General features: G+C 35.8%; 3 protein-coding genes across 6 annotated transcripts; 2 read left to right on the forward strand and 1 right to left on the reverse strand.

Annotated features, from left to right (window-relative positions):
- Window positions 1-559: 559 nt before the first annotated feature.
- Window positions 560-42,103, reverse strand: LOC113052936 (cordon-bleu protein-like 1). Of its 4 annotated transcripts, none has more exons than XM_026217431.1 (14): window positions 41,832-42,103; window positions 39,945-40,015; window positions 17,328-17,519; window positions 14,425-14,632; window positions 12,528-12,753; window positions 12,334-12,393; window positions 11,841-11,935; window positions 11,366-11,599; window positions 8,606-8,741; window positions 6,326-6,566; window positions 5,679-5,764; window positions 4,007-5,331; window positions 3,187-3,298; window positions 560-1,476 (listed from the first exon to the last, which is right to left on the reverse strand). In XM_026217431.1, exons 2-14 carry the CDS (start codon window positions 39,980-39,982, stop codon window positions 1,469-1,471), a joined length of 2,961 nt encoding a protein of 986 aa, XP_026073216.1. In that variant the 5' UTR covers window positions 39,983-40,015; window positions 41,832-42,103; the 3' UTR covers window positions 560-1,468. The 4 variants fall into 4 exon arrangements, with proteins under 4 accessions (XP_026073216.1, XP_026073214.1, XP_026073215.1 ...); XM_026217429.1 differs by having other exon boundaries at window positions 3,158-3,298; window positions 41,832-42,101; XM_026217430.1 differs by having other exon boundaries at window positions 3,158-3,298; window positions 5,679-5,755; window positions 41,832-42,100.
- A 2,217-nt stretch (window positions 42,104-44,320) lies between these two features.
- On the forward strand, window positions 44,321-89,660 carry LOC113052937 (sodium channel protein type 1 subunit alpha-like). The gene is made up of 27 exons (XM_026217433.1): window positions 44,321-44,643; window positions 53,626-53,945; window positions 56,128-56,246; window positions 57,239-57,328; window positions 57,408-57,536; window positions 58,915-59,006; window positions 60,252-60,488; window positions 63,745-63,808; window positions 63,951-64,092; window positions 64,410-64,616; window positions 64,832-65,077; window positions 66,257-66,622; window positions 68,326-68,449; window positions 69,043-69,281; window positions 70,175-70,351; window positions 70,885-71,241; window positions 71,332-71,760; window positions 77,810-77,942; window positions 78,887-79,041; window positions 79,316-79,489; window positions 80,615-80,737; window positions 83,484-83,756; window positions 84,161-84,214; window positions 84,327-84,464; window positions 84,888-84,992; window positions 85,337-85,598; window positions 87,017-89,660. The coding sequence occupies exons 2-27, from the start codon at window positions 53,679-53,681 to the stop codon at window positions 88,174-88,176; spliced, it is 5,862 nt and encodes a 1,953-aa protein (XP_026073218.1). The 5' UTR covers window positions 44,321-44,643; window positions 53,626-53,678; the 3' UTR covers window positions 88,177-89,660.
- Window positions 89,661-97,616: 7,956 nt separating this feature from the next.
- ttc21b (tetratricopeptide repeat domain 21B) lies at window positions 97,617-115,144 on the forward strand. Its single transcript, XM_026217434.1, has 29 exons — window positions 97,617-97,769; window positions 98,222-98,351; window positions 98,440-98,550; window positions 99,857-100,023; window positions 100,555-100,677; window positions 100,974-101,131; window positions 101,803-101,887; window positions 102,137-102,235; window positions 102,428-102,620; window positions 103,540-103,637; window positions 104,090-104,290; window positions 104,427-104,556; window positions 105,486-105,643; window positions 105,743-105,967; window positions 106,208-106,446; window positions 107,024-107,096; window positions 107,918-108,028; window positions 108,189-108,327; window positions 108,585-108,691; window positions 109,734-109,922; window positions 110,948-111,058; window positions 111,320-111,401; window positions 111,550-111,700; window positions 112,358-112,519; window positions 112,601-112,796; window positions 113,234-113,458; window positions 114,216-114,336; window positions 114,422-114,489; window positions 114,799-115,144. The coding sequence occupies exons 1-29, from the start codon at window positions 97,737-97,739 to the stop codon at window positions 114,874-114,876; spliced, it is 3,963 nt and encodes a 1,320-aa protein (XP_026073219.1). The 5' UTR covers window positions 97,617-97,736; the 3' UTR covers window positions 114,877-115,144.
- Window positions 115,145-128,669: the final 13,525 nt, after the last annotated feature.

The raw sequence follows: 128,669 nt of genomic DNA on the forward strand, positions 1-128,669 counted from the left end.
TGATTCAAGTAGAGGACAACATGGCTCCATGTAGCATTTATTTATTTGTGTATGTATTTATTTCCTTTGAAATTTAGATTTCACACAGCTACATTATTAATGCAATTGCATTCTTATCACTGTGTGAACAGTGTGTGAACAGTGTGTGTTTTTTTTTCTTTTTTTTTTAAATTGTAAAAACTTTTTCTTTAGTGAGACTTTAGCCAATGAATCTACTGATAGAGAGGACTTGTGTTTCTCCATTCAGCTGAATTAAACCTTTATTCATGAGAAACTGACCAGATCCTCCACAGAACAGAAGAAAAGAGATCAAACAAACATCACTGAAGAACCTCATTCTTCCAGGAACGTCTCTGTGTCCTGTAACAGCTGGATGACGCACACATAAATAAAGGTGACAGAGTCAAGCCAGTGTCAGCTTGCAGTAATTGTTCACTGAAAGTAAATGCAACTCCTGTGTAGTTCACAACACTCTTGAAATGAGCCATATTATACTGACATCATCACAGAAAACTGATTTTGAATCAGACCCACATGACAAAAAAATAACACAATTAGAGCAAGCAAACTTTAAAAGTCTTTAATAGAGAAAAGAGAGGAGTTGAGTTCATACAGAGACAATTCATATAATACAGCAGTATTCTCCTCAGAATGAATGAAAAGCCCAGTGTTTTCTGTCATAACTACAGCTTTGATTAATTATTTGTGTAGGCTCCAGAAACCTGCTCGATGTCATAACGTATTATTTTAACATATTATAGGTGCAGCCCATTATTATCTGTGATAAACTGTGTACTAATATTTGGCAAGAGAATAAAGGATGGATTACCATTACTGAAGATGTTTCAGTACCATTTTTCATTGGCTAATAATTATATAAATTAAATCTACACCTTATAATTTATAGGGGGAAAAATACTTTGGAATAGATCATATTCTTTCACATCTGCATATATACAAATTTCAAAATGTAATTCAAAAGTCACAAAACAACCCGAAAATATTAAAGTATGATAATGTAAATAGGAACTCTGTTACAATTATTAAGAGGGGAAAAAAAGTGTAGCATGAAGGGAAACAACTACCAGGAATTGTCCAAATGAAGAATAAATTAAAAGGAATCCACAGCTGTAGTTAGTCTCTATGTATCTGCTACACATCAGAAAAAGCCAAATCTAATAATAGTCCTCCAAAAAAGTCAATATATATATATATATCTTTTATATTTAAATATGTTGCATGGTCACTATGAACTTGTTGAAAAAATGTTGAAAGTCTTTTGATTTGTGAGAAAACGAAAAATCATGATGTTCTAAATTTGGCAAAAAAATGAAATAAAATAAATAATAATAATAATCTGGAGAATGAGTGAGGCTGGAATTCCTTCAATGAAGGCACATTTCATTCTTCCACTGAATGAAAGACTTCAGATATTCCCTTCAATGTGGCAGATGGCGCTACAGATGCTTCAAACCCCTGTGCAGAAAACAAAAAAGTACACTTTAGGAAATATTCATTGCAGACTGTCAGTTATTAATGCAGTGTTAAAGCACACAAAGGACCTTTAAAATAAAGGTTACTATTTTATCAGGGTTTGTAAGCGCTCCCATCATGTTTTTATGCTCATTTTTAAATATTGCATCAGAAACGAGTGATGGAAACAGCCAATTTAGTTTTTTGTTTGGGGTGGGTGTCCCTTAATTGGCAAAGGAGTTTTTACACTCACTTGAGGTGTTTTTTGACTTGTGCAAACACAAAAACAAAATTACTGCTGGGCAGCGATTATTTAATTATTTATTTTTAATCACAATTGTCTGTGATTAATTGCAATTAATCACATACTTATACACAAAATAATTATGTATTCAAAAATAGTGTATTGTGCACTTTTTCATTTAAAAGCACTGTTTTATGAACAAAAGTGCAAGAACATTTGGTTCGCAAACACTTTAAACAAATATGGTGTTTTTACAGCTGTTCAAATATTTCTTGTAAATCTTAACTTATAACATTAATGCAATTCAATTAAAAACAAGATATTGGTCAGTGCCAGGACATGGCAGTATAAAAATAAATATATTTCATAGATTGTTAAAGTAAAACAAGTTATGCTCATAGTCAGGGTCAAATGAACCGGGCACCTTCCTATTAGAGACCTGCACGATCATGGCACCCATCGCAGCAGAGTGCGACGCAGGACAACACTTGATGTGTGGGTCGAGACTCGTGTGTGCGGGATGCGGGAGGATAATTAGGGTGTGCTCACACTAGGCAATCTTAACCATGCCGGAGCACGTTTGACCCCCAAAGCCCGGTTCATTTGACCCTGTTCAGCAGTCCCTGGTTCGGTTGGAAGAGGTGGGCAAGAGCGTGGTTCAGTTATATATAGATCAGTGAGTGAGAGCACTAACCGCACTGGAACAGATCTTCTGATGCGTGCTGCATGATTGTGTGAATATTTATGAGCAGCAAAAGTGATAGATCTGTAGAGCAATATATTGTGAGAGGGCCGTGTGTTACTGTGTCCCATACAACTCAAAATAATAAACCATAAAGTGAACAAAACAATGCACTCCACTGTGTTGAGCGAGAGAGCTTCTCTGCTGTCTTCATGTGCTATCAGAAACGTCCTATTTCCAACTTAACCTAATAAAGTCATGATTACGAGCTCGTTGCATTCTTTACTGTTAATAATAATAGTGGACAGTGGTTTGTGAATGTTGATGCATAGCCTAAATAATTTGATCGAGAGCATCCCCTCCTGTGACCATGATTTATCTGTATGTGTATTCAGAGCCAGTGAGCAGCGGACTTTCATAATAATAAAAAAAAAAAACTGTGTTAACGTGCAATAAAATTATTATTGGCATTAATCAATTAATGTGTTAACACGATAATAATGCGTTAACTTGCCTAGCTCTAAAAAATATATAATAATGATGCGAATAATAGGAGATGGAAATGTTTTTGCAGAATAAATTGTGATGTGAAGTGACTAATCGGCTATTGCCACTTGCCCTGTTTTATTAACTGTTGGTGGTTACCACCATCATCCACTCAAACAACGTGATGGAAATGCACCTAATTCGCATTTGGTTTAGTTTTTTTTTCCTTATTTCCTTATATGCTGGTTAGATCTAGAGTTAGATTCACTCACTGGTGACGGTTGAGTATTTCCAATCTTACATGTTCCCATGCCTCTGTCTCGGGTGGAGCTCGGCGCTGGGTCGCTGAGGCCTGCTGTTTGTGACAGGGCCTCTCCGGATCTCTCAGAGCATCCCCCTCCATTGTCTGTCACCTGTGGTCCACAGGGGGGAAGAAAACACACAATACACACTCTCTCATTGAGGGCTGAGGATGATGCACACTAGGCAGGGCACAAAGTCCGTGAAAAAAGACACTGCTGCTTCTGCGTCACGCACATAAATCACTTTAAGAAAACACATAGATGTTCCACTGTAGCCCCAGTGACACTGTGACACTCACACAAACATCAGACAAACTAAACTCACTCACACACAGACACATGCATGCGTGTTAAATACTGGATTAGTGTAAATACCAGTGCACATTCCAGTGATATGATTATTGCATCAGCATAGTGAAAAGCATGTGTTCTTGCACAAAAAAAATAAATAAATAAATTTCCAGAAAGGAACAGAATAAAGGTTTGACACATTTGTAAAATTATGTTTACTATTCTACACTCAAAAATGGCATGTTCATGCTGCAAGATGCTGAAAAAAAACAAAGACATATGCAACTGCCTGAGACGTCTATCTGATGCATGTTTAAATAGACCAATAATTTAAGAAATGATTCTGCTGTATTTTCCAGTAAATCAACTGTGAATTATAACCGAAAATAATAAGAATCAGAAAAAGTAAAACATTTAAATGCATTACAGCAAATCTGGGTGGAAAAATGTTTCATTCTCAAAAAAAAAAAAAAATTCACACATACATACACACACACACAAAATATATTTTTAGGAGGTTGTACTCACCGTGCTGGCCGATGGCTCAGGGGAATCTGTAACAGATCTTTGTTTTGTGAGGAGATGAGTGCGTGGTGACTGTCTCAGAGGATGATGGGAAAGAGACTCGGACCGTTTCACGGCAGAAGACACGGCTTGAGCGAAGCGCAAGGACAATGAGGACGAGTGCGGTTTGGGTGCGTTGAAGCTTCTCAACCTCTGTAGACTCAGCGAAGGCGTGGGGTTGATGGGAAGACTCTTCTGACGGGACAGTACAGACGACGGTGGGAATTTGGGAGCTTCGGGTAGAGGTACATCTACCTCTGCATTTTGAGGTGCATCACTCGCTCCTGCGTTCTCCTCATCTTCCCACTGGACCGGTGGCGGTGGAGGAGGGAAGCCGTCCAGTTCTGCAAACACATCTGATTGCGGGCTGCTTGTGGTTTCTTTCGGCCGGGCTGCAGGACTGCTACAGCAACTGCTGCTATTACTGCCGACACTCGCTTGGCGAACAGCCGCGGAGGCGACGAAATCCCCAGGTGTGCGTTTGTGCTTCGGCAGACGGAAAGAAGCTGGTTTGGGTCTTGTTGCAGGTGGAACTTTCTTGTTTTTGATTTTGGATTCAGTTCCTTCTACGTTTGATGAAACGGTAGCTGGAGGTGAAGTACAAGGCCTAGTTTGCTCAAATACGTTCTGATGGCCGTTAACAGAAACTGTACCACTGGAGACAGTCTTTGTTTCAGGTCTGAAGTCTAAATTGGGCTCCAAAGTCAACTCTACTTCAAAGAAGCGCAACTTTTCGAGAGACTTCTGAGGCACGATGGTGTAGGTGGTCATGCCTACTTTGGGAATGTATTCACGGGTGAGCTCATTGGATGGTTTGGGTTTGGTTTCTACAATATACTGTACGTTACTTGCTTTAGAGGTTGGTGTAGATGTCAGATCTGCATGGATCGCAGGCGAATGTGGCTTAGGAACACGCAGCTTTTCTGTGGAAGTGGCCATGTCTCTTTTTAGTCCCGTTGTGGACGCTGATGGAGCTGTGGAGGGTTCAGTGCATGAGCCTGATGTCTCAAAGGGATTCTGGGGTTCTGTCTGCATTTGCGTCTCGGTGTGAGCGAAGCGGACCGAACTTGGGACGATTTTTGGTGTTTGGTGTTCACGGCTGAGCTCCGTGTTGGAATCAAAGCCCTGCGCTTGCAAGTCCGTGTGCAACGTCTGGATGCCACATTCGGAGGATTGAAGCTTGTTGCACACAGATGCAGGCTTCTCTGCGGTGCTCACAGAAACCTCCTCCAGAACACGGCACGTTTCCGAAGACTTAATCACCTCTTCTGTCTTTTCCACCGGGGGCTCTAGAGAAAGAGAGAATAAAGTCATGCATCAAAGCCTTTCATTTTGTCAATAGAGTTTTACTGTAAATATAACTTCACACCACATCAAACAAGGCTTTCTGATGGTGTCATAACTGACTTTTAATGAGGATCATGTCATGAGGAATCAAACTTTCCGGTTTGATCTTATGAGATTTAGGAGCTCAATGAACTACTGTAAGTTTCAGAACTCAAACAAAACATTTATTATAACTGAGCTGCAAAAATGACTCATCCGTATGAATAACAACTGCATAAAGTAGAGTAAAGTGTAACACTGAGTAAAGACCCGAGGTGCTGAAGGATCTCACGCTTGGGTCGAATCTTACCTATGTCTTCTGATGGGATTTGAGAGCTTGTGGCCTGCTCCGACTTGATCTCTCCATTCACTGTGGCTTCTGCTCCACTGTCAAGGCTAAAAACATGCAAAGGTTAAAAACCACATAGAAAAATGCATTTAATAAAATACATACAATAAAAAAAACATTTACATACATTTATAAAAATGAACCGAAATCTCCCCGATCCATCAATGAGAGTATCTCAGGCATTTCTAAGCAGATTTGGCTCTTGCTGTGGTTCACATACTAGTATAATTTTTATTAATATAACTAAGTTTCACCATGTATTTTATTTAATATCGGATTTATTTCAAGCTTTAAAAAATTATATTTAATAATAGTGTTTTTGATTTTGTCTTAACAATAACAGTGTTCCTGTAGCTCAATAGGTTGGGGGTTCGATTCCCCAACACATGATAGATACAAATGGATAGCCTGAATGCATTGTAAGTTGCTTTGGATAAAAGCATCAGCTAAATGCATTAATTTAATTTAATTTAACAATTGCCATATTAAGGTTTCTGACAGGTTTCCAAGCATTGCATGAATGCTCTGAATGAGTTGTTAGGGTAGTTGCAAATATTGTTGCTCTCAGATTTTTTGACCTGTATAAAATTGAACACTACTGTACATACTCAGTATCTGGGGACAGGTCACATGACGGATTGTCTCTGGCCATCTCGCTCTCCTTAACCTCTGAATCCTGAGAGGGAGTTGCTGTCCCAGCTCGGCCGGACTCCAGAGAGATGTCAGCGGACAGGTTGAGGCTGCTGTCTTCATCCTCCTTCTCCTCCACAGCAGACACCTGACCTTCGGCACTCACAGTCATCTCTTCCTGTTCCCTGATCTCCTCCAGAGGAGATGCCAACACTGGTTCTGCAGTGTAAAATCATGAGAAATGCATGAAGTCAAATGCTTAAATACTGCAAAGTGCAGCTCAATCCTTTGAGCTCTTCACTGTATCCCAAAAAACAGTAATGCAGGGGTTTCCACATTGAAATGAACTTATTCCCATTTCAGCTGATAGAGAGAGAGAGAGGTCTGGCATTTGCAGCATTAATATGGATTCTCTGCACCTCAGACTGAGCGAGGGCTGTTAATTAAGACGTCTCGCTTCTCTCGGCTGATTTAGCTCTTCAATCGCCCTCTCTGGAGACCAGCGAGATGAAGAAACATCCAGAGAGGCTTCTCTGGGATCTCTCTCAAACATTTAGATTCAAAGCCCTTCTGTAGCTGCTCTTTTTATCTCTGCTCTACTCTGAGCTCTTACTTGTGTGACTTTTGGCTCTTTATTTATTTACTTTCTCAGTCTCTATCAGTGAAGTTATTAGGCCTTATCAGCCAATCAGTGTTGACTCGATCCTGCTTTGGGAACAGCTTTGTGACTTTCTACTCTTCTTGCTTTTTACTTCACAGAAATCCCACCTCTTAAGAAAACAACGTATGTTTATGAGTGCTTTAGAGAGAGATAAAGCATATATATTTACTCGACAAATGTGGGATGCAGGTGTATAGAGCAAAAATATGCAATGCTTCATTGATTGCAGCAGGACCGGTTTTGTTGCATCGCTCGCTTCAAGCACAGTGAAACTTGATTCAGAGATTTCATTTGTTTTCTACAAAATTGAATGGTTAAGATGAAGAGTGTAGTCATGTCAACAAGACGAAGACAGCAGTGATGAGACGAGAAAAAGATGAAGAACATAATGGCGCAACAGTTCATTGCAATCTTTTAAAAATGCAACAAAAAGAATAGAACTGACCCAAAGAGAGGTGATTTGTATGATAAATGAGAAAAGTTTAAATGCTGTAAAAGCAAACTAAATTAGTTGCATACTGTGCATAAAAATAAAATAAAATAAAAAAACATGTAAAAAGCAGAAATGCTACAAATGGATGGACATTACATAGATACACACTACTGTGAGCGACACAGAAAACAGCAGTTTATTACTAAACAATTAAATGTCTCCTTGCTAATTTAGACACATTCATAATCATTACTTTAACCTTTGTGGCAAGCTTTATGTGTGCGGTCATAACGCTTATTATCCTGTAGGCTATAGTCCATTTAAGTAATTAAATTAATATAAAGAGGCGACGCATTTTCTACTTTTAAAAAATGCGGGCAGGAAGCGGGTCGGGTAAAATATTTTCTTTATCTTTTTTTTTGAGGTCCGAATTACAGGCGGGTTAGTTGAAAACATCGGTCAGGTGCTGGTTGTTTATACACTGACCCGAGCATCACTGGTAGGTATCCATTAAATAAGGTATCTATTAGCATAATCACATCTCTGAGATGGTAAAACAAATAAATTAAATTAGGAGAAGCAGTAATGTGTCTGTTTAACCACTAGGCGGAGTCAAAGCATACAGAAAATCACTGCCAACAAACACTGGCCCCTCTGCACTGTCCCCAAATGCCCACCAACACCTCTCCTGTTCAATGTACAGCCGCTGTGCTCATTCAAGCCCTCTCAATCCTCTAAATAATGAAATAATAACTCTAAATAATTCTCGAAACTCTAAATAATAACTTACTTTCTTCCCTTTTCCACCTACGGCCACCAGATTACTGAACACGAGACATGATGAAATAACCAAAATATGCAATGCTTGTTGATGCAATTTTTTTTCTAAGGAGTAAACATTCTCATTCAATAAATAAACTAATATTATTTTAAGAGGATGAAAAAGTTTATGCTTCATTGTTATTACAACTAGGGCGGTTGTAGTAAAAGTTTCTAAAGGGGTTTTGGCTACCTTTATGTTTTCTAAATAAATGAAACTAAACAAATATAACATAATAAAATCAAATCTAATATTAAAAAAAACATTTTTAATTTCTGCACTATTTTTATAAAGGCCCTGATGGTGAGCACAAGGGTACTCTTTGGAGGTTTCTTCAGACCGACCTGTCATGTCTTTATCTTGTGTGGTTTCTTTAAGAGGGGCTGCGCTGCTGGAGGTGGGGGGCGGAGGGGCCTTTCGCTTGGTGGACTTCTTGAAGGACGACTCTGTCGAGGATCCCCGGCTCAAAGGAGCCATATTCTGTGGGACAGTGATACATATGACATATAATTCCAAATATTTGGCTGTGGGAGACATAACCACATTCTCAGATGACAAGGTGATGAAATGGCTCAACCCAGCGCCGAGTTTACGTAGAAACAAAACAAATACTGTGAAAGCAAGGTTTAACCGCTCATTGTATTCACTGTGTGCCGTTTATACGTAGATTCAGATGTGCTCTTTGAACTCAGCTCATGAAACGACAGGTCACAAAGTCTTGTTTGATTTGCTTTTCTTTAAAAGACTTACATGACAATGAAGGCTCCCTTACAGTGGCTCCAAAGAGTAACCACACATACAAATCTACTGCATGAATGTCACTACATTTATATTTATATACATATACACGTATAATTTGTTTTATAGAATTCTTTTTTTTATTACAAATTTTAAAAAGTGGCAAAAAGTCAGTTTTTCTGTCAAATTACGATAAAGTAGGCTCACTTACATTGGCTTCAAAGAGTGATTGGAAACCTAAACCAAACTGAATGTCACTAAAAACCACCAAAACACCAGATGACCGTCATTAAGGTCATAAAGCAAAAATGTCGATGCTAGTGAGCAGGGTATATTATTATAATTTAAAATCAACCAACAAACTTTTTTTCTGAAATCATTGGTTAGAACAGTGTGATGTGGTCTTTCTTGCATTCACTTGCTTTAATATATTGTTTGTCATGCAATATAATGACATTTTTACATGCAGTTTAAGTGTCCAAATACTATGGGGTCACCATATTTTGCACAAATACATTGTATACATTTTACTGTTTTTATAGCAAACTAGATTTTGTTTTATAGAAGCTATAACATACAGGGCCGTCCATATCTGACGTGGGGCCCGGTGTGAACTAGGGAGTGGGGCTTTTTTATATATATTTTGTTTTGTAAAAATCTAATGGTTGCATTACGTAATCTCTGTTCCCTGGTGGAGGAAATGAAGAAATTATGTCAACACTGATGTTCGGGACCTCACAAGAGAGCCCCAATCACCTCTTAGCATTACTCTTGTGGCCAATGAGTAGCGGGAACATAACCAGGCTCAGGACATGGAGGTGAGGTCACGTCCAACCTGATGCTCTTGGCCGTCAACTGATCTCGGCATGCTTACGGCCCAGACACATGAGAAAGCGATCATGCAGAGTCATCAGAGGTGAGGAAACTATCGTACCCAGAAGCACAGGCTCAGAAGGGCACCTCCAAAGACACTCATGACAATACAAGCTGATCTGTACATCTGCAGGGGCGAACACACCACTGAATGCACCATAGAAAAGACAGCAGAAAAGGTCTGAATGTACGGGGAGGGGCTTTCCATGCAAATTCCACTCAGCATTAATCATTGGCCATTTCTTGTAATGCTCAGAGGTGATTGGGGCTCCCAAGTGAGACCCCTAATGTCAGTGTTGACATAATGTTGAATGTGAGTGAAAGGGAACTATAATATAATGCAATACAACATAATATAAATGTGTAATTGCTCTCATAGCAAAACTTCAGCCATATTCAACAGGTGCTCTGAATAATAGAGGTTTCAACAGATGTTTCAGTAATCAATAATAACTCATATACCCTATGCATGTTTACATATACTTTGTTATACATAAAATGCTGTTGATCAATTCATTCATTTCAATTATATAATAAATGAGCTTCGTGTTTGTGGATGACAATGTACTTATGCCACAATTTTGATCCCAGAAAATACAGAAATTGCTGGAGAACATCAGTGTTTTTGATTAGTGATTAAGGCGAGACACTGCAGGCAAAAACAATGTTTTTTCAAGCACCTGTCAATTTTGAGATTTTGGGCTTTTTGGTTTTTCATAAAGTGCTTTTTCAAACTAGTGGAAGGAAAACATCCAAAAGACACTGTTAAGTGTTTCTTTTATAGCACTTTATCTGTTTGTGTCAATAGATTTCAATTACAATACATATTTTTAAAGGCCGTTTTCTCAAAATGAGTTTTTTCTTCAACACTGAGCCATAAATCTCAACTTCAGTAGCACGTACACACACCAAACTTGACATTTTTATTCCTGTCTGTATTCTGAAGATTTTTACAGAGGGATTTGTTCATATATATTGTCCTTGATTATATACAACATTTTATTCCCCCCAAAATTGTGAAAATATATTGTTTTCTGGCTGTTCAAAGTATTTTCTGAATTATGGAGTGACAAAAAAAGATAACCAGAATTCCCTCTGTAAAAACATTTGACTCTAATATGTCAAAAAAATTAAACAAAAAATTTGAAACTGACTTCATCTAGTGTTCAGATTTTTGTACTAGAAATGTATGCAAATTAGCACATATTTTATTAAAGAATGCCTCATTTGCATATTTAAACATAACATTTTTGAAAACTTGTAATACAAAAAATGTTTGCAATAATCAATGTAATCAATCAACTGGGTAAGTAAGGTGATAACTATTAGATATTTTTTTTTCCCTATTCACCTGCAGTGTCTCGCCTTAAGGAACAGTGCAGAATCCTTATTTCTTTGCTTTGCTTTCTAAAAATCCCAAAACTTTGTTTACATGAAAGAAATCCCAGATTTTCTAGTAAATATTAACTGAATCCCAGAAGAGTGCTACATACCTGGTTGCCATCGTGATGCGTGATGGTTTGACTATTGCAGTGGTGATGACCGAGATCGGTAGGCATGCTCTGTGACATCATGCTCGGTGGCAACGGAGCTCGTCTCTTCTTTGGCATGTTGGAGGGCATGGTATTGCAATCGTATGTAATCGGCGAATGCATGCTGAAGGAACTCATGCTGACCGGCCTCTGCTTCCTTTGCACGGGAGACCCCGGTGCACTCACGGTCATATACTTTAACAACAGACAGCCAATCACAATCCAGCACACTCCCAACAAGTGCCATCAACGAGCCAATCACAAGTCAGTAAAATCTTTAGCAATTTGCATAAAACAAATACGACCAGATAATGTTTACAAAGAAGAGAGAAGAAGAAAAAAACATGTCTTTGACCTTATCCTAACATCACTAGAAAATCTCCAAGCATGTCATCGTTCTCTGTTATAGACAGACAAATAGGATTTCATAACTAACCTTTTCGGATTGCTTCTTACTTCCTTTCCTAAATAAGCTGAATCGTTTCTTTTCTTTCTCCCTCTGGATTTTCTCTTTCCCATGAAGATATATTTCTGAGATTAAATGTAAAGTTTAGTTACTTTAGTTTAGTTAGACATCTGTAACTTCATACTGAAAGTAAGTTCATGCAAAAATTAACAATATTTTAAGGAATAATTTATTTTTTGGCAAAAAAATAAAATAAAATAACAGGAATGACATGAGGGTTAATAAATAATGAAATAACTTTCAAATAAATTGATAAAAGTATTTATATTAATATTTTTGATTCATAGTGATGCTTCATAATAAACAACAATAACATAACATGACAATACAGTCAATCATATGGATAATGGACCTTTGCCCAGTCTAGAACAAAAGCAAATTAAGTTGCGTGTATAAGTTATATCAAATTTTGCAAAAAAAAATTCTTATAAAATGGAAATTTTATATATTTCACATCACTTACCTGAGCCAGATGGAGATGGAGGCAGACTTACTGGACTAAAAGGACTTACAGGGCTTATAACTGCAAGAAAAATCACACAGTGTAATGCAAATGTTTTGCAGAGTATCTCAATGTGACCTTATGAAAACCGGTCCTGCAAGATTTCATAAGAGTCATTTTAATGTACTTAGTATAAACACACACTGTGTTCTGACCTTTGGTGTCTCTTGCATACACTTCCCTCAGGCCAAAATCATTGAGCGAGCCACTCAGGTCCAAAGTGTCTTCTGAGTGGACATTTCTTAATAAAACTGTGGTCTGCAGGTCAAATTCACATTTCTCGCAGATCGCTGGAAGTAGTTCTTGAAGAGGAACCCGAGGACTCACCCTGAGAATGGCTTTCTGGGTCTTCTTGTAGTTGATCACTAATCGTACGGTTGCCTGAAAGAGAGAAGAGAAGGAAAGTAAAGAATACAGCAAGATCGTGTGGGGTTCTGTTTCAAAAACTAGTGAGATGTCATTGTAGGGAAGAAGACAATCCCAGGATTCACTGCAACAAATTATAACCAGAGTTATCACCGTTAACTAACTAACTTTAATAAAATAAAACAAAAATGACAAATTTATGAAAATAGAAAAAAAGCTATACATACATACAAAAATATTAAAAGGAAAAAATGGGGAGGTGTAACAAATATATGCCATGAAAAAACCCCCCAGAGAAAATAAAAAATAGAAATGCTGCATTGGCAACAAAGAGAAGTAAGTTTAAGTTGAAGCACTAAAATTTGTAAACCAAAAAAAAAAAAAAAAAAAAAAAAACTGAAATAAAAATCCAAGAAGCCTAAATGGTACATTTCTAAGCACAACAAAATAAAAAGGCACATATCAAACCTACTAAAACTGAAATGGAAACAGAAAATATATAATTAAAAGCTAATAATTTTATTAAAAACTATAATAACACTATATTTAAACATTTATATATTTTTATATTATAACTACACTCCAAAAAAGTAAAAAGTTAAATTGTATGATCTTATATTAAAACTTTTATTAGTTTTAGTAGTAAAATTTGTGTGATTAGTAGTCTATTAGCAGTAAAAAATTATATATATATTTATAACAAAAAAAAGTTAATTATAAATATTTATACATTAATTTCTTTAACAATAATAATATCAACAATTTTGTATGCTCTGCCTTTTTATTCTTGTTAAAATAATATTATGTTGTTATCTTTGTAACATACTTATGCTAAAGTCTACTACAGGGAACCACTGGTCAAATCTCCAGTTCACTTCACATGAGAAGCACTATGTGTCTAATTCACCTCTGCATAGGTTCTGCGTTACGAATTGGTCTCTTACGAGGTTTTGTTCAGTAGCATGCTGTCATATTTAGGCAGTAGATGGCAGGATGGTTTTAGAACAGAGCTGTTATGTTTTTTATTTTGGTGTAACATGATATTGTTTGTCATTTGTTATGATGTGTATTGTTAGTATGGTGAAAGTACTTCAGGCTCGTCTCACGGGGTGTGGATCAGCTCATGAATAAATGAACAAATACGCTTTAAGATTTACAGAAACTTTTCAGCTTAACATCAGCATCCAAATGGATCAAATTTATTGAATTCAATGTCATGCTTGTATTTCTCTAATCACTATATTTTTACTATTGCTGAAATATATAGTATGTCTACTGTACTCGATTACATTTTATTTCTGTATTTTCTTCATAATAATAATTTTACTAGTGCTGATGTATGTGTGCTATGCAAGATCTTTTTATTTTCGGTAAATATTTTTTTTTCATATTTATGAATTTAGTTTATTATTAGTAATAATGATAATGTTTAATGTTTCTGAAGTATATGGTCTATGCACTGTGTGCTCAATATGCTAATTTATATTTTCTGAAATGTGCAGTATACAAGAATGTGCACTTATGATTTCATATTTGATGAACTTTTTGTACTTGATGAACTAAATTTTGTAGCACTGAGAAGCTGCTTTGACACAACCTGTATTGCATATAGAGCTGCATAGATAAACGTAACTCGATTTGAACCGTGTTGAATTATATATTTAAGTTAGTTGTACATGAGAGTACCTCGGGCATCTGCGGCCCTGTCTTGATGTTTTTGTCCTCCATGCCTTTGGGTTTTAGCAGGATCTTCTCAGCCTCTAGGGCTCCGATGAGGGCGTTGGGTTTGAACTTCACTTGGTTCCTGTTGGTGGTGATGAGCTCTATGGTGTGGCCAGACGGGTTCAGGTGGTACTTTGCACAAAGCATGACCAGCAGGTCCATCATGGGCTTGCTGAAAAACAGCAGAGCAAAAATGATCAATAGATGACAAGGAAACCATTTTTGGTGAACCTTTTTCCTGTAGGACACAAGCATCGGTGTTTCAAAAAGTTGTGAAAGATCTTTTCCATTATATTTAGTTGATCTAAAGCCCCGGGAAACGTGACTTTTTGCAAATATCAGTTAACAACACAAGCTTTGCTATCTGTGAAGCATTTAGGATTTGCATGAACGATATTTTGCTTCAGGGGTTTCCAATGCACGTCAAGGAAATAAACGCTTTTGCACTTGATTGTCTTTCAAGTGTTCATGACAGCAACAATACAGTATGAACACAAAAGTGAAATTCAGAAGAAATTGTGCAAGCCTTTCTTCCCTATGACAAGATTCTTTTGGTTTTCCATGGAAATGCAGACTGTTTGCTGTAAATAATGAGTAAGTACGTTTTATTTTTGCATGAACTATTCCCCTAATATTGCATTAAGTTTTTTCAAAGTATAAAAGAACAATGAGGATCATGTCTAGTGTGGTTTCTTGTCCACTTGACTCCCACTACGTCATACACGCTTGACACATTGCATACTGAAAGTGTGGAAAATCCTTTCAAGACACAAAGCTTTCCAGCTGCTTTTGGAATTTTTGGATCGGAGAAGCTTTTGGAAACACACAGACAAAAATTTCATCACGATTAGTGGGAAGTGTCACAAATGTGGAATAGCAGGTGAAGAATTTGATTATTAATTCTATATTGAATTTGGTTTCAGTTTTAGCATGAAGGGGGCAATAACTCAGGAAAATCAGGTTTCATTTACAGGTGTTCAGGATCAGAGAACCTGAATAAATCGCTGATTAAATAGAGATGACACATTATCTGAAATCTGAGAGCAGGCTTAAACCAAGAAAAAGAAATTGTAGCTACTCTAGCAAAACACCGTCAAAGCAGAATGGTGCAGTCTCATTTTTAAAAGATAAATATGTATATTTTATGATAAGAATAAATGGTTACATGTGGTCTGCGGTTTTGAGGCCGGTTGGAAGTGCTGAATATCGTAGTATCAAAATATCAAAGTAATGCTATTTGGTCAATCTTAAATAAATCCGACTTTAAAAAAATGTCCTTCTGGCGCACCTTAAACATTTGAGGTGAATCATTGGGGACAGAAAACACCACTAAGCACGGCACAGAGAGTACAGGGGGTCATTCGATCAAACTGTTTAATGATAGTCACAAACAGCGTGCAATGATGCTGGATTTATCAACGTCATCTCATGCCTTGTACCCAAACCGAGCCTGATTTGGTGCAGGAGCTCTGAGAAACACCGCCCCACCCCGCTGACTCACCACAGCAATCATCTGATTAGTTTCATAAAAGAAATCATCTGAGAAGCTTCATGCTCTCATATACAGCTCCGCTCAGAGATTAACCCCTTCCATGCACAAGTGTTCAATATTCATTCAAACTAAAGTTCCATAAAATTGAGAGTACTTATATTAAGTTACTATAATAATAAAACTAAAACAGTTCAGGTTCTTAGAGCGACACACAAGGACACAGCTGCGAGTTTTTATGCACTCATGCTCAAACCATGATTTTTGCAATGTTTATCCCGTCCTGCCAAACATGCACCATGTTCAAAATAGTTTTAAGGCAACAGGATTACATCATGATGAACTCTCTGAACAGTGCTATTTGAATAAGTGCTAGATTTATAAGATCAGAAGAGATGATCTGGGAGCAATGGTCATTTGTGAAGGCACATGCTACGTTAATGTTGCCACAACGTTTATGGCATTGTATCCTAATAAAAAGTTTTGCAAAAGCCACAAATGTCCAGGCTTCAGTGTAAAGTTTTGCCAACAAATTCCTCAAGTACATCTGTTTATTCTGATTTCGCTCAGTATTATTTGTATAAAGTATTTGGCAATTATATGAATTCAAGATGGAGGAAAACTCCAATGTCAACCGAAGTCAACAAACGGTTTCTGTTTTTCAGTTTTTCAGTGTTGTCTGCAGAGAACAATGCTGTATTAGCTGTATTAGCTATATTTCTGCTTAAAAAATGATACCTGTACATAAACTAACATTTTAAAAGAACTATGAAACAGTAAATGGGTGCGATTTTTTGAAGTTTTGCTGCTAACGAGTGACAGTGTTGTTGTTGATAACTAAAACAATTCACAATTCAGTAACTGAAATAAAAGCTGAAATAAATCAAATATAAATATTAGATGAAAACATTAAACTTTAAATGTTTCCTTATTAACTAAAAAATAAGCTGAAGTACTAAATCTGAAATAAATATTTAAAATATTTAAAATATTTAAAATATATATATATATATATATATATATATATATATATATATATATATATATATATATATATATATATATATATATATATATATATAAAACAAATGAAACTATTAAAATAAAAACAAATAAAAAAAAACTAAAAAACTTTTTTAACTGATCAGTTAGCAAATGGGTAGAAAGCAGCATGAATCTACTTAAAAGGCAAATAATACTTTTTACACTTTTATACTATTTATAACTTTTTTTATTTATATTTTCAAAGATACAGTTGTTGAAAAACCTTTAGGGACTAATGGGAACCGCAACTGCAGCATCTTTACCATGTGATCTGTTTACTAACCACTCCAGCAGTGTGCAGCTGAACAAAAAACACAACCAACAAACCTCTCACCTGCCATGGACGACCACAGTCTTCTCCAGCCCTTCAGGAAGGACCACAGTGAGGGTCAGGTCCTGCTCCAGCAGGTTCTCCTTCTGCTCCATGGCAGGCTGAGGGTACGCTGGGAGCGTGTGGCTCAGCGGTGGAGCATCCAGACCTTTCAGGACAGGAGGACGAGGAGCTGCTTTGCTTTTCAATGATCTCCTGATAATAACAATAATAAAAAAAGGACAACACAGGTTTAAAATATGAATGAATCATCTCTTATAATAATTGCAATGCTCTGTAGAATTTAAGAGTTAAGAAATAGTTAACACTTTCACTGCCAGGGTTTATTTATTTATTTATTTGTTTATTTATTTAAGTTGTCAGCCACCGCCAGCATTTTTCAGAAATCATTCTGTCAGAATATTTTGTTGTGTGAATATCTGAACATGCAATATGCTGAAAGAAAGAACAAAGCATCTGCTTTTAAACAAGAGAACAGATTTTATTCTACCTTTATGCATTATTTTTTTCATCAACACCTGAATGCGGGCAAGTTTCATTAAAAGAGCAACATTTGAATTAAAAGCCAAAGAATATTGCGTTTTTGTCAAAGACTATGTCTGGAATTCAGAATGATGCTCAGAACACAGATTTTCCTTCGGTATAAGGTTAGACAGTTTAGATTTCTATGATGTTTAATGCTTGATGATCGCGTTACATATGCATCTGCTAACATGCGATTTTTTGTTTCTGCTACTACTGTACCATGTTTTGATCCAGACATTCAGTACTCTTTCAGAACATGCATATAACAGTGAAAACACGAAAAGCCAAGGCAAGGAAGCGTTGTCTCATAAATTACAGGAAATATTTCAATGGTGGGGAAAGAGTAAAAAAAAACAGCATACAAGTTTGGATACAACATGAGAGTGAGCAAATTATTAAAAGATTTTATATTTAGGTGAACTGTCCCTTTAAATAGGTGCCTACTCCACATGTTTTTCTCAAGTATCTCCAAAACATCAATTTAATAGATATTTTCAATGTAAATATTAGAGTCAACCATTCAAAAAAATACAAATGTTTTCATATTCTGCTGTTGTGGATGTCGCTTAAATTAAATCTTGACGAACAGGTCTGCACTATTTCAAGCTCATACTAGCTTTACTTGTATGCCGTAAGCGAATGTAGACAATAGCTGTGATCAGACACAATTCGCCTGCTGTGCTCAAACATCTGCCCTAAACACAAACACTAAATCATCTCTCAGTTTGCAAACATTTTTATTGCTTGGTATGAACCAGAGTTCAGTTGCATCCTCCAGGTCCACAGATCTGTTTTCACACTGTATTATTTGCATCAGAACAGCAGTTTGCTTTAACAATTTAAACTGTAAATGAAAAACGAATAGCTTTAGTTCTCATGGAAAATGCAGTAATTGCCCTGAAAAAAATTGCATGATGATGCTTGAAAGACATTCATTCTTCTCCACTCAAACAAGCAACTATTTAATGAGAGGGCTTGGATGCACTTTACACACAAGTCACAAGACACATTCATTCATTCCAGCACACGAGGATGAAGCTTTGAGGGAGCCGAAGAGGAGGAGCATGGTGTTGATCTCTTTAAATGCAGCAAGTGTTGAGAAACAAAGTCACCGTCTCAGTTTTGAGGCTGACTGCCGTCACAGTTTCTGTCATAGTCTCTCTTTGAAGTCCATTAGTAATGTTTGCATTCAAAATGGTCATAATGTAGTGATCATTTAGTGATCAGTCATCATAATGTCTGATCTTTAAGCCACAAACATATTTTGCACAACTTCACGTATGCAGACACTAATGCTCAGCCAAGATCACAGAAAAACTGTTCTGTTGAATGCACTACTGTATACTAGCATTGCATTAAGATTTACGATCTGACACATTTTGTAACACAATGTAACACCAGTTTCCATGTTTCTGACATGTACCAATCCAGTCTTGACACCTACCACCTGCGGTCTATTTAAATTCCCATTATTCAGTGTCTCTTCCATCGCATTGCTGCTTGCAATTAACTCCCTCCTCCAACCCCAACTCCACCAACTGAACCAGTAATCCGATCTAACTTGTTCTTTCTTTACAGTGTCTTCATTGGAAGTAGTCTCTATCACTTTTTGTTTACAACTTGTGAATTGGCGGTAAGTAACCATACTGCCAACACTAAATGTATGCAATTATAATTGTCATAAATATACTTGACAGAAGTGGTCCTGATTGAAATGACGATTCTAGAGAGTTGAGAAAGAGATGAGAAAACGACTGAACGTGCTGTTCTGCAAAACAACTGTGCATTAAGAGGTGGGCATCAAAAACATAATAAATCCCAAGCAAACATCTGCTGAAGTACTAACAGAGTTCACAAATGTCTCTCAGCAGCACATCGTATTTTATGTCAATTACCTGTTTTTATTTGACATCAGGTTCCCTGAGGAATAAGACTAGGCAGGAATAGCCCAGGCCTGACGAGCAGAGCACAAACATTACACAGGAAGCTGGGAAAACCCCTGAAATGTGTGCATTAGCATAGTATGTTATGCCTGAGTGGGCTACAGCAGGCCAAAGTAAACACAAGGGTTTTTAACATGGTAATCAGACACAATTATGACTTTCAAAACAGACATTTCAAATAGCAAATGTCCCATTAGCGTCAACCAAAGTGCTCATCAACACATAGTACATCTAAAGATTTATTTGTAGAAATGGCGCAAACGTTTCTCTTTAAAGGTGCTGAGACTCATCCAGTCAGAACTGTCAGTTGAGTCATTAAATTTAACTCCAAAATAGCATCACACAGTACTGCATGAATTGCTTATAGAGAATCTGCATGTATCGTACAAGAACAAACATGATTTCAATGGGATCATTTCTAACAGTAAGTAGAGCCAGCGGCCTTGAAGGTTCAGATCAGTCAACAAACTCACAGGCAGACACCTGCGCAAATATCCACCCAGACACAACGCTGATATTTCAAGGATTCATAACTGTCTGCCTTTTTAACCATAACAGCTTTATCAAACCCCCTGTAATTCTTGAATACTGCAATGTATATTCTTTCAAAATACATGGCCAAGCAATACATTTAAAGTTGAATATAAAGTACACCCAACCTTCTGCATGCAATACACTCACTCACGTAAAGCAACACATATTTTATAGCAAATCTTGTCTCCTTGATATCGTTGCAAAATGTTAAGTATATTAAATCGCAAAGCTCTTTATATAAAATTACACGGTACATACAACTTTTAATTTAAAGTATAATATACAGCAAGTTTCAACTGCTTGATTGGTAAGACTTCTTTGCTAACATGTATTATATTAATCACACCAGTCTAATCTGACTAAGATATTAAGATCATTAACAGTATGATTTTCTGTAAAGCTGCTTTGGAATAAAATTAACTTGACGAAAATCACTAAAAAATTTAAATCAAAAAATGTATTTAATAAAACTCAACAGTATTTTAGCACAAATTCAGCAGTCACTTGGTAGAAATTTAGATGTTACAACACTCAATGTTGCATAATGTTGCACCCGTGCAGTTCAATGCATTTAATATTACTACTTTATGCTTCATGTAAAATCCTGAAGAACATCCAATCTTCATTTTATCTTTGCAAATCTGAATATTCCAGATACGTTATGGATTTATTCTAGTCAAGGGAAGTCTAAATGTACATGTTAAGGAGTTAAGGGTCTAGATATGACTAGGAGAGGCTGATTCCAGTGGGACATGTTGATCTTAGAGCAATGAATGACACACCAGGCGTGCCAGAGCTTGCCTCTTCCTCTGACACATCACTCGAGATCTGAACTCATTCATCATCAGCACAGATAGCTATCATTAAAAACAGACGCACATCCTCAATAAACTACAGCTCTCACACAAACACATACAAACATACTGTATGATCTGCTCACACAAGCAGTACAAATCAGATGTTTCGCTGTATCCGACTCTAAAATATACGTTGAACAGCAAAAACATCACATCAAATAGATTGCATATCAACTTGATCCAACTTGTAGGTGGTTTAAATTCCAATTAAAAGCTGGTTTTCAATAGTGAAAATGCATTTCAAGCTGAGTTTTCATCATGTAGTAACATGAACGGTAACATTTCACTGGTACTTGTGACTAGTGACAATAAAGGACTACAACTACTACTAATTACCATTCAAAAGTTTGGAATAATTTTTTTTTAAATAAGTCTCTTCTGCTCACCAAAGCTGCATTTTTTGGACTGAATTTATTGAAAACAATAATGTTATTAAATAAATAATGAAAATTTTATTTTAAATATATTATAAATACAATTTATTCCTGTGATGCAAAGATGAGTTTTCAACATCATTATTCTAATATGCTGATTTCTTATTATCAGTGTTGAAAAAAGCTGTGCTGCTTAATATTTTTGTGGAAGCAGTTAAACATTTTATTTTTAAGCAGGATTCTCTGTTAAATACAAACTTCAAAAGAAAATAGTGTATTTGAATTTGTATTTTTTTTTTTTATATAAGTTATTGATGTCTTTTGTAACATTATTAATGTCTTTAAAGTCACTTTGGAGTCTTTCAATTCATCCTTGCAAAATAAAAGTATGAATTTCTTGCAATCACAAAAAAAAAAAAAAAAAAAAATAATAATAATAATAATAATAATAATAATAATAATAATAATAATATATATATATATATATATATATATATATATATATATATATATATATATATATATATATATTTATACACATCTTATTTGCAGTATATAACAATTACTTACACATACACACAAGTATATATGCACAAACATATTTTATGGTAGTATTGTGCCAATGGCTATGCCATTACTATGACAAATGTTGTGAAGTTACTGGATATTGGATTACACTGTATAGGCCTATAATGTGTGCAATGTGAACAGCCTTAAAAACTGCTGGAGGAAGCAACTGTAGTCAATTAAGTTGGGTTGTGATGTCATTCAAAGAAAATTGAATAGCCAACAGAGTGAATTTACATGACTGATGTCCCAGTGAATGTTTGCAGACATGATTTAATTCATTAATTAGCCAACCCCACAATGTCTAACTCAGTGCATATCTCCGAGTCATTCGGTCACATGAGAAAACTGCAGATCTCACCTCAACTTCAAAACACCTGTTGTGGGAATAAGAAAAAAAGCCTGAACAGCGTGCAGCTATTTTCTGCGTCCTCAAAACAACAGGCAAAACATCAAAGCCATCATCTGTGACTCAACATGCACAACAACATTTAGACCAGATCAAAGACATCAGTAAACTCAGGCCACGAGGCTCATTAGGATCATTTCTGGAATATTTGAAATACCAGCATGGACCATCCATCCCATCATTTCAAGCACAACTGTGCTGACTAATATAATACCAAAAGCATCAATTATATAAAAGGACCCAGTTTTGCCAACACCACTGCACATACTGTGTCTATATGATGCATTATATAATGCTCAGTAGTTTTCTAGTGTTGCTCACATAAAAACTCAGAAGTGGGGTTTCTGTTTGTGTCACAGTAATCACAGAAATTGCATCTACCTTATTTGGGGATGATACTGCTGGTAAAAGTGTGTATATTTAACACTGTATATTATTGGGATTTCAGTGCTCTCTTAAAACATCTCTATCATATGCTCTCATAATCACAAGTTTTGATTGATTGATTGATTGATTGATTGATTGATTGATTGATTGATTTAACTTCACAACAGCTCCACTGGTTTTCAGGAGTAAAATTAATTTCAGAGCATTAACATAAATACCACTAAATCCCATTAAAATTCTGAAAAATATAAACCTAAATAATATAAGGATAACACACTATTAGAAGAAAAATAGATGAACAAATTGCATAAATTGGTGATAATAGCTTTACCACAGCTTTTATTATTATTATTTTCTTTTTTTTACATTTTCTAGATATATTAAATGACAAAACAGTTATTTAAAATTGCAATAATATTCCACAGTATTACAGTTTTACTAGCCGAATAAATAAAAACCCCAACCCTAATTCACTTAAACAGTAACATCATGAACACCCATTTAAACCTGAAATAAGCATTAATTACATCATTTGCAGTAGGCCTTTAATCACTTTGAGTGAGTGAGTGAGTGAGAGAGAGAGAGAGAGAGAGAGAGTGAGTGAGAGAGCACAGAAACAATTGTGCCTTCACAGGTTAATTAACAACTTCCTATCGTTCAGAATTGAAACACAGAGTCAATGAGCCTTTTGTGAATATTATGGGCTAACCAGGCGTAACGTGTCTGCCGCACATTTCCATCAGCTTTATTAAAGGCTGTGTGGTTTGGGAGGGTACAGTAGCCTAATTAATGTTTACATCACTTACTCAGCAAAGACCACTTGTATTTTTAAAGCACTCAGCAAGAGTGTGCAGCAATCTGGGGTCTGCACTTTACATAATACACTGGGAAACAACAAAAATATCTAGAAGTATTTTTTGGGGGGGGACTGACAAATTCCATGCATTCCGGCTTGCATTATTGCAGCTGTCGTGTGAGGAGTGACAGTTGCAGCGCTGAGGGGAATTTCAATATCCGAAGAATCACACTAACTGTTGTTGGAAGAATGTTTTGGGAGAATCTGGGACAATTGAATGGGGATTTTGCAGCGTAGTCCCATCTAATTCAATGCATTGTGTAGTTGACAGGCTCCCTCCAGTACTGGTCCTTCGGGGAAAGGTGGGTTTGAAGGGCTGAACAATATCCAAAAGGCACCTTCCTGCTCCGTAACGGACACCACCCGAGATATTTTAGGAACAATGGTGTTTAGCTTCAGTGCTTCATAAACTTCAAGTTGCACAGATAAATACACCTAACGCCACTCATTGATATACGAGTACAGTTACTTATTTTCCAGGTTAAATCAAACAAATGCAAAACATACAGCTGTTTGACTGGTTTCACAACTTAAACTAAAACATTGTGTGTCAAGTGACATAAACATGCACCAACAAGAGGCTCTGCATTGGAGTTACCTGCCCTATAGGTACAATACAAAGACATAGATTGTTTCTTACCTCCTGTGCTACGGTGCAATATTCCTCTTTTTAGACACCTCACATGTCCCATTGATCCACACAGCCGCTCAAAGAAGGAGTGAGACACAACTAGAGAGAAGTGGCAGGATTACCTTAAGGCCACGCCCATCTGATGACATCACAGACTCTCCATGGGCCTGTCAGAGAAACCCCTGCGATGTAAGCGTGTGTTAATGTGAAACCGAGCAGCTGAGCATGGCCACAGCTTTGTGTGAACTCAAGGGCTGGTGGGTGAAACAGTGTGGCATTGGACATTCAGTGACTGATGAAATTGCACGGATAGTGTTACGCTAATGCAATCAAGTCTTATCGCTTTCAGCTAGGTTTGTTTTGCTGTTATCAAAACATGACGCAAGCATGCAAGCAGCAGATATATAGATATATACACTATTACAGAAGAATATATATGATAAAACAAGACAGAACTACAGACAGACAGACAGACAGAATTTAAATGTATTATTTGTCATTTCAATTGTATTATTTCTTAAATATCGTAGCCCATAGCATGACTTCATATCTTGTTGGCCTTATTCATTTAAGGGTCCAAAGTAATTGCAAGGTCCTAAATCATTTTTCATTTAAAATCCAGTGCAATGCACCTTTCATCTGTTTAAAACAGACTCCGAGATCACTTGTGCAACTACAACAAGAGCTTCAGCATAACACAGAAGTATTGGCTCACATTCTTGCTCAGGCATGTCAGGGCCCAGAGGTGCAATTTAACCTGCTAGAAGAAAAGCAACACTGCTATTTTCCATCGCCTGTGATCTTGTTATTATCTGGGCTTTTCCTTGAAAGATGGACCTAATTCTGTGATCCCTCGAGACACCACATCAGCTTCAACATGCTCGGAGTCAATAACAGCCAATTCAACCGGTGGCTGAATGAAAATGATTGATTGGGTATTGGTTTGTTCATACTGCAGAGAAAACACGTGACCTTTTCCAGGAATTCTGATGCAATAAAGATCTATTTAAAAAAAAAATAATTTCAATTTATGTCATGACATCACATGCATGCTTTTCCAAGATTTTTGCAATGTGTTTGTGAACCATTATTTCTAAAATGTGAGTGAAGCAAGAGTGGGAATTTCGGATGCAAAACTCAAAGGAATCTGCATTTAATCAGGTGCAGGGAGTTCATGAAAGAGAGTCACTCCTGACAGATTCACAAATGGCGTAATAATGAAAAGCAAATTATCTTCTCCCAACACACAGCTGTGATTCATGTGGTATGTCTACCGGAATCATTTCTTTATCATGAGACTTGTTCGCAAACAGAAGCTTGCAGTGACGCCAATCCAGACTGTTGCATCGGAAGAAGCAGATTGTTTCACTAAATCCGCAGATTTTACTTAATGAGATAAACTGCCACCATATTCCAAACAATTCTGTGTTGGCCCAGCTGTCAGTTTTCGGCTCTAAACGACTTTTCACAAGCACAGTTGGGGTTAAGTGATGGAGAAAAGCTGTTGCAACTTGACGAAGGCTACAGGGGAGTCGTAACATCAGGTTTTAAAGGTAAAGTCTGTCATTTCTGCACCACTAGAGTGACTAAACAGAATGATTAACAATAATTAAACGTTCCCTGAACACACTCTGTCTGTCATTATCAAATCTTACACTATTGATTGAGCCACAGTTGACATTTCACGTCCTCTTCAAAATAATGAACTTTGTGCAATGAACAGAAACTACTGTAGGTTGTTATTGATTGAAAATTTCTGCATAAAGTTGTAAAATGTCATATTTTAGGGATATTACTAATAATTAACATTACCATTCCGTTTTTTTTTACTTGATTTTTTTAACTAATTAATTAACTTTATTATTTATAATTACATATATAATATTTTTTTTCTTTCTTTTTTGGCTGAAAACTGATGACTATGTTACTACTTTGCATAAATATAAAAAAAATTAAAACTTAAATTTGAAAGTTTTCAATGCTGAAGGTAAATTTAAGCATCACATCATTCTGAAATAAATGTATGTAATAAATTCTTAATGATTTTAAATAACTGTTTAGATGACATTTATATGATGGCAAGAAGATCTAAATGTAAAAATAGAGGAAATAGGCAATTTAAATTTAAATGTCCATCTATACATTAAAAAAAAAAAAAAAAAAAAGCTCTTAATTGCTACCAGATTTCATTTCTTCTCTTTTTATGTCAGTTCAGCAATGTGTAATGAAGAATGACATGTAAGAGTTCAGTGCAGAGAATGAACAAATAATTACAGAAAGGGACAGCTCACCAAAAAATAAAATAGAAAAATACAATAATAATTAAAAAACTAAAAAGAAAGTCAATAAGAGTAAATGATGACTTTATTTTCATCGACTGCATTTAAATCGAGACAAATTTATTTATATAACACTTATCATTAGTGTTATTTAAAGAACTATAATATATTTATATTTATTTTTATATTTTTTATTTTTAGTTCCTATTTTAGTAATTCTGTTGTGTTTGTAATTTTTATTAAGTTTTTATTTATGTAAATAAAGTTTTATATTTATTTCAGTTTTAGATATAAATTTGAAATAAATAAGCTTTTTGTATTTTATATTATTTCAGGTAAAGTTTATTTTATTTTCTCATTTGTAAGTCTTTTTGGATAAAAGCATCTGCTAAATGAATAAATGTAAATATAATAAATGTAAAAAAAAATGGTTTTAGTTTTAGATTACTAAAATAACCCTGCTTTTTCACAATATACGTTTCCTGCAATGATTTAGGCCACGTCTCATTGTTCAAAGACAAAGAAGAGACTGAAATACTGGTTTGTTCTTCATCAAAGTTTACTTTTCATCAGCAGGAAGGAACTTAATAGCAGAAAGGTTAAAAGTGCCCTACTGCCTGAAATATTCAGTTATGGAAAGTGGACAAAGGGTGAGGCCCCAAAAATTCCAATCATATGCTTTAAGAGTTTACAACCTCAGTCACACAGCATATGCATGCTCAAACCTGATCCATAATCCTGAATCTGCCGAAAACAACTCCATCCCGTCATAGTTTACAGAGCATTCTGAAGTCACAATCATTGTTTGTCCAGTGGAAACTTATTCAGCATGCTCCATTGAAGCGGTGCGTTAGAGGACAGCTTACCATGATTCTGCAGTTTCCTCACACTCACAACAAGGGGGACCAGTGGGCCCAACCACAAGAGAGATTTTCTTTCTTTCTTTTTAATGGCTTTCCAGCACCCACAGACCTTGTCGGAGCAAGATGTTGATCTTGCCAGTTTTTCCTTTGCCCTTATAAAAACATTGAGAATGCTAAAAATGCTCACCGCTGACACCTTCTTCCTGCAGATCTGCTGAAAAGGTGTGATGACCATGAATGAAAGCATTATGTATGTTACACTTGCTAGGCTGCTGGAAAGACAAGCCCCCAGTGAGGTCTCTTTAATATCTCAATGGCTTCTCCTAAAGATTCAATGAGTGCATTAAATAGGCATTTATGCATTTGCTGATTATTTTATTTATTTTCTTCAAAATTACTAGCATTGCACATGGTTTCTGCAGGTTTTGTGAAGGTACATTTTAAGATTAATACCCTTTTAAGGCCAAGCTGAATTAAATTGAATGGATTACAGTTTGCCAATATGGTTTTCATGCAAATGTCTTCTATTAACAATGTCTCAAAGTTTGTAAATACAACTTCCAACAGATCTCCATTGATTTTAAATGCATTTTACAAAAAAGAAAAAAAAGGACTCTGCTCCCAACCACAAAAATATGGGGGGGAAAATCACTACAAAAAAAAGTGATGTAAGTAGCTTCATCATTATTGTTGTCGTGATTTTCGGCGTGATTTCAAGCAACAGGTGTTTTCATACCCCATTTACAATATGTGTTCTTGTTTTAAGCATAAACTCACTTAACAGTCTCATTTTCACAGATAACAAGACTTCATTACTTCGGTTAGCATCTCAGATAATTATATCCTCATTTAAGATAAATATATTTTTTTTTGCAACAAAAGAAAAAAAACTGAAGATGATATTTATTTATTGATGATTTGCATACCTTTGGTTCTGATTTAATAGCTTTTCAAGGCCTTAATTTGTGGAAGACTGAATTAAGACACTATTTTTTGACCTGCAGAAACTATGATTGCATTCAAAGATTTCATTTTATCAATTCATGCATTCCCTGGGACATCCAGTAAAAAAGTGGCTGGATGTGATGCAAAGGAAGTTTGATTGCAGAGGGTTGTTTGACGGGCATATTCCCTGCGGACAGACGAAACACAGATCCAGGGCCACAGCTGGTAATATGGTATAAGAGAGGTCACTCACAGTAAACACAAGCTGCTTAGAGAAGGTCTGGAAAGGCAATTACTCTCAAAGCATTGTGGGATGGGAAGATAGAGGAAGACAGATGAGATTGGGCGAAGGAGAGGGAAGAAAATAACACAGTGACTCTTGTATGTGAATCTTTTCCTCTGGATGCACTATTATTTCAAGCAAAACAGACCGTTTCCCCTTGTATACAGACTGACACCACGTCTACACCCTTTAAACTAAATAGCTCATGTTAGAATTAAGTCATCAACACTGGAAGGGATGGGCGATGAACTGGTTGAACCTGATAGAAATGTCCATTTCAATACAATTTGGTTAGTTTGGAAGAAATGAGTATCGTTTCTATTGCAGTTATGCAAAATAATACCATACTGTTATTTACTCACATTACTTAAGTTTAGTATCATATATACACACATATATACATACGTACATACATACATGCATACATATATTATACATACATACATATATTTACATACATACATATATTTGCATACATATACATATATACACACACACACACACACGCACACAAATACATGTATAAAAAATATAGAAATCTTAAATCTTATTGCAAATAATAATAATGCAACGGTCACGATCACCGTCTGGAGTGCCCACAAGCTCCTCCAGAAGGCACTCCCCTCTTGTCCTCAGCCATCTATTAAGGACTACATTCCCCATGATCCTCGGCCTGGACTCATTAAGGCTTCATTCATCACACATGACCCTGTTTGCTCTGGCTTATATAAGTGATGTCTTCCTATGCATCTGTGTGTAGTCTTCCTGGTGTGTTACTACTGCATGTCTGAGCACTTGTATTCTTGTTTTGGACACTCTTTGGTTCCTCTGTCTGGTTGTTTGAATTTTTCCATGGATTGGATTATTTTGATATCTTCGTGTTTTGGACCTTTGCCTTTGACTAGTTTTTAATAAAGACTGTGATTGGCTCTTTAGCCACGTCTTAGAGCAGTATTCATAACAGCAACTAAGCATATAATCATGCATCATATGCAATGAATAAATACAATATTTTATACTATTTATTTTATATATTACATAGACTTGACAAAAAAAATCATAAATAGAGCTCATCAACGTTAAATGGAAGCTTAATATATTTTACATTATCTTTGGTGGTTGCTATCAAAGTACAGTATTGGGTGCCCACTTGATGTCCAATTCTGACGTGAAACCTAAATGAATTTACAGAACTGCAAACATACAATTTATATAATGTATGTGTGATAAACACCACCTCATACAATCTGCTCAACAGAATCTGAAAAACAAATGGAAACATTAAACACTTCATCTCACCTGGAAGCCAATGAGACTTGAGCAGAAAGGAAATGTAATGGCGTTTAACAGAAGTGTACACACATTGAAGCAGCTCTCCCATGTCGAGCGCAAGGGGGATACATGCTACAATGGAGATATAATGTTCAAGTTGGGATTCAGGAGGCAATGGGTGATCCCCCTGTGACCCACGAATGACCCCATCCTCTACAGGTCACGCAGAGGGTCAATGCACTGCCTGATGAACTCTCACTCTACCATGTCACACATGTCCTGACCTCCACATTCCCACCACAGAACCGAGATACAGAACAGTCAAGGCCAACCAAACCTCTCCGGTCAAAACATCCGCCAAGCTTTTAGATAAGCAATGCAGAGGGGAAATGGTCCCGATCACAGGCTCGCAGGAATATGTTGTGCCATTTATGAGATAAGCAGACTGGAATTAAAGGCCTTGTTTAGATAGAAGACAATGAAATTCAAATCAACTAACCTTGTTGTCTATTGAGATGTGCAAGAATATACTGGGAATAAAAAGGTTGTGAAAGCCCTTATTAGAAAAGAGCCAACATTTACATACAGTAAAAGAGGGAAGTATTCCCCCTGGAGAAATAATTAAAAGCATTACAATGAATCTTTTCTCCTGAGATAAAGGGACACACTTGTCGGAGATACAGCAGCCAGTGTTTTCCCTCTCAGCCAATCACACGCACAGTATCGTCCAAAAGTCAAAAGGTGGCTAAATTCTAGACTACACAACACTGATCATCAGCACTGCTTGGGTTTGCAGGGTTTGTCTGCGTTATCGCATGGTGCCTTATGAATTACACAAATTATGTGACAATATTTGGCATGGGTACATATCAAATATGGTACAAAAAAAATCTAATAAAATGAAATACAAATTTATAACTTTATTTTAATAAATAAATACAATTTTTTTTACTTTCATTTATAGTAATGTAAATAATAATTCAACTAAAACAATTATTAATAGCATGTACATTTGTATTAATATATAGTAGTGAACAAATTATGTAACATAGAAATAAGTACTGTACATATAAAACAGTAGATTAATAAAAAAGATATATATAGAATTAAAATATAGAATTAAAATATTATACAACATTTAAGTAAAAACATTTATTCAAATAATTAATTGTAATGCAAAAAATAAATGCAACTAAGAAAATAATCATGAATAGTATATTAATTTGTATTATTTTAATTTTTATATTAGTATTACACAATATTTGACATCAGTAGATATAAAATACATTCATAAACTAAAATAAAGACAAAAACTTGATCTTAAATTAAGTAAAAAGTTAAATCATTAAAATATTGTAATAAAACAACATTTGTATTATTATGTAGCATTACATAAATTATGGAACAATGTTTGCAATAGGTAAATATAAAATGCAGTACATTAATAGTATGAAATAAAGTATAACAAAAACAATATTAAATACTTAGAATATTAAGTTAATTAATTATTATTATTATTATTCAGCCCCATTCCACCTCAGAATAATTAATAAAATACTAATTAAAATAACTGCTTAATTTATATTGAGTCGGTTCATAAGACTAATGCGTTAATGAATCGAAACTACACCGGCTAAAACAACACAATGATTCAGCTAAAAATGAGCGCAGGAAACACTGTCAGAGAATGCAGGCATTCAAGATACCAAATATCATGGAAATCCCAAGTGTCCAATTTCTACTTAATGCCAATGTCTGTCCTCGAGAGTCCAGAGCTGCCTTTGTACATGCAAGCAAGCACATGTGCATACTAGCAAACTCAATCAGCAAATGTGTCACACTTGAGGAACTCAACGTGCATCTTTTTCTGGAATGCAACGTTCAACAGGACGGAAGTAGTTTAACAAAACACTTCTACCCCTGGGTAACACAGGACACACACCAAACTAATCAATTTGGGGCATGTTCCTTTTTGCTACATTCTCCAAGCAGTTTACGGTCACTGCCTGCAGGCCTGACAGCACAACAAAGAGCCTCCATTCTCCTGTGTTCTCTGGAGTGCTGCCACATGCTCTTTTAGTGCTCTGAGAAACACAACAGAGAAATAAAGCCCTTGTATTCCTAAGACAGGAAAGGCGGTGTGAAATCTGGAGTTCTTATGTTCCGCAGACAGAGAAACAGCCCACTGAGTCATCGTGGAAGTGTTGAGGAGGCCGAAGTGTTAAATACAGCTGTTATAGAGAGAGAGAGAGAGAGAGAGAGAGAGAGAGAGTGTGGAATGTGGAGGAGTCAAGACATATGGTACGTATAGAATAATAATGGCATCTGCAGAGACTGGCTCTGTTCCAAATCATAGTGAGCTGTCTACATAGGCAGCATTTTAAGACAATGCACCCAACATAGGCCTTCCTCATTTTGGCCAAAGTCTAAAGCAGCAATGCACGCATCCTTCTCAGAGAAGATACTGCTAGAATGAAAATATGATTACTTTAACATAATAAAAACCTTAATCAAAAAAAAAAAAAATGCATGTACAAAACGTATTCCCATTCAAAAATTTGGGGCATGTTATTTGAAAGAAGTCTTTCATGCTCACCAAAGCTACATTTATTTGATCAAAAAAGTACAGAAAAAAAAACTGATATTATGAAATATTACAATAAAAAAAAAGTTTTTATTTGAATATATATTAAAATATTATACAAATATTTGAATATATTTTTATTTTTAAATGAATATTATCGAATGTAATTTATTTGCGTGATTTAAAGCTGAATTTTTAGCATTATTATTCACATGATCCTTCAGAAATCAATCTAATATGCTGATTTGCTGCTCAAGAAACATTTCTTATTATTATCAATGTTAAAAACAGTTGCGCTGCATCACACACACACATATACATATATATATATATATATATATATAAACTTTTTTTTTTGTTCATTCAAATTGAAACCATGATTTAAATATGAATAGAAAGTTGAAAAATTTACAAATTTATTCAAAATAGAAAACATTAAATGCTATGCACTTACAGTAACGTTTGATCAATTTAATGCATTTTTGCTGAATAAAAATTATTTTCACTCTCTCGCTCGCTCTCTCTCTCTCTCTCTCTTTCTCTCTCTCTCTCTATATATATATATATATATGTGTGTGTGCGCATGCGTGAGTTATATTTTTTTATACAACACATTTAGGCTGCCTACTGTACGTAGAAGAGTGTTCCAAACCATCAGTCTTGAGGTTGCATTTCAGTTAGGGCACTGTCGAAGTAGACCCGCTAGATTTTAGAACAGAGCCATTGTGTTTATTCTGCAGGGCCTGTCACCACACGAGAGTCTCATTGAAAGGACACCCTATTACTCAAGTGAGCAAAGGAAGCAAGAATTTAATGACTCTATAGTTTGGCCATTATCAAGCATGTTATAGCTACAACTCATGTCCACCGTATTTTAAGGAGACACACAGAAATTAAAATGTCAACATATGATTGTTAACATCAACATCAATAGCATTTACTATTCTCAAATTCATGCTTCCACATATTCAAACAGAATCTATGGTTTTTCATTATCAGGCATCTAAATTGAGAATAAGAACCATACCTGGGCTTGTACGTAGTATTGTTTTCTAGTGTGATTAGAAACATAATGAGCCATTATTAGCTTCAAATTGCCTCAAGCTGTAGCCGTCTGCACTTTCCAGACTAAACATTGTTCTGTAAGCATCTTTTAGTTGGGAGTTGTCTTTCAAAACCACCCTAAACCTTACATGGTAAACTGTACATACTGGGTTATTAACCATTCTGTTAATTCTATTGAGAAAACACCCATCCTGACTCCTTTCATTAGCAGCAAAGCATTCACTAGACAGAAACAACTGCAAGAGTTTCTGCACAATGTCCAGCACTTACTATAGACACAGCCTTAAATGGGATTTGCCAGGTTTTTTCTAGGTGATTTGTAGAATGTTATGAATCATTGCTAAGTAGTTCCTAGGGTGTTCTGAGTAGTTGCCGGTGCTGGGTAGACTTCTTACAAATTGTAATCCTTTACTGATTACAAATTGCATGACAAATATGCAATTGGGAAGTCGTGGCCTAATGGTTAGAGAGTCGGACTCCCAATCGAAGGGTTGTGAGTTCGAGTCTCGGGCCTGCAGGAATTGTGGGTGGGGGGAGTAACACAAACTTAGGTGCCCTTGAGCAAGGCATCGAACCCCCAACTGCTCCCCGGGCGCCGCAGCATAAATGGCTGCCCACTGCTCCTGGTGTGTGTTCACAGTGTGTGTGTGTGTTCACTGCTCTGTGTGTGTGCACTTTGGATGGGTTAAATGCAGAGCGTAAATTCTGAGTATGGGTCACCATACTTGGCTGAATGTCACGTCACTTTCACTTTCAAATATTGTAGTAATGTAATCCATTACATTAATATAATCAGACGACTGTTATGATTACTTTTCTATTACACATTAATTTAAATAGGATTGTACCATATTGACATAAAAATAAAAAGAGAAAGAAAATGTATTCCATTAACTATTAACAACATGAAGTGCATTAAACATTTCAGTACTTCTGCAAGGGGTTCGAGAGTTTAATAAAAAGATAATAATTAAAATCATTAAAATAAATATTTTTTTAAATAACAATCCATCCTAAAACACTTACTAAAAAGATTAAATATTTCAGTAGTTTTTCTGCATGTCATGTGACCATTAACCAGCATCAGAGAACCGTGAACATGCAAATGTGTTACTTATTGACTTACCTTAATGTATTTAATAAATTTAAATAACTAAAAAAAATGTAATTAAAATTAAATGTAAAAAAAAATAATAGTGATAATTAAAAAATATATATATGATCAACAGTCAATGCAGTGTTGAAATGTTGAGAAAACACTTTTTAACGAGTATTTGAAAATGCAATTTAATCTAATTACAACTACTTAGTTTTACATTATCCAGATTACATGTAATTACTACCCATGCAAGTTACTACACAGCACTGGTAGTTGCTAGGGTGTTCTGGCTTGTTAAGATAAGCCAGACCTTGACAAGAAAGCAGAACCTGAGGGATTTTTTTTCTAGTGTTCTGGTGGCATCCAAGGTGTTTCTGGGTGGTTTGTTGAGTGGTTTCCAGAATGCCTTTGTCATGCCAGCATAATAACATCACTGTTCTAGTACTGTAACTTTCATCACCAGATTGGATAGAACAGCTGTGTGAGCAGTGCTAGCATTTAAGTGTATGAATATAAAGAAGGAAAGACAGAGTGTGAGAAAGCATGGGAAACATCTGCAACAACACTTAAGCGGTCCCACACCACGTCCCTGAGGTGACACTTTGTTGTCAAAGCCTGGTCCTTGATGCACTGAGCTAACGACCAAATGACCAAAGATCACACAAGATGACATCATAAGTAAACATTCCGACAGTTCTTCACACCGTCGTAGCCATCCTTCCAACTCGGAATTCTGAGAACAGATGTCGAGAGTGAAAGGTGCCAAACTGCAGCAGCTACAAGAATCCTGCCAACACCTGCGAAGTTCCACATCTTGCTTTCATATTTGCAGAGATCAAGCTTAAATTCCTCTCATTTGTCAGTCTCTTCTATAACCATTCTGAGCTTCCAGTATATGAGCACATCGCTAAATGTGGGCACATCTGTAGTCACTGTACATTATTAGCAGGCTCACAGTTTCTGCACTTTCTTGAGGGGGAAATCTGTAAAACCGATTGTCAAAAGTGTTGTATGGAGGTGAGGTAGAACATTTGTATTGGTACATGGAAGCATCAATAAATTAGCCACAACATTTAAATAAACAAACAAACAAACATGCAAAGGATGTGTATGACTTTGAATGATATCAGGGTTTCTGCAAGACCTTTTTAAGGATTTAAATTAAAGGAACACGATATGTCAAGATGTTCTCTAAATGTAAATGCACAACTTCCAAATGACCTCTATTACTTGCAATTTGATAAAGAATAGAATATGGAAATAGCTTTCATTGTACCTTTTAATCAAATTGAACAAAAGTAATGATCCTTCTAAGTATTTTTGTCAAATTAAAATTCAAAAATGACATCTGAGGAGAAGACTTGGTTTCTGGGAAATTTATCAGAATTAAGGGAATTTAAGATTTGAATAATATCAGATTAATCTGCTAATGAGAGAAATCAACCTAATTCAAAGGGAAAACAAGTTTTCATACCCCTTTGACATATTTGTTCTTGTTTTAAGCATATACTCAAAAAACAACAACACTTCATATCTGTCAAAAGTAAGGATGTTCAGATATTTGTACTTGAAAACAAAACAAAAATACTGACAAAAAATAATAATTAATTTTCTGCAGTGCATGTAACATTAAATGCCATGGCTTTATGTTGGACTGGGTCTCAAAACAGATTTCCAAGTTTGATTTGATCCTGATTCAAGATTATTGATTCATTTTGTTTCAGATTTCATTAAACTCTGATTAAAATTTGAATTTATTCAACTATGATTTACTTACATATGTATATGGTAGCTATAATTTATTTTATATAGAAATGATCTCACTGCTTAGGCAGTGTTTAATTACATCTATCCACTTAGCAGTTTTTATTAAATATTTTTGTTTTTCTGATTTAGTTTTCAGAAAAAAATTATAAAAACAATTCTGAATATGACTCAAAGCTGGAATAATTCAATATTTTAAATAATACACATATCTTTTACATATTTAATGCCTTTTTATTAACTAATTTGCTGCTGACCTTTATTGATCCAATTCAACCATACTAATAAAAAATATATAAACTACTAAGATAAACGTTCTTCTTTTTTTATTGCTAAAGAGTGTTGAACTTTCTTCCTTTGTGTTCAACTGTACAGACGAGAATTTGCATTACTTTCAGTATGAGGCTTTTGGTGTGAAAGGGCTTTTACATTTGCCAAAAGTAGAACTTTTTATATTACAAGCAAACAAACAAGCCCAGCCCAGGTTTAAAAAAGTAACGCTAAAGTAATGTAAAACATTAATTTCAATAAAAACTAAGCAGTTACTTTTAAGCAGTTGTTTTTACAAACAATTAGTTACTTTTTTAATGAAGTAACACAATATTGTAATGCATTACCAATAAGATTCATAGAACACAATGCCCGGTTTAAAATACAAACAAAACTATAGCGGTTTTACACAAAATTAGATAAGTTTCACACTGATTCAAATTGGTAAATCATCTTTTTTGAATTGCTTATTAAAAAAAAAAAATATTGTGTTTGAGAATCGGACAATGTGTTTTATGGTTTCATCTTTCAACGTAAGATTGCTCTTAAGTGCCACTGGTGGGCCTGTTGACACTCCTTTTTTCATTGTCTTTTTTCTCTATCACATATCTCAGTAATACTCATAACTTACATAACACTAGAAAACTTAAAACCTCAAAATTCATCCTGTGAAAACCATTTTGAAATTGGAAATTGCATTACCATGGAAATGGTACTTTAATATCTTATGCCAGTCTCCTTCCCCTTAGTGGGTGGAGTCAGGAATCCAAACTTTTTATAATCTTGTCAAAATACATATTGTCAGAAAGGTCTGAGTCCCAAGATTCCATATTTGGTTGTTATTTTGTAGACGTAATATTCACAGAGATATTTAGTCATTTGTGACAGAAAAATACATTTTAAAAAAATTAAATTGAGTTTTGATGGTACATGTTTGTGGAATATCGCCATAAATCAAATCTCTCAGGAATCTACATTTTTCTCCAACGTTTTTTCCAACCTCCAACAAGTCCAACCTTAGGTCTGTATTCCAAAGCGTCCATGAATTATAACAATTTAAGTTTGAATTGTGCACTTTCACATCTATATTGAAAAATGGGGGGGGGGCATATATTTTTACCCAGATCTTTTGTACACACTCTAAGACACCTTCAAACTTGTGCATGGACCAAATAACCAAACCAAATGTAAAAACAGTAAAATTGAGTTGTGCAACTTGGCGAAAGGCTGACAATTTTGGATTTACAAACAGAGTTGCACCACAGACATACATCAATATATGGCCTGATGCCCCACAGTGCCAGAGAAACCAAAATCCTGCTCCCGAATTACACAACAACATCCGTGTAGTTAAGAGTCATGCTGTTTAACACAACAAAACTTTCTCTTCATAAAGCCCACAGGCAACACTAATCAAATATTTCTGGGTGGGAAATCAGAGCGTTTGTACGAGGCTCAAAAGTCTCTCATAAAGAGCCTTCAAAATATCAGACTCTCCTCTGAGGGATGTGCTCATAGACAACATGGGAGATAAAGTGTGTGTGTGTGTGTGTGTGTGTGTGTGAGAGAGAGTGAGTGAGTGTTATGAGAACATGCTGGAAAAAAAAAAATCTCTCCAGCCAATGGAATGCTGTCAGCTGACATCATCATCCGTTAGCTAAAACTGAACCAATGGAGCAAAAATGTCACGAGTCCAAAGTGTGTTAATAAAGAGCATGTTTGCTGCTAATGCATATGGAGGATTCAACGTCCAGATTTCCTTGCTCATAATAAAGTCAGCTAATCTGCCTCATGTGGTTTTCAAAGAGCGGTTTCTGGGTCTGGATTGTATATTTTACATTTCCTACACTTCTGATTCTGAGTCCTGCCCCACAGTCATGGATTATTACACCAGATAAGAACAACTGCCTCTAAGGTCAATTTTTACAAGCTTCACAAAGTCATTTTTCTGTAATATCCAGTCATAGCTAAGACCCTGTGCATCGCTATATGACTCTTGTCCAGTAAAGTTACAAATGCAATTCAATTTCATCGTCATTTCCCCAGCAAAGAATTGTGCAAGAGTCTCCCCTCCCTAAAGTTCATTTCCCATGACCTCCACATGTGTCCAAGAGCGTTTCTCAGCTCTGCTCTGCAGGCAGGAAATGCACCGATGTCAAAGGTCGAGGCAATGCCTATGACAACAGAGACTTTAATTACAGTCAGATCGTCTTGTAAACAAACATACAACTTGAGACACATTCAGACACACAACCTCCAAATCTTCACTCATAAACAGCCCAGTCTGCAGCGACAGATCACACAAACACTGTTCCTGCCCAATGCATCAGTCATTCATTTATTTTCAGTAAGATTGTTTATTCCAGATCTCATATAATTTTTCTTCACATAGAGCTGGAATGTGCAATCAACCCCTTTGCAGGTTAAAAGAAAACTGGAAAAACTTGCAGAAAAAAAAAAAGACAAACATTAGCTAACTTTTCTCGTCATTCCACATAATCTTTAAATATGAAAGAACAAAACACACATATCGTATCTTTCAATTAAATTTTCCTATCAGACTCAAATATCTACACCTGTTGTATAACTGGGAAAGTTCTTCTCATGTCCTTACTTTCTATCGGTCAGCTTTCTGCAAAATCCCTTTACTAACAAAAGCCAGTTCCTTAATGACATCAACCTCCAGGAAGTGACATCATTCATTTTGATGGTTAAACAACAGCAGAAATGTCAGTACATTTTAGAAATTGCCACAAAATATCCACTTTTAAAGCATTCCAACCTATCTGATAAACAGATTTGATTCCGACAGATTTGAAAAATCTGTAGGATAATATCAAAACTTTAAAATATATTCAAAAACAATATGAAAATTAACAATGACAAATTTATTTTATACAAAATATTTCCATCCTCTTGACTGCATGCCATTGTAAAAATAACAAAAAATATATATATATACAAATTTAAATTTTAAAGGAAATACTTCCTTAATTTACAACACAAGCATATTCATGTCTTTACAAGTTCAACACAAACTAAACAACACAAATGACAACTAAAGAGATCAAACTCAGAGCTCATGAGTAAATCTGTCAGTGCTTACGGTGTACCTTCGTTCAGGCGGTCGGCTATGTGCGTCGCCATCCATCCTGCAACCTGCACAGCTCTGAAATCCCTGGCACTGTAGGATAGAAAGCAAACACTACTGACTCATGGCACAGCCTTAAGGGAGTGCTGACAGATGGAGAGGTTAAACTAGAAGAGTCAGTTCTGCAGAAGGTGGTGCATGCCTTCCCATCTTACATACCACTGTGTCAATAATGAGCATGGTTGGCTTGTTGAAAAAACAAACATCTTGGTCTCAAACAAGTCTGGATTAAAAAGCTGGCATGCTGGTCTCCCAGCTGGTTTTAGAAGGGCTTTGGCCACCTTTCATCAGGTCCATCTTAAAGACCAGTTTAGGCTCTTTTAAGTTCTTTCAGCAGGGTGTGAAGGTGTTTTCCCAAGGAGGGAGGATCTTTACTGTCAGTCAACATTTTATTTAGTCACAGCTACAGATATGAAGGTTTTTTATTTATTTATTTTTGAAGCATGGAGTACTACCTCAACTGGTGCGTTAGATTAAATAACTTGTGATCAATGGCAGTAAAATACTTTATTTTATCAAGTTAGTCTAATAATATGGTATTTGCACAAACACGATAAGACCAGAGTTAAAATAATATTTATTTTATAAGCCACACAAACTTGCAAAATGAACTTAATAGACAGCGATCACCCTTAAGTTGTGTCTAGGGATGCACGATAATATCGGCACAACATCGGTATCGGCCGATAAAAGCTTAAAATGACCATCATCGGTATCGGCCGATATGAATATTTCTGCCGATGAGCCAAACCGATATTCTCCAAGTGAAATAATTGGCCTGTTTTTCAGATGTGAATGTCTGTCTACGTTTGTAAAATAATTTATGGTAGAATCAGTACAGAAGAGATACATGGATTTCTCTTCAGTAAAATTAAAGTTTAAATATATCAGTATATATATTTGTATATATATCGATATCGGTATCGGCATCAGGCAAAATTATTTTGAAAATATCGGCATATCGAATATCGGCCAAAATCCAATATCGTGCAACCCTAGTTGTGTCTCATGGAAATGACAACTTTGGCATTTTGATAACTTCCTTTTGTATTCAACACACACACACACACACACACACACACACATTCGTACCAGTTTAAATAGGCATGAGCTTAATCAGACGCAAACTTTGCATGGCTGACTGTCAAGAAGTTGTCAAAATAATCACTTGAAGCCCTACTAGCTTGACAGATTTGTAGTTATATTATTTATTTTTTTAACACGCCATGCCTACCTTTATTTAAAAAAATAAAATAATAAAATGAATTAGCCACTATGACTTGCGTTCAAGTTAACGCAAGTTCGAATCCCATTTTCCAATTGCTTTTACAAAGTCAATAGTTTAAACAGAAATTAACTTGATGCTTTTTGGGTTGCTGTGAAACTGTAAAAGTCATCATTCAAGTCTTCTGAAGCACTATAATAGCTTAATAAATCAGCCATGATTTGCGTTCAAAACAACTAGAGTTCAAATCCCGATTCGATGTACGTTTGTTATGAAAACAGCAAATAAAAGATGTCAAAATCAAGTCTTCCGGAGGTCTACAATATTATGACAACATTGCATTTCTGTAATAAAATATTGCTTTAATCAAAATGACTGATTACCTCTAACATGATTGAGAAAAAAAATGTTTCTAACAAATTATCGGAAAGTTTAGCGTTCCAGGCGACTGAAGTTCGAATCCCGACTAAACATAGCATTTTTATAAAACAAGCAAAACGGCACATAAACTTGACAGTAGGTGATCACTAGGAAGAAAACGTTATGTGTTATCCATAAATCCCTTTTTGTTTCACGAACAAATTAGTCATAATGTTTTGAATGAGCATGACGCCTCAAACGTACCTTGTTCGGCCTTGAACTTCGGCGCGTCTGTCAGCTGTCATCAGTCTCGCTCCCGATACGTCAAGACAGCATCATCAACAACAACAGCTTCCGCAGCGCATCTCCAGACTTAAAGCACTGCTTATAGGTCCCTGCATCACTTCTGTCCCGTCACCCCCTTAAAATTCTGCAACTCCCACGATATTTTCCAGAGTCCTGCCCCTGTCAACAGGCTCTCCTCTGTTTCTGTTCAACCGAGAGGAGACGGCAGCCCCGCATATTCAAGTCATGACACGATGAGTTACAGTCACTGCCAGCCCCCCATCCTCACACTGGGTTCAGAGACTGTTCACACTACGGTCTGAAGGTGGAATGCAAATTTGCATGTCGCCCCCGACTAGAAAAGTCTCCACAAAGTAGTGAATGTGCTAAAATCCCACGTAACACCATGCAATACAGTTTATATGAGTGGGAAAATGCATACTAAAAACTTCTCAAACGCAGCATAATGTAAATACGGTTTGGATGTGTTAAGAAAATGACTCGACACCAGTGATGATTATTTATTTAAGCACGTTATCTCGAATTTTAGATATACAGCAGGATACAGTGCCTTGACGTAGCGGAGCATTACTTGCAAAATAGCGACATCTAGCGATTGGAGAGATGTAGTGCATGGTTTTACCAGATTAAAAGAAATGCATGTTATTTACTCACCCGTCATATCGTCCAAAAGTCGTTTGCTGTCTCGCAAATCTAAGGAAAGGTTCTAGAGAATATTAACACACACATTTTCCCTACAACAATATATTCGAGCGAGTGGGCTATATTGTGTTGCTAATCCAAGAAAACTTTCAAAAAAGTGGACGCGTGCCTTTTGGTGTTGCACTTGTCCAGTCGTCTTATTTTCTTCTTCTTCTCAGATTTAAAGCATTATTCCAACTGTTGTCTATACACAACAAACTCGTGTATTTTGAGGAAATACTGCTCTTTAGGTCTAAATGCCTGTGGCATTCACATGTAGCCTATCTAATTTGGGGTGGCCTCCAAGTCTTAATTTAATTGTTTATGAATCTCAAATCATTTGGTTTGCGAGTCGAGTCTCGTGTTTTCATCTCCGGTTACGCAACACTAACCAGACACTAACTAGGCCAATTAAATTGAACTCAGCAACAGACGAGCATTACGGGAGGATTTCATTTTCTTCTCTTTTTCTGAAATTGGTTAATGTTTCATCCACATCTCAAACTTTGACAACATAATGTGATGGCAGTTTAAACATGTTTTGATTGAGTAATTCTAGAACTAATTTAATAGGTAGCGTTTTATCTATCTCAAATACAAAAAGTTAAATTATGTCCACATTTTTATTTTTTTTTTTAATTTTTTTGCATAATTTGACAAAATTACAGATTGGCAGAAAATGCCAAACAGTATAAATAGCCTATACTTCACGTAATGTATCCTATTCCATAGGGTTCCTTTGGTAAACAAGCATGCTTAAAATGAAATAAATTCAAATAAATAAATATAGCTTTAAACATACAAATTATTATTTTTATAATGGATTTTCAGAATCTGGCACAAGAGTAAAACTACTAATTAAATGTAAAAAAAAAAAAAAAAAATTCTTTCATAAATGTAAATTTCCCCTAAACCAAAACACTGCTTATGTGATGTTTAATCCACTAGATGGCGCCATCGGGCTTCGCTGTCCTCGTCTGAGTCGCGTGACTGACGTTCTAATGGTCAAAGTGCGCTGGAACTTGGAAGTTACTGGAAAATTAATTAAAATTACAAAAATGTATTTAAATTCGCTCTATGGCGTTTTTATGAACTAAATTAAAAAAGTTTATGATAAAAGTCTATTAAGATATCTTTTGCTTGCAAGGTGAATTTAAAGTATATTCTTGAAGTGCTTCATATGCTTCATAAAGATATTTGTCATTTCTTTACTACTTCACGTCGATATTTTACAGTATTGATGTTTTATTAAAGAAAACAAAAGATAAGGTGACAAATATGTCTTTGAGTTGGTCTTTTTAACTCAAGACTTTTTGACCATACTGTCAGTTAAAATCTAAGAGTAGGCCTATATTCATATATAGAAAATAAAATCAAGACAATATAGGCTACTTGTCTATTATTATTTTTTTTTATTATTATTATTATTTTTTTGCTATCTATTTTGTCAAAATGTGCATATTTTTTAATTAAAATCAAAAGGTGTTCCAAACAATAGCCTACATCCCAGTGATAAATAAATAAAAATATAAAAATAAAAATATCTATAATCAATAGAATTAAAACAAATTATGAAATCGTCGTCACACCTTTCTGGTGTCGTTGTCAAGTTAAGGATTTAGGACTTCTACTATGGAGAAGCTCAAGTTTTTAACATTCATGAGTGAATGTTCTCCATTGGACGGTTAAGATGGAACGTCTGCACAGTCTAATTAATATTCATGAGGCAAGCCCTCGCCAACTACAGGTGAAGTGAACGAGGCAGAGTTGGCATTACGTACTTAATGCCATATTCATACTTATATTCATAAACCCAGTCTCAGACATAGTACGACTGGTGGATTCGTGATGTATCTAATGAATAACCGGAAGCGCTCGTCTCTGAGATCTCAGGCACTTCGCTCTCTTTGATCAGTCTCTGCGATTGTTTTTTTGTTCTTCTCGCAGGAAATCCCTTGGAGTTTACTTTCTTGGTTAAATTTGCCCACACTGTCCGTTTTCCTCCACCTTGTTTCACTGCATCAAGTTTTGCTCCTGTGCGCTGGGGATTCATTCATTTACCAGCAATTCGGATTTCTGTTGGAAGATGGTGAGTAGATCATAAAGTACTGATAAAAGCTATTTAAAAAAGCTATAAAAATAATTAAAAGTCAATAAATAAATGCATCCGGATGTAATTGAATAACAATCCCACGTCTGATGCATTAAAGAGTTATATGTCTAACCAGGATATGAAAATAAAATTTGAGGTAGTCTAAGTTTGTTTGTTATATTGTTACTATTGCAAAAGTCTTTGGTTTTAGATTAGCCTATTTTCTCATTCAGTTGACAGTATACAATGTAACGAGCACTCCTGGATTTATTTTCTTTCTTTTTTTCAGTAATTCGTAATAGTTTAGTTGGCTGTGATAGGCTTACTTTTCTATTTCTGTATTACATACAGTATGCTAAGTCATTGTTGTCATAACAGCATCAGATGCAAAAGAAAAAGTTATTTACATATTTGTACATTGATTGATTTGTTTGGTTTTCCGACATCCATTTATACATGTCAGCACTGGTCTAGACTGCGCCACAGGTTTTTGTTCTTTTAACGTATAGAGCATTTTATAATACTTCTAATGCATTTGATTAGCGCACTGTTTAAACGCATATAAACTTGAAAACGATGTGTCGAAGCGATCCACTTCTGCTTGTTTTTATTTTCACAACGTGTGTTTTTTTGAGAGACATGTCAACTCTGGTTGACGCCCTGAAAATCCACTCTTCCAGTGATTGCTTCTTGAATCTGAGGTAGAAGAGATGCCACAGGATTACAAAAAGGTTAAATCAGCTCACACGATGTATTATTTTTGTAATAGACTGCTAAACCGCGTTTAATTTGACTTTGGTATTGAACTATGTGCAGTTCGACTCATTTTCCGGAATCGGTTCTTTCGAACAGTTCAAAATGAATAGCTCATAATCTCTGAATTTCCGTCCTGGCTTACTATTATACGATCAATTAAACCAAAATCTTCTCAGTTTCTAGTTATAAATACATAATTATAAAATAAAACATAAATACTAATACTAATAATACTAATAGGCTAATAATAATGTTTTTAAATTGTTTATTGTAACTCCATGTGTTTCTGTTCCAGTATGTTTTAGATCCGATTCGGCTCATAGGTCTACAAACAAAAATGCAAAAAAAAAAAGTCTAACCAAATTCATTTACATAAAATAAAATGTATTTACATATTTTACATCAATGCACGTTTTGTTATATGATGTTGTATGCACTGGTTTATGAGTCAATGGTCATACAAAGTCGTAAACAAATTTTCTTCAATGAAAAAGGCTTTCACTATCAGTTCACTCATATAAGTCGGTTCATTGAGTCGTCAATTTATTGATTCGAAAACTTATTTGACTCGACGCATTGTTCACTTTCCCAGCAACTGATTCGTGTATCTTTGGTGAAAGCATTTATTCAACGCATGTTTTATAAGAGAACTAATTTTTATTTGACTGCAACTGACTGAACAGTGGTTATTCATGAAGAGAGGTATGGATGGTCAACCGTCAGAAAGATTTGATCACAAAGAATAAAGTAATTTAATAGATTTTTTGATTGATTGATTTTTACAGGAGTTTCTTCTGCTCATCAAGGCTGCAGTTATTTGATCAAAAATACATGAAAACATTTTTATATTGAGAAATATTGTTATGTAAAATAACATTAACATCTAATTTGTTCCTGTTCCTTACTTCAGTGTCCCATGATCCTTCAGAACTAATTTTAATATGATGATTATTGCTGGAAACTGTTGTGCTGCTTAATTGTTTTGGGGAGCCTGTGATACTTTTTCTTTGATGAATAAAACAGGTAAAAAAAAAAAAAAAAACATTTTTTTAAAATATAAATCTTTTCTAACAATATACAGTTCAAAAGTTTGGGGTCAGTAAATTTTTATTCTTTCTTTATTTGAAATAAATAAATTCACTTTTATTCAGCAAGGATGTGTTAAATTGATAAGAAGTGATAGCAAATATTTATTTTATTAGAAAACATTTATATTTAGAATACATGCTGTTCTTTTTATTATCATAATTTTTTATTAACCAAAGAATTCTGAAAAAAGTATCACAATTCCCCCCCCAAAAAATTCTAATAAATTTGCATATTAGCATGATTTCTGAAGGATCATGTGACACTATTGATTGATGGAAATTCTGCTTGCATCACAGAAATAAATTATATTTTAAAGGATATACAAATAGAAACCATTATTTTATATTGTAATAACATTTTGAAAGATTACCGTTCTTTTGATCAAATAAATGCAGTCTTAATGAGTATAATAGACTTCTTTGAAAACATTACAAGTCTTACTGATCCCAAATTTTTGACTGGTAGTTGTTTAGCTTTTAGTGAATCATTTCTAATTTTTGTAGACAGTAGTTTAAATTGTAATATTAGACAGTGCTAGTTTTAAGCCATGATAAAGAATAATAAAAGAATGATATATGCAGAGCTCTACTTGTCATTCCTCATCCGATTACAGTCTAATGTTCATATGTTTTCTTTGTTTCTTTGCTTTTCATGCAGCCCTGTCAGATTTCTATAGAGTACTAGAATGGCACAGTGTGAGAATAGAAATATGGTTTCTCCAGACTGATAAAGAACAAATCAGCTGGTCGTGGCAGCTTCAGTGTCTGTTGTCAGGTGTATTTGTCTTGCAGAGGAGTCAATATGTCACGAGGAGAGATTAGAGGCTTTGAGCGAGAGTCAGGTTGCTGTTGTCAATGGTAATCGTCTGATGAATATCATGTGTAATTAGGAGTAACCTCAGCCAGCGTTTAGATGTTGACTCGTGGCTCTGTTTCAAGTTTATTTTTGCTCTTGTTTGGAGACCCGGGCCTGTCAGTTAGGTCTTCGACCTCTAATTAAAATGAATGGTGAGTCTGGTGGGAGTTCAGATGTGGTCAACAACCTGTTAATCTCTCAGAGGACGCAATGTACTACATGCAGATAATTATCTGGATTTATTACATCCTTAAAGTGCTGCTGAAGCTGGTGTCTGTTGCAAACTCTTCATGGTTGGTAACAGGTGGGCCAAAGTAACATAATGATGCTGCCTTCTGGGTAATTCGGCTCTGAATCTCAGGTGAAAATTGCCATTTGGCCCCCTTCTACAAAACAGTGGATTACTCAGAAAATATACCTAGTGGTATTTAATGTTTTGGCTCTCATCACTAAACATGTTTATCATTCTTCAGGAAACTAAATCTAAATAAAAAATTTGAGCCACGGACATTTCTAAAATTTTGTTGATTTGACATGGAACGACCCTTTAAACAATAATTGCTGAACCTTAAAAGACAGAATTGCTTTTGTTGAACCCATCTTTTCACTTTAATTCAGTTTATTCTTAAAACAATTGTGTGGAGTTTGTGGTGGAAAACTACATTACCCATGATGCTATACAGAAAATTCCACCAATCAGAAAGCTCCGCCCACTACGAAGCACAGCGAATGATGCAATAATTAACTTTGCCCTCAAAATACTTAAATATTTATTTATACGCATATTTTGCAATAAACAATATATATTGTTTCTATAGAAACAACCAGCATTTCCAACATTAAATTAATAGTTTCATGTTTCATGTCATTTTCATCCATGATTGTCTATCACAATGCTTCATGGGATTGCAGTTCTTTCCCTCATTAAAGCCAGTAAGTATACAGTCTTGTACATTTTACTTTTTTCAAATACCTTTTTGCTTCAAATCAAAGTTTTCCTCAAAGTTTGTTGGATTGGTTCATGGCTTATGACATTTTATTTTATCTATTATTATGTTTATTTTTTTTAGTGGGCGGTTGTGTGTCTAATCAAATTACTTATGTATTAGTAAAAGGACCAAATCTCTGTATAACATTTTTTTATCTCCATTTCTCCAGCTTTTTTATAGATGGGCTGGTTTATGGTCAATAAAAAAGACTAAAGTTTCAAACCCAAAGAGATATTCTTTATTAAAGTTAAGACTCATCCACTCCCCCCCTGAAAGGCCTCGTTTAAACACGCCCCCTACATCACTGTGTGGGAAGATTTGCATAACACCACACAAATATTCATGCAAAGAAAGAAGTGTAACTTTGATTCTCGCTGTTATGAAAGCAAAAGTACTTTGTTTGGCCTTTTAAAAGAGGACACAACTAAAAATCAATGGTTAAGTTGTATTTACAATACTGTTTCAGAACAGTTCAACCCAAATATTTAGATGTGTGAAATGCATTTTATGGAGGACTGTTTCCTGAATCTGGGACAAAAAACTACAATACCATCTGTTCTGACTCACAGTCTGTAAGTACGTTTATATATGTAAAGGATTTTTCACTGATGATTCAAACATTTCATTACACCAACTACACCTAATAATGTTCTTTTAAGTAACATCATATGACCCCTTTAATCAGAAAGAGCAGGACTTGCTTCTTCAAATTGTTTTATGCCATGATATGAGAAATAATGTGTTATTCTGCAAAATTGGTTTTAAGCATAATTGGCATATTAATGTGTTTTTGGGGCAACATGTAATGAAAAAAAGAAGTGTAACAATGTTAGTAATAATTGGCAAGATTTTCATAATAATATATCATATTTCATAGAATATTGAAATATCATTTATTTCCCTATTCATATGTTATGTCTCCAAAAATGTGTAATAAAAATGCTTTTAGTCCTGGTGTCCTCATATGAGGACATGTATGAAATCAACGTCCTGTTTCGTAACAGAAAGTCATATTTTGATTTGAAACCCCATAACATTTTCATGAGATGTTGACACACAATTTAAAAATTTGACAGATTTAAAATTATGATTACAAAATATTATCAGATTTTCATAAGTGTCACTAAATTAATTTCAGACATTTCTGATGACATTTTTGGTATATCTGAAAATCCCTGAATGTGCTCTGTACAGGACATCCAGACCTAAAACTGTGGCATGAACAGTCTTAGAGAAATTCACAAAAATATTATAATGTCCTCATATGAGGCCGCAGGGTCTTAAAAGGGTTAAATTCGCTGAAATTCACATTAACCAATAAAATGGCATTTATTAAAAACATTTAAATTGCTTTTAGTCATTTAAAACAAATAAATAAATTGTATTGCATTTCCTAATCCCTATTTTACTATCTTCTGCACAGAACTTGATGCTAATAGGGATTGGAAGGAAAGAAAAATGGAGAGAATTAAATTTTAAAGGGTCCTGTAAAAATAGACCAGGAAAGAGACGTGAATGAGGATTGGAGAAGATAGATGAGAGATTCCATGTGGAATAATTCATGGGATATTGTTCATTAAATTGGGAGAGCAGATTGCAGGACAGAATGTGTCTGTTGTGCTTCTGTCTTTCTGAGAACAGGATAAATCGAAAAGACCAAGAACTGGAAAGAGTACAATTCACATCTTACACTCTTAAAACAAAGTTCTTTATTGGCATCGAGGGTTGCATGAAGAACTTTTGACTTCCATGGAAGGTTCTTTATAGTGGAAAAAGGTTCTTTAGATTATTAAAATATTAAGAAAAAGTGGTTCATTTATGAACTATTCAACATTTCACTGAAAGGTTCTTCATGGAACTTAAAATTATTCTTCTATGGCATCAATTAAAAAAATAAAGGTCAGATAACTTTAGAGTTAGACCCCAAGAGACAATGTTTTTTTATTTGTTTTTTTATATATTCTAATGGTTTGCTTAATTTCACCAGTGTTGTTTTCTGATCTGCGTCTTTTCTTTTCTGCGTGAGATTGATATCTGAAGGAAATTATGTCTCCTCTTAGGGCCCCGAAGAAGGATTATGATATCTTAATGCAATTAGGAAATTATATCTGAAAACGATTATTGGTATTACAGAGGAAATGTCGCAGGACCGGTGTCTGGCTGTGTGTTTCTCACGTGTGGCTTCACTGTTGTACCAGGTTCTCTGCCTTGATTGAGATCTTTGTTTGGTTTCTGGAGTGAAATGGTCTCAGAATTGGTTTATCACCCTTGTGAGCTCTTAATGTTGAGGGATTTACAGTGAAATCCTATCAGAAGAGATTTTTTTTCAGTGGTTAGGCTTATAGTGATTTATCTGAAATGAGAGAAATCATCTCTTACTTCACTAAGTGGTCTTGAGGTCCCATATTCTGGGAAGTGACCACACTGATTGAGCATACGGTATGAACACATTAATTGCATGACTTGCCTTTTTTTCCAGTTTTAAAACAATTTAGTTGAAATTCATGCAAATGTTTCAAAAGGGCCGTCTTTTATTTTGTTGTTTTGAGCTCAACATTAGCCTATTTGGGGCATTTGACACTGAATGTAACTGAAATACATTTTTCAAGCCGGTTGAATTTTAACTTGACATTAGGGGTGGGCGGATCGATCTAAATATCGATAGCATCGATGCCAACACTGGTATTGGTATCGGATCGATACAATTGTAAGTGAATCGATATTTTAATTTAAATATCTCTCATCTACGTTCATCATACTTTGCTCGTGTCTTCTACCTATACAATCCTGAACAAATGCTGCTTTCACATCCTGGCCCACTTAGCCACTCCTCCCCCTCCTGCTGCTCTGCTGTGATTCGTTGTTGTGTCGTCACGTGACTCACTGACACAACGTGCTGAGGAGCAGCGAACAGAGAGTGAGCGAAGCTGAAAGCACATTCAGAAAGGGGGCTCAGGGAATGTAATTGCACAGGTATATTTGTTCTTTGTTTGTTCTTCAGTAATAATTGTGTGAACTTTATTTCATTTGCTTTTAAAACCAGAAAAAAGGGAGAGATATTTTTTATTCTTTATTTTTTTATTTTATTTTAAAAGGCTGTAAAGAAATCATTCTACAGTGCTTAATAACTAATAATTTTGTGTACTTCAATACATTAATAAAAAATATTGCCTAAATAATTGATCATTCATTCACCTCAGAAATAATGACATAGACCTACTGCACTCCCCCCTACACAAAAGTTGTTTTTTTTTTTTAAAGTATTGGTATCGGTATCGGCAATACTGACCCTATATGTATTTGGTATCGGATCGATACCAAATTTTGCGGTATCACCCACCACTACTTGACATTAGCATCTTAAAAACAACACTACATGCAAGAGTTTAAGTTACACACTGTATATTGTGTTTAGACTTTATACTTTATTTCTGCCAATATTGTTGGATTGATTGCATTGACACTATTTGAAGATGAATGAACTGACTTTAACTGAATTGACTGTTTGTTATTGTCCTCTTTCATTTTATTGCCTCTTATTGGCCATTGCATTCACACTCTCAACAAACACAGTATATATTTGATTGGTTACAATGCTCAGCGCTGTAAAAACACATTTTAAATTGAAACCTTTGATGCTCTTCAAATGTAGGTATTGACTAGAAGAACACTAGCTCTGATGTTCTTTACTTTACAGTTTTCCAATACTTGACTATTAAATATTTCAAAGTCTTTCATAGTTTGTTAGTCTAGATTTTTATACATGACTTGAGCATAGGAAGCACTTCATTTATTCTACCGTTGTCAAAAAAAATTCTGATTTGAAAAACCAATTTTGGCAAACAGTTATTGGATTCCTTACCCCATGCCCCATAGCTGCCTTGGGGAGTTACAAATATGGCCGCTAATTTGCAGTACCTTAAAAGGTATTTCTTTCTTTTTTTAAGCTTTTGAGTGATGCAAGATTAGCACAATGCCTCACTCTGACTTGGTGGGCTTTTTCATTTATTATTATTATTATTATTATTATTTTTTTTTTTTTTTTTTTTTTTTTTTTTTGTAACTGATCAGATGTCCAGTTTCCTGTTGCAGACAAAAATCAATCAAAATCCCATGGAGTGAATGTTCATAATGTTTTTAGGCTTTGATTTGAACCTTCAGACCAAGGTTGATAAAACACTTTGCCTTTACAGTATTTGTATTGAACATCTTGAAATTTGAACACCTCAAAGGGAAATTCAATAAAATAAGCGGGTGGTTATGTAGTGATTATGGATTTGGCCTTGTAGTCTGAGTGTTTAAAACCTAGTTTGGGGGAACCTATGAACTAAATATGTATGAAGTCATCCTTTGTCACATAAGCATGATGTGTGGTCAAAATGCTTATCGTTTAATCAAAAGCAAATTAGCAGCTTAAAGGCTGAGTAGAGGATTTGGTTCAGAATTTTTTTTGTTATGCTGTTTGGAAGTCTCTTCACATCCTGATAGCAATCACTAGGTTAAGTGCTCTAGATGTGTTTATATGTGCTTACATGAATGAGACATGAGGTAATCTGGCAGCATTGCATTCAAGCCTCCATCAACGCGCCTCTCATCCTGGCGCTGGTCATGTGTTTTGGAGGAGGCGTGGCTTTGGAGAGTGATTTGCAGGGAGGGTGAGATCGTATGCTCTCAAAGCTAGCTTGCTATTGATAGCCTTTCCAAAATCACCTACTCTACCTTTAACCAGCAAGACCATACATAACACCATGGGAATTTGCACTAAACTTAAGTATTTCAATATTATATATGTTAAATTAAATTTGCTTAAAATATAACATTTATTTAAATGTAAATGATTTTAATCAATTAAATGAATTTAAATGTAACAAGTATATGTATAATTAAGTTAAGTTTACACACATTTCATTAGATTTACATTTATGCCTTTAGTGGATGTTTTTATTGAAATCAGCTAAAACTTTTTTTTTTAAGAATGTGTATTTCCTGTGAATCAAACCCATGAGGTATTGCTTGTACAACACTCTACTTGTTGAACTACATGAACATAACTTTTTAGTAGGTTTAAGCTTCTGTTTTATGTAGGGTGGGACTGAAAGGTATTTGTGTGGTATAAATAACCCTGATTATTTGAGAGCTCTGTTTCTGATAACTCTGATGGTTTTGAGCGGCAATGCTTTTTCTCTTTGTGGTTCCGGAAGGATTTTATAGAAAGCTAACCTTGCAGTAACCGATCATATCTAATGAGTTTCTTTCCCTCTGACTCACTCTTTCTCTGTGGTTCTACCAGTTGTTTCTCATGCAGACGTGTAGAGAATCACTCTGAAGGCTCAGGATGAGAAAATGGCGCATTCGTTTACTCCACCAGGACCTAAAAGTTTCCATAAGTTCACCCGTGAATCTCTTAAGGCCATCGAGAGCCGGATCGCTGAGGAGAACTCCAGAAAGTCCAAGGACAAGCATGAGAGAAATAAAAACGACGAATGCAGGAGGAAACCCAACAGTGGCCTGGAGGCCGGGAAAAATCTGCCCTTCATATACGGAGACGTTCCCAGAGGATTGGTGTCCACACCACTGGAGGACCTGGACCAGTTCTACAGCAGTCAGGCAGTGAGTTTGGATTTATACTTCTCTACGAACCCATGAGAGTCCACAGGTACTGCGAGGGGTACAAAAAAAAATACAAAAATCCTGTAAACTAGTTTAAATCTTAGAAAAATGTCAAAAGAAAGACTTGGAATTTTTTTTTTTTATAAATGTTTTTGATATTTGAAATGTAAAATAAACTCTAAAAATAAAAAGTACATTTTAATAACATTTGATTTAAAAAAAAGAAATTTCATGGTCAATAATTAAATATGAAAACTTTCAGCAAATAATGTTTTCAAATGCAAATTAGGAAGAACTAAACATATTATATGTTGTTGCTGTGCATGTTGCATATATATATATATATATATATATATATATATTAGTGATGTAACGGTATGTGTATTCGTACCGGACCGTTTCAGTGCAGGGCTTTCGGTACGGTGCACGTGTGTACTGAATGACCGAATGCAATATTTTGTGTGCGGAACATAGGTACATTTTCGAGTTTCCAAACAAACATATTAAGTGGCGGAAGTCTCAGCGTCCAGCGCAAATCCCGCCCTGCAGCTGATTCTAAGGCGGTGACACACTGGCTGCGTGGCGTGAGCGTGGCGTTTCTGCTGCGTGTCAGTTGCGTGACGGCTGCTTCGCGTTTTCTGTGTCTTTACATACCAGAATCGTGCCTGACGCGGCGATGGCGCGCTGCTGCTACTGTTGGTAACATAGAGGGAGACCGCAGACAGACCAGGATCTTGTCTTCACAACAACAATATCTATACTTCATCTTGATCATAAATATAAAGCCTAATGATAAAGGACACCGTCAACAGTATTGATGGCAAAATAGACTATGTTTGACAGGTGCAATATGCCAGTTTGTCACCTGCCTAAGGTTTTCAAAATGCATCACGCCAGTGTGAACATCACTACAACTAGGAAAAAAACAATTGTAATTCAAACACAGCTCCCATTGGCATTTAAACAGACCTTTGCTCTCAATTCCGATCGGTCCAACGCAATAACGAAATCTGAGCAGGTCTAAAAACTCAAACTGTTGATGCTGCACTTTACACTTTGGAAAAGATATATATATTTTTTTTAAATATGAGCAGGCCTACAAGCTGGGATTAGTAATGCTGCACTGTAATCATAGTTATTTATTTATAATTTTCTTTATGATACTGACAGTATTTTATTTAGTGGAGAACTTTGCTGCAGTATTTTATATCTTATTCTCATCCTGGCGCTGGTCGTGTGTTTTGGAGGATGCGTGGCTTTGGAGAGTGATTTGCAGGGAGGGTGAGAATCACCTACTCTACCTTTAACCAGCAAGACCATACTTAACACCATGGGAATTTGCACTTAATTAAAGTATTTCAGCAGGTGTCCTGGTTGTAAGTAAGGGATGTTGTTGGTCTATCAGTTAGGACAAATTAAATTCAATTAAATTAGACAAGTGAAAAAATAATATATACTATGTATAATATATATATTATATAATTAAATTAAATTTGCTTAAAATATAAAATGTATTTACATGTAAATGATTTTAATCAATTAAATTAATTTAAATGTAAAAAGTATGTGTATAATTAAGTTTACACAAATTGCATTAGATTTACATTTATGCCTTTAGTGGATGTTTTTATCCAGATCAGCTAAATTTTTTTTTTTTTTTAAGAATGTGTATTTCCTGTGAATCAAACCCATGAGGTATTGCTTGTACAACACTCTTCTTGTTGACCATGAACATTCGTTTTTCTTATTACATAAGATATTAGTTTGAGGCTGAAAGTATTTTATTTAGCGGATAACTTTGCAGCAGTATTTTATTTCTTATTCTTTTTTTATTTTATATATATTTTATTAAAAAGTATTTTTTTAAAAGTGTAAACAAATTGTTAAAAAAAAAGTTTATAGTAATAAACAACCTGCAGTTTAATGTTTGCATTTCTTCCCCGTACTGTACCAAAAATGAACCAAACCGTGACATTAAAACCGAGGTACGTACACAACAGTGATTTTTGCGTACCGTTACACCCCTAATATATATATGTATGTATGTATGTGTATATATATATATAATTTTAGTTTCTTTTTATTGTTTACATGCATAGACACACATATACTGTATATTTATTTTGCTGAATATTTCGTCTACCTTTAATGTGTTCATCTTCTTCATCTCCCTCTTGTTTAGACTTTTATAGTAGTGAACAAAAAAAAGACAATCAGTCGTTTCAACGCCGCTCCTGCCTTGTACATCTTCAGTCCCTTCAACCCTCTGAGGAGAATATCAATTAAGATTTTGGTGCATTCATATCCTTCTCAACTGCTGAAACATGCCGATGGCGACTGTCATGCTGTGATGGATGGGTCTTTTACTGTTTAATCCAGTGGGTTTCAATTCATAATTTACAACTTCAAAATGAGTTGTAGGTCTGGTGTGTTTGACTGGTACTAAATGCAAGTATATTCAATTAAAATAACCTTGTAGATGTCAACTGGAGATGTTTTTCTCAGAAACCATTAACAAAACTACACGAGGTCAAAGAAAATATGAGCCTAAAGGCATTAAAGATAGGTTTGCTTCAGGATAAACATGCTTTGTTTGATAAATGATTTGCGGCTGAGAGCCTGAAACTATGGCTTGATGACTTCATGTACAGTGTAAATTTGGTCCTTAACAAAAACAAGTTGAAAACTGCTATATGATTCATATAAATGGATAAAAATAAAAACATTTTAATGAATCATAATTTTATTAGGTAAAGCCTCTTTAAACCTCTCCTACTCCGTCCTGCAGGAAAAATTTCATTTCACATGTTTGGTGTATTTCGGTAAGATTTTTAAATGATTTAGAAAAAATCTATTCTGCTCACCAAGGCTGTATTTATTCGGTAAAAAATACAGTAAAATCAGTAATATTGTGAAATACTATTACGATTTCAAAGAACGATTTCTATATGAATGTAATTTAAAATGTAATTTATTCCTTTGATGCAAAGTTGTATTTTCATCATCATTCCTCCAGCCTTCAGTGTCACATGATTCAGAAATCACTCTAATATATTGATTAGCTGATTAATACAGTTGTGTTGCTTATTATTTGTATGGAAACCATGATGCGTGTTTTTTTTTCAGGATAATTTGATTAACAGAAAGTTCAAAAGAACAGCATTTATTTTATTTTTTTATAGGTAATATTATACATGTCTGCACTATAACTGATCAATTTAATATGTTCATTTCTATAAAAAAAAAAAAAAAAAAACTTACTGTCACGAAGTTTCCTTAACTGCAGCTTTCACATTGTTCAGTATATTTATAATGTTCACTATCCTGGCAAACTGCACTTTCATGGTGTACTCACAGCCTCCAGACTGGGCCAAGAATGTAGAGTGAGTTGATCTCGTTGTTGCTTTTCAAGCATAGTGTAGAAATGTTCACCATGTTGACTGAGGGTCTTGTTTTTAACAGATATGCCTTCACTGGGATATACACCTTTGAAGCGCTCATAAAGATCATCGCCAGGGGATTCTGTGTGGGACAGTTTACGTTCCTCAGAGACCCGTGGAACTGGTTGGATTTTATGGTTATAGTCATGGCGTGAGTATGACAAATCTGTTTTTACCCCATCGACACTGCTATAAATAATAACAATTCATTTATAATCATTGCTTAAAGGTGAAGAGTGTCATTTTTTTGGTCATTTCTAACTGACCATACCTTCTTAATTCACATTCTTGTCTTGTCGAGGATGATTTATCTGTAAAAACTACTGCAGATAAAAAAATTCTGATTTTACAATCGTTGAGTAATTTACACTCTAAAACAACTAAACAACTTTTCATTTTGGTTGACATCACCGTCTTGCTTTTCAACTCCTCTTCTGGCCTGAAATTACTCCTTTTTTATATGAATCACCCACCTCACCATCCAGTCAATTTGTTAATGACAAAAGTCCCATCCTAAATTTTTTCATAGTATTTGACTTGTCCGAAAATGATGACAGAAGGTGCAAGTTGGAATCTGGGAATGTTAATTTTTTTTGCAATTCTGTATGGTGCTTCTGATGGCATATCAATTAAACTCTTTACCTTTAGTGTTTCATAGTCCATAGAGTGGTCAAAAATGATCATCTTCAGTTGTTATTACAGCTTTCAAGAATAAGAGTGCTGCGGATAAAAGTGTCTGGTAAATATTAAAAAACTAATGCAAATCTGTTGGTTGAAATACATTTCTTTTTTCTTGGTTTCTGTCTCTAACATTTAAAATTATTAAAGTATTAAACTGATAGTTTAGAGTAAAACATTTAGAGTCCAAAAAAAAATCAAATAAACTTGTGGTTCAAAAACAAGTTCCTTTGCTAAGACTTTCTTTAAAACTTTATTTCTATTCAATTTATTTTTGTTTCTATATTTATTTATATTTATATTTGTCTATTTAAAATCACAGGGAAAAGTTGATTAGTTTTTATAATAATTTTATAATAATAATAATAATAATTCCTTGATTTTTTAAAATAAATAATTAAATTATTTTATTATATATTAAATATATTATTATTTTATATTTCTTTTTTATGTTTATGCACTCGATTTAAAAAACATATTTTATTTTATTTGAATTCTAATTATTTATAATAATTTTTTTAAGGAGCAAAAGCATTCTTCACTTATAATTAGACCATAAAATGTCCATAAAGGCCAATAGCATCTTCAGTGTCCTTCAGCTTTATTTCTATCTGTGCATTTGGTCCCACAGGTTTGTTACAGAGTTTATAAAGATAGGCAATATATCAGCTCTCCGCACATTCAGGGTACTCAGAGCTTTGAAAACTATTTCTGTAATTCCAGGTAAGCAGAGAACAGGATTAGATGTACGACCTCTGTGTGACCTTTGAACCCGACTGCAACCCCGTGTCTCGACCCTTCTGTCTGTTGTATGTCTGGCAGTGTTTGATTTCCCACCCTCCATGTTTCAGATATTTAACAGAGTTTGTGGATCTGGGTAATGTGTCCGCCCTGCGAGCGTTCAGAGTTCTTCGCGCCCTGAAAACTATATCAGTCATCCCAGGTGAGAGTTAGGACAAGTTCAGGGTCACAGATGCTGGTACTGCTTTCTTCAAGCATGCCATGTTCTTCCTTAAGTGCTTAAATAAGTATTTCTTTCAAACATTTTACAATTTATTTTTTTTCAGGTGTTCTTGCTTTCATTTATGATTTGATGGTTGCATGCAAAAAATAAACAAACAAACAAACAAAAAAAAAAACAGCAGTGATGTCTGATTCAAATTAAAAAAGTCAATTATTTTTAATCAGTTGGCCAAAAACCAGTTTCAATCTGTGGTGCGACACCCTGAATAGCAGTCATTACTTTTATCATATGTAGTTTGAGAACAGTTTTATTTATGTGTGCTTACGAGAATTAAAAGCAGTAAAAGTACTACAAAAGCAATAGTTCACACAAAAATGAAAATCTGCTGAAAGTTTACTCATCTTCTGCCCATTCAAGATTCAAGTTTGTTTCTTCATCTGACCAGATTTGGAGAAATGTAGCATCCCATCACTTGCTAACCAGTGGATCCTCTGCAGTGATTGGGTGCCGTCGGAATGAGAGTCCAAACAGATGATAAAAACATCCCAGTAATCCACAATTGTTATTTATTTTTTGGCCTGAGAATGAGTACATTTTCAGCAAATGTTCTTTTCTGAGTGAACTGTTCCTTTAACAACCACTGTTATGTGTTGTTGAAATCAGACCTAGATTCGTTCTGGGCGAGTGTCTGCTGTTTTTGTTTCTCCTCTCCTTTTGTGATGAGTTTTTTTGTACCGTAGCCATCTTGCATGTCTTCAGCGGTGATGTGGATGTGATACATGAAGAACTAGTGAACTTTAGCCATTATCCTGAAACATTAAGAACATATCAAATATATATACAAATAACTATAACTATTTAAATACATTCAGGGTCCAAAATTAATGTAATACATTAAATAAAAACTGCAACAATTAAAAAAATGTAATTGTAAAAATGATAGCCCAGCCCTTGCTGATGTGTCATTAGTGAAATAAATCATAAACTGAAGGAATACATCTGTCATGACTCACACATCTTCAAATGGCTAAAATTTGGCAAAACAAGGACAGGGTCTCGTATGTGATGTCACAATGACCTTTGCTGTTTGTCATAAATATACATGAAAACAACAGTTAAATTATTCCATTTCAATGTCAGAATAAAATACTTGAATGGAATTTTGGACCCTGATTTCATCAGTATAAAGTTGGAAAGTTACAATGTCTACTCTGTTTTGCACAGGGCTGAAAACAATCGTTCGAGCTCTGATCCAGTCAGTGAAGAAGCTGTCAGATGTGATGATCTTGACTCTTTTTTGCCTAAGCGTCTTTGCTTTGGTCGGACTGCAGCTATTCATGGGAGTTCTTAAACACAAATGTGTGCTCCAGTCATCCAATCAGAACTTTACTGATTATATGGTTAAGAATGCAACGAGGTGTTACGAAATACCTGACTGCATGGAATACATTACAAATCGAAGTAAGTTCATTTTCATTGTTTTGCTCAATCGAATAGATTCAGAATCTGATGCAGCTGCACTATTTATGTAACGATTATCAACATTTGTGTTTTGTTGTGAAAACTCAAATAATCATGCGATACATTTTAGTAGTATTAGAAGTACATGAAGCTGAAAATATGTTAGCACACAATATTGTGCATGCAGATATTAAACTAAGCAAAACCATCAAATGCTTTCATGCACACAAAGGCAGTTAATAGAAAACAATTTTTTATTTTTTTTTTTTAACACAAAACAACACAACAAAATGACAAATTGAATTAAACAACAGGCAATGTTGGACCATGGTTTCTTACACAAATTGTAACTGTTGGTAAATGTGAATTTTGCTCCATACACGCATCAGTACAACCATAAATGCATCCATATATTTATCCACCAATACATACATGCATCCATGCATTTCAACAGAAAGCCACATAACCATCCATCCATCCATCCATCCATCATCTTCCTCTTATCCGTGGCCGGGTCGCGGGGGCAACAGTCTAAGCAGAGATGCCCAGACTTCCCTCTACCTAGCCACTTCCTCCAGCTCTTCCGGGGGAACCCCGAGGCGTTCCCAGGCCAGCCGGGATACATAGTCCCTCCAGCGTGTCCTAGGTCTTCCCCGGGGCCTCCTCCCGGTGGGACATGCCTGGAACACCTCCGTGGGAAGGCGTCCTGGAGGCATCCGAAATAGATGCCCGAGCCACCTCAGCTGGCTCCTCTCGATGTGGAGGAGCAACGGCTCTACTCTGAGCTCCTCCCGAGTGACCGAGCTTCTCACCCTATCTCTAAGGGAGCGCCCAGCCACCCTACGGAGAAAGCTCATTTGAGCCGCCTGTATCCGGCATGACATTTCGGTCATGACCCACAGCTCATGATCATAGGTGAGAGTAGGAACGTAGATTGACCGGTAAATCGAGAGCTGACCCCATTCTCCTAGAGCACCCTCCACAGGATGCCGCGAGGAACATGGTCGAATGCCTTCTCCAAATCCACAAAACACATGTGGACTGGTTGGGCAAACTCCCATGAACCCTGCAGCACCCTGGAAAGGGTATAGAGCTGGTCCAGTGTTCCACGACCGGGACGAAAAACCACACTCCGAGGTTCCACTATCGGCCGAATTCTCCTCTCCAGTACCCTGGCATAGACTTTCCCGGGGAGGCTGAGAAAGCCACCTAAAATTATATAAATGAATGACTGTACAACACTAATTTATTCATTTGATTAGTGATTTAGATATGGTACAGAACATTGAAATGATACATTATCACTGTATGTGATAACCATATTATATGCAATAACTTATCACAACATCACATAATCCAAAGAGACTAGAGGTGAATGACTGTACAACACTAATTTATTCATTTGATTAGTGATTTAGATATGGTACAGAACATTGAAATGATACATTATCACTGTATGTGATAACCATATTATATGCAATAACTTATCACAACATCACATAATCCAAAGAGACTAGAGGTTTTAGAACACCTGAAAACTTCAGATCAGGGCGAGTGTCAGGTCCAGTATACTAATTACTGAAAGGGGAAGTATTTTGTGTGTGTAAGTGATCTGTACACTAGCCAGACAGCCAGCTGTCATCATTCAGCATTATGGATGTTTACATTAGCTCCAGCCATGAAAAACCTGTTTGAGAGAAAGAGGAAGAGGAATCCCACCTAACTCATGGGGGCTCTGCTCCATAAAAAAAAAAAAAAAAAACACCTTCCCAGTTAATGGTCAGACTGTTCTTTTCTGTTCTTCAATATTTTTGGTGCCAAAAATGGACCAATTTATTACAGGACATTATTGCCAAAAAAACAATGAAGAAAATGGTCATATGGTAATTTTGGTGCAATAAATAAATAACAAATATAAAAAAAAAAAATAAAGGTAACACTTTAAGGTTTCATTAGTTAATGTATTAGTTAACATGAACTTTATATTTATTAATCTTTGTTAATGTTATGTTATGTTAATAAAATTATTACTTGTTAGTTCATGCTAATTCACAGTGCATTAACTAATATTAACAAGCACAACTTTTAATTTAAGTACTGCATTACTAAATGTTGAAATTAACATTAGCTAAGAATAATAAATACTGTAGAAGGATTGTTCTTGCTGAGTTCATGTGAACTAAAGTCCATGTGAACAAACATTAACTAATAGAACCTTATTCTAAAGTGTTACCAAAATAAAATACATCAACTGATGAAAAGTATTCAATACAAAAATTAAGAAAATAGTAATATATTACAGGGATAGTTCACCCAAAATGTAGTGACTTTGTTTCTTCAGTAGAACACAAACTAAGATTTTAAACCATTGCAGTATGTCAGTCTTATGATGTAAGAGGATGAGAATCACTGATTTGAGAGTCAAAAAACCATACAAACAAACCCAAATTAAACCCTGCAGCTTGTGACGAAGACATGAAACGATGAAAGTAACCGTTTCTTGAAGTTTCTTCAAGAAACTAAGAAGCTGATCAGTATTTATATTGTTTTTTTTAGCTATGATTCTGCACAATGTCCTAACTCTCCTGAGCGCATTCTCAACAACTGGTGCATGACGCGTTTTCTTCTTCTTCTTGCTTTACAACGAACCGCAGACTTATTAATTAATTACCACCACTTATCTCTCAAATGGACCATTGATGCTCCTAATTGAGACTGTAGATAGAGTTTCAATGGTCAATTTGAGAGATAGGTGGCGGTTATGCACTTATAAGTCTGCGGTCCGCTGTAAAGCAAGAAGAAGAAGAAAACGCGTCAAGTGCCAGTTGTTGAGAACATGCTCAGGAGAGTACAGATATTGCGGTGAATCAGAGCTAAAAAAACTATATAAATACTGATCAGTTTCTTGCACAGACCAATCTTTTCATGTCTTTACATGTCAATGTATCATCACAACCCACAGGGTTTAATTTTGTTTGGTTTGTGTATGTTTTTTGACTCTTAAAACCATGATTCCCATCCACTTCCATAATACGATTTACGGACTGCAACGGTTTGAGTTAAAAGTCTTGGTTTGTGTTCTACTGAAGAAATAAATTCACTACATCTTGGATGTCCTGGGGGTAAGCAGATAAATGCAAAATGTGTGTGTGTGTGTTTATAATATATATATATATATATATATATATATATATATATATATATATATATATATATATATATGTATATGTGAATAGTATTCTTCTTTCTCCTGTAGGTAACCATTATATCCCAACGGGAAAGAAAGATGCTCTGATCTGTGGGAAAAGTAGTGATGCTGGGTAAGCTATGTGGATTTAATTATTTCATAAACCATGGCATTATCTTCCCTTCAAGCATTATTCACCAAGAGCAGTTACACGTATTATGTTATGTTGCATGGTGAGTTTTTGACAATTGCTGTCTTGCGCATGTGTGTTTCAGGCAGTGTCCAGAAAATTTTGTCTGTGTAAAAGTAGGTCCCAATCCAGATTATGGTTACACAAGCTTTGATTCCTTTGGCTGGGCCTTCCTTTCCTTATTCAGACTGATGACTCAAGACTACTGGGAGAATCTTTACCAACAGGTGCTTGTTTTGTTTGTCTATGTAAAGGAAACCAAGTTTGTATTATTATTTTTTATATTTTGTGGAACACAAAAATATGATTTGCAGACTGTTTGTGCATTTTCTTCTACAATCTGTTCTTCACAAAAATCAATCATATGATTTAGAATGTGGTCATATTGACTACTTCATGGTATTTTATAGTTTTTTTTTTATGTACTGTATAGAGTCCCCATCCATTTTCATTGTTAGGAAAGAAGAAGATAAGCATGTTGGAATGACACAAATAGCTTCCTCCTGTATGTTTATTCTACACTAATTATGGACATTTCATACAGACACTTCGGGCCGCAGGAAAAACCTACATGATTTTTTTCGTGCTGGTCATTTTTTTGGGATCGTTCTACCTGGTGAATCTGATCCTGGCTGTGGTTGCCATGGCATATGAAGAACAAAATCAAGCCACTATGGATGAGGCTTTGAAGAAAGAGGAGGAGTTTAATGCCATGATCCAGCAGCTGATGAGACAGGAGGAGGAAGCTCAGGTCTGTTGGGTGTTTTCATTAAAATGGGGGTATGAATACCATGCAGATGGTGGTGTACAATGCCATTAGTGACAAAGTCATGGGTTTGATTCCCAGGAAATGCATGCATCACTAGCAGAATGTATTCCTTCGAAGCATTTCAAATGCATGAATGTAAATGCCGGAAACCTTTACAAACTGCATAAGTATAATCTGTTGCATGATTGCAATGGCAGGCTGAGACAGAAGCATGTGATGGGCTCAGTGGAGAAAAGACGGACTCTTCCTCGGACACTTCCAAACTCAGTTCCAAAAGTGCCAAAGAAAGACGCAACCGCAGGAAAAAGAGACAGCGTCAGGGGGAAGGCGAGAAAGAAGAAGATTCGAACAGGGAGAGAAATTATAGAAAGGCCAGCTTCCGTTTGACATCTGATGGAAAAATCAAGAGCACACGTGAAAGGACCTACACGTCTCCACATCAGGTTAGAAAAAATCTCATCTTATCATTTGCTGCTTATTTTACCAATAAGGAAACGTAATTTGCTTAAATACAGAAGACAAGAGTCATTATCAATGCTTTTAAAATCAGAATAGTTATGGAAATGTCTTAGTGCTTACATTTGATATTATTACAGTTTTAGAATAGTACAGCATAGACAAACTTTGACATTTTAAGATAAATGAAGAATGAGGATTTTATGGTGAACATGAATGATAAATAGATGGATCTAATTTACATAACTGATTCATGATTTACAAATGATACTGAACATTAAATATATTATTGATAGACAGATGGAAAGTTTCTACATTATTCAGCATCAAAAGTTAATTTTATTTTATGCTGCAATCCTCATTCTTTCAACTATCTGCTTGACTTTGTTTTGACATTCTTTTAAAAATTATTTTCTCCTCCTTAATTGTTCAAAACAGATTTTTTTTTTTTGCTTTGAGTAAAAACTTCAACTTTTATTTATTTTTCATCTTCTCACATTGTCATCCTTCTCCAACGTTATTGTTCTTTTTCATATTCAGCATAATCATCAACATACTCTTCATCTTCATCATCATCATCAAGATATTCACTTTTGTTCTGTCCTGCCGTTGCTTGTCCAATTGATCTGTTGTTAGGCTCATCTTTCCTTTAAAATGTTTAGATTAGATTGTATGTTACTCTTATGTGGGCTGAAGTTTTGAATGGCAAAGCATCACTCTCTGCCATTTTTCTTTAAAGAAATTGATAAAATATGTAATAGCATATTATACACAGATTGATCTGCACATTTTTGTACATTATTTTTGGATCATTACTGTAAAATGAACAAATTAATTTAAAAACCACAGGATTTCTATAAACTTACACTAGACAAGAGCAAAAACAAAGAATGAAAACTTCAACTAACTTTTTTTTTTTTAGTTCATAAATAATTTTAACATTGACAGCCAATCAATTATCATGCATTGGTGTGCATGCCTATGTACAGTATTTGTTGTTAAGGTTATATATGATAATAAGGCGGACAATTGGTAAAGTTGGAATGGCAAATTGGTAAAGATGTAAATTGGTATATGATCCATTGGCTAGTCAGGTTACATCCTCATATGCCTTTATTTGTTTGGCAGTGTACTTGTATATTTGTAAGGCTCTTTTTTCTCCTCAGTCCCCCCTGAGTTTTCAGGGTTCAATCCTCAGCCCACGTCGAGACAGCAAAGGTAGCATCTTCAACTTCCGCAGGCGTGTGAATTCAGAAAACAACTATGCTGACGACGAGCAGAGCATGTGTGAGGAGACGGGCAGCCGGAGAGACTCTCTATTTCTACCCTCTCGATCCGAGCGGCTTTACAGCACTCTTAGCAAAAGCAGTCTGACGCCGCGTATACTGTTGCCGTCCAATGGAAAAGTACGGTACGTGGTTGACAGCAATGGCATGGTGATAGTGTCAGGCGGAGCGTCTTCACCCAACTCGCCCTCCGGAATACTGACGCCGGAGGTGTCCAGAAAAAGAGCCACGTTTGACGACACTTGTGTAAGCACATATAATGCATGTGCTGTTGCTGTGGTGCAATGTTTAGTTTTAAACTGCACATTTTTATTATAATTCTCTCCCTGTTTGGAGAGAACCCACTGAAGGTGTCAGAACCCTATTGTATTTGTGACGATTTTCTTATTATTATTATTTCTATTCTTTTTCTGTCCTAAAAGTTTCTGGCCAGGCAAAAATTTATGTCCTAGAAACACCAAATTTGGTAGGATGGTCCCAAATCTCCTCCACTACTCTAGTGCCCACAGACCCCAATTGGACCATAGGCGGCACTATAATAACTACTTTTACGTTTTTGCTCATATCTCCACAACCATAAAGATTACAATAATAATAAAAAAAATAATAATAAAAAAATTATTATCTAAGGAAAAACTTAACAAAATGTACTGTATAAATTATACCAGTATTTTGAGCTTTTCAACTTTTGCAACTTTTTCAAACTCCTCCTAGATCATTTGTCCAATTAATGCCAAATCTTGTATTTATCTAAGTATCTAGTGACCCTGTTGACAAAAAGTTATCAAAAGAATCTGGATTTATCAGGGGTGAAATGACACATGAATGCTCATAAACTGAAATGTGTGTAAATTGTTAAATAGTTTAACTATGCATGTCATACATTATAGTTTCATAGTTTAAAGTTTAAAGAACGTTATAAGAAATCAAAATCTAATTAGTTAGTTAACAAAGAAATCTGTGATCTCCGAATTACCTTCATGTATATGTGTCATGTCAAGTTTTGACCAGTTTGATTTGCATATTTGAAATGTTTTTTTTATATATATCAATTTGATGTCTTTTCAACATTACTTGCCCACTGGGTTGTGCTTGGACCCTGATGATTGGCTATATTTTGACATGAATCTGTACACAGTTTTATTACTATTTTGTTTTTTCTTCTTGTTGTTGTCTGACTTTGGGTGAAAATCTGCAGAATTCTGTGGAATTAATTTAAATATGTAAAAAAAAAAGCACTGCATAATCAAATGCTAAATATATATATATGATAAAATTGAATTTACGGGTGATCAGATTCACATTCTGCAGAAATCTGCAGAGATTTGTGTGGAAGTTCATTGCATGCATATTCTGTGTGTGAGCATGCAAATCAAGTTGTGAGAATAAACAATTTAAATTGTTTTCCAGGATGACAGCATATAATCAGAATGTATAGACATAAAAATGGCCAATATTAAAGTTACTTCAACTAATATATATTTTCAAAATCAATTAATTTGTCAGTTATTTGTCCAATTAATTGATTAATCATTACAAAAGCAAAATACACAATATATCCAGCTTTTTATTCAAAGCTTGATAAAGCATGTGTTTAAAGCATGTTACTCTGCATAATGTCGAATACATTTTATTTTCTTAATTAAATTGTAACTTTTTTTTAAACCTTTGTATTTTATGAATAATTGTATTGTACTGTATTAAAAAAAATCAAGAATGAGATGTTATGTTTTAAAACATGTTTTGTAAATTATTTTGTTTTTAATTAAATATTTTGAATTTATTTTATGCCACATTTATGCCACATTTCTTTGTTTTACAAGTTGAATTAACTGAGTTGAATACAAGAATGACTGACAAATAGCAATAGATGGCTGCATTAAAAACACTAATGAAGCAACATCATAACCTGTGTTGATGTGCTTGCTGTTGATTTAATTCCTTTATAGTATGACACAGATGAAGAGCGACGCCGATCTGGTTCAAGGACCTTTTCAAAGGGTTTTCTATATGACCAGTCTGCGAGACAGAGAGCTTTGAGCATCGCAAGTGTCAGCAACAACCCTACTGACTGTAAGAAACCCTAAATGCCAAACACACTTAGAGGCCATTCACACAGAATGCTTTTTATTTGAAAAATGTCAGATTCGACACTTGAATGTGGGGAAAACGCAAGGTCTTGTGGAAAAGTAGTGTATTTTGTGTGAATAGCCCCTTACAAGAAACTCAGTGTGAGAGATATTTGTTGGATTTTTCTCTGTACTTTTAAAATAAATAGTTTTGTTAAATTGTTATCATGAATTCACATACACGTTGTTTCAAACGTATTGCTATGTAGCACAAAATCTTTCAATATCATCTCAACCCAGCACAATCTTTTATAATAAAACGAGGGCAAAGGCTCTCGATAGTAAAAAAGAAATACTGTTAAATATTGTTCATATGACTTATTCCCAATATTTAAAGTCATATGATACCTAAATAAACTGAAAATTACTTGCTTTTATTGCCTTCTTTAAGTTTGACAGCCTCCGTCCTCATTTCTCACTTTCATAGTGGCCCTTTTTATTTTTCACAGAAGAAAGATCAAGTGCTCGATTGCTCATTTCTGTTTGTTACAAATGTTGCCAAAATTCATACCAGTCCTTTTTTATTTAACACGGCAGCGTCGGAGATCTTGAAACAGAAGTGTATGGAGTGCTGGATCAATTTTGCTGAGAATTATCTGATCTGGGATTGCAGTCCCACATGGCTGAAGATAAAGAAAACTGTCCACATGGTTGTGATGGACCCCTTCGCAGATCTGTTTATCACCATTTGCATAGTGATAAACACAGTATTCATGGCCATGGAGTATTATCCCATGAAAAATGAATATGTTTACATGCTTTCAACTGCCAATGTGGTAAGAGACATTTCTAGCAGCATTTTAATGACCTCATGTACAATATTTGGTGGCTTGTTCTGTTATTGTAGAAAGAGTTACTGTTATTAGTGTGCAACCCTACTGAATGGAGGAGTGTGAATTTACTAATTAAATTTATATGTGAAAGTGTTAAAATTGTATTTTGATTTTTAAGAATATAAGCCACTTTATTTTGTAGTGATGTTTTCTCATCAGTGATTGATAAAAGTGATCAGGAACTCCACATTACATATGTTATGTTTTTTATTTCAAATTTAGACAGACATCTCTAGTTTTTTTAAATACTTTTAATAGGGTGATCGAAATCCTATTTTCCAGGAAATATCCTGGTCAGGATTTCTCAATTGTCTAAAACAGCCATTCTTAATTCTGGTCCTCGGGACCCTGGCTCTGCATATTTTACATGTCTCTCTTGGTTAACAGACCTGAATGAAATCTTTGAGATTTGCACAGTAGTCATGTCTCGCTCACTTGAATGCCCTTTGAATGAAACAGATCCTTTGAAATACTATAGTGTGATGTCCACTTCGCAGGGCACTTAAGTTTGAATGGAACAAACATGTGAAGCAATGAGAGAAACATACAAAATGTGCAAAGCGGGGGGGTGGGGGGGATGTCATGAGGACCACGGTTAAGAACCGCTGTTTCAGGCAATTTAGAAATCCCCGGGAAAAAGAGGACAAATGTTCACTCTACTTTTATGTTGTTCATTTTAAAAAGTTTTATTGTCTTCTTACCTACAGGTTTTCATAGGTACAATTGTTTATATTGATTGATTGTTTTTATTTATTGACTGATCAACATATGTAAAAATGGCTTTAGTTTTGTAAAAAACTAAAAAGTTCAAAGTTTTTCTGTTTTCTTGCCTGCAGGTTTTCATAGGGATCTTTGCAGCGGAAATGATATTCAAGATTGTTGCATTGGACCCGTACACTTACTTTCAGGAAGGATGGAATATCTTTGACAGCATCATAGTCACACTGAGTCTGCTGGAACTTTGTTTGACAAATGTGGTGTCTGGAATCGGTTTTCTTAGGCCATTCAGACTGGTGAGAGTATACCACTGTATATATTAAATAATTGAAAAAAATAAATAAAAATGATATAAATTCATAACAAAACACCACAAACTAAAATGAATAATTTGGTTACCATCGTTACATAACCTGAGATGTTCACCTTCCGAAGGGAACTTTGAACTGCATCCTCTAGTTCCCCAATGTGACCCCTAGAGGATGCAGTGTCTGGTTCCCTTCTCAGAGAACCATGGTTACATAACCTGAGATGTTCCCTTCCAAGGGAACTTTGAACTGCATCCATTAGGGGTCGAATTGGGGAACTAGTGGACACAGTGTTTCATTCCCTTCTCAGGGAACTATGGTTACATGGTTTTATTTATAAAAGTACAAGTGTGATTTGCTGAACATAAATAAACTTTGAATCAGCATTAGATGACATTCTAAATCTAAATCTAGAGGATAGTAGCATATCAGCTGACACTGATCATCTTTATTTCATTTAAAGTCTATATTGTGCATCTCGTCTTGTCCATTCTAATCTTTTATGCCCCTTATTGTAACAGCTGAGAGTCTTCAAACTAGCTAAGTCCTGGCCGACTCTGAACATGCTAATCAAGATCATTGGCAACTCACTAGGTGCCTTGAGCAACCTGACGCTTGTGCTGGCCATCATCGTCTTCATCTTCGCTGTGGTTGGCATGCAACTGTTCGGGAAGAACTACCGTGACTGTGTGTGTAAGATTTCTGAGGACTGCACGCTTCCTCGCTGGCACATGTACGATTTCTTCCACTCGTTCCTCATTGTCTTCAGGGTTTTGTGTGGAGAGTGGATCGAGACCATGTGGGACTGCATGGAAGTGTCGGGACAGCCATTGTGCTTAATTGTGTTCATGATGGTCATGGTCATTGGAAATCTGGTGGTATGTATAGTTACTTCTAATAAATGAACACACACACACAAAAAATCTGATTTATGTCAACCTGTTGTTGGTTTCTTCCAAATTTTGCAGGTTCTGAACCTGTTCCTCGCTCTGCTGCTCAGCTCATTCAGTGCTGACAACCTTGCAGCCCCCGAAGACGAGGTCGAAAAGAACAACCTGCAGATAGCAGTTGGCCGAATCAAGAAAGGTTTTGCTTTATTTAAGGCCTGCCTTCAGAATTTCTTCCGGAGCGGCTGTTTAAGGAGGAAGCCAAAAAAGAAAACCATAGATGGGAACACTATTGGGAGAAACTGCAAGGGAATAAATGACAACTCCAACCACACCACACTAGAGCTGGTTAAAGGCACTGGAGATACGAACATGGATAGTGACACTGAGAATTATATCAGCAATCCAAGCTTGGTCGTCAGTGTCCCGATCGCTGATGAAGAGTCTGATTTTCAGTGCCTCAACACTGAGGATTTCAGTAGCTTTTCTTTAGACCTAGAGGACAAAGAGGTAAGCTTGCTGCTTTTAACATTTTTTTTTATTAAAGACCAGGAAAATGGGCAGACATAAAGCCCCCTTTACATAGACATTTTAACATGTGCTTCATTAGGGACATTTTAGTATTTTCAATCTTTTTTAATAAAAAAAAAATAATTTGACACACAAGGGTTAAGCCGATTACATAGAGATATTTAGTCTAATGCATCTTTAATGGGATTTCATAACTGTTACATGATCAAAAAGCGGAATATATGGAAAATAATATCGTGGGGCGTAAGATTTTCTTGTATTTATTTGATCAAAAATACAGTAAAAATACAGTAAAAATGTGCCTATTTTCCTATTTAATTATTTATTATAAAATGCAATTTACTCCTGTGAAGCAAAGCTGAATTTTCATCATAATTACTCCAGTCTTCAGTGTCACATGTTCTTTTAGAAATCACTCTAATATGCTGATCTGTTGCTCAAGAAACTGTTTTTGTTATTATTATTATTATTATTATTATTATCAATGTTGAAAACATTTGTGCTGCTATTTTCGTAGAAACTATAATACATTGTTTCAAGATATTTTGATGATGTTGTCCCTTCAAGAGTACAGTCCTTTGCTGTAGTTATTGTCAAATACATTGTGCCAGAAATGAAAGCTTTTCCGTTGTGTCACTGAATTTGTCATTGGCATAACCGTGGTCATGATTTTTTTCCAGTCGCTTTAATTGCAGTAAGTGCATTGTGGATTACATCAACATGCAGCTTGACCCATAATGGAAGAGAGGTCAGGGAATATCAGTCTTCAGATCGCATTATGTGCCATTTAAGTACCGAGTGTGAATGTTAGCCTCATGATAACATGCTCACTTGCTTTTTGCTGAGAAACCAGGATGTGGTGGGCTGCGGTTTTGGCTATATACCGATTGTTTTATTATGGCAATCTCTTTGAAGTTGTCCTAAAATGTCTACCGCTTCAGTTTTTTGTGAAGTGTGAGATGTTTGCAATTGAAACTATGTTAGAAATACCCAGTGAGCTGACTACCTAGGCAGCATTTTAAGGAAAGACAGGCACAAATGTTTGTATAACACTGCCTAACACAGGAAGCTGAATTACCCTTTTAATTTATCATGTACTATAATTCAGCAATTTGAAATAAGTTCACCCCCCCCCCCCCCAAAAATCTGGAAATGTGCTCATCCTCAGGTCATCCAATATGTAGGTGAGTTTGTTTCTTCATCAGAGCAGATTTGGAGAAATGTAGCATGACATCACTTGCTCACAGTGGATCTTCTGCAGTGAATGGGTACCGTCAGAATGAGAGTCCAAACAGCTGATAAAAACAACACAATAACCAACAAGTAACCCACACCACTCCACTCCATCAGTTAATGTATTATAAGTGTATTGCTTATATTATGTATATGATATTGGTTTCTCCATTGGAAAAGTTGACTCACCTGAATCAGGAGAGAAATATGCACAAATTAAGCACTCTCTACAAGCCAACGCAGTCTAAAACAGTATAAAAAGCACTGGTGAGCAAGTGATGTAATACTATATTTCTCCAAATCTGTTCAAACTAAGAAACAAGCTCATCTACATCTTGGATAGTCTGAGGGTGAGCTAATTTGGGTGAAATAATTAATTTGAATAAATAAAAATCCAAATGACTGATTTGGCCTCTTCACAAAATGTTTACATTCACATACTTGCAGAGTGCAGTCAAAAGACAGCATTAAATGTATCCTTTATGAAAAAGGCATTCCCATAATGCAACAGGCTCAATGAGCTGGTAGATAAACCTCTTGAAAGATTTATTATAAATTAATAAACCTAATAAAAAATAATAATCAAATGAAACATTAAAAGTTCTTAAAATATCTAAATAAATAAAAACACAATTTAATCCAATATTTGTGTGCTATGTTACAGTTAGCATAATTGGTTCTTCTGAGCACTTTGCATGTGGAACATTCATTTTTTATCAAGAGTTTTCTAGATCAGTAGCTTATGTGGTGGCATAACACATTTTAGTTAGCATGATAATCTAGGCAGCAGACAGCAAGGCAACTCACTATGTTTTGGACCAGAGCCATGATCTCTGATTGATTGCCTGCTAGACCTCAGCAGATAATTCTGTATTATTGCTCCCATTGATTTATCTGTTATTCTTGCACTCTGAACAATATTTTTACCTCCAGACAAGACAGTGAGTGTTTTTTCCTTTTCGCCTGTCTCACTCCTTTAACTTAATCTGTCTTTGCAGCACTTCTGAGAAGCTCTCGAGGTTTACAATGAGTGGAGACCTGTAAGAAATTTTAAATATGCATCCAAAGTAACCGTAAAGTCAGCTTTTATCATTCATGAAAAATCTAATTTTACCTACTGGATCGTTTCAGCATTTCAAATCCTGCCATACTACTAATATCATTATTATTCATCTTCAGTCATAGATAATGGTGATAGCGTCTTATTTCGATTACCACAATTTCAGTAGATGTCAGGCCTCTCTGCAAATACATACACAGCTCTTTGAAACTGATAATCAATAATTGTTTCTCACTCAGCATAATGTAAATTGGACAAGTGTAGAAGTGTTTGAAATCAGTGGATTGACTGAAAATTTAGTCTGAAGTACAGTTAACATCTCTGTTACGTATGGTAACCCTCGTTCCCTGAATGAGGGAACGGAGATGTCACGTCAGTGACCCCAATGAATTGGGACATCACTTCGATAGACCAATCTACTTCGAGTGTAAACTAAACAAGCCAATGCACATTGGCATGCAATTATTGCATCCAGCTGCCGCTGATCACAGTGTGAGTATAATAAGGACACTGTGGGAGCCCCATACTTCACAAAGGAGTTTTTGGAAGCAAATACACCTATAGCATCCATTAAGGTGTATATGGATAAATTGCCAGTGATTGTAACCCTCTTGGGAAGGCAGAAGTCTGCTGGGGAAACATGGGCTCTTAGGCTATATCATGGACTATACACATATGAGTACCGCCTAGGTCTCAATATGGAACCCAGCCTTCCACAGTTCTCATGGATTCAAAGTGAAGGCCTGGTGCTGGAAGTTTCACCACATCCATCTGCCAAGGATGATGGAGGATCTCAACAGGGTCTACAGTATGGACACTGTGGATCAGTTTTAGCAAGCCGACACTAACTGGGGCCTCTCAGTGCCACTACCCATTTGAGGTGAGAACACCGGAGGATGCCAGCTCTAAATGAAGGCTATAAAATCTAGCAAATGTTGCGGGTCGCCCAGGCCGCAGCCCTACAAATATCTGTCAGTGAGGAGCCAGCACCCAGAATGATGCAACACTTGTAGTTGAGTGAGCTCGCAACCTGAATGGGCAGGGCACACCCTGTGCCTGATAAGCAAGCGCGATTGCATCCACAATCCAGTGGGCCATCATTTGCTGTCCAGAGGAGCATTAGTTAGGGGAACTAGGTCAGAGTGGGCCAATATGATGCCACTAGTTAGACTTGCTCCTCGTCCTCCTGAACTTTGCACAGTGTCTGTGCGAGAAAGCTCACTGGGGGAAGTGCATATTTGTGTAGGCCCTGTCTCCAGCTGTGTTCCTGTGCATACTTGCTGAGTGTTCACTCGGTTAGGGAGTGGAACAACTGGCAGTCGGAGGTCTCTGGAGAAGCAAACAGGTCTACCTGAGCGGCTGCGAACCATTTCCAAATCAGCTGGACCGTCTGGAAATGGAGTTGTCATAATCCCGGGGGCATTGCTTGAGACAGCTTGTCGGCTGTATGGTTGAGCAAGCCCAGAATGTGAACAGCATGAAGTGACCTCAGAACCTTCCAACTCCAAAGGAGGAGGTGCTGGGTGAGGTGCAACATGCGATGGGAGCACAGACCACCTTTTCAGTTAATGTACACAACGATCGCTGTGTTGTCCATTCAGACCAGCACATGCTTGCCTTCTAAAAACAACATTGAACTCTGACTGCGGAACTCTAGGCAATTGATGTGCCAATGCTGCTGCAGGCCCGTCCACAACAGCCGGTGGTGGAGGCATCTGTGTAAACCAGATCTGTTCTAAGGCACCCCTGCCCGGAGGAATGCAAGATCTGAACGACAGGACCCGGTGAGTGCCGCGCTTCCACGCCCACCTCGGGATTCGGCCATAAAGCCATTGCTGGAACGGTCTCATATGTAACAAGCTGAACTGTGTAAGTACCGCTGTGGCTGTCATATGCCACATGAGCCTCTGAAAAAATTTAAAGTGGGACCGCTGTCCTGCTCTTGAAGGTATTCAAGGAGGCTAGCACTAACCACTCACGTTCCTGTCTGTTTGACTGAATCCAACTCCTATTATGAGAAAAGAGATCCTGTTCATTGAGGAGAGTTTGCTCTTTTCCCAGTTGACCTAAAGGCCTAACAGACTGAGGTGCTGGAGCACCAGGTTCCTGTGCTCGCACAACTGATCCTGAGACTGTGCTAGTATAAGCAAACCATCTAGATAGTTGAGGATGCGAACACTATGCTCTCTGAGGGGAACAAGAGCCACCTCCGCAACTTTCGTGAAAATGCGGGGAGACAGGGACAGCCTGAAAGGCAGGACCTTGTACTGATATGTCCATCCTTCGAATGCAAACCGCAGAAATTGTCTGTGGCAGAGAAGGATCAACACATGAAAGTACGCGTCTTTCAGGTCGATTTCTGCAAACCAATCTCAGGGATGGACGCATTCAAAGATATGTTTCTGCGCCAACATCTTGAATGGTATCCGTCGAAGTGTCCGGTTCAAAACTCACAGATCCAAGATTAGCCATAGCCCACCGCCATTCTGGTGTACAATGAAGTAAGGGCTGTAAAACCCGACTTCATAGCGGCACTAGGGACCGGCTATATCACGTCCTTCGGCAGTAGGGCTGTGCTCTCTGTCAACAGAACAAGGGCATCGTCTGCTTTCACTGCAGTGAAGCGGATACCGCTAAATTTGGAGGGACACCAGATGTGTCCTCTGGGCAAAGCTCTCATCTGTATGGGTGAAGAGACTGGTCTGGAACACAGGGGCATTAAGGAACCGAACATTGTCAGTGTCCCTTATGTCTGCCAGACACAGCCAGAGATGGCACTCCTGGACCAATCATCCAGCCTTGAGGGCTCAGGATGTGGTGGAGGTTTCCACTTGAGCCCTATCCTCTCGACGGCCCGGGAAAGCACAGTAGTATTGAGCTAGCAATGCCAAAGTCATGGGTTCTATTCCCACAGAATACATGAGCTGATAAATTGCATACTTTCAGTGCGTTGTAAATAGCTTTGGAGAAAAATGTCTGGCAAATGCTTAACACTAATTAGCCCCCCAAAAATCACCATTATTTTGGAATTCCATGCATTTTACTATTAGATACTAGATCCAAACCAATGGCATTATTGCATTGATTATTGAAATGTCATTATAGACAGAAAAGGTCTGGGGCCAACAAGGACTGGAGCCATCCAGAAATCTTGGTTGCGTATTAATTTCATCATAGCATGCTTGCATCATTCCACAAGCTGCATTATCTGAAAAACGAGCTGATGTTTTTTGCTTAGCAAACTTCACCATGTACCTACTCTCAGAAATCGTGGACCGAAAGGGAACTTAGTGTCGGCGATTGAAGGTGCAATGGCTCGAGCATATACATTAATAAGAGACTAAATTTACTGTATAAACATATGAAAAATTCAGCACAAGCTTAGTATGAGCTGCTATGAATTGATTGTTTTTACTTCTGTAAAAGATATTGTGATCTTTGTACAGTAAATTGCACAATTATGTTAAAATATATATTTAATCCTATGATCCATCTCAGAGCTTATTGATGTAGTTAATGGTGTATAATTGTTTGGAAATGCATATGAACTACTGTATACTATATACTAGATGAAGGAAGTATTTTAAACATCCGAGATATCACACCAAACAAGCCTTTGCACAATGACTCAGCTGAAACGACTTCAGAAACCATGTGCACGTGTATCATCTCATCGGCGATGTGGAGGTGTTGCCATGGTAACACGTTAATATTGTGTCTGTGTTGCTCTTGCAGAAGCTGTCTAACGTGGCTCCCAGCTCTTCAGAGGGCAGCACGGTGGACCTCAGACACTTCGGTAAAGATGGAGAAGAAGCTTTGGACTTTGAACTTGAAGAATCTACAGATCCAGATGCCTGTTTCACACCAGGTGATGCTGCTAATAGTTTGTTCACTAGAATAAGACCATAAAACGTTTTGTTTGTTTGGACTCTTGCTAAAAAGTTCAGTAGTATCAGTGGGAAATACCATGGTATTTACAATGGGCCATTTGACACAGTCACACTTAAAAAAAAATCTCTAGGAAAATGCATGTGTTGTTTTGTTTGTCAGTGTTTTGCTCAGCAAAGTTTGAGTAGAGTTTAACCTGAACATGAAAAATAAAATAAATGGAAACTTTGAAATATAAGATGTAGATAAGAACAAATGTAGCTTTCCATCACTTTGCTCACCAGTGGATCATCGTCATGAGAGTCTAAACAGCTGATAAAAACATCACAATAATCCACAAGTAATCCACAGCACTCCAGTCCATCAGTTAACATCTGGTGAAGCCAAAAGCTGCATGCTTGTAAAATAAAAAAAAAAAAAAAAAAAAAATTGCATTTACATCATTGCTTTTACACTATTTACCATTACACCATCCATAATCCAAAATAATGCTTTCTTTATTTTAAAAAGTACAATTTTCTGTTGTCCTTTCACATCAAAATCCACCAACTTATTTGTTCAGAAATATTTTGTACCACTTATTTTTTTCACTTGTAAACAATGCTTGATCTTTGCATATTTCTCTCCTGACCAGACAACTTTTTCTTATTGGAGAACGCAATATTATGGATAGAGGACTCTTTAGCAGTTTGCACAAAACAGAACAAAAAACAAAACAGCACAGCATATGTTTCTTACATACATATTTTTTTGCTTCATAAGACATCAACTGATGGACTGGAGTGGTGTGGATTACTTGTGGATTATTGAGATGTTTTTATCAGCTGTTTGGACTCTCATTCTGACGGCACCCATTCACTGTAGAGGATCCACTGGGGTGAGCAAGTGATGGAATCTGTTCTGATTTTTCATTTTGTTTTTCAGGGTGTGTCCAAAAGTTCCCGTGCTGCCAGGTGGATGTTGAAAAGGGCATGTGGAAAAAATGGTGGCTGCTGAGACAGACCTGCTATAACATAGTGGAGCACAGCTGGTTTGAGAGCTTCATCATCTTCATGATTCTGCTTAGCAGCGGTGCTCTGGTGAGGGAAATGCATGTGTGCTTTTGTTTGTGTATGTGACACACAACAAGGTAACTCCTTGCCTCACTTTCAATACAGTTTGACGTCAACGTGTTGATAAGCTGGTGACACAATATTCAGAACAATACATTGCAAATACAAATACAATATGTTTATTACCTGTTTTAAATGTTATTGCAATTTATAATCAATATTTTTTATCGGATGGATTGGTTGCAGTCCATATTGGTTTGATCCTAATCATTTATATCTATACATCTAAAATGTTTTTCAGGCATTTGAGGACATTTACCTTGAAACAAGGAAAACCGTAAAGACCATGCTGGAATTTGCTGACAAAGTTTTCACCTACATCTTCATTCTTGAGATGCTGCTAAAATGGGTGGCATATGGTTTTGCCAAATACTTCACCAATCTCTGGTGCTGGTTGGATTTTGTTATTGTTGATGTAGGTTCAGCTTTTGATTAATTATAATGTCAAACTATATGTTGCACATACACCCTGCAGAATCTGCAAAATGTTAGTCATTTTTACAAAAATAGGAGGAATCATACAACTTTTTTTTCATGTTGTCCTGAATAAGGTATTTAACATACAATTAGTCAACAAGACAAAATAACAGCTGAATTTATAAAAAGTAAAAACTTGCTTGATTTCTTTCTAAACAATCCACAACTGTGTGTATCATTTGCGATTGTTGTCACTAATTTGTTCTGAGCAGTTACTCTTGAACACTGTTCTTCAGAAAAGTCCTCCAGGTCTTGCATGTCTTTTAGTTTTCCAGGATCTTCTGCATATTTGAACCCTTTCCAGCAGTGTCTATAAGATATTTTACATTAAAAACATTTGTGGCACTCTTCAAAAAGATGCTCAAGAAAGTAACATGATGCATTAAGAGTCAAGGTGCTTAAAAAAATTCCCTCTTATTTTTTATATATTTTTTAATTATTAACATTTTGTGGATTCTGCAAGGTGTATGTACATTTATGATCACACCTGTTTAACCAAAAAAAATTTACATTTTGCCATCATTTATTTATACTCATGTAATTTCAGATCTGTAAGACCGATAGGACGCTATACGTCATAATAGTAATTATGGCTGTTGAGATACTATCATAGTTTAATTTATTTTATGTTTTTGTTTCATTTTAATTAAAGTTTTATTAATAAATACAATATTTATATTATTTATTTTCGTTTTAGTTATTTTAGTACATCAAGTTAAATAAAATGGGAACTTTTGCCTTGACAACTATCCTTTAGTGAACTGGGAGCTAAAACAACACAGACGGCAGGTGAACATCAACTCATAAAAGCACCATAACCAAGAAAGCATCAGTGAAATGAGAATGATAGACTGGAAATGATCGCTTTTGTGGGTGTTATACATGTGGGCACTTTAGACTGTGCGAGTTTCTACTGTTTGAAAACAGTTGAGTGATTAAACTGGACATTTGTACATTTGGAAAGCCATTATCCCATGAGAACCTGCAGAGAAATCAAGATTGGGGCTAGAAGGAAGGGTTGTGAGTGTGCTTTTCTCCTAATTAACTCTGTTTATGTGTGTAGGTCTCTCTGATCAGCCTGGTAGCCAACGCCATGAACTATTCAGATCTGAGCGCCATCAAAAGTCTCCGAACACTGAGAGCCTTCCGACCGCTCCGAGCTCTCTCACGCTTTGAGGGAATGAGGGTAAAATCTCTTAATCTCGACTTCTTATTTATTTCCATTTATTTCCAAATTAAATTAAATTTACTTTTATGAATATCTATATATCTATATATATATATATATATATATATATATATATATATATATATATATATACATTATATATACTTACATAATGCTGACTGACATTAATTCATTCAAAATTTAGTTCATTTACCATTTAGTTGTCTTTGGTATTCTTTTGGGCTTTTCACACTTGAAATTGTCAGTCCAGTGTCATCGTGGGTTAATCTGGGGTTATTTTAGATTAACATTTAACCCTGGTTGGTCAGGTTTTGAGATTTCACACTGTGCCATTCTAAACTCTGTGTCAACGTTGTAACGAGCGCTCTGTGAACAAAAGCCAGAACTAATGGCGTAAAAGGTGTGTCGTAGTGATGACGCATGTTATCGTGCAACTGTTTTACCGGGTGTTTTGAAGGAAGATCAACATTTGCAATGGAAAAAAATATGTGCAAACTGTAATATAGCAGAGATCAGTTAGTTCCTCACTATCCACGCTGAATCTGAGATCATTCACCAGCTTCAGTGAAAGTTAACTTGTGTTTTCGACTCATGCATTAACATCCTGATGTCACATGTCATTACGGGACCTTTACGGGTTGTGTGTGAACGCACGCACATATTCCGAGTAATCACTGGCAGTGTGAAAGGACAAAATCTAGCAACACGGGAACAATAGCCGGGACACATTATCCGTGTATTTTCCCTAATCGCAATGTGAAAGTGGCTAGAATTTCAGTTTTAGGTCAACTATCCCTTTTAAAAACTATCAAATTAAAAAATAGTAATGTTGAATGTTTCCCTGCATGTCACTGACGCCAGAAAACCATAAACAAATTCTCAACTCGCAAAAAAAAACAACTCTCAGGTATACATCACTTCAATACATATTTAAGATCAGAGTGGTTCAGCTGACAGGAACGTTTGGGAAATGCTGCTTTAGTGTAATGTGCACATAATCATATGTGCCATAAACAGGCATTAGGAAAGCAAATGGGATTCAAATTGATTTCATGTTGACTTTAAGAGTGTAGAGAGAAATGTGTGCCTGTTGTACAGTAGATCATGACTGTGGCTTTTTCCTCTGTCTCGTCCTCTCACTGTCCCAGCTAAACGTGTATCACAGCATGAGTCCCTGACAAACATGATCAGTTAAAGTTACTGATTTTAGTGCAGATAAAAAGTTGGATTTGTTACTGAGCTATGCTTGCTGTTACACAACATCCCACTTTATGTATGATTTTCACTAAAATGTGCATAGAAAATGGGTAAAATTAATTTAAATTACTTCATACTCAAAATCTATGAACAAAAGTTTTTGTAAAGTAAAATATGCAAGACTATACATGGTTTGTGTTGAACAGTGTGTTGTTGTTTTTTTGGTGAATTAATGGCTGACGAGAACTTCAAAGCATTGAAATTCAACTATGACTTATACTGTGTCCGGTCATAATTGTGGTGTTTTACTAAACAATTTCAGGCTGTGAATTGCAAGCGATGGTGGGAAGCTTTGACGTGCAGCTTTATGTAATAAGCTCAGGGGTTCGATGGTGCTGTTATTGACTAAATGCTTGCGTACGTTCTCCACACAAATGTGATGTTGTGATGACTTCCCCTCACATGGCAATCACTGATCACTCCTCTATTTGTATCGACAGTGTCTAGAAATGCACCGTGCATCTGTGTGTGTCATTGCTGCTGAGGACCTTTAACTTTTTTATGCGTCTTCATTTCTTTTTGTGTTTGTTCATTTACAGTAAACAGTAATACTGCGGCTTCACCATACTTCCTAAAGGTCATGCTTTTTCATGCCAAGGTTGTCATGGTTGTGCGTCATTCAATATGTATTTATATATAAATCTATGTAACTTATTTAAAATTAAAAAAATGCACATATATATATATATATATATATATATATATATATATATATATATATATATAACTTGTAATATTTCTTTAAATTGCACCCTCGTCTTGCTGTCATTCCAGTTCAAACTGTAAATAAAAAAACTCTGGTGCCAATTAAATTCAAATTCAGCTGATTCTTCAATTCTAAACTTGGCACAATCATCTAAACTGCAAAAAAGACAAAACTAGTGAGGGCACAGATCGACGTGCACTGATAACTTTCCCTCTCCTTCTCCTCTTGTTCATTATTGTCATTGCCGGTAATGATGTGTCCCCCTGCTAAACATTATGCACTGGACAGTTTCTCATTACACTCATGTGTTTTCATTCCTTTACCAAAACGGAGTCAACAGAATTAAACCCGGATGCACTTTGCTTTACAGGTGTATCAGGCCTATTATAGAGCTGGTAGAAATAGCTAAAAACTTAGATGATGATATGTGATCCCAATATTGATTTAACTGCATGCTACTTTTATTTCATTCAGATTAATAATCGTTTCAACCAAGCAATCATTTAGAAGATTTAAAATGTTAAATGTAAAATACGAAACAAATTTACTTTCAAATATTCAAGGCATGTTTTCTATATTGTTTGTCACTAGATAAACATGAGAAAAATTAACAAAATAACTAATATAACAAGCAATTTGTACCTGTCTATGTTTTTACTTCTGTACAGTTTTAAGTTGTGGCAAATGAATCATTGAATGAGCTGTAAAACAAAGTGTTTCCATGATGATTGAACTATATTCGTAACGCTTTGTAAGTTTGTGATGTTTGTGTGGATGCAGGTGGTTGTGAATGCTCTTCTGGGTGCTATCCCCTCCATCATGAATGTCCTGCTGGTCTGCCTCATCTTCTGGCTCATTTTTAGCATTGTGGGTGTCAACTTCTTCGCCGGAAAGTTTTCTGAATGTGTAAACATCACCTCAGACAAGCGCATGCCTATCACAGATATCAGTAACAGAACAGAATGTGAACTAAGGCCCGAAGAACTCCGCTGGAGAAATGTGAAAATCAACTTTGACAATGTAGGAAATGGATACCTGGCCCTGCTACAAGTGGTAAGATTGCCCTACACATTTGGTTATTATAGTTTTGTTTTCTGTTTTTATCTTGTAGAACATAGAAAATGAATAATCTATCTATCATCGTTTGTCTTATTTTTAAATTCCTATTATTACCGCTTCTAGAAGTTATTATGATTTATATTATTATTAACAATATGATTTTTAAAATGAAAGACATTACATCAAAGCACAGTGTTTACTATTGTCCTCTTGCATTATCCACACACTATTTTCCTTTTTAACAGTATAAAACTGCTTTGACACAATCTGCATTGTATAGAGCGCTATATAAACAAAGGTGACTTGACTTGATGGAAATAATTTCACAGTGTAATAATACTAACATTCCTAAAAAAAATGTAAGTATAATATTCATAATTTTTCTTCCTATTTTCAAGGCCACTTTTAAAGGGTGGATGCCCATTATGTATGCAGCTGTAGACTCTCGCAAAGTAAGTCTTTTTTGATTGTCATTTTATTATTGCTTAAATAAAAAAATATGATGTATCATTCTTATAATGGAAGCGTACTGGTGCAAGTTGCCCTTCATCTCCATTTCTGCAGGTAGAAGAGCAGCCAGAGTATGAGGTGAATTTGTATATGTACCTCTATTTTGTCGTCTTCATCATCCTTGGAGCTTTTTTCACATTAAATCTCTTCATTGGGGTCATCATTGACAACTTCAATCAGCAGAAGAAGAAGATAAGTATCTATATACTTTAAGCTTGACATCAAAGGCATCTTGATTTCTGATTTGGAACAGCTTAGGATGTTTTTTTTTTAATTCTATTGCTAGTTTCCTGCAAAAAACAACCAAACAAACAAAAAAAACACTTTGAAACGATCTAGTAAATTTTACAAATTATTACGAAGAAATAGTAGCTAACTCATTGAATTAAACATGAAATCTTGAATTAGAAAGACTGAAATAGTGTATTCTTGTAAAAACTTACTCCGGTAGTCTTTGTTTTATTTACAACATCAAAAGAAAATTTATTTAAAGTGTGTTTAGTCTAAAAATGCTGTAGAAAAGATGGGTTTCCTTTACATGCATATTTTGGATGATAACATCGAGGCCCGCCTTGATTTTCATCCCAAAATGATCTTTCTGTATGCTGTCTTTACTTTGGGGGTCAGGATATTTTCATGACAGAAGAGCAGAAGAAATACTACAATGCTATGAAGAAGCTCGGCTCAAAGAAACCCCAAAAACCCATTCCAAGGCCAAAAGTAAGCTTTCCTTAAAAAAAGAAAAAAGCTTTGTTCTTATCATTATGCCAAGCCAGAACCTTTCTTTGTTTCTCTGAAATGCAATATGGAGAAGAATGTCCAAGCTGCTCTTTTACCATACAACTAAAATGTGTATGGTGATTTTTCTATATGAATAGACTGCTCTTTTAATATCTTTTGTTGTATGGAATACAGAAGCTCAGATATGCTGCTTAACATTCTATTCACAGAAGATATAAAACAAAAAGGGGGTTAAATAACTTTTGGGTCTCTTCTCTTTAACCCATTTTTTTATGTAAATGTCTTCTGACAAACCCAATGTCTCTTATCATTAATTTTTTCAGAACAAGATTCAAGGATTCATCTTTGACCTCGTAACCAAACAGGCATTTGACATTTTCATTATGGTCCTTATATGGCTCAACATGGTCACTATGATGGTGGAGACAGACGGTAATTCCCCAGATATTCTGTACTGGATCAATGTTGCCTTCATTGTGCTCTTTACCAGCGAATGTATGCTAAAGATGATCGCGCTACGGCAGTACTTCTTCACTGTCGGCTGGAACGTATTCGACTTCATCGTGGTCATCCTGTCTATAGTTGGTAAGATCTGAAATGACCCTTTACTAAACAATTGATTTATCAGTCTCTCCAGTTTTTCACAGCTGCATGATCAACTCAACATCAGCAAAATATCCTATTTTTTTCCAAACCAGCAAACCTTTAACTGCTAAATAATAACAAAAAGTTCTAAAGTACTACTTAGTTATTGACATTTAGTGAGATAAAGAAGGATGAATGAATGCTTGATGTTGAAAATAATTATCTGTAATATCACAAAACACCCATGGTCACATGTTTGAATGGTCAAATTTATGTTATCTGTTATGTTTTGTGGAGAGCATAAGTCTAAGAGGACGTCCATGACATGAGGAGTCCCACAAGGGTCAATTCTTGCACCGCTCTTGTTTAGCCTGTATATGCTTCCACTAAGTCAAATTGCCTATCCCAGCTATACATATGATACACAGATTTACCTAGCCTTATCTCCAAATGACTACAGCCCCATTGACTCCCTCTGCCAATGCATTGATGAAATTAATAGTTGGATGTGCCAGAACTTTCTTCAGTTAAACAAGGAAAGAACTGAAGTCATTGCATTTGGAAACAAAGGTCAAGATTTCAAGGTGAAACAACTAAGAATCAAGTCAGGAATCTTGGTGTGATTCTGGAGACAAACCTTAGTTTCAGTAGTCATGTCAAAGCAGTAACTAAATCAGCATACTATCATTTAAAAAACATTGCAAGAATTAGATTTTTTGTATCCAGCCAAGACTTGGAGAAACTTGCCTTTATCACCAGCAGGGCGGTCTCTTGGAATGGTCTCCTTACGGGACTTCCCAAAAAGACCATGTTACGAACTTTTAAGAAAATGTAAAATATATACTAAAATGTTTCAGTTTCTAAGCAATTTTATTGAGAAAACACAGAACAGTTTTGACAGTACATTTCCCCACTTCTGAATTGATTCTGTGTGAGCAAGAGTTGCGCTATTATGTACGCGTTAACGTCTGTAGATATGTGTGAGCTGCAATGTAGCAGCACATTCGATTAGAAAGGAAATACCTGTACAGAAAGCTGTTTAAACCTTGCATTTTCGAGAATCCAGGTGGTATAATCAAATGTCTTGTGGAGCATTTTGGGGTATGCATTTATTTTTTAACTGTTGTTATTTTAACTGTTTGGAAACAGAGTGTAAATGTGGACTTAAAGATTTCTTATCCTGTTGCAATATGGCAAAGCATTAAAGTCAACTAGAAAACTAGAAAATTAAATAAGAATAATTTTCCTATTGTTTGGAAATCCTATAATTATAATATAATATAATTTTTAATTACAAAAAATATCTTGTTTAAAAGTGTGTCAGAAACTACCTACACAGAATCATCATCGCCATCTTGATCACTAAAATCACTATATCCTCAGGTTTCAACATTTGTTTTCAACTGTTGTCGTTGCAGGCATGTTCCTGGCAGAAATCATTAAGAAGTACTTTGTCTCACCCACCTTGTTTCGTGTCATTCGCCTCGCCCGGATCGGCCGCGTGCTACGTCTTATCCGAGGCGCCAAGGGAATACGGACCCTTCTGTTTGCATTGATGATGTCACTTCCTGCCCTTTTCAACATTGGACTTCTTCTCTTCCTTGTCATGTTCATCTATGCCATTTTCGGCATGTCCAACTTCGCCTATGTCAAAAAATCGGCCGGCATTGACGACATGTTCAACTTTGAGACATTTGGCAACAGCATGTTGTGTTTGTTTCAGATCACCACATCGGGAGGCTGGGATGGCCTTCTGGCGCCCATGTTAAATAGCGAACCTCCTGATTGCAACCCCAATAAAACCTTCCCTGGCAGCAAGGTTATAGGCGACTGCGGGAACCCATCCATCGGGATTTCCTTCTTTGTCAGTTATATCATCATATGCTTCCTGGTCGTGGTGAACATGTACATCGCTGTCATCCTGGAGAACTTCAGCGTGGCCACCGAGGAGAGCGCCGAGCCTTTGAGTGAAGACGACTTTGATAGGTTTTACGAGGTTTGGGAGAAATTTGACCCGAACGCCACGCAGTTCATGGAGTACAACAAGTTATCGGACTTCGCCAATTCTCTGGATCCTCCTCTGCGAATACCCGAACCCAACCGACTGCAGCTGATCTCCATGGATCTGCCAATGGTGAGCGGTGAACGCATCCACTGTCTGGATATCTTGTTTGCTTTCACCAAACGAGTTCTTGGGGAAGGTGGCGAGATGGACGTCCTTCGCGGACAAATGGAAGAACGATTCATGGCCTCCAACCCCTCAAAGTCCTCTTACGAGCCCATCACCACAACCCTGCGTAGGAAGCATGAAGATACGTCTGCTGCAATCATCCAGAGAGCCTTCAGGAAGCACTTGGTCCGACATAGTATGAAGAAGGTCCATAACACCAAGCAGCAAAACGGGAATGTCCCAAGTAAAGAGTCTGTTGACAATGACAAGTGCAATGATAGTGGCACTTCAGAAGATACTGACACAATGCCTGCCATATCTTCTCCTAGCCTGTCACAGAACACCACCAACAAATACGAGAAGGACAAACATGAGAAGGAAGTGGAAGACAAAGGTAACGGGGTTTAGAGTAGCATTACGAACAATTGTTTACAACTTTTATTTCAAGTTATTTGTCAGGGTCAGGTGACCTTGTCCGTTTGATGTGGATGTCTATGCCATACTGCCTGAGCATACTTGAACTTTGTGCCTATTCTGGAGCTGTGATTAACATGAGTTGGGCAGTGAAGCCTTACCTGTTTCACTCAGTGGCGAAAATGGCGATGGACCAAATGTCATTGTTTTGTGTAAGTGTTGAATCCGATGTGTTTTCTTTGTGTGTTGTTCAGCATATTTGTGAGTCAGAGCTGCATCCAGTGTCATGCATTTAGAGATGAAGTGTGTGATTTTTGTGTCACTTGCGGCACCTGATCCTTAAAGGCAAAACAACTGCTAAAGCGATTTCTCTCTCAATTCAGCAAGGACACCAACAAATTGATGAAAAGTGCTCATAAAGGCTCAAGTTATAATGTTAAAAAAAATTATATTGCACATAAATTCTTTTGCACTTTTTATTAATCAAGGAATCCTGAAAAACAATGTATCATGGTTTCAGCAAAAATATTGAGTGGCACAACTGTTTTCAACATTAATAATAAATAATGCTAGTAAAAAACGGCTCCAAATCTGCATATTACAATGATTTCTGATTCATGTGACACTGAAGACTGACTGAGTAATGATGCTGAAAATTCAGTTTCACATTAAAGTAATAAATAACATTTTAAAATATATTACAATAGACTTTAGTTATTACAAATTTTGATCAAATAATTGCACTATTTAAGATACTATAAATATACTGGGCCCTATTTTCTAGAAAACAGTTGTACCACCTGCTGTGAAAAACAGGAAATTGGTTGTGAGTGGTTCAGAGTTGGGAGCAAAAAGTATCTTTCTTCATCAATCACTAGTGAAGGATATGGGACTGTGTGTGTTCTTGTGATGTTATTGTCGAGACGTCAGGAATTATTGCAGTTCCCACTAAAATTGAACAGGATTGTCTGGTGCTTCGATTGCTGCAGAAATAACACACTTCATTTTTAAATGTCATTTATACATCAACAGTGAGGTTGCTTTTTCCATGTTACTTGAGACAGAGCTGATGTATTTTTTTCTTCCATTGACTGCTGCGCACCACTGTTGCATTCTGTTGTCATCAATATACGTGTAATTATAGTTGCATGACAGCTCACCTGTAGTCACACAAGTTTCGCACTCAGTATTTCAGAATGGCTCAGTGCCTCTCAGGTCTCTCTTCAACATGCTAGAAAGCCATTTGCACACGTGCCTTCCCTACTCGAGAGCTTGCAGCAAACTCTTTCCTTAAAACCTCAAGACTTACGTCACATCTTGAACTGTGAACTGTGTCTAATTTCAGCCTTCCCTGTAGCTGCCTCACTGATATTGCACTTGAAAATTAAAAAAAGAACATTTGCTGAAAATGCATTTACCCTCAAGCCATCTGAGATGTAGATGAGTTTGTTTTTTCATTGGTACGGATTTGGAGAAATCTAGCATGGCATCACTTCCTCACCAATGGATCATCTGCAATGAATGGGTGCCGTCCAGCTAAAATATGAGCCCTCTGTCTATAATATTGCTTTCCAGTAAAAAAAAAAAAAATGTCGATCTCATCCATATCAGGAGAGAAATATGCACAAATTAAGGACCGTTTAAGTTCACATAGTCCAAAATGGTTTCACTTCACCAGATGTTAGACTAGAGTCGTGTGGGTTATTGTGATGGTTTTATCAGCTGTTTGGACTCTCATTCTGATGGCACCCATTCACCGCAGAGGATTCATTGGTGATCAAGTGATGTGATGAAAAATTTTCAGCTAATTTTCATTTTTGGATGATCTATTAGTGTTGCATCTGTTCCCATCATCTTCACTTCTGCATCATAGCAGGATGCATCAGTAGTTGCAAATTCATTTTTGTATATGAACACAGATTTGGTGAGGTAGCTGTTCTAGACTTCATCTTTTAGCATCCACGTCTTCTTTGCTTTTTTTTTTAAGATTTCTCTCATAAATGGTTTTTCATGTGTGTAAATATTTTGTAGGAATATGCAATCTGTTATAGAATTTGTATAATGCAGAAATGATGGATTATAATCTATATAGGGAATGTGGAAGGTTTAAGTAAAAAGCTAAAATACAAAATTATGCTGAAGTTATATGGGAAATATAATCACTTTGATTATGTGGAAGCTAAAATGTTATTGTGAAATTTGGCCATTTTTATTTGCATTATGCTTTTTTATATATATATAAAAAAATAACATTGAGGAATATAAATGCACCACTTTCGTTTACTGCATATTTCACTTATGAAGATTGTAGTTCTATATATTTCTGTTATTAATGTTAGCCAACAGGTTGTTTGACTTGCGTCTTTACGATGATTGAAGACTGATGGGATAGTGTGTATTTGTTTACATTTTTATAATTATGAATGTTATCATTACATTTCGTTTCATGTCAGAGACTCATATGTTTCACATTAACACAGTCGTAAGTGTAACTGCTCTATGTGAACGTGACATGTATTAAGAAAATGAATTCTAGGTATATTATGAATTTAAATGAGATGAATATCAAAATAGCATAAAACATAAATCATTAGCTTTATATGCATCATGCTTGTAGACTGTGAGTTAAACTGCATGCAGTACATTGCTATGAGTCGGTTCTTTAAGCTAAGAGAATAAACTCATCACATACCTTACACCTGCTGGAACTCTTTGTGTATTCACTATTTATTGATTTTATTTGTTTAGTTTCATGAAATTTGGTTCAAGCTATCAAGCACCATGTGATTGTTTGAAATCACTCTTTATTTGGCCACTTTTACCATCCTTGACTTGAGTATGGGAGTCTTGAATGTGAAGTGTATAATTTTTGGTTATAAAGTTTTAATAATTAAGATTTTATAAATGTTTTAACTTGAAGGATCATTTGACACTGAAGACTGGAATAATGGCTGCTAAAAATTCAGCTTTGCATCACAGAAATAAATTTCATTTTAAAACATGTTACAATAGAAAACAGGTATTTTAAATTGTTATATTTCCAATTATTTAGATATATTATACTTTTGTTCAGAGACAAATATATGATATATAATAAATAAACAAATATTCCGAACTGTGTACGTAATTCAAAATTAATGATTGTTTTCAAGCAGGTTTCCAAGTCCTCATACGTTTTACACAAATTTAAATGTGTAAAAAACTATCAAAGCTTGTTATATATATATATATATATATATATATATATATATATATATATATATATATATATACATATAACATGGAGAAAACAATGTTACATAGAAAACTGAAAAAAAAAAAAAAATTGAGACTTGTTTTCACAGTTTTAGTTTTTACTAAAACGAGCAATGACCGTTTACTCTAAGTGATGATTCCTCTAACTGTATTCACATTTTACAGCATCCATACTCTCTGATGTATGTTCGGAAAGACATAGTAATGTTTCTCAGAGAGAGAGAGATGTTTTATGGTCACAGCTCTGGTCTCAAGTGACTGTACTCTAATTAGGAGCACATTAGATCTCTCGTAACTTCAGTCCTGACCATTTGAACTCAACCACAATCATCCACTTCCGCAAAAAAACCACAGTTTCTCTGCTAATGAGCTTTTATGTGAAAAAGCTTTGTTTTTGGTTTTTTGTCCTCAGAGGTTTTGTGTTTGAGTGTCTCACCGCACACATCATCATCTAAGGCTTCTGTTTGATTTTCAGGCTATGAAGCAAATGTCATTAAATAAAAAATAAAAAAAAATGGTTTTATATATATATATATATATATATATATATATATATATATATAAACCAGTTATTATCAGTATCAATGTTGGTAAATTTATAATTATATTTTTATTTGTTATATTATTCTTTATATTGTTATTATTATTATTATTATTATAAATAAATTCAATATTAATCGATTTAAAAAACACATTCCACAAACATTAACATTTATAATAATATTTTTTAAATGTTGTTAATGTAAGAATTACAATTTCATTTTTTACCACCCCAAGTTAATACTACTACTACTACTTCTAATAAAAATCATAATAATTATTGCCCTTGTTGTTGCTGTTGTATTGTGGTGCTAAGAATAATATATACTTTGCTTAAATTTTTACATACATTTATATATAATTTCCAGAAGACTCCCAGAATTCTGATTGTATGAAAAATGAAATAAATAATTCATTTAAATCTAAGATTTATCAGTAAAGACCAATGCTGAAGAGGACATTTGGCCACAAAATACATCCGAAAAGATCATCAAGAAAATCTCATCTCTTAAAGTCTCTTTACGTGATTCAGAACCTGCTGGCTGAGTCTATTAGGACTTGATAAATTATTAATCTGAGATCTCAGATGAGCTTTTATCTGAAGATGACTCAATCTCTAGCCTGGCATACAGGGAAGACGAAGAAGAAAAAAGATCTTACCATTTTCTAGTTATTCAATAAAACTCCCTCAGAGAGATCGTTTTTCACCACACCACGTCCTGTTATTGTGTCATTTGTGGTGTTTATTTCCTTTTTACACTAATGGTCATTTTAGATCATGCAGAATAATTCAGTTAGGTTCACCGACTGCCTCTCATTTGGACCCATCAGTAAGACGATAACTTAATAATTCAAGAAAAACACAATTAAGCAAGTGGCCGAAACCAAGACGTTTCCTTACGAGAGCCACAAGCCGGGGCCGCAGCAGCACAGATGGTCAGACAGTATATTGGCAGAAGCTAATGGCCTCGTGATCGGACGATCCAGGAAGCTCTGCTCCCAGACACTTATTCAAATGAAAAGTGATGCTGCAGTTCCTCCCGCACTGTTGCTTAGTAACGTAACATCACTTACGTTTATGTGGTGTTTGCAAGGCAGAACCGCCCTCGTGTTCCTCCAGTGAATCTGGTTTGGGCTGGTTCTAAATCTTTTACACATTAAGTATACTTTGGGTTGTCGATCATTTAAGTAATTTGCTTTGAAATTTGGGGTTTCTAAACATTTAGTCAAATGTAGAAGTTTGAAAATCTGTCAACTTGTTTGACCTCTCATTTGCATACTGAATTGTGATTGGACCTATGTTTTCTGATGTCTATTTGCATACTGAATGAGGATTGGTTCTGTCGTCTTTGCATATTCCGAACATTTTCTTGTAGGCTTCTAATATACTATTATTATAGCATACAGTAATATACTATACATACCTGTAGATAACTTTTTCTTCCAATAAATTGATCAAAAATACAGTAAAAACAGTAATATTGTGAAACATTTATATATATATATATATATATATATATATATATATATATATATATATATATATATATATATATATATATATAACATACAGTTATATGTTTTAAAAGGTAATTTATTCCTGTGATGCAATGCTGAATTTCAGCATCATTGCAACCATATTCATTGCACATGAAATCATTCTAATATGCTGATTTTCTTATTATTATCAATGTTAAAAACTGATTTCCATTTTTGTGGAAACTTTAATACAATTATCAGGATTCAAATGAAGAAAACTACGTGTCCTTGATAAACTAAAGTATTAATTTCTTAAAAAGAAAGAAAGAAAGAAAGAACCTATATGTCTGAACAGCAGTTTATGCATATTTGTAATATCTGAATATACTATGTGTATGCACAGTCTGCAAAAATTTTTTAATGATGCAATATCCGTCACAACTTTAACATATTTTATGTTAACATCAAATTTTACTGGAACACACATGCAATGTGATAAGGTCACGTGACAATAATGTACCATGAACCTGTTTGTCCTTCTTTATGAAACTCCAAATATACCCAGGTTTGATTCGTGTGTGCAAACGAGTGAAAATATGAAATTCACATTACTGAGTGTCACGAGTGCCAAGGCATCCAAACCTAAACTTACTCAAAAGTCCAGTGCACGCATGGCTCTTGCAGACAGACAAATCCAAGTACAGCAACAAAGATCACAGTTTGCAATGTTACTTTTCATTAAGTGCTCAATGACTGATGCACGCTCATATTCAATCATTTATTTAAATATTGATCCATTTAAATATCCATTTACTGACTGTCACTTACTGATTGACAGTGTTTGCCCTCACAATGTGTCCTCTGGAGGTCACCAGATGGATTGATGAGGATAACCACAGGAAAACCACAATGCAGTAAGACACATCCAATGGAGCCAAGAGTAGCCTCTAAGCAGCAGACTTACAATAAAGTTTGAGAATGTCCTTTAAGGAGCTTGTGTGAATGTGTAGGAGCACTCACTGTGCTATCGATCAGAGCCTGGGCTGTCTGAGTAAGTGTGTATATTGGGCTAAACGTGTTTAAGTGCTTTAGACACAGAGGTCATGAAAGCGCAACATCTTCGCCAGCAGCAAACCTTCTCATTGGGTTTCCATCCAATCCATCCTATTTTTATGGATCAGTTGACACAAAAATGTAATTTTTTCTGAAAATGTATTCACCTTCAGGCTATGTATATTTAATACAAATATTTGTTGTATATATATATATATATACTGTATATATATATATATATATATATATATATATATATATATATATATATATATATATATATATATATATAATAGAAATTATTTGAATATAAATGTAAATATTTTCTAAATATATACTGTATGCATGTGTCTTTATAAATGCATAATAAATATACACAGCACACACACATATTATGCAAAAAAACCTTTTATTTTGGATGCAATTAATCACCATTAATCCAATGACAGCGCTAGTTTTTGTACAAGTGAAATAATGACACCGGAAGGATGGATTGTTGTGATGTGAACTTCTCTACTCTTGGTGAATGAGAACGATTTTTAATACATTATCATTATTGTTATGTTCCCTGTTAAGTGCTCCATTATTGAGAATTTCCTGTTCCTTTATGTGCACAGAATCCAGTGCGTTTCTCGATCATCCAAAAGACAAAGCTACTCAAAGTCACTCATAACTGAGCCTGCACATTCACACATGAGCAGACGGCTTCTGCTTTGATGACTTCTGCTGCTGCTAATGATTATCTGTCAGTGTGTGTGTGGAACTGTATCGGACGGACAGGCCGGGGAAATGCCCCCTTCGGGACAGGACACACGGCCCTGTGTGTTTAGGCCGGGTCCAGGAAAAACCCAGGGCTAATTTCTGCCATCATTGAGCTCAAACTGTGTTGTGTAACCCTGAGTCTCTCATTAAGGCTGATGAGGATGAAAGCACATTTCCATTTCCATGCCTCGTATTGGGAGTTATGAAATACAAAAAAACTATAAATAACCTGACAAACCTGTGTGTATCTATATATCTGTATTGTGCATTGGGGTATTTAAAGAAATACATATCATATACTATTCACAAGTTTTGAACATTCAGCAAATATGCATTAAATTATTCAAAAGTGACAGTTTAGATAATGCGAAGATTTCTATTTCAAATAAAAGTTGTTATTCTGTACTTTTCATCAAAGTATTTCATCACAGTTTTATAAAAAATACTTAGCAGCATAACTACTTGACAACAGTAATTTATACACTTATTTATTTGCCAATTTTATTTATTTTTATTATTTTTTTGTCCGTGTGTTGTTGTCTCTGTGTACTGGAAACTTATGTCACTAAAACAAATTCCTTGTATGCGCAAGCATACTCGGCAATAAACATCTTTCTGATTGTGATTCGGTAAGATGTCCCTTAAGCTACAAATCAGCATGTTAGTATGATTTCTGAAGGATCATGTGACAATGGAGACTGGAGTAATGATGCTGAAAATACAGCTTTGCATCACATGAATAAATTACATTTTAACATTTATTCAAATAGAAAACACTTATTTGAAATTGTAATAATATTTCACAAAATTACTGTTTTTACTATATTTGTTTACCCAAATTTGCTCAGCCCTGGTGAGCAAAAGAGACATACACACATACAGTATACACAAATAAATAAATACTTTTGGACAAAATCTATTTATCTGTTTATATATAAATAAATATATAGCATGACATTAAATTCAAGAGACATTTAGAAACACATATTTTGTGGTAATGTTCATACATCTTCAGTAAATACGTTAATTTTATGTTCTAGTAACAGTTTTGTTACTGAATCCTGAAGCAAAACCAGTTGAGAAAACCCAGCTCAGTGGACAGATGAATGGGTTTTGAAAGACGCAGAGACCAGCAATCTGTGTCCCACACACTTCAGCTCTGACCATAGTTCAGTCATGTGATGACACGCATTCAGCTGAGATTCAGAGACTGAAGCGACCACAGCACATCAGCACAGTTTGCATCTATTCAAAACAGCCCAACCTCACTATTACATGCAGATCAATGCAAAAGGGAAGAGAGCCAAAGTCAACCATCACCTCTGTGAAGGAGTGATGTCACTAGGTGAAAGGTAGACTTATTTCAGAAAACTGGGAATAAGTTCAAAGCCTTGCAAACACCTTGAAAAGATCAGGCTATGTATAAAACTGGAACTGTACAACTACTATGATGCATACAAACAGGAAAACTGACTGAATGACCGTCTTTAAATTGTTCATTTTATTTAAACCCTGCTGTTTCTTCATGTTGTTTATATAAAAAGAATCTCATTATTAAAATACAGTCTTAAGACATAGGGTACAGCAGCAGATTTACCGAAATCCAGCTACCATAAGAGCATTTTGAAGTTGAATTAAATGTATATACATTAAAGTAGTTATGATTCAGACTCCAATGATACAGGGAAGTTTAATTATAACCATATATTTTTAAAAATGCAAACATATTTTTGAACAATAACAAATAAAACAGATATTTGCTTCTGTGGTAATCTATTGATAACAAGCTGCTTTGCACCATTTAAGCTGCATTCGTTATTCCAAACTCCACGCCTGTCTGACAAAAGATTACGGAGTGCGGCGCCATCTAGTGCTCATTACAGACGACACACACACACACACACACACACACACACACACACACACACACAATATATAAATAAATAAATAAATAAATAAATAAATAAATAAATAAATAAATAAATAAATAAATAAATAAAATAACCAATATACAGAATAAAAAATATAATAAAAATGTATATATTTATACAGTCTGACAATGAATTTTTTTCTATATGGAAAATGTAGATTCGATTTGGTTCTTTTTTATAAAATATTTTATTCATAAATTACATCTTGGATGTATAAACGTCACATGACCAATCGTATATAGCTTCATAGACATATTTGTTGTAGATATGTGTCTCTACACACGTATCTATGCTGCAAATAAAATCGAGCGCGTGGCGCCACCCAGTGGTAAGTAAGTAGAGTTGCGCCACTCTTGTACTGACTCGTCACTTCCTGGTTTCCAAACGGAAATAGCGGAGATTGTTTGGTTACTATGACGCTTCGTCTTCTTATCAAAGATGGCGAGATCAGGATAGGAAGACTCTCGCTGTGCAGAATCGTCTGTTTTTTATTTTATTTTCAGGGTTATTTAGAGAGCTGCAGTGTTTGACATTATGGCGGGGGTTGATGATGAGGAGAGCGCGCTCGTAAGTCATGAGAAATTATCCCATGGAACTATAATAATAATAATAATAGAACATGTTTAGTGGAAATACGTGTAGTTGTGAGATGTTTCATAAACATAAACAGGAAGAAAAACGACATTCCTCAAAGAAACTGAGATTTTGCAAACCTGTAAAGCCTGAGATATGAAATAATAGTTGGAAAAATATTTTTGTTTTTAATGGAAGAGTTTATTAAACCTTTAGACAAAATAAAAAGTCTAAACTATCAATCAGGCGACAGCAACAGGTTTTTCAGCAAAGTTTTTACATGTTAATTTAAATGTATGTATCAAATATGAGTCTGTTTTACAAGGTAAAGAACCCCTTTAATATATTAAGATATATGACTAATCAATTGTCATTAAAAACATGGTTTTCCTGTCAATTTGAATAATTAAACAAATTAACCCTACTGAATCTATTACCAATTTCAGGCCGTGATCTTATACTACTGCCAGGAAAAGTACTCCAGTCATGTTGTAGATTTTTCCAGTGAAGCTCGAGGGAAATTCAGTCATGATCCGATCTTCTCATTCCTCCACGCTTATGGGCTGCTCATGCAAGGTGAGGAAACTCCCCCACTTTCTCTCTTTGTCTTCATTTGATGTCTTGAGAAATGGTCTAAAGCCCCTTTGTGATTTGATTGTTGCAGATCAAGTGTTGGATGCCATTCAGGAGCTGGAGCAGCTGAAGGAGAGAAGAGACGTCTCCCTCTGTGTGCTCATGGCTCTGGTTTATGCCCAGAAGAAAAGACCAAACCCTGGTAGATCTTTTGCATGTCTTATTTAAAGGAATAGTTCAATTCAAAATGAGATTTTGCTAAAAATGTATTCACCCTCAGGCCATTCAAGATGTAGATGAGTTCGGAGAAATGTAGCATTGCTTCACTTGCTCACCAGTGGATCCTCTGCAGTGAATGGGTGCCGTCAGAATGAGAGTCCAAACAGCTGATAAAAACATCACAATAATCCACAAGAAATCCACACCACTCCAGTCCATCAGTTAATGTCTTGTGAAGTGAAAAGCTGCATGTTTGTAAGAAACAAATCCATCATTAAGGCATTTTAACTTTATACGAGTCCATAGTAACTCCTCTAGTGAAAAAGTCCATCTCTTTATGTCCTCCCTCATCAAAATCCACAATTTAGACTGTTTTCACTTCTAAACGGTGCTTGATCTGTGCAGATTTCTCTCCTAATTCAGACAAGAAAAGATGGATGAGGCGTTATTATGGATAGAGGTCTCATATTTTTGCCAAAATCAATAGTTTGAAGTTAAACACATCTTATGATTTGTTTCTTATAAACACGCAGCTCTTTTTACGTCACTAGACTTTAACTGATGGACTGTGGTGTGTGGATGATTGTGATGTCAGTTAGGCCTGTTGTGTCTGTTGTGTGATATATTAGCCAAGAAATAATTGCAATAAGTGATATTTTTGTCATTTCAAAGACCAATTTATGCTTATCATAATGTTACAACGTAATATAATGCAAGAAGGCCTACACACTTCAAAATGACAACAAACTTAAATTTTTATATATTTAGATCAGGGAAATTAAGTATCAAAATATTATTTACCTTAAAAAACGAAATAAATAGTAAACGAACATTTTCCAACAAAAAGTGCACAGTAAAAAGTAGGCAAAAATAAAAATGCAATGATTTTTCCATCTACAGATTTCAGACATCTAACTTCTTTTCTCTGTAAGTTAAGCGTGCACACTATTGCTGAAAAATGCAATCACCATTTAGCAGTCAGGTGTCCACATGCACAAAGTCACAGATCCCTAAACAAGACCAGATCTGACACATGCAATGTACAAAACATTGTCACATTAATTTGTATGTGCACATAATGGGCGATATATTGCATCACCAAATATTTTGAGGTCATGTACATATATATACTGCGCGATAAGTGTATATATTGATTATTGGGACAGGCCTAATGTCAGTATTAAATGTCTCTATACAAATCCTTTGTGTTGCATGGAAAATTTACTAGCATACAGGTTTGGAATGATATGAGTGTGAATAAATAATGACAAAACATGTCTTGTGTGTAGACCGTGATGTGATCCAGGAGCTGGATGGAAGGGTGAAGGAGGAGAGGAAGACAGCGGGTCCCAAAGCTCTGTATTACGCTGGCCTGCTGCTGTGGCTTCTGGGTCGCAGTGACAAAGCCAGAGAGTATGTGGACAGAATGATCAAGATCTCCAGTGGCTCTAAAGAGGTGGACTTTTCTAATGCATCTACCCTGTAGATTTCTGCTGAGGCAGCTTTTCATGACTGTTCAGCCTGCCTGTGTCTATATGATCAGTAGCATAAGGCTGAGAATGGGGAAAATATTCAGAATTTAAGGTACATTTTGGCTGTAATTTGGCCTGTTCATTCATGGTGGTCATAAAACACTAAACTGAATGTTTCAGTTGATAAAAAAATATGTATATTTCAATATTTATTTGAACATTAGGGTCTAAAAGTATAGTATGGCTCCTTTAAATGTAGCGATTTTCATGGCTTTTATAGTTCACACTTTTTTTTATTTATTTAGTTAACTTAGTTTATTTTGCTAATATAACAAAAAACAATAGACAAATAGAACTGAATTAAAACATAATTGCTAAAACGTAACTAAATATGAAAACTGTAAATATATAATCTAATTCAAAATATTAATAAAAGCTATAAAAGTATCTCAGACGATTAACAGATTTTCCACATATTTAGCTGTTTATTAATTATAAGGATTATTGTTCTGTAGGGAATTGTGCTGAAAGGCTGGATTGATCTGCGATCTAATAAGGATGCTTATGCAAAGAAATCTGGGAAATACTTTGACGAGGCCCTGAAGGAGAGAAGTGACCTTTTTGCTCTGATGGGAAAGGTATCTTTATTTCTGATCACCATTTAATGATTTAACAAACAGAAATGTCCGCTTATAAGATGTGTGCACAATGTTTATTTAAATTTTTCAAAGGTTTACATCTTAAAGGTGATGCAATTGTTTAAATTATGATACTTTTTAAAATTTCATATAGAATCAACTGAAAATAAATGATTCAGTGAAATTTCAGCTGAAAAAAAATACAAGTACCTGAGAAATTTTATTATATTACATTATTATATTTTGTGCCATTGCAACAAGTTTTTTTTAATGCTCTGATTGTGTCTTTCTGCCAGGTCCATTATTATGAATTTCGGCAGAATTATTCTGGTGCTTTAGAGACCATTAACCAGGTGATTGTGAGTTATCCGTCCTTTCTACCTGCTCTGGTCAAGAAGATGAAGCTGCTGTTGACTCTACAGGACTGGGAACAAACTATAGATGCAGCTCAGAGGTAAAAAACCTTATTTAACGGTTTAAGTAATATTAATTCTGGATTTTATACACATAAATACACTCCTTTAAAAGCTCCCAAACACTTTCACAAGTGAGCTGCATTCATGTGCAAATGGAAACTAGATGTGATTCCATGGATTTGTACAGAAAAACTGGATCATTATTTCTCTTTTCCTATACGAGCTCCCCAACGAGACCTCAGTGAGTCTGTGTGAACACCAGCTCCCTCAGGTGGAGCAGGATTGTGGTTTTTCAAGCTTCTTTTTGTACAGTATTTGCTCTAAAAGAGTGATGATTGTCAATCAGAGGGACCATAATTTCAATTAAACATTCATTATAGCCAAAAAAGTTGTTTAATGCAAGTAAAATACTTTAAAACTGTTTTCATCATAAATATACATAATTATGCACAATATTTAATAATTTTCATTTATATGCATGAATATAACAGTAAATAGTAATGCACAACATTATTTACCTACATATATTTTTATAAAAACATAAACGTATAATGCAGGGACTGCGTTTACATTTAGTAGATGCTTTATCTAAGCCAGTTAACAATGTCAAACAATGCAAAGACATAAATGCATGTCTCAAAACATCTGTTTTATACATCAAACGACTCTGGGTTTAATTTCCTGATTCCTTTCATCTTCTCAACTTCAGGCTTCTCCAGAGAGATAAGAATAACCTGGAGGCTCTGAGGATGCTGGCGCTGCACTCTCTCTGCAGGGAAGGAGATGTTGGAGAGGTGTGTTCACTCGGATGCTACAAATCTCATCTGTTATGGGGTCAAATGAAAGCGATGTCACAAGAGTAGAGCATTTAATTTCATTGCACTTCAACCTTGCATGAATCCTTCAAGAAATTAAGAAATGCAATATCATGCAAGTCATTGATAATAATAAGAAGTTAAAAGCATTAAAAAATCGTACTGATTCCAAACTTTTGAATGGTAGTGTGTATAAATAGTTTTTTTTCTCTCTCTTCTTTTTTTTAGTGTGTAAATCAACTATCCAATCTGATCAGTAATCTGGACATTCAGGAACCGAACAATCCTGAGCTCTTCTTCAGGATGTCTCTAGCCTTCACTCGAGTGGTAACACTCATCCATGCACACACAACTTCAAATTCATTTGAACCTGAACATCACAATCCTGCAAACCAGCTGGATTTGCCACATGCTGTTATATAGAAACCTGATATGTTCAAGTGAAACCATACTGCTGTTTTATAAACGTATCGGTGCTGCAGAGAGATGAGATGATGTGAATATTTGATCACTCTGCAGTGCGGAAGAGCGGAGAAGGTCCTCCAGCACACTCACAGGATGGTGGAGCGGGCGTTTGCACAGGCCTCCAGTGAATCTGAACTGGCCACAGAGTTGGGCTACCAGCTGGTTCTCCTGGGAAGAGTGAAGGAGGCCATGAAATGGTACAAGACCGCAATGACTCTCGATGAGAGCAGCGTCTCCGCTTTGATAGGTGAGAGCAGTTTGAAAGCCATAAAGAAAAGAATGCTTATCAAATGCATTATGATGGATGGGTCACATTTGAAACCTATGTAAAATGACAGTGAAAGCAAATATGTGTCCATGGACTACAAAACCACTGGGGTAGATTTGTAGCAATAGCCAAAAATACATGGTATGGTTCAAAATTATTGATTTGTCTTTTATGCCAAAAATCATTAGGATATTAATTAAAGATCATGTTCCATGAAGATATTTTGTAAATTTCCTACAATAAATATATCAAAACTTCTTTTTTGATTAGTAATATGTATTGCCACAAACTTAACTTGGACAACTTTAAAGGAGATTTTCTCAATATTTCCCCTCAGATTCTAGATTTTCAAATATCAGTATCTCTGCCAAATATTGTCCAATCCTAATAAGCTCATTTATTCAGCTTTCAGATTTTATGTAATTCTCAATTTTGAAAAATGTACACTAAAGACTGCTTTTGTGGTCCAGGGTCACAAATTATGTGACCACATATAATGTGTTAAGTGACAATTGTAAACTGCCTACAGTTACACTAATGAACTATATATGGAAAAATATTTTTTTAAGCTCGTTATCATCAGTATCTGTAACTATATATTGAATATGAATAGCTGAAATGTGATCTTTTATCAAATTTCATAAAAGCAGTTCCACTCAACGTCATGCATTCGCATTGTGCCTCAAAACATGGAATTGATGTGAGTGATTCAAATCAAAGTTTCTTTTAAAAGAACATGTTTTACATGAAAGTTCATCAGAAGACTGTCTAGGATCAAAAAAAGTACATAACAAAATTAAAAATATCTTAAAGTACTATAATGTCTAGCTGTGTTTTTAAAATGTTTAAAATGCATGAATAAAAAGAGCCTAAATCAGTGTTTATTGTGTTTGTGCAGGTATCATCAGGTGTCAGCTCATGGAGGGCCACATAGAGGATGCAGAACAGCAGCTGGAGTTTCTGACAGAGATCCAGCAATCCATTGGCAAATCAGCGGTGAGAATCCATTGAAATGACTTTATATGATACTTTAAACAAACAGTGTGAGCTTTGAACGATGTTAAACAGAGACACTTTTCCAGAATATTTCCACAGAATTAAATAAAAAACAAAGAAAATGTTTTTTGTATTCGAAACGTTCTGATTCATGTTCGACAGCGACCTGGTTTATTACAGCGCCTGTTTACATTCTCGTCTGGGCGGTTTAGCACACACTTAAACAAACATGCACATCTGCTTTGCCAGAAGCAGCTCCCACTTTATTTTTAATTTTTTTGAAGGGAACAAAAATATAGTAAGTTTTTTTTTTTTTTTTTTTTTTTTAGCTTTGTCTGAGGAATTCAACTGCATTAGTGAACAGATTAATTAATACATGACCTAGTATTAAAGCACATTATAAACAGAATCCTATTTAAGGTTTGCTTAACCTGTGTGTTTGTGTGTGTTAGGAGCTGTTGTATTTGCGAGCGCTGTTGGCTGTGAAAAAGCGTCAGCCACCAGACGAGGCAACCAATCTGTTAAACGACACGGTGGACACACACTTTTCCGCCCTGCAGGGGTTGCCTCTCAGTGTGGAGTACTTTGAGAAACTCAACCCCGACTTCCTGCTTGAGATTGCCAAGGAATACCTGGCGCTGTCTCCTGCCAAGGTCTTCCCTCCCTTGCGCTGCCTTGCAGAATACACACTCTATGCTGCCTAACAGTGTTTTGTCCAGCCGTGATTCTGAGTGTGTGTTGATGAAGATTACTGGAGTAGTTTATTGGCTGATGTTGTTCTCGCTGCAGGCTCCAGCTCCTGGTCAGCCTCCTGCTCCTCAGCTGCAGCACTGCGCGTCTGTGCTGGACACCGTGGTCAAAGTAGTGCCTGGACTGATGCAGGCCGTCTTCCTAATGGCCAAAGTCCGATTTCAGTCAGGTGTGTGCATGTCTGAGTGATATTTTCTAAAAAATGAAGATTTTATTGGCATCTTTTTATTTATTTTACATCACAACATTGTTGGATTGATCTAATTGGGTGAATCTTTCAAACTTCTTACTTACAGGCAGTGGTTTTTTAGTATCATTGGGATACTATTATAGGTTTTATATATATATATTGAATTAGTTTTTTTTTTCTCTATTTTCATTTTAATTTTAGAAAGTTTTAGTATTTTTTTGTATGTGTTTTAATAATTTTTATTAGTTATTGTCTTTTCTAATATGTCTGTATAGTTTTGATTTCAGTTTTTGTTGTTTTAGTGCATAAAGTAAATGAAAATGAGAAATGTAATTCAATTGTATTTTATTTCAGTTAACCTTTTTTATTTCAAGTTACACTGTTTTTTTTATATATTTTTAGTTTAAGTTTTAGTTAACTACTGTGTAATAACACTGCTTCCAGGTAATATTTCACCCCAAAATCAAAGGGAATGAACCGAAATGAACCGTTCTTTGCACCGTGGCTTTATTATTTTATAAAAAATAAGCAAATGCCCCCCAAAAGTCTCCTTATCATAAAGCCCCAAAAATGAAAAAAGAAAAAATAATAATCATTACTGTAATGCAAAAAAATAATTTGTTTAAATTGCGAAATATTTTAATACAACATTTGTTATACAGTCTTAAATGTTAATTTAAATAAAAACATTTTTTTTATAGTAATGTGAATTTTGGGAAATAAAAATATTTTAAAACAAATAATAAGTAAAAGTAATTTTGTCATGCAAATAATAATGTAAGAATGCAAAAATGTTCTTAAAAATAAGCTTAATTACGTTTCTTTATGCAAACCGTTTTTTCCTATTTTTCCTTTTATTTTTTTGGTCAATTCACCGAAATAGTCAGGTTTGTTCTCTCTTCACACAGGAGATATCGAGGCGGCCCAGAGCAGCCTGCAGCACTGTTTGGATCAGAACCCAGCCCATGCTGAAGCCCATCTCCTCATGGCTCAGATCCATCTCATTCAGGGCAACTTCAAGCTCTCCTCCCAATCTCTGGAACTCTGCCTCAGCCACAACTTTGAGGTGACACAACATCGCTGCCAGCCATACTGAACTGCAGAAGGAAACCAGTTGAAATGTATTGATTTGATGGGACTGAATATGTGGTTTTTATGTGCTCAGATCCGTGAGCATCCTCTGTATCACCTGATAAAAGCTCAGGCTCAGAGGAAGATGGGGCAGCTTCAGGAGGCCATTCAGACACTGCAGATGGCCATGAGTCTGTGTGCTGTGAAGAGAACGGGCTCCTCGACCAAAAGACAGAGTAAGAGAGTTGAGCTCAGCTCGGCCGACTGTGTATCTGTGTTCCTGGAGCTAGCTGAAGCTCTGTGGCTCAATGGAGAACAGGTTAGTGGTTAAGTGTTTCTAACATTTCTAACAAACTCATCTGCATCTTGGATGGCCTGAGGATGAATACAATTGTAGCAAATTGTCATTTTTAGGCAAACTCTTCCTTTAATAAATCTGCACTTTTTAATAATAATGTTTGGTGTATTCATGTTGTTGTAGTCTTATGTGTTGTTGTAAAATTAACAAGATTTTGCTAGTGCTTTGTTTTTGGGGATAACATTTTTCCTTGACTTCCAGCATGAGGCAGCTAAAGTGATGCAGGATGCCATAAATGAGTTTACGGGCACTCCAGAGGAGCTTCGGGTCACTATCGCCAATGCAGACCTCGCACTCATGCGCGGAGATACAGAGCTGGCACTGAGCATGCTCAGAAACATCACACCAGAGCAGCCCTACTATATACAGGCCAAAGAAAAAATGGCAGAAATCTACCTGAACCACAGGAAAGAGAAACGGCTGTATGTGAGCTGCTATAGGTAATGCATGTTCATTCCTCAAACATGCTCCTCATAGTTACTTCATCTATTATAGCTTATAGAAAATGGTTTTCCAAGTATGTTTAATATCATAACTTCATGTCAGGTCATATTTCACCGTAAAAGAAAACAATATATTGGACATACAACTTAAATAAACTTAAATACTTAAACACATAAAAAAACATGAATAAATACATAATTATTATGTAATAATAATCTATAATATTATTTTTTTCTTTTATTGTATTACTGTGAACTAATTACTATAATACGGTGATTTTAAATCTGCATTTTTATTTAATTTGGGAGAAAATGTGCTTAACTGTCACCATGCAAGGTATCTTAATGGTCATCAATATAGGCATATTTTATTTTGATATATATAATAAAAATGTTTTCAATATCATTAGATTGTAAACTTTTTTTTTCTTTTTCTAAAGTGTTACTTAAGAGATCAGAATGGAGTGCTGAAGCTGTACTTTAAGAAACAATCATCAATCATCGTGTTCATGCAGAATATTAATATATCTCATTAGGGATATATTAATATTCTGTAATATTCTGTTCTCATTAGGGATTTGGTGGACAAAATGCCGAGCCCTCATACCTTCCTGTTACTCGGCGATGCCTACATGAACATTCAGGAGGTGGGAGAGATTCTAGTTGTTTATTCTGATGTTTACATTTGGGTTTGAATGCCACAGTTAGCAAAGATCTTTGTTTAGAATCTCGAATACCCTTTTCTTATATATACAGTACAGACCAAAAGTTTGAACACACCTTCTCATTCAAAGAGTTTTCTTTATTTTCATGACTCTGAAAATTTTAGATTTACACTGAAGGCATCAAAACTATGAATTAACACATGTGGAATTATATACATGACAAAAAAGTGTGAAACAACTGAAATATGTCATATTGTAGGTTCTTCAAAGTAGCCACCTTTTGCTTTGATTACTGCTTTGCACACTCTTGGCATTCTCTTGATGAGCTTCAAGAGGTAGTCACCTGAAATGGTCTTCAACAGTCTTGAAGGAGTTCCCCGAGAGATGCTTAGCACTTGTTGGCCCTTTTGCCTTCTGTCTGCGGTCCAGCTCACCCCTAAACCATCTGGATTGGGTTCAGGTCCGGTGACTGTGGAGGCCAGGTCATCTGGCGCAGCACCCCATCACTCTCCTTCTTGCTCAAATAACCCTTGATGCCTTCATTATGCATGTGACTCTACAATTTTCATAGTCATGAAAATAAAGAAACATCTTTGAATGAGAAGGTGTGTGCAAACTTTTGGTCTGTACTGTGTATATATATATATAAAATACTGTTATAAATGTGTAAAAAAATATATATTAAGATTCACCTAAACATTGCACCTGTCATGTCTGATGATTCCTTCGCTTTCAGATGTATATATTTATTTTTTGTCAGTACATTGGTGCTTCTGTATGAAAATAATGTTCTCTGCTAACAGCCAGAGCTGGCCATTGAGGTGTATGAACAAGCCCTGAAGAAAAACCCCAAAGATGGAGCTGTGGCCAGTAAGATTGGAAAAGCACTTGTCAAGACCCACAACTATGTAAAGGTAAGTGAAGAAATATCTCTTTCAGACCTAAAGAGTGTGGGTTCTCAAGAAGCTCATTTTGAATGCAGGAGGATTGTTAGAGTAGATCTGATTTCTTTGGTCAGATGTGTTTTCTTCATCCTCTGTTAAAAATGGAGTTTCTCTATATTTCTTTTCCCAGGCAATTAACTATTATGAAGCGGCGCTGAAGAGCGGGCAGCAACATTTCCTGCGTTATGACTTGGCTGACCTGCTCATGAAGCTCAGGCAGTATGAACGCTGTGAAAAAGTCCTGCAAGAAGCTCTCACACACGATCCTGGTGAGAAACAGCTCAGAAATTATGAAGTTATAGTGAAATGGCAACATCTCACTTCAGTTACCCCTAAAAAGATGATTTTGTCCGTCATCAAACACAGAATTTTTTTAAAGTTTGATAAAGGATTGAATGTGATATTGGATTGATTTGATATGTAGAAACTGGTTCAGCTCAATGTAATTTAAAAGAAAAATTGTTTAGTGGACAAAGTAGGTGCTTTTCTTTAATTGTGATCAGTTGTGTCTTTCTTTATTTTTCAGTAAATGAGCTGTCGCTTCTTACCGAAGACTGTCGCTATCTTGTGCTTCTCGCTAAAGTCCAGAGCAAAGTCAGTAAAAATGACGAAGCATTACTGTCCTTACAGAGAGTGAGTCAAGTGTCTTCTTTTCGGAAAAAGTGCTGTTGTTGTTAACGTGAATGAGTAAAAAAATATTTTCAGGAATTGAAATAAGGCTGAAATAAACTAACTAAAACAAAAAATATTTTTTTGTGTACCAATTTTTCTTTTATTCTATTATTATTGTTGTTGTTGTTGTTGTAGGACAAATGTGATTAATTCTGATGAAAAGATTTAAGCAAATCGTTATTATAATATATTATATTATAAATACATTATTTCAAATGTAATATTTGTATGTCTAAAAGTAATATCTTCTAAACTTAATGAATAACTAAAACTAAATAAATATACAAATATAATATATATATATATATATATATATATATATATATATATATATATATATATATATATATATATCAAAATAAAAATAAATTGAAGCTAGTTAGATATATGTGAATAGAAAACGAAACAGAAAAACACAAAATTACTAGAATGTTAACTAAAAATAAAAAATTAAACTTAAAGGGTTTGTTCACCCCAAAATTAAAATAAGGCTGCGTTTTAATCACCGCCGAGGCATCCTGGGTGTATATGAATTTCTTCTTTCAGACAAATACAGTTTTTTTTATATTAAATTATATATAGGAGCGTTTTAACACCCGCTGACTGGTATTAAACAGCTTGAAAGACAATTTTTAACATAACTCCGACTGGATTCATCTGAAAGAAGAAAGTCATATACACCTGGGATGCCTTGGGGGTGAGTAAAACACAGCCTAATTTTCATTTTTGGGTGAACTAACCCTTTAAAATATAAAAATGAAAGCAAATTCAAAATCTTAATAAAATTTATACTAAAATAATACAACTTTCAACAGGACATCTCAATTCCAATTTACACAACCTCCTAAATTTACCAAGTTATATTTCATGTATTATCAAGTATATAAATAAAACTACTTTGACAAAATACTTACAGAATTGTAATTTTCAAGGTGAAGTGTTCCTTTAATTTTTTGCCCAGGGCACGTGTTTGAATTGTTGTGAATTTGTTCTTGCTCCACAGGCGAGAGATGTGCAGGCGAAGGTGCTGAAGCGTGTTCAGCTGGAGCAGCCCGACTCAGTGTCTGCGCAGAAGCAGCTCGCCGCAGAGATCTGCGCTGAAATCGCCAAACACTGCAGCAGCCAGCGCGGCTACGAACGAGCCGTCAAGTTCTACAAAGAGGCGCTTGTGTACTGTGAAAGTGACAGCAAGGTCAGTGTGTCCAGTGGGTTCTCCTGCAGCTGGATCGGTCCAGCCTGGAGCATCAGTCAGTTTGTGTGTGGTGCAAACCATCACAAATCAATCTCTCCATCGACCATATTAAAATAGGAAATTCATAATGATATATATATGCCTGTGTGTGTGCTCTTGTTTTTGTGTCATATCAGGACACAACTCTGTATAATGAAATGAGTATGACACAGTTATTACAAGGAGAGGGTGACTTATGAGGACATAACCCAGGTCCCCATTTTTCAAAACGCTTATAAATCATACAGAATGAGTTTTTTTGAGAAAGTAAAAATGCCAAAGTTTCCTGTGAGGGTTAGGGTTAGGTGTAGGGTTGGTGAAGGGCAATAGAATATACAGTTTATACAGTAAAAAACCATTACGCCTTTGGGATGAACCCACTTTTCACAAAAACAAACGTGTGTGTGTGTGTGTATATATGTATGTATGTATGTATATGTTTGTTCTATTCGACCGTACGTCCCTGCGAAGTGGACATCACCGGATATTCCACTATTATTTTATTAAACAAATAAAATCAACTAAAAATTTTAAAAAAAATATATATACAAATATTAAGAAAAATATAATAATATCTCAGTAATAAAATGTTTTCAATTAAATTGGCTTTAAAGTGAAAATAAATAAATAATATAATATATAAATAATAATTTGTTTTTAATTCACACACAATTTACATTTGTCAACAAAGCTAAGTATAATAATTCTAGTATGTATGCAATTAATCTCAGCAGTATGAGCCTAGACTTCTTCCCAGAAAGCCTCAAGGACTTTTTCCCTGCAGCGAATAGGTTTTTTCTGTTCTTTACTTAAATTGAATATAATTTTTTTATAAATGCAAGCATTAAAATGCATTCAAGTAAAAATGCATGCAAATAAACATATGAAACTTTTAAACAGATTATAATGATTCTTTTCTAAAGCAGCACAGTGTCCCCTGTGAACAGCTGTGCAGGTTAAATGTGTGTGTTTGTGTGTTTAATCAGGTGATGTTGGAACTGGCTCAGCTGTATCTGACTCTGGATGATGTCGAAGCCTGTCAGCAGCAGTGCAGTGCCATTCTGAAGAACGATCCGGTCAACGAGTCGGCTACACTGGTCAGTTTCCCTTTATCAGATACTCCTCTCTTATAACCTCACAGCAATGTACCAATCAGACGAATCTGGAGGTGGAAAAAACATCTTGAGTGTGTAGAGTGCAAACGTTTTAGAATGAAAGTTCTCATTCATTTTCTCCATAGAAACTGATTTTTAGTCAACTATGTTACATTATTTTAACACTAGAACTTACATATTCTCCCACATCTTTACAACTTTGCTAGGCAGAGATTTGGTAACCGTCTCTGTGTTTGTTGTTAGATGATGGCAGACCTTATGTTCCGCAAGCAGGACTATGAGCAGGCTGTATTTCACTTCCAGCAGCTCTTGGAGAGGAAACCAGGTGTGTGGTTCATCTCCTGACCTTTCAAATGGTCACGCCGTTGTTGCTGCAGCCCCTTCAGCTTTCCTTCCAGATACTTGTATTTCCCCACAGGGGAAACCGAAGCAACCAGGAAGCTGTAATGAACTCATTTAATCTCTTCCTGTAGACAACTACCCGACTCTGTCCCGCCTCATTGATCTGCTGCGCAGAGCCGGCAAACTGGAGGAGGTTCCAAGATTCCTGGAGATGGCAGAGAAACACTCATCGAGGGCCAAGTTTGAGCCTGGATACAACTACTGCAAAGGGCTCTACCTGTGGTAAGTTTCCCTTAATCAGGGAATTAGACCACATCATAGCACTGAGACTGCTCTCCTTAGAGTTACAAATGACCCGCTCTTATCATCTGATCGTGGTTGTATCTCTCTATTAGATCTTAGCGCTGCATTCGACACTATTGACCACAACAGTCTTTTGCATAGACTAGAAAACTTTGTTGAATATATATATATATATATATATATATAACACACAAACACACACAAACAGAAAGTTTCAGAATAAGTAAAAAAAAAAGGGGGGGAGGGGGGTTAATACTTTTATTCAGCAAATTTGCATTACATTTATCAAAAGTGTCATTTACAAAACATTTATATTTCAAATAAATGCTGTTCCTTTAAACTAAAGTAACAAAAAAATCCTAAAAAAATGTAACTGTTTTATTTATTGATAATAATAAATATTTTTTGAGCAACAAATAAGCATATTACAATGATTTCTGAAGGTTGATTTTAATATTTTTAAATTATATTAAAATAGAAAGCATTTACTTGAAATTGTTATAATATTGCACAGTATTACTGACAGAAACATTTTGGAATTATTTCTCTGGAATTGATTGTGATTAGTCATATGCATAGGTTCAGTCTTAGCTTTTGATTGCTGAAAGGACATGAATGTTGATCTGCTTCTCAAAGGTACACTGGTGAACCTAACGATGGGTTACGTCACTTCAACAAAGCCAGGAAGGACAACGACTGGGGCCAGAACGCAGTGTACAACATGATTGAGATCTGTCTCAACCCTGACAACGAGACTATAGGAGGAGAGGTGTTTGAGAACCTGGACGGAGACATGGGGTGCGTCCTGATCCCGTTACACTATTCCGAAGATTCATCCTGAACTTTCACGAATGATGCATTTGAATTGTTTGTGTTCAGAAACTCTACAGAGAAGCAGGAGTCGGAGCAGCTGGCCGTGAGAACAGCGGAGAAGCTCTTAAAAGAGCTGAAGCCACAAACCCCAGCAGGACACGTCCAGCTGCGCATCCTGGAGAACTACTGCTATCTGGCCACCAAACAGAAAGCCAACGTGGAAAGAGCCCTCAACGTCTTCATCGAGATCGCAAACAGTGAGGTGTGTGGACATCACGAGACGGATATATTAAATATACACACACACTGCTTTAAAATATGCCTGAATCGCACCTTCAAGACATACTTACACCAGCATACAGAATTGGTATTTTGCAAAGATGCATTAAATTGATCAAAAGTGACAGCAAGGTAGTTTACAATGATTTCTATTTTTTTTTTATTGTTGTTCTTTTAAACCCCCCACCGAAAAAAAAAAAAAAATCAGCAGGCTAGTATAAAGAAACCATCGAAAATACCCATTTGTGCCTCTAGATTTAAGTTATAATACATCTCTTTAAAAGCCATTCCTTTTTTATCCAGAAATCTCCACTTCAGTATCACTTACACTAAACATTACAGTTTGTTGAATCCGCTTCTTTCATGCTTCACGACAACATTTGCTCAACTACACCTGAAAGTCTTGATTGTCCTGTACAGAAAGATCACGTTCCTGCGCTGCTGGCCATGGCCACTGCCTACATGATCCTGAAGCAAACCCCTCGAGCGCGAAACCAGCTCAAACGCATCGCCAAGATGAACTGGAACATCATTGATGCGGATGAGTTTGAAAAGAGCTGGCTGCTCCTGGCTGACATCTACATCCAGTCGGGAAAATACGACATGGCAGGAGAGCTGCTAAAGAGATGCCTGCGACACAACAAGGTGATGCTGAATTCATTCAGCCACATTATAGATCACAAAAAATAGGAAAAGATTAGTATAATTAAATATAGGGTAGGTGATTTTGAAGAGGCTAGGAATAGCAAGCTTGCTTTAAAAAAAATCACAAAATCTCACTCTTTTCATATCATAAGCTGTTCATACCAAGGTTTCTTTTTAGAAAGTATTTTGTAACATTAGCAACTCATTATTAGCTGTTCGATAACGTAAACAAGCCAAGGGCTGATTATATCAAATTGTTACCAATTACATGTCTGAGGCTGTAGAGATCCATACATCAAAAGCATTATCATTCGGATACATGTATAATTCACTCTCTCTCATCTTTGGAATCAGTTTCTGGTTCAAACATATATTGCTGAATGAATGCAATATTAGCTCTCGCTGTTATGAATGAATCCTCATTAACTAAATGAGAGTGTAGAGTTTTATTCAAGCCATTTTAATGCATGAAGAAATTATTGAAATTATCACAGGAGAAAGACTTGTAAATGTCATTTTGATTATCAAACATAAGTTTTAAGAGATTAGTGACTACAAGAAAAAAATGGCTCTTTTAAGATGATCCGGTGAATGAAATCTTCAGAACATTAGTTTTCTCTTTTTATTTGCATCTTGATGGACGAAAATCAAAAGTGTGCTGCAACCCTAAAACATCGCAGCTTGTTTGCAAACTTTTCAGAATAATCAAAATATTCAAAACGCTTACAGACTGAGGTCTTAACGTGTTTTAAAACAGTCCTGCTGCAAGGCGTACGAGTACATGGGATACATCATGGAGAAGGAGCAGTCCTTCAGAGATGCTGCCTTGAATTATGAAATGGCCTGGAAATACAGCAATCAAACCAACCCCACAATCGGTAAGATTAAAGCCTCTCTGATGCTCTGTACTGCTCTCGTGTGTGTTCACATCTCTCATTAACATCAGCATGCTGTTTTTACCAGGTTACAAGCTCGCGTTCAATTACCTGAAAGCCAGGAGACACGTGGATGCCATAGATGTGTGCCATAAAGTGAGTGCACTAGAAATCCTGCTGTGAATATAAATGAGTAAATACTGTACTGAGACCAAAAGTCAGACTCCAGAAGCAAAATACCATTCTTTTTTTTTCTATGTTTTAAGATTTTAAGACAGACCTAGCTTTGATCTATTCAGTGATATTTCAACTTCATTTATTTATGAGGTTAAATTAACAACACTGTATATTTGGCAATAAATTAAAATATATATTTTATATTTTATAAAATCAATTACCTTGTAGTTTTATATTTGTATCATCTTTATTATGATATAATTTTCATTTCATGTTCTTCTTTTTCAGGTTTTGGATGCACATCCCAACTATCCACGCATCAGGAAGGACATCTTGGACAAAGCAAGAGCAGCTTTAAGATCATGACAGGTGGACCGGCGTGCTGTGTGCTGTTACTCAATTGTAATTTCAAGATTCAACATTAAAGATTCAAGAAAGACTTCAATCTCTTTCTCGACATCTAAATCTCCAGGATCTCCTCTGTAATTTCATATAAAGTGCATTGAGAAGTGTCAGTATAAGAAGTGTTTTGATATGACTAAACGCAGTGCTCTTTCAACATTAAAAACAAGCACTTATAATGGTGCAATAGTTTTCCTTATGTACACAGAAATAAATAAACATTTGAAAACACTGTCCAGCTACAGGTTGCAAAATATATATGCACGCTCCACAGAATACTGAATCCCGTAATAGAGTGTACTTGACCTTGCATTCCCAATGTGTCTCTTTCTGCCTCTTTATTTCATCAGTCTGGCAAATATTGCCTAAAATTGATTTAAAACCGCAACTGTTTTTATTTCCAGATGATAATATTGGATCATGTGAAAACAATTTAGCGTACTACTGTTTGGCTCTGTTCTGGGTAGAATACTTCTTCATACTGCACAGAACATGCTGTGGAATATCTGCTCATTTTTTAAACAGTATGCAATATGCAAGGATAAACTCCGTAGTGTCATAGTATTTTAATTTATGACAAAGGGTGATGGACCTAGTAAAGTGACCGGGGCTAGTTGTCTCACTGGTCTTGTGGGTATATATATATATATATATATATATATATATATACACACAGTGGGGATCGAAAGTTTGGGCACCCCTTGCAGAATCTGTGAAAATATGAGTAATTTTCAAAAAATAAGAGAGATCATACTAAATGCATGTTATTTTTTATTTAGTACTGTCCTGAGTAAGATATTGTACATAAAATATTTTAATATTTATTCCACAAGACAAAAAAAAATGCTGAAATTATTAAAATAACCCCACTCAAAAGTTTGGAACCCTTGGTTCTTAGTACTGTGTTCTGTTACCTGATGATCCTCGACTGTGTTTCTGTTTTGTGATGGTTGTGCATGAGTCCCTTGTTTGTTCTGAACAGTTAAACTGAGCAGCGTTCTTCAGAAAAATCTTTAAGGTCCTGCAGATTCTTCAGTTTTCCAGCATCTTTACATATTTGAACCCTTTCCAGCAGTGACTTTATGATTTTGAGATACACCTTATCACACTGAGGACATTTGAGGGACTCAAACACAACTATTTAAAAAGATTCAAACATTCACTGATGCTCCAGAAGGAAACAAGATGCATTAAGAGCCGGGGGTGAAAACTTTTGAACACAATGAAGATGACCAAATTTGTCTTATTTTGTTGAAATATAATTTTTTTCCATTTAGTTCTGCCCTTCGTAAGCAACAGAAGATACTTGTATGTTTCCCGGTACACAAATTAAGTACAATTTACCTTGATCTTCAAATTCCAAAAGTTTTCACCTCCCAGCTCTTAATGCATCTTGTTTCCTTCTGGAGCATCAGTGAATGTTTGAATCTTTTTAAATAGTTGTGTTTGAGTCCCTCAAATGTCCTCAGTGTGAAAAGGTGTATCTCAAAATCATAAAGTCCCTGCTGGAAAGGGTTCAAATATGCAAAGATGCTGGAAAACTGAAGAATCTGCAGGACCTTAAAGATTTTTCTGAAGAACGCTGCTCAGTTGAACTGTTCAGAACAAACAAGGGACTCATGCACAACCATCACAAAACAGAAACACAGTCGAGGATCATCAGGTAACAGAACACAGTACTAAGAACCAAGGGTTCCCAAACTTTTGAGTGGGGTTATTTTAATAATTTCAGCATTTTTTTTGTCTTGTGGAATAAATGTTAAAATATTTTATGTACAATATCTTACTCTGGACAGTACTAAATAAAAAATAACATGCATTTAGTATGATCTCTCTTATTTTTTGAAAATTACTCATATTTTCACAGATTCTGCAAGGGGTGCCCAAACTTTCGATCCCCACTGTATATATATATATATATATATATATATATATATATATATATATATATATATATATATATATATATATATATATATATATATATATATATATATATATATATATATATAAAATTGAAAAAACTTTTATTTAAATTATATTGTTTTATTTATATTTAATTTTAATATTACTTATTTTTTTAAGATTTACAGAATAAACTTTTAGCCTTATAGTATCCAGTAACGAATGTAAGTTGTGCAATAAATGCACATCAGTTTTGATGTCATATAATAAACTTGAGTTTCATAAGAAGCAGTTCATATGGCAACCTCCAGCAAGAGTCCGACTGTCTCACTAAGCTCTGTTACAAGGAGATTCAACACAAAAAAAAAAAAAACAGTGGGAAGTTAAATCTCCAGGATCCTACAGATAACAATCTGAGCCTCTCTGGTATTCTTACTGACTATATCTGGTGAGTGTTTCCGACATCTTCATTCTGTTTTAATAGGGGTCATTTATTTCGCTAATACACGTCTAAGTGGGTTTAACATTGTCGTAGTCAATTGCCCCATTGATGTCGTGAGCAAATCTGTCTCGAGTCGTGGGAATAGGTGATGCCACTGACGGCACCCGTCGGTTGTGGAAGATTTAGGTTTGTCTGACATAAATATTTAGATAGGATTATTATGGGGGTCAAGTCAAAACAAAAGGTCGGGGGTCTTAAAAGCAAATAGTCTGTTCTTTTTCCATGCGAGTTTTGAAACATTCTAATAAATTCAAAAGTTTAGATTTAGACAGTGTTCGAACTATACCGTGTCCTTTGGGGGAGCCCACCTCTTTTTTCGGAGGGGGGGGGGGGGGGGGTTTGGAGGTCGTGCACATGCGCATGCCTCAAATAAGGACTTACAACAGCTACAAGTGTATGCACTATTATACTTTATCGACACGAGTGCCTCAAAAAAGGACATATAATGACTTACAAAGATACATAACAGCTACAATATGCCCTATTATAGCCTACTTTATCGACATAAATTGATAGGTCAGGAAGACAGCCTTGAATGATGTTGCGGTCTCCTCCGTTAATTTAGAATTCACCTCAATTACTTTATTTGCCAGAATCGCCTTTTGCTTAGTCAATGCCACTTCAATGGCCATCTTGTGTGCAATGCTGTCCCTGTATTTATATATAATTTTTCGCGACTGGTTCTGAGCATTAATCATTAATCCACTCCTCAGACAAGTGCGTGCCAGGTACCTTTTCAGACAGAAGAAGGTTTTTTGCGTCCTTACAAGTTGCAACGAGTGGAAAAAAATGTGGCCCCTTTAAGAGCTGCGCGCTCCCTGTAAAACGGTATATGCACTCTGTATGATAATGTATACAAGCGCGACTCGAATCCCCCATGTTTGCAGGTAATCTCTGTTTGGAAATCATTTTGTTTTAATCTTGTTTGTTTTGTTTTGGTTACGCTGTGGACGGTGGAACATGGAACAGACAATTGCCCGAGTTCGATTGGAGAAATAAAACGAGTCGTTGTTAAATGTCAGTCGCCTCCGTGAGTTTTGTCTGGCCTAATAACTTTGTGAGCTATCCATATTTTTCCCCCTCCTGACACAACGCGTTACAAAGTGATGCACCCCAAGCTTCCATCCTTAACACACAGCCATGTATATTGGCTCTTCCAGTCTCTCCACTGCTGGCTGTTCCAGTTTAACGCGAGAGAGGACTCGGAGCAAGAGGGGTTAGGATCCCAGAGATTATTTTTCTTCAGCTTCATGCGTTTTCACAGTGGGCTTGGCTTGAGGTTTACCAGTGCTTGCAGCAGGTGAATCAGTCGTGCGTTATCACTACACAATTTCTTAATAATACCAAAATTAATTGAACTACCTTGTTTTCTTTTTGCCCTATAGCTATGATGCTATAACTGCATAATGGAAGGACTTTGCGCACGATAAATGGCCTCCAACGTTTATTTTTTTCTACGAACCTATGACATATTAACATGTGGAATTTGCAGCGCAGCACCCCCACACCGTGCTGTGACGTCTTTAATTGAAGTTAATTAGGTTTTAATCGCCGTCATGCATGAATGAATAATATTTTTGCCATCATAATCACATTACAAAACTGAAATTGCACTTAAAAATATTCACATTGTCAGTATTTTTTGAGACCCCCCAAAATTTCAGATTTCTCGTTTTCAGGGGAGCCCATGTCTTATTAAGGGGAGCCGAGCTCCCCCTAGCTCCCCCGTAGTTCGCACTATGGATTTAGAACCCGCTAAACAGACACAAGGTCGCTTTCGCATGAAGTAACCATAGCAACAATAGGCTTTCAGAGCGAGCGCTTGTATCGGTCATACACACTAATAATAGAGATCATTATAGAGATCAGTGGTGGTACATCCATGCATTATCATTGTTTTGTTTAAAGCGTCTTAATCGATTGCGCCCAGAAAATTATTGAAATAAATTATTTCAAAAAGAAGAGTGATTTGCTCGTGATTCGACACTGTTTGATCGCGTTCCTGCCAAGCGGCAACCTCGCGCTCTCTCCTTTTACCATAGCCTTTTACTGTATATGGCTCTCTCTCGTGAGGTCAATAAGGAAGTGACTAAAACTGCAATTCATCGACTGGCCGCTTGAGGCTGGCTGCAGAAGGGAGTCAGTCCCATAGACTCCCCATGTTAAAAACTTTACAGCAGAAAAAAAACGTTTACAGCCTGGTTCAAAAAATTATTTTGGTCTATAAAGCTAATTTTGCTCTTCATGACAACTGTGAGGGGGGGAATTTTTGCATAACTCATCCGTTTAAATTATATTAAGCCTTAAAGTTCTGCATAATTAAGGGCGTGGTCACTTGAGTGACAGGTGGATTGCCGCTGCTGACAATGCCGTCGCGCTAGGTGGGCGTGGCTTCAGCAATCAGCTCCTGCCTTTTTGCCCATTTTCGATTATCCGGGAGAGTCGCGCGGTGACGCGCTGCCAAGATGGCGACGGCCGGGCTAAGATTACTCCACTTTAACATCGCCGAGGTCAGCAGGTCTGCTTTGGGACATGTTCTGTGGAAGTTCAAATCTCTTTTGGACAGTGCTTTAAGTGGGCCGGTACGCACTGGTACTCAGTACCGCCACTTCCAAACATAGCTCTTGAGCGCGTACCACCACCTCTCCGTGCGCCCAGAACGTGCTTTTAGCGTACCAGTAATTTATTTGGACATCTGTTTTAATAGAGGTTTTAATCATTTGCCTTCACTGCCGCTTTTCAGAGCGCCTTTCACAATGCACGCTTCCTAATTCTTCCTAGTTCGGAGTATGGAGTATGAATCATTTGAACCAGTTTGGGAGTTCGGAGCGGGATCGCGAATCATTTGAGTCAGTTCGGGAGTTCGGAGCAGCTTCACGGATCATTTGAATCAGTTCGAGAAATCGGAGCAGGTTCGCGAATCATATGAGTCAGTTTGGGAGTTCGGAGCGGGTTCGCGAATCATTTGAATCAGTTTGGGAGTTCGGAGCGGGTTCGCGAATCATTTGAGTCAGTTTGGGGATCGCAAATCATTTGAATCAGTACGGGAGTTCGGAGCTGCTTCACGGATCATTTGAATCAATTCGAGAGTTCGGAGCGGGTTCGCGAAACATTTGAGTCAGTTTGGGAGTTCGGAGCGGGTTCGCAAATCATTGAGTCAGTTTGGGGATCGCAAATCATTTGAATCAATTCGGGGTATCGGAGCGGCTTCGCAGATCATTTGAATCAATTCGAGAGTTCGTATAGGGTTTGCGAATCATTTGAGTCAGTTCGGGAGTTCGGAGCTGGTTCGCGAATCATTTGAGTCAGTTTGGAAGTTTGAATGCAGTAATGCAGTAGCTCTTTCTAAGGGTATTTTTTAAAAATCCTTTTGCACATTTTATTTATGTTCAGTAGTTCTTTCTAGCTCAAGCAAATCCACAAACTAATAAAAGGATTTATTATTAAGGTTGCCTGTCGACTGCTGTATATAAAAGCCCTTCAATATAGTTGTTGTTCAGGGGATGAAGGGAATCATCATAAAAAAAAAAAACAGAAAATATTTTTTTTTTTTTGTGGCTATAATAGAGTACCGGCACCTCTTTTGGGACACCTAAAGCACTGCTTTTGGATATGAACTCACATGATATTTAAGAGTAATCTCGTTCTTTCTGTACTGTCACGGCTATATATTGTTGTTTACGTGATTGTGCACTGATTCATAATTATGGACAGATGGTGTTATTTTGCTCATAATGATTGACCCTAAATGCCTAAAAATGACGGCTATAAAGCAATATGTGTCGAGTTAAACTGACTTTTTATCTGAAATAACACGAATAGCCTGCCACATTTAAAGTGTCTAAATGGTCTAATTTTACCCCCCTTTTCTAGTTTATGGAATGTTGTATTATATTCATGTTTAGATCAATATTTAGTAAGAAAGTAAATCGCAAACTCTCTTTATCTTTTCTCGAAATTACAATGATAGCCCTTCTGGAACAACACAAACACAGAATAAAAATTGTTTTACAAAGTGTCACACCACAGCAATCACTTGGTTTTCTGAAAGTTGTTTTTAATAAAGCATGCATCTTATTGTATTTATTTTTAGATTTATGTTATTTTGGCCTGTACAATATACTGTATTCATTCTAGGGTTAAAATACATTTTAATTCAAAAAAAGTATTCTGCGTCCTTAAATTGTGATTTTCAAAAAGAAAGACAGAGCTATCAAGTCTAATGTTTGTAGTATGATTAATACTTTTCCATTGGTTAAAAGGCTCAATTATCATTTGGAAAGTTTCTGTTCAAATTTTCTCCAAGAGGATGTTGTTAAAGAAATGAAGTTCCCAAAATTACCTCTCAAGTGAGGAATGATTTCCCAGCCACCTAAAGGAGACTTAAATATCAAGAAAAACGTTTATGTTGGACGTTCAGAACTGGAGTATGCAACTTTTCCATTCTCAAACGAGTTGTCAGAAGTGTTGGACTTGTTTGCGGTGCTCTGCTGCTCATATATCAGTGTTGTCTTTTTGTCCCATTCACAGGTTTGACAGGCGGAGATGTTACGCACAGGGTGTGTGTCAGGTGTAGCTTTGTTTCTTATACTCTGAGTGCTGAGGGCCATAGTGGCTCTGGTGTTTGTGACGTTCCTGCTTCTGATGCAGCGAGAGGTGGTCAGTCAGAACCCCCAGGACAAATCCTGGCTCAAAGGGATTGTGGAGAAACGGGACAGCGTTCTTGAGATGGTCATGGTGGCGGTGAATAACTTCCGGGGCGCTATGCCAAAGATTGAACTTTCTCTCGCCATGTGAGAAATGAAAGCCAGGTAATTGGCTTTCAACTATTCTTTAACACTCCCTCTTCTTTTAATTTCTCAAGCAATTCCAGCTTCCGTTGAGAAAGCCTTGTGTGTGTAGGTTCTCACCCTCGGAGGCAGCCAAAACCTACAGGACACCCCGCTGCGCTGCTGTGATTCATTTTAGCTGGTTTCAGCAGGCTAGGTTTTACACCTGTCCTCTTAAATGAATCCGAGGAGGATAATGTATATCATGTGAAATCATAAATCAGAGTGTCTGGTTTGGGAAAGGCACTCTTAAACTGCAGATTCGCAAGTGACTCATAATTTAAAGTAGTTAAAAGGTAAAGAAACCCTCCCTGATGATTAAAAAACTGCGGGTTTACAGCATGAAATGAAGTCTCAAAATCCAAATGAACCGAACAAGATCGGCTCGAACTAGACGTCAATTATCCACATATGCAAGGACTCTCAATGTGTAGACAAGACCTGCTGCTGGTCCATAACTGTTAAAGTGGAGCCTCAGACAGCCTGTGGGGAGCTTTAATATGAGATTCAAAGGCAGTTTTTATAATGAAGTGTTTTCTCAGTGGTGAAGGTCATTTCTCTCCTCTGATCAAACAGTATTTTGAGTACTCGACCCATCACGAGATCAGGCACGGTATTCAGAAGGAGCTCTGTTTGCACGGGACAGATGAAGTCGTCAAATTAGAGGAGTGCGAGTATAAGGGTCACAACAGGACCTCAGCAGAGATGGGAGCTCAGAGAGGTAGAACAACATTTTAAAGTCCACGCTGAAGCTCTCGCTCTCTCTCACACGCTTTCTGTCCTCTTCACAAGCCTCTGATCTTTAGACTCGACTCTAAAACAGCCTGAGGCTCGCTGTGTTCCTCAACTCACCCTTCTCTAAAGCCAACACTGTCTTTAGAGACTCGCCATCTCCTGTTCGGCTTGTTAATGCTCATCTTTATCAAAACTTAAACACTGATGTGCAATATGTCTGGCTTTGTTGCAAAAACTAGTGAGCCTTGCTGTTTGCTGTCTACATAGACAGCTCCTTTCTAAGGGAGCATCCAAACCATCATGTGACCTTAAAAATGACTTATTTGGAGCACCAGTGATGCCAAACTCAAGCAAGCAAACGCCAATATTGAGTAAAATACATATATGTATGTATGTATATGTATATGTGTTTGTTTATATAATTTTATTTTAAAATAATTCCTGAAATTAAAAGCTGAGATTTAAGCATCATTACTCTGGTCTTTAGTGTCTTATATATATGTGTATATATATATATATATATATATATATATATATATATGTATATATTAGTTCTCAATGCTCTGCCCTATGCACACACAATCTACTTATTTACATTTTCCCTAGTAATTTTCACAATGGTTAAGAATTGTTAATTGAAAATAGAAATAGAAGTTAATTTAATAAAATATTGAATTGTTATTTCTTTATAAATTATTTAAAATTCTTACCGAGGTAGAAAAACAGCTAGATCCTGATTCCAGCAACAAACAGCTGTAAATGTATGGACATTAATTTGCCAAAAGAACTGAACTAATTCTAAGTATATTTTAAATCAATATTTCTCTTGCTTCATTTTCAATTGTTTTTTTCTCCTTTTTTTCTTTTTACATATTATTGCATTACATTATGGGATTGTGTGCTAAATTCGGCTTTTTGGAACAAATCTCGGGTCTGAAGCACACTTATAATGTGATAAAATGATACCTACAGGCAGCTCAGCTGTGTAACGTGAAAACTAAACTTTTTGACTAGACTAAACAAGAGAAAAGAGCTTGGTTTAAAGCATGACTGTCTGCCTAATGCTAATGTAATCTTGCTCATGTTTGGTTTTGTGATTTAACTGGACTGTAGTGCTGATAGATCAGCTGTTGTATAACAAGGACTCAAAACAGTGCCTGACCGCTCCACATGAGCACCCCTCTCTAGTGCCCTGCAATCCAGCAGACAAGTACCAGCTCTGGGACTTTACATGAATGGTGGACCAGTGACACACACACACACTCTCTCAGGGTCCAAAACTTAACTTTTTGACACGGCTGCCAAAGAATTGAGGAATATTAATTGCCAAAATGTTTCCTTACTGGCCATTAATGTCTAATTTAAACTATATATATACAGGCGTAGCCAAAAATATCAGCCCCCTTGGTAAATATGATCAAAGAAGGCTGTGAAAATTAATCTGCATTGTTAATCCTTTTGATCTTTTATTTAAAAACACTAAAATTTACAAAATTGAAATCTATCCTTTCATTGGATAATAAGAATTTAAAATGTGGGGAAATATCATTATGAAATAAATGTTTTTTTCTAATACATATTGGCCACAATTAATGGGCACCTTTTATTCAATACTTTTTGAAACCTCCATTTTGCCAGTTTAACAGGTCTAAATGTTCTCCTATAATGCCTGATGAGGTTAGAGAACACCTCACAAGAGATCAGAGACCGCTTCCTAATCCAGAATCACTCCAGACCCTTCAGATTCCCAGCTTCTCCTCTTCAGTTCCCTCCTCTCATGTTCTGTAGGGTTCAGGTCAGAGGACTGGAATGGCTATAGCAGAAGCTTGGTTTTGAGCTCTGTAACCCATTTCTGTGTTGTTTTTGAGGTTTGTGTTTGGATTATTGTACGGTTGAATGATCCAAACATGGTCATTTTAAGATTTTTAACAGAGTCAGTCACGTTCTGATTTTTTATCTGTTGGTATTTGATAGAATCAAAGATGCCATGTGTCTAAACCAGATGTCCAGGACCTGCAGCAGAAATATACTGTAGGCCCACGACATCAAGTCGTTTTAAGTAATTAAACAAAAATGTAAGTAATTTGCTTTTTTCCCCCATTACAGTGCAAACAACCAAAACAAGATATGTAAAACTAAAATATAAATAATAAATGAAGATATGCTTCAGTGACATGTTTTTTTATCATCTTGTGATGTAGTACGGTGGGCAAAATCAGGGTAACTAATGGACCAAACTGAGGGCATCTTTTTATTAAAAGCCAACCTTTTATTCATGTCTGATGCATGGCAAGTGTTAATTTTGGACCCTGAACACACAAACACACACATACACACACACACACACACAAGCACAAATTACCAGACAGACTCTTGTATATATGACACAGACTTTTAATTTATTTTTGTATGTGAAAAATATTGCTGCTGGAAAGATGGAATATCTATAGGACCAAAAGCGGAGCATATCCAGACAGTCCTGTCTAAGAGGCCGAGGCACTCAGAAACGTGCAGTGATGTGAAGATTGATTTCCTTTCTCTCCATTTCACTCCATTATGTCTGAAAGTGCACAAAGACACATGTCCTGTAGAGTGGCTTTTCTAGATTTTAAACCATTAGCGTTCAACCGCAGTGAGGAGAGTATCAGTTGCATTTTCTGAATGAAATGCAGATTACGGACATACTCAGATTTCACACAGTGTTCTTTTCTTTTTTTCTTTAAATGTAGTGAAGCGATGTTCTGAGTCATTCCTGTTCTGCAGCACTCTGTAACTTATTACAAAGAATTTTGTGGTAATTTAAGAAGTATTTCCATAAAATCATTCAGCAGAATTTCTGTTAATATCTTTATTCAAACAACCGCAAGATCTGAAATGAGAAGCTAAAGCTTTTCAATATGGATTGACAATTTCCATGAGGATGTCAACTAGTTCATTAAACCACCATTTGGTAGTATTAGTGAAAAAAAATATAGATTTATCGCCAAGTAAAACAATATTTTGAAGAAAACACATTTTAAACATCAGAGCAAAAAAAAAAAAAAAAAAAAACAATTCTAATTTAGAAATAAGTGCAGTAATACATGACAAAATAACCATTCTCTAAAACTTAAATACTAAAATGAATGTTCAAGATAAAGAAAACTGTCTTTCTCCCTTTAATACTTTAATAAGACATAAATGATGGAGATGAGGATGTGCTGATTACAGGTCATTTGAAATTGAATTTTAGTGGGATTTTTTTTTTATGTTTTAGCCATTTAAACCCTTCTTTTATTTTATCAGATTTAAATGTTTTGTTTTTTTATTCGATGTTACTTGTATATTTTGACATGCTGTTGGACATTGTGAATATTTGATGGGAGTTACATAAGGCACAGTCAGTGATGGTCACAGAGTGAATGACAGTCTGACAGTAGAGGGCGCTACTACACATGATCAACAGAATAAATTAAGAGTTGCTATTAAAGATGGAGAAGTGTAACATTATAGATGTTTTTAGTATGTCTGTCTATATATCTATCTATCTTTTCCCATTTAGAGATTTACAACCCAAGAAGAAGCACTTTAACAAAGAGAATGTTTATTCGTTTAACCGTTTAAGGAACGCACAATAAATACACATTATAATAGATCATTCATTAGAAATACTGAAAACAGAACAAGAACTGCGATTCTAACTGGTAACATGACATGACGACTCCTGTCTGCTGCCAGTTCACCCCGTCCCGCTGTAGCACAGGCTTTAATGACATTATACATCTGTACACGTGGTTTTCATATCTCATAATGCATTAAAGACTGAGGTCTGTTGTACCAGCACTGCGTGTGTAAGTCAAGAATCTGGAACAATGTCCCGACAATAAATCCTAGAAGGCAAAATAAGAGTGAATTTGCTTTCGTAGTATCTGAAACAATGGCAAAAATAAATCAGAAAATGAAGGCATTCGCTTTTAAGTAAACCGCTGGTTATTTAAGCCAAGGATCCAGTTCTGCTGCCCAGATTTCCATTGCAACATTCAGTATTTTCAGTCAGTGAAAACCCGTCTTCTCCCTCCGTTTGGTTTATTGTTAAAGGTTCAATTTGTCCTTTCTGCATCAGCAGATAAGAGTATTTTTTTAATATGTTCTGGGTGGATGCTCAAAATTATGATATTCCTCAATATTATAACATTATAATAGTCTTAATTATGACTTCGTAACAAAAAGTCATAATTGTGACTAAAATGACATCAAAAGTCAAAATTGCCAAATATTTAAAATTATTAGATAAACGGTAGAAATCATATTCAGTAAAAATACAAATCATATTCAAATACATATAAAAAAATTGAAATTATGATATGAAAAGTTGAAAAGTCATTTGTAACAAAGTAAAAATTATGATATGAAATATTTTTTTTTTAGATAAACAGTGGGAATTTTGAGATAAAAAGTCAAAATTATTACAAACCATTTGAAATATGACATCAGAAGTGTAAAGTGACAAAAAGTCATTATTATGAGATAAAAGTTATAATTATCTTATCATTTTGACTTTTTGTCATAATTTTGATTATTTCTGTAGGATATTAACGAGTTAGAATATCATAATTGTGACCTGTGGTTTTCTACGGATCCCAAAGAAATTGATTAACAGGCTCAGGTGTGTTTGATCAAGGTTGGAGCTAAACTCTGCAGTGCACTGGCCCTCCAGGGTAAGATTTGAATAACCCCAACTTTAATATCATAATTATGACTTTTATCACAAAACTTCTGTCATAATTTAAAGTTTTTATATCATAATTATGGATTTTTATATCATAATTATGACTTTATGTTCATATGTGCTGAAAATGGGCTTCCATAGGGAAAGGTAATCGCACACCTCTCGTAGCGAAGCATAGTGAGGCATATTTCATGTTTGTAGCATGCAGAGTTATTGTCTGGGTAAATGCATGAGGTTAAAGGTCCGATACTTATAGTTCGGCATATTAAGCTGGGATACAAGTTTTCAACAACACACCTTTAATGATCTGGTTATTTCACTACCGCCCCACGAAGTCACGCTACAATGTTGATGACATAAAAGGCATTTGATTGTCCTGACTTGAGTTTATTGAGGGGCATTCTCAAAAAAAAAAAAAAAAAAAAAGGACAGATTAAAAACAGCTTTATCTCAACTCATCAGTGCTTTAAGGTAGTATTTCACACAAAAATTATTCTGTGATTATTTAAACACCCTCATAGCATGAAGATTTTTTATTTATTTATGCAAATAACAGCATATGTGTTTGGAATGACCTGGATGAAGGTGAGCAAATAATGACTGAATGTTTCTTTTTGGGTGAACTTTCCCTTTAACGTGGGGGGAAATCTGATGTGAAATGAATTCACTCCTTTCAATGAACATTAGCTTTCAAGTGTGGCATTATCACACTGTAAACTACTGCACTTAACACAAAATTACTCTTCAGAATGATTTATTCAGTCAAAGCTGATTTTTAAAAATAAATAACCATGACATGAATAATTTATCTTTTTTTCTCTCAAAATCTTCGGCACAGTCATTGAGAGAATATTTTCTCATCATGCCATAAAATATGTATCGCTATAAATAGAGAAAAATCACCTTCCTGGCCTCCATCCATTCAATACTTTCTATTAATGCAATAAATGTAAAGCATTACCTTGTACAAACCTAATATTAGTTCAATTGTATTCTAGACTTTGTTATAAAAACACTTTTAAAAACCATCTTCGTTAGCAGTAACTTGATGCATTTCAAAGTGCATTTCATTTCAAAT

Source organism: Carassius auratus, chromosome 34 (genome assembly GCF_003368295.1).
Source record: "Carassius auratus strain Wakin chromosome 34, ASM336829v1, whole genome shotgun sequence".
NCBI lineage: Eukaryota > Metazoa > Chordata > Actinopteri > Cypriniformes > Cyprinidae > Carassius > Carassius auratus.

What these genes read in the sequence shown, in the direction of transcription:
- ttc21b (XM_026217434.1), top strand. Translation starts at nt 97,737, where the DNA reads ATGGCGGGGGTTGATGATGAGGAGAGCGCGCTC. An exon ending in ATGATGAGGAGAGCGCGCTC is followed by an intron (nt 97,770 to 98,221) that starts GTAAGTCATGAG and finishes TACCAATTTCAG; the next exon opens with GCCGTGATCTTATACTACTG. An exon ending in AGCTCTCACACACGATCCTG is followed by an intron (nt 108,328 to 108,584) that starts GTGAGAAACAGC and finishes TTTATTTTTCAG; the next exon opens with TAAATGAGCTGTCGCTTCTT.
- LOC113052937 (XM_026217433.1), top strand. Translation starts at nt 53,679, where the DNA reads ATGGCGCATTCGTTTACTCCACCAGGACCTAAAAGTTTCCATAAGTTC. An exon ending in TGGTCATTGGAAATCTGGTG is followed by an intron (nt 71,242 to 71,331) that starts GTATGTATAGTT and finishes CAAATTTTGCAG; the next exon opens with GTTCTGAACCTGTTCCTCGC. An exon ending in TAGACCTAGAGGACAAAGAG is followed by an intron (nt 71,761 to 77,809) that starts GTAAGCTTGCTG and finishes TTGCTCTTGCAG; the next exon opens with AAGCTGTCTAACGTGGCTCC.
- LOC113052936 (XM_026217429.1), bottom strand. Translation starts at nt 39,982, where the DNA reads ATGGATGGCGACGCACATAGCCGACCGCCTGAACGAAG. An exon ending in TCCATCTCCATCTGGCTCAG is followed by an intron (nt 11,936 to 12,333) that starts GTAAGTGATGTG and finishes ATTTAATCTCAG; the next exon opens with AAATATATCTTCATGGGAAA. An exon ending in AATCCCATCAGAAGACATAG is followed by an intron (nt 5,332 to 5,678) that starts GTAAGATTCGAC and finishes CTCTTTCTCTAG; the next exon opens with AGCCCCCGGTGGAAAAGACA.